At 45.7% G+C, this 144,179-nt stretch overlaps 1 protein-coding gene across 2 annotated transcripts; it reads left to right on the top strand.

The window, feature by feature from the left end:
- Positions 1 to 1,436: 1,436 nt before the first annotated feature.
- Pgm1 (phosphoglucomutase 1) lies at positions 1,437 to 66,601 on the top strand. Of its 2 annotated transcripts, none has more exons than XM_059254573.1 (11): positions 1,437 to 1,829; positions 39,203 to 39,365; positions 39,825 to 39,971; positions 41,289 to 41,414; positions 42,465 to 42,655; positions 43,923 to 44,077; positions 46,189 to 46,304; positions 55,083 to 55,218; positions 59,018 to 59,201; positions 61,435 to 61,569; positions 65,930 to 66,601. In XM_059254573.1, the coding sequence occupies exons 1-11, from the start codon at positions 1,584 to 1,586 to the stop codon at positions 66,017 to 66,019; spliced, it is 1,689 nt and encodes a 562-aa protein (XP_059110556.1). In that variant the 5' UTR covers positions 1,437 to 1,583; the 3' UTR covers positions 66,020 to 66,601. The 2 variants fall into 2 exon arrangements, with proteins under 2 accessions (XP_059110556.1, XP_059110555.1); XM_059254572.1 differs by lacking the exon at positions 1,437 to 1,829 and adding an exon at positions 33,470 to 33,594.
- The last annotated feature ends 77,578 nt before the right edge of the window (positions 66,602 to 144,179 follow it).

Here is a 144,179-nt window from a genome sequence, read left to right on the forward strand (position 1 = left end):
TTGAGTCAGGTAATCTCAGTCATATTCACTATTCCACCCTCAATTTTTTCCATCTATTTAATGAGTTTGTTCACACAATTTACAAAAACATGTGACTATAAACTGTGAACTCTTAGGAAAGTATTAGAAATTATGATCAGCAGTCTAGGATTTAGTTTCCACATATTTACCAAAGAAACTCATTGACAGTGATTATATCAAGCTATGCTATATGTACATATACTTTATATCCATATACATACATATATGTTTATATACATGTATATCATATATCAACATTTGTCTGGGGAAGAACTCACATGGGTCAGCCAACCTCCCTGCTCGATTAAGACACACCTGTTATCCCCTATGAAAGTATGAATATGATAACTTATGGGTTAACAGTATGCTCTAGTCCTGGAACTGAGTCAGGATAGCTGGTAATTTTAGGCCTAATATGTTTTAGGTACAGTCTGATGACTCTATAACGGATTATAAGGGAATGGACTGTAATGAGCTGGGGCTGGGATCATTTGAAAGGTCTGTATAGGTCTGTGCATCCATGGTGTGTACATGTGCATAAGAATGTAGGCACACTCATTAGCACAGCCTCACTAATTCTTGCAGAAATCCCCTATGAAAGGTTTCGTGTTTGTTTAAGACGGACACTCACAGATGTTAACTTTCTGAAGTTTTTTTTTTTTTTCTCAGTACACCAAAATGACACATTTGTCAAGCAGAGACTCTCAAACCTAAGGAGCTGCTAAAGCCACAAGGAAAGATTCCTACCGAAGAGTCCAACCCTTCTTGGCTGCTTTAGTCCTTGCTGTTCTCACCAGCACTGGGTTGTTGTCACAGTAATCACAGGGCACCTTACGTCTATACCAGTGATTATCTAGGCTGCCCGGAAAGTTTCCGTTTCCTAGTTATCAAACCCGAGGGATGACTGGCAGGTAAATCTTGGTAAGAGCCTGGTTTGTTTAGACCCAATCTGAGTTGAACTTCCTCGTTGTGAAGAAGGATTTTATTATTAGAATTTTCAGTTTTGGAAGCATAAGCAGGGAAAGATAAAACTCCTACTTTTGAAAGATTTAGCCACTATACACAACAAATCAGTTCTTTGGATACCCACTATCACTAATAAAGTAGTGATAAACTAGTCCATAGCAAACACGTACAAAGCAGAAAGTCTAATTTAACTTTGGCGTTGATTCTGCCCTTGCAGAAAAAAAAAGTCGGAGGATGGCATTTCTGTCTTCAGACTGGCTTCTAGAGTTTCTATACGTGGTACTCTAGCTCAGTCACGGGGAACAGCATTGAACTCTCCGTCCTTGCACTATGACCTGTCCTTACACTAAGCTCTGCCCCTCAATGAAAGAGCTAGTTTCTTTATATAGACTATTGGCTCAGGTGTCCGTCAGGGAGACTCCGCCCCTCTCGACCCCGTGACCTGTCCCCCTTCCCAGGCTGCCGGACTTTGGAGACGTGGGCGGGCCCTGGGCGGTCGCTTCCAGGGGGAGGGCCCAGCGGACCCTGCGCCCTCGCCTGCAGCAGTCCCAACAGCAGACGCCGCAGTCACTGTCGCCCGGCAGCTCACCGCCACCATGGTGAAGATCGTGACGATGAAGACGCAGGCGTACCCGGACCAGAAGCCTGGTACGAGCGGGTTGCGGAAGCGGGTGAAAGTGTTCCAGAGCAACGCCAACTACGCGGAGAATTTCATCCAGAGCATCATCTCCACCGTGGAGCCGGCGCTGAGGCAGGAGGCCACACTGGTGGTGGGCGGGGACGGCCGCTTCTACATGACCGAGGCCATCCAGCTTATCGTCCGCATCGCCGCCGCCAACGGGGTAAGGGACGAGCGGGCCGGGCCGGGCGTGCGCGACGTGCGGGCTCCTCCGGGCCCACGCTTCCGTGTGCGCCTCTGTCCGGTCCCCGCCCCGCGCACGCTCCCTTGACCTTGGCATTACCCCGCCTACCCCCTGCCCCCCCAAGTTTCTCAGTGGCTCTGCCGGGAAAGGTGAGCCCGTCTCGGTGCAGACCCACCTCGGCGCCCTGCTATTCTGGTCTGGGACTGGGGCGCCTCCCTCTGGCTCCCGGCCTGGCGCTGGAAGGGCGGGCGATCCGAGGGCTTATCCCCTCGAGTGTCAGGCCAGCGATCTGGGTGGGCAGGTGCCAGGCCTCCCCCCTCCCCCCCCACCCCCTCTTGTTGGCTTGGGGAAGGCGCTTCTGTCTCTGCTCGGCCTGCTGCCTGGGTGCAGGCTTTTGAAAAGTCCTGTCTCTGCTGGGTAGTTCACTGGACCTGTTCCACTAAGGGGGCTGGAGCTGAATTTTCATTAAAACGGAAACAATATACCCAAGGGCTCTCTTATGCAAGCAGCTGTCCAGACTGGCCAGGAAATTAATGCAATGCAACGCCCCCAGTTCCGCCTACCCCCCACCCCCGGTTAAGGGAGGTTAACTGTCTTAATTGGGAAAGTCCACTAGAGAGGTGAAACTTAAATATGTTTTTTTTTTCAGTAAATCTGATGAACAAAAATGTGGATTTGCAAAGTCGGAATTGGTTGTTTCCACAAGATATTTTCTAAGGCGTTTTGGGAACATGTTTTCTTTGTATATTTAAAATAACGTTTGACTTATACTCAGCTCCTCTGGTGTTCATTCCCATCAGCAGTTATGTTTATTCATTTTAGCAGTACTTTGTTTTTCAGTTAACATATTGTAAGCTGTCTTGCCAAGCACCATGACAAACACTTCACTGGTGTGTCTCAAGGATCCTCTTGGAGCCCTATAAGGAAGATGATATTATGGGTACTTTCAAGTCACCAATGAGAGTACTGAAGCCTGGGCAGGTTAAAGAATTTACCAGAACTTAGTGGGAGCATTGAATCTGGCACAGACCTGCCAGTCCCAAGAACTTGAGTGGCTTCTGAGAATCAATTAAATTTTAGGACCTCCTTTTTTGGGTTGTCAAGATCTAAACTGAGCTCTGTCGACTTTCCTGGGTGGGTCAGACATTTAGAAGCACAGTGAAAGAAGTCAGGGTTTCCTTTTCTCTGCCCCTGAGTTTTCAGACCACCACAACTTCCCACGAGGGGAGAGAGAACACTCAGTAGCTATGTGTGGAAGCTCTCTTTGTCCCCACCTGTGCTCATAAGTTCTTCATTCAGTAGTTCCCTGGCTTGTGCCCTGTACAGAGAACGAGTTGGGGAGAGGGATGTGCGCAAACATGAGCCCTGTCCTTAGCTTTCTGTATAGTGGGGGTTTTAGGGTTCAAGTGGATATCTGTCCCTTTGGGAGCACTGTGGGGTGGGAAGGGAAGAATCAGTGAAGACAAAACCAGTTCTTAAACGTCGTCACCTTGTATCTGCTGGTCCGTTGCTCTCCTCTCTTTAGCCAAACTTTCTGTATTCACTGGTTCTCACACCCTGTCCACTCAGCACCTTGCTTCGGTCTCCGCTGAAATGCTCCCTCCGAGCTGCTCCTTCGGGCAGCACCGCTGTAGGCCTTCACCTTTCCCCTGCATTTGGCATGGCTGGTTTTGCGCTCAACAGTCATTCCTTGCTTGGAGCACTTTGCTGACTCTGCTCTGGAAATTTGTCACCGACTGTCTGCCGTGCTTACACCCTAGCGGTTCCCTAGGTTTTTGTCCTCAGCTTGCTGCTCTGACTTCATTAAGTACCTCTGCTCACCAAGGGTGTACATGTGTAACTCTTCTGGTGTGATGCAGTTCAGATCGCATCTTCAAAAAGCAACGGCTCCTTTCCCGTAGATACTGCTAGAATAGATTAATCCAATTCCGATGAAATTATGTCTGCGTGTCATATGTCCCCACTGGAGGGTAAGTTTAAGATAGGACTGTATTTTACCTATAAGTCTTCCCTAGGCATGCTCAGGAGTATTGGTCCAGGACCCCTTCACTTACCAAATTCTATAAAAGATTATGTCTTTAAGAAGTAAATTGTTATGATCCATTTTCAGTATGAGGAGCAGTTAGAGCTCATCGTAGAACCACAGAGAAGCAGGGGGGCACTAGGCCTCTCTCTGCTAGCTGGCAGCTGGCACCTGCTTGTCTGAAGACTCTTGAGAGCTGGGAAGTTGCAGGCAGTCTGCTACTTGACTGAGTCCATGATCAGAAAAGGCAGTAGTCTCAAGCCCCGAAATATTCACTAGAGGAGGTTTTGCATTCTGAACCGGTAGGATGGGGAATTTGGGAAGGCAGCCGTGCTAGAAGACTGTGGAGATTGTACCTCTCTGGAGTACCAGCCTGTGGGAAAAAGAGGGCAGGGATTTCTCAGGATCAAGGACTTTAGAAACCACTGACTTGCACCAAATCAGCACACCAGCCCTTTTTGCCTCTTCTCGATGCTGGCATCTGTGTGCAGAATGGTGTAACAAAAACTGCTTCACTATCACTAGTCTCTCGAATTTGTTATTGTATAGTGAGGTTCTTGTTTCTTGAAAAGTCCCTTTATGAGATGGTACTTGCTTGTAATTCATGTACTTACCTTTAATCATCTCTATGTCATAAAACCAAATACAGCATAGATACTGTGCTGAGTGAGAATACAATGTAGGTGTTTTTATATGTCTTACATTCATTTTTAATGTGTGTGCATGTGTGTGTGTGTCACAGCAAGCATGTAGAGGTGGGGACAACTGTGTGTGTGTGTATGTGTGTGTGTGTGTGTGTGTGTGTGTGTGTGTGTGTCACAGCAAGCATGTGGAGGTGGGGACAACTGTGTGTGTGTGTGTATGTGTGTGTGTGTGTGTCACAGCAAGCATGTGGAGGTGGGGACAACTGTGTGTGTGTGTGTGTGTGTATGTGTGTGTGTGTGTGTGTGTCACAGCAAGCAAGTGGAGGTAGGAACAACTGTGGAATTTGGTTTTCCCCTACCATGTGGGTCTCGGGACTTGAACTTAGGTACTCAAGTTTAACAGCAAATGCTCTTACCCACTAAGCTATTTTACTGGCCTCTGTATTATATTTTATTACCCCTTTGCATTATTTTTGTTCTTTCTGAATATTGTCAGTCCTTGATTGATAGGACCCATGGGTGTGGAACTTGGTGATTAGAAAATTCAGACTGTACCTACAGTACAGTACCTGGACCAAAGGTAGTATTTGGTGACTCCTTGTCTGGTTACCTTGAACTGTGAGTCACCAATGTAGACAACGTTGCAAGGATCACATACAAAGCAAAAACAAGAAAATGAATGTATTGTCCACAATCTGCTTTCTCGGGAAGGAGCTGTTTAAGCAGGCTGGGTTAAGAACCTTTACATTGAGCGGCGGTCCCTTTCAGTGACAGGTACAGCCTGTACCAATGGGCCTGAACTCCACTGACCAGAAGTGCAGGCTCTTCCAGTCACAGGTCAGGCCACCCAGGCTTTGAGACTCTCATGCCCCCCATTTGGGACGAATGCCTCTGTTTCGGCCTGTGTGTATGTGGGTGAGTGCACATGTGGACAGGTGCACCTGTGTGTATATGTACATGTGTATGGAGACCAGAACGCCGCTCTTCATGCACTATATTTTCCCCCTTGAGATAGGGGTCCCTCACTGGCCTGGAATTCTGGGCCAGCAAGCCCCAGAAGTGGTGCTGTATCTTTGGGGCAGGACTGACTTAGCAGGGAACCCTTTTTGAGTCACTTTTTGATACACCACCTGTTTAAAAAGTTGAATAATGTCCTGCTTCAAAAATTCTTAATTATCAGCAACTTTTGAATAATTCCTCTCTTCATACTTTCTGTTTTTGAATCAGCAATAAATGCCAGGCTGAAGAAGATAATGCCATTTCCCACTTAGGATACCTTTGCTTTTGGGAGAGGTAGAACATTAGTGATGCATAGACATAGAAAAAAAAAAAAGCAGAATAAAAAAGAGAGAACATTCTGGATTTGAAATAAGTGAGCCTGAACTGTATCTGTGCATGGGTGCATGCGTGAGTGAGTGTGTTCCTTCGTCTGGGCACATGTGTATACATGCATGTGTAGATCAGAGGGCAACCTCGGGTTCTCCAGGCACATCAACCATCCACCCTGTTTTCTGACATAGGTTCTCTCTTTGGCCTGGAGCTAGCCAGGCCAGCGAGGTTGGCTGGCCAGGGAGCCCCAGGGTTCTACCCGTGTCTGCCAGCACTTCCCAGCACTAGGATTACAAGCATACCCACCTGGCCTCTTTGTAGGGAGTGTCTGCAGATTGAACCCAGGTCCTGATGTTTGCAGAGCAGCGTTTTTACCGGCCAAGCCATTTCCTTAGTATCGGGGACTCTGGGGGTCCAGCCCCTCAATAGTCCCCTCCCAGGGTCCGGGAAGAATCTACAACCAGCTGATAATTAATCTTGGATGAAAAGAAATGAATCTGTGTACACGAAACTCCTTAGTTCATACACTTTATTATTCTGTGATAGTTCTCTCTCTACACAGCTTCTATCCTGCTCTCATGTCTAGCTCCTTTCTTGCCTGATTTCTCTATATTTATCTACTGTCCTCTCTAGGTTCTATCTTAATTCCTTCTTCATCTAGTTTTGTCCCTTCTAGGTTTTCATCTATCTAGTTCTTTCTCCTATCAGCTCCTCTCCCATCTCCTTCTCTCTCATCTGGCTCTTCCTCATCTTCCATCTCGTTCCTCTAGTACTCTCTTCTAGCCCTTCAGTCTAGTTCTTCCCCATCTCAGTTTGTTCCTCTCAAGTTCTTACCCATCTAGTTCTTCCACTCTCTTTTCTCTTCTCTGTCCTCCATGTGCCCTGGAAGTCCTGGTATATATACACTTACAAGCAGTATTCCCTTAGCAGTGCAAAGCCAGGCTTCCAGGGTCAAACGGAGGGGTGATAAGAATCACATAGGGAGGTAATAACCGTTAATTATCATTTGCAACCCCAAAGGGAAGTGACCAATGGGGAAATGAATTAACTAAAGGCTAAATTCAGGTAATATCTAAGAAGAGGGCTCTTATGTGCTCAACTGTAATCTTAAACATGATTGGTAGAAAAGGTTAAGAATCTGTAAGTTGCTAGGTCAGTGGGAGAAAATAAAACTGTCTTCTTTTTTCCTGAGACTCATATCTGTCCAAGCTATCTGCCATTTTTCTGCAGGGTGGGGGAAAAGTGTGCTCAGTCGCTAGGCAACCTGTACAGCTAGATGCCTCTGGTGATAGTTAAAGAGAGATCTGGAACTAGAGGTAAGGTTTGGATAGCTAAAGAGAGATCTGGAACTAGAGGTAAGGTTTGGGAAAGGAAGAAGTTAAGCTTAATTGGCACATCCACCAGGCCTTCTCAAACGGGTAGCCTGGATGCTTAAGTCTGTTCTTAGAGCGTACAGAGGTATATCTGATAAGGTACTTTCCTCTATCTGTGGATGGACCTGGCCGGATGCTGCCAATGATGATAATTACAGGGAGGCTTGAACTGGGGTTCTGGCTGAGCATAGCTGTCAGTGCAGAAGGTTATTCAAATATTCCTAGAAGTGGTTAGATAAGGAGTTAGAGGTCTATAAAGTTAGTAAGGCTGTAAGAAAGGAGGGTCTGAGCTAAACTATGTAAAGCTATTACTGAACATCCACCTGACCTAGGCGGTGTCTCCTTGTGGAATTTGTCTTGCATGTGGACTGTTATTACTGCTAGTCCGTGGACTGTTATTACTGCTAGTCCTTGAAAGTGGCCAAGCGAGATATCTGATTCCAGAGAAAGCCTTTCCTGAGGCTGTTCTCCAAATACCTGGAATGTGTATGTCTAGAGAGTGATCAGTCCACACTGTTAGCCCTTCTTAGGGAAAAGTCAATTGGGAAAACTATGAAGGCACACATGACTTTCATAACAGAATACAGCTGATATATAACAAGCCAAGTAACACCAAAAACTCCTTGGGATTTGGCTTCCTCTGGAGGAATTCCCTGATTCCTCCAGGTAGTGACTTTGCCATAACCAGCTGAGTTCTTATGATAGATTCCTGCGGCCTGCGGCACCTTAGTGTTGGAACCGAGGCCGCAGCCTGCGGAGAGCAGAGGATGTGCGCCTGCCTCTCAGGAGAGGAGAGCAGAGCAGGAAGGGTGGGGAGGAGTCGCTGTTAGAGACCGATGCTTAGTCACAACTCATCTTTGTGGTTTTTATCCTTCAGTGCTGGGCATGGGTCCCAGGGCCTCAGCCATGTTAGTCCAGCACTGTACCACCGAGCCGTATCTCTAACCCCTACCCACATAAGACTTTGCATTAAGTTGTTTCGGAATTTCTCAGTTTCACAAATGTTCTTCCTAAAAATAAATGGATAGTCTTTGCTTCCTTAATCAGATCTATTGCTGGAATATGAAAGATTAAAAAGGAGGCTGGAGAGATGGCTCAGTGGTTAAGACCGCTTGTTGCTCTTGAAGAGGACCCAGATTTGTAGCACCCACAAACACCAATGCTAAAGGATGTGATGCCCTCTTCTGGCCTCTGTGAACACCAGGAACTCAAATGGTGCCGATATACGTACATGCAGACAAACACCATAAAATAAAAAGGCAAAAGAGGAAAGCATTTTCCCTGCTTAAGAGTAAATTCTGTGGTTTTTTTTTTTTTAATATGGAATCAAAATTAGATAGGGAAGAGTGACATTATGTTAGGATGAGTGACTAATTTGATAAATATTTATTGACTCCTGCTATGTGCTGTTTTTCATACTAGGGCCACAGCAGTAACTAGAAATGTGTCTGATCTCACAGAGCCCCGGGGCTCTACTTCAGGGAAATATAAGTGTCACATGAAGACAGATCCTTTGAAAAAATTAAATAAATATAAGCTGGTGAAGGAGAGAACATTTTAGAGACTGCAGCTCTTGGTGTGGAAGTTGGGGAAGCCTCCCTGGTCAGCCTCACTGGAGCAGAGCGCTGCATAAGCTAAATAGTGAGCCAGGCAGGTGTTTGTCGAGAGACCCCCAGGGAAAGGGGGGGATATATGTAAAGGCTAGACACATTTAATCATTTAACATTAAATTTTGCTCCCAAGTAAATGGTAGACTATAATTCCTCGTATGAGAGGGCAAGGTGTCGTGAATTTCAGTCATGAGCATCTCTGTATTGTAAATGTGCCCCAGGATGGTAATGGTGTGATCAGCAGATGAAATACCCGACAGGTTTGTTCTCCAGTAGACTCACAGTAGGAAACCTCTTGTCTGCTCAACCATTTGGGGGGTCCCACAAACTGATAACAACAAAACACATTGGTGCAAAGTTCTAGAAAAATATGACGAGACCGTTACAATGTCTGGCTTATATGCCATCTTAGGGGAAGAAGGACGGCACAAGGAGTCCCTGTTAGAAAACATGACTTGTAGAAAAAATAAATGGGCCCTTAAGAGAACAGGATGGAGGCACTGCAGTTCTGTGTAGTGTGTTTTTCAGTAGGGTGCTAAAGATTTGGTCGTCCCTGGTTGTGAAGCTTGTGGGGAGGGGAATTTGAGCTTCACTTTTTTTCCTTTTTAGTAGGGGGACTGGATTTCAGCTCTCATACACACAGAAAGGACGCTCTGCAGGGCAGGCCCAGCTAGCCACATGGGCAAGAAAGCGAAGCAGGCAACTTGGAACTACTCCATCCATTCTCTCTCAATTCCCTGGAATACTTGGTCATATGCCCAGTCATAGCTAGCCACTCAGGTGGCTTCAGAGCTGGGCTCCTAGTTGGGGAGCTCAGGGCTGGAACCTGCAGGCAGGAGCTCATGCAGAGGCCATGGAGGAGAGCTGCTTACTGGCTTGCTGCTCCCCATGGCTTACCCAACCTGCTTTCTTATAGTTCCCAGGACCACTAGCCCAGGGGTGTACCCACCTAAAATGGGCTGGACCCTCCTTCATCAATCTCTAATTAAGAAGTGCCCTATAGGTTTGTCTATAGCCCAATCTCATGGAGGCAATTTCTCACTCAAGGTTTGCTCCCCTCAGATGACTTTAGCTTGTGTTAGGTTTACATAAAACTATCTAGCACAACTGACCCCTTGTCAGCTTGACACACAAACACATCATTGTTAAGCCACAACATTTCTTGTTTATCCCCAGGATTGCACATTAATGTCAACATCACAGCATAAAACATTCTACAAACTTGAAAAACCCAACAGTCTTTACAAATTCAAACACTTTAAAATTCAGGCCTTATAAAAATTCCAAGTCTTTTTAAAATCCAAAGTCTCTTCTTAATTCCAAGTCTCTATAAAATTCCAATCTCTCTCTAAAAGTTCTAAGTCTCCCAACTGTCGGCTTCTGTAAAACCAAAATAAGTTTAACTTTCGTATCCCAAGAGAGAAGGACTGAGGTACAGTCCTAGTCTGAACAAAGCAAAACCAAACTCCAGCTGTAAATTGACTCAATGTCCATTGTCTGGGGTTCACTTCAGATCTTGTGGGCCCTTCCAAAGAGCTAGCATCACTTCTCTGTGTCCCCCGATGCCTCACACACAGCTTGTCTTCTATGTTATGGTGGGCTCTGCTTCATGCCTGCAGCTTTCCTTGGTGGTCACCCCATGATCTCAGTGTCTCCTACTACAACTGGGCTGCACTTTATCTAATAGCCTCTCCTGGTCTCTTTACGGTGCCAAGCCTTGACTTCTCTGCATGACCCTTTAGTCCTGGGACTTCAACTGCTACTGAGGCTGCATCTTCATCATCCTGGCCTCTCCCAGGGCCAAGCCTCAGGTGCTCTCGATGACTCCTTCATGCCTTCAAAACCAGTACCACCTGGGTGACTCTTACACATGACTAAGTTTGGCTGCCAGCACGAAGTACAACTTAGGCCATCTCTGGAACACAGTTTCTGTGTGTTGACCCCCGAGGAACCACTTCTAGAAGATTTCTCCTCAGTGATTCTGGTCTCTTCTTAATCACCATCAATTCCTCAGCTCCATCTGGCCAACATTAATTGTCCAACCAAAGCAAAGGTTCTGGTATCTTGTTACTCAAAGCCACATCTGAGTCTTCAGCACTAGCTGATCAGAACCACAGATTCTTAATTCAAAATATGCAACAGCCCCTATAGAGTTTCTGAGTGACCTTCAGACTTCCCCTGGAATGTCACAAGCAGACCTCCATCGCCTGCATTTCTCAACACTTTTATCTTCCAAGCTCCAACAGAAAAACTCACCAAACATTCAATGGCTTTTTAAGTTCAAAGTTCCAAAGTCCTTCCACAGTCCTAAAAACACATGGTCATGCCTGTCACGATAGTACCCCATGATCCTGGTACCAGTTTCTGTGTTAGAGTTATTTATTTTTGCTGTGATGAAACACCCTGACCAAAGCAATTTAGGGAGAAAAGCATTTATTTGACTTACACTTCCACAGCACTGTTCATGGGAGGAAGTCAAGGAGGGAACTCAACAGGGCAGGAACCTGGAGGCAAGAGCTCACGCAGAGGCCATGGAGGAGTGCTGCTTACTGGCCTCTTCCCCATGGCTTGCTTGATGTGATGGTTTGAAAGAAAATGGCCCCCAAAGGGAGTAGTACTATTAGGAGGTATGGCCTTGTTGGAGGAAGTGTGTTACTGTTGAGGTGGGCTTTGAGGTCTCATATATGCTCAAGCCATGCCCATTGAGACAGGCCACTTCTGTTGCCTGCAAGTCAAGATGTAAGAACTCTCAGCTACTTCTCTAGTACCATGTCTGCCTGCTTGCTGCTCTGCTTCCCACCGTGATGACAATGGATGACTCAACCTCCAAACTATAAGTGAGCCACCATAGTTAAATGTTGCTGTGGTCACGGTATCTCTTCACAGCAATGGAAACCCTAACTAAGACACTCAGTCTGCTTTCTTATAGAACCCAGGACCACCACCCCACAGGTGATACTACCCACAGTGGACTAGGTCCTCCTCCACCGATCATTAATTAAGAAAATGCCCTACAGGCTTGCCTATAGCTTAGTCTCATGGAAGGAAGCATTTTATTAATTTAGGTTCTCTCCTCTCAGATGCCTTTAGCTTGTGTTAAGTGACGTAAAACTAGCCAGTGCAGAAGGGCAGCCCTGTGAGCTGGTCTGAATGGTGGTGAGAACTTGCTCTGGCTGTCAAACTTCAAGCCTGGATGCTCACTCAGTCTCTTCTCTTTGTATTATATTTAGTGTAGGCATTTCATGATAGTAACAGAAGGTGGATTAGCATAATCGGTGCTCCAGTGTCTTCCTTGTTTCCTTTTATTTTTTGAGATTACAATGTAATTATATCATCTCTCCCTTCCCTTTCCCTTCCACACCACTCCTCTTTCTCTCAAATCCATGCCCACTTTCTTCATGAATTGCTGTTACATGCATACATATATATTCCTAAATACATAAATGCAACCAGCTCAGCCTGAACAATGTTACTTGTATGTATGTGCTCAGGACTGACCATTGTTGTTGGATAACCAGTTGGTGTGCTCTCCCCTGGGGAAGACTGTTTCTCCCTGTCAGCATTCCTTAGTTCTTTGTGTAGGGTTGAGGCCTCGTGAGCTTTCCCCATCCACTTTAGCAGGTCTAGTGTTATCCTTGTTCAGCTCACATTTAGGCAGCCATATTGGTGAGACTTTTGGGTGTAGCTTCAGGCATCTCTAGGGGGACACAATCTCATAGCAACCTCCCTGAACCTCTGGCTCTAACAATATCTCCTTCCCCGCTTCTGCCATGATCTCTGAGCCTTAGGTATGGGAGTTAAGTTGGAGATCTATCCATTGGAAATGAGCTAAGCAGCTCTGCATTTTGTTTGGTTGTGTTTTTCTGTAATGGTCTCCATCTGTTGCAAAGAGAAGTTTTCTTGGTGAGCAAGAACTACACTCACCAGCCTAGATCTGGAGAAGGCTGTCCCCGGTGCAGTTCTTAAAAGATGAACTGTAATGATGAAACGTGGTTCACTTGTCCAGCCTCTTGGTGGCATTGGAACTGGGACTTTGGTCTTCTGATATTTCATACAGTTGATCTTTTCTATAAATAAGTGTATCTCATGGGGCATGGCAGCACACGCCTGTAATCTCAGCAGTCAGGAGACTAAGGCAGGAGGCCTGTAAGTTCAAGGCAGCATGGGCTGTAAAGTGGGATGCTGTCTTTTAACAATAGAAAAGTCAGATAACCAACAAAAGTGAGTGTATTTCAGAGAATGGAGTTCCAGGGGTTGTGATAATATCCTAGTCAAATCTTGAGGACACTGAATTAGGCAGCATTCATGGGCTTCCAGAGTTTTGATGTACAGATGATGTCTATGCGTCTACAAGAGGACCCCGAATAGAACAATTTTTGGGAATACCAACACACATGACATCAGGTGTATAAGGCTGTCTACAACATAGAGAACTGTCTTTCCAAATTTAGATGCTGTCTTCTTTTCTACTCTCTAATGTCACATGAGAAGTGAGATCTGTTTTCCTGTAAGATACTCGACACAGCTTCCTCTGGCAGGGAATGCTTGGATTTGTGTTCGGCTGCTTTGAACAAAGTTGACTCAGCACAAAATGTATTTTCCTCCTAGGTCACCAATGGGTGGGGTCACGGAGGAGCAACAGAAGCCCAGGACAGTGTTCTACATGCCAGGTTCCCCCTGGGGGTGGTTGAGATGCACAGCCAGTCTAAGTGACTTTAAACAGGGAAGACGTGGGCATCCCAGTGAGGGAAGTTCTGAACCTTTGGGTCAAAGCCACTTTTCCCACCCCTGGATTGAATCAAAACCAGTTTGGGAATCATAGTGTGAAAGAAAGATTAAACCACAAATAGCTTCTCCACTTGATGGTCCCTGTAAAAAATGGAAACTCAGCGTCCCCGGTCAGTGGTGACAGTAATCAGCATCCAGTGCGTATGGGAAGTTATGTGTACTCCAGGGTACGTTCCAAGTTAGAGTGGAAGGTGACACTTCAGTATATCCAAGTCACCCTTCAGTCCTTTGCACAGATATGTAGGAAACCAAGCGTCCAGTCTATTCAGCTGGAGAGGAAAACAAGACCAGGCAAACACTCAGAGCTGTGGAGGGACCAGGACCGAGCGAGGGCTTAGGGTCTGTGAGGGAAATGGGGGCAGAATTGCCCATGCTGTTTAAATCTTCCTCATCCTCCTTGTCTGTGTGTTAGTATAGCTAGCTAACTTCCTGCAAGGGAAATACTTGTGCAGTGTGACTCCATTGCACACTCTTGCTGCTGCCCTGCTTGCATACGTGGGAAGCCTCTGGACTGTAATTCAGCACAGGCAGATTGGAGCATGATGGCTTTGGGGCCTTCTGTTTGAAATCGGTTAGATCATCCCAACAATGCTCCCTGCACCTCCAGTAGCTCAGTTTGGCTGCTCTGGAGGCTGACACTTGGAGGTGGCCTCCAAAGTGAACGTGGTGTATACTATGCAGTCTCTATGGTAATCCAGATCATTTGTATGACTATAGAGGTTGAACTATGGTAACAGAGACTTAATAGTAGTGAATTAAACAAGATAGAAGTTTTTCTTTCTTGGAATGGCTAGTGCAAGCAGGTTGGACCCGGCCTCCTGTGGTCTTCTGACTTTGCCATCCTGCGTGTGGGGTTGTGTTTGCCTGCCTGATTGCAGATGGTTCCCTGTGCACCTCTCCTGCTCTTACCATGTTTGAGTCAGCTTTCCATTATAGCAACAAAAGCCCGAGTGCAGTCAGCTTCAAAGGGGAAGGAAGGTTCATTTGACTAGTCTTGGAGAATTTTCAGTATATGGACCGTTGGCCCCACCGCTTTGGGCCTGCAGTAGCATAGTATGTCATAGTGGGTTCTCTGGTATGATAGAGGAAGTCTGTGCTGTTTATGGCCTAGTGCAAAGAAAGAGGCTGGATCCCTGCCCTGGGAAGGGGAAATAGATGAGATCTCTATGAGTAAGCTGGGGATGAGGGGAGACAATGGAGGGTAGGGGGTGGGAAATGAGAACATAAGGGAATGGGATGGTTGAGCTGGAACAGGGATGGAGTGGGAGAGCAATGAAAGAGATACATGATAGAGGGAGACATCATGGGGATAGGGCGAAACTGGGTGTCAGGGAAGTTCCCAGGAATCCACAAGGATGACCCCAGCTTAGACTACTAATAATAGTGGAGAGGGTGCCTGAACTGGCTTATCCCAGTAATCAGATCAGTGAATACCCTAACTGGCATCATAGAGCCTTCATCCAGTAGCTGATGGAATCAGATGCAGAGATCCACAGCCAAACACCAGGCCGAGCTCCAGAAGTCCAGTTGAAGAGAGAAAAGGGATTCTATGAGTAAGGTGCATCAAGATCATGATGGGGAAACCTACAGAGACAATCAAACCAAACTAATGGGAACTCATGAAATTTAGACCAACACCTATGGAGCCTCCATGGGACAGGACTAGGCCCTCTGCATAAGCGAGATAGTTGTGTAGCTTGATCTGCTTAAGGGGCCCCTGGCAGTAGGATCATGATCCATCCCTGGTGCATGAACTGGCTTTTTGGAGCCCACTACCTATGGTGGGACACCTCGCACAGCCTTGAGGCACAAGGAGGGGCTTGGACCTGCCTCTACTCAATGTACCAGGTTCTGTTGACTCCCAATGGGAGGCCTTACCTTCTTGTAGGAGAGAATTGGGGTGGGTGGGTAGGTGGGGGAAGGCTGGAGGGGTAGGCAAAGGGAAGAGGGGGATCTATGATTGGTATGTAAAATTAATAAAAATTTTCTTAATTAAAAAAAAGAGGCTGGATCCCACTGTCCCACTCAAGGGCACCAACAATGGCATAATAAATACCAGTAGACCCACCTGAAAGTCCCAGTAGCCTGCTGGGCTCAGAACTAAGCCTGACGCAAACCTTTGGGGGACACTTATCCATTATATTGGAAGGCATGTGGTTAGTTAAAATAGTCCTATTCCTAAGAGAGGGAAGTAAAACTCACAATCCCCGCTTCGGCCCGTTGCTCCATTGTCCCCACAGATCACCTTACCCACTGTTCACACTACTCTGCCCCAGGAGAAGCAGCCTGGATCACTTCCAGCAATGCATTCAGTTCAGAGTCCACAATCTCTGGGTGACCTGGTGTTCTCTCCTTCAGGCCATGTATGGCTCCCTGTAGCGCAGCATCCAGTAGCTAATATGTGTAATAATGTGACTGTGTGACCACATATGTGTGTGTACAGGTAAGTAGGTAGGTAGGTAGAGGAGTGTAGTAGATTGGGAGAGAAGGAGAAAGAATTAGTCTTGTGCACTTATATGTAGACATGTGCTAGCAGCTACTAGCCCTAGAGGTGCTGGCTGGGACACCGACTCCCTGCCCTGGTCATGGGTGGGTTCATGGGGAGCCCTGGTTCTGCCCTTAGGGAGGAAGTTTTTTCCTGTCCTTTTTGCTCACCAGATAATGGACAGCATCAAGCATGCCCCGCGCCCGCCCTTTTGGGGGCTTCTTTTGATGAAAGGTGGGGGATAAATGATGGGGTTGCCTTTGCAGACTGTGGTTGCACGTTCCCTTGTAGACTCAGGGGGCTGCCGGCCTTGTCTGCTCAGTTCCTTGGCCTAGTAACCACAGAGAACGTTCTTATATGCATAGAGAAACTTTGATTTGTATTTATTGTGTGTGTGATCTCTCCCACCCTGATTTGTCCATTGCTGATGGCCACTTTGGATGAGGGGAAGAAACTAGTGGGTAAGAAGGCAGATCCTTCTGCCTGGTCCTGGACTCCCATTGTCTCACAGAGAATCCTGGGATACCTCGAGGCACAGGTTTTCTTGCCAAGCACTGCTTTGCAGACAGACAGATAGCTATCATCACTACTCTGCAGTGCCACCAATGGCTGGCCTTGAGTGGCCTCATTTTGAGGCCACAGTGGAAGAAAACTGCCCTGTGGCGGAGTCATAACCTCCGTTTCCACCTACCAGCCCTTGCTTACGTTCTGTTCCTTAGTGTGGGATGAAGCCAGGGCTCATGTCTCTGGTTCTTCTATCTGCCTGCAGTGGCAGTCTTCACTGGCCAGCAGTCTGTTCCATGCTGGCAGAAGTAATAGTCTTGCCATGACCTAAAAAATATGCAGATGCCACATATTTTAGATTCTGCTTGGGTCAGAAGTCTTAACTCTTCGTATCAGTCAGAATATAGGTTTGGCTGTTATGACGGAGTTCCAAACCACAGCATTTAGAAGTTGATAGTAATGGAACTCTTTTGTCATGGAGCACATCTGGGCAGTTCAGGGCTGTGTATGGCTCTTTTGTGTAAAGGGATTCATGTGTCTTCTCTTGTTGCCCAGCCCTCTCTGGTTATTTTTCTGTCTCGTCCTAGATGGCTGGTCCCCACCCCACCTTTGTTCAAGCCGATAGGGTAGAGTAAAGATTACATGGAACAATTTTGTTTTATCTACTAATCAAAACAGCTGAGCCTCCCAAGGGAAGCTGGAAAACACCTGTTTTATTCTGGGTCTTACATGATAGATGAAATATTGGGATTCATTGAACTAAATGAAAGGAGAAATTAATTTTGAAGATCAACCAGCAGCTCACACCACCCCTATGTATTTCTTCCAAATCTGGTGGTGAATGTCATTTAGTCGTTTTCATTGATTATCAGTCATTCACCTGCTACCTTAGGAAGGGGCGAGGGCATAAGCCTTCCTGTTTTGAGACGCTTTTAAAAATTAATTGCTTTTTTGGGAGATAACTCACCCCAGACAACTTACCCACTTTAAGTATATCCCATTTAATATTTTGGGGTATTTTCCAGTTTGGCCTCCCAACCCCAGGGCTCAGGAGCGATCCTCATGCTTCAGCCTTTCCAGTTGTGGGGCTACAGGGACACAGCACAGTGCCTGGTAATAGTTTTTAGTTTATTCACAGAATTATGTAACCACCATCCCAGTCTAGTCTTTGACTCTAAAAGAAATCCCATTAATTAGCAGTTAGTCACCCTTCCTGCCTTCTTCAGCCTTCGGCAATCACTTATATACTTTAGGTCACTGCATGTCTGGATGTGGACCTAGTGGCTAGTTTTGGTTACCAGGCAGGGGAAGCTACATTTACAGAGTAAAGCTTTAGGAGCTTCATGAGAGGCAGAGGCAAACGGTTTGTGTCAAGAGCAGTGAACTTAGTGTCTCTATTAGTCAGCTTCTCATTGCTGTAGCAAAATGTCCAAGACAGTAACTTACAAAGCAAAGATGTTTGTTTTGGCTAATGGTTTTAGAGGTTCCTGTCTGCGGCCAGGCAGACTCACTGCTTACGGGTCTGTGGGAAGGCAGACTAGGGCAGGCACACTTGGTACATGTGGTAGAACAAATGTCACTTATATCACAAGCCAGAAGATGCAGAAGGAGGGTAGAGTCCCAAAGCTCCTGAGGGCATGCCCCCACTGAGAGAAAGACCTCTCCCCAGGCTCTTCCTCTTGAAGGTTCTACTTCCTCTCCCCAATACCATGTTGGGGACCAAACTTTTAGCACATGGGCCTTTGGGGACACTCAAGACCCGAACAGCAGCAGTAACATGATGATGTGCACTGTCCTGCACACTAGAGACTGTGGAGATGTCTTCATACTCAAGGACCTTCCTGATGAATGGGATAGCACGATATGCCAAAGCCATCACCAGCAGGCGTGATAAGAGGTTATGGTAAGGGAAAGAGGTGTCTGAGGGAGTGCAGAGCCAGCCTGGGCATGGTACTATCTGTGTCTGTCTGTAAGGAGAGGAAGGCTGGTGAAGGTTTGCTGCAGGCAAGTGAGGCATTATTCTCTGCTACTTCCTGTCCAGGGGAGACGAGGCTGTGGAGGAGAGGAGGGCCAGTTTCAGTGTCTCCAGGAGACTACCTCCCCGCCCCTCCTCCCCCGTTCTCAAGAGCATAAGCAATCAGATTTCTTTTTTAACAAACATACTTGAGCTTCCACATCCCAGTTCGTATTGTTCCCTGGCACGTGGCCACTCTGGGACCGCGTACTCACTCCAGTCACGTGCCCAGTGCTCAGAGCGTTTTGAAATGCCTCTGTGGGAATTATTTTTCAGGCCACTGGTTTATGGGCCACCTAGGAAAAGCAGTCACATTATTTTATAGTCAGGCTTCATTTTTCACTTAAAATGATGTAATGAGATTTGAACACCTACTTTATTCATTAGACATGGCTCCAGCCAATTTTTTTTGTCTCTTTCCAAAGTTCAAATCTATTCCCAAAGGATGAAATTTGTTATGACTGAGGACTTTCAAAGAAAGTACCACAGATAGGAAAGACAGCTTCCCCTAAAAGAGTGAGTGTCATATCAGCATCATTTGGAGATCTTGCTGCTCCCTGAGGTCACTGAAGGAGCTGGCGTTCAGATGAATATGTTCTGGCAGAGCCGTGGGAAGTGAGGTACCGTGTGCACCTTGCACACACTGCCTGTGAAGAGGATCTTAGAAGATAGCTCATGCTGAGGGGAGACCCAGCTGTTGCCCTTTCCTGTGTGTTCTGCCACAGAGACCACACTGTTCGCTTACCACCTCGTGTGGTCTGTCCCAGAGATCTCTTCCACTCTGGTGAGTACACAAGCATGCTTTTGGGGGCATCTTGTAGCTCTGCACATTGGAAAGGTTTGCTTACAAAAAACCAAACAAATGACGAAATACCAAACCGTAATGAAGAAGAGATTCCCATCAGGTCTATGTCACAGGAACCAGAACCCCAAGCCTTAAGCCAGTACCCACTTGATTCACAGTAGCAAAGAGTTTAGGATATAGAACTAGGCTAGCACTACTGGGTGAGGACAGGGAAAGGAGGCCTTTTGACTTGGTAGTAATAAAACTGTTATATTCCAAGTCTCTATGAGCCCTTTCATGGCCCCATGAAATTCATCCTGTGGCTCAAGATGAAAAACAGTTTAAGGAAGATTTTAAATGAAGCAAATAGGAAGTAAGTATAGAGAACACTGGGATGGTATTGGGAGTAAGTGGCACCTGTCAGGAAGGTTGAGCTTCCTCTGTAGGTGGGGGTCACACTCTATGCTCCAGCTCTTTGTGGTCAAACCCATGAGAAAACTGCTTGGCACATATATTACCCTAGCCAGCTTCCCGACGGAACATCCGAGAGAAGTGGTACATGGCTTGGGCATTAGTGTGAGGCTGCACCGGCCTTTGTGAAGCACCATAGTGATTCAAATAGCACTGCACTATTTGTTTAGTAAACAGAACATTCTGACAGCTCTAAGGATTTTACAATGATTTCAGATACCAAGACCGTTGGAGGACAGAGGAGGAGGTGACAAAGATAGGATCTTCTATGTCTGCCGCCAGCTACTGCAGAGATATCTCATCCTACTCCAGCCAGACAGTGTGTCTTAGATTTGCCTGGCCAGGCAATGGTCCCTAGTCCCTGTGAGGCTCAGCCATGGACCCCCACTGGATTTGAGGGCTGAGCCCCGTGTGAGTGATACCTTGAGCTGGATCTGTGGCATGACGTGGTTCCCTGGCCCAGGTCAATGTAATACCATAGATAGGAAGCTTCCAGAATTGCACCTAGCATTGCAGTCAGCCTCCTGAGACACATGGATTTATTCATTTAACAAACATTGATACCCTGTGTGCTAGTCACTGTGAGGTGTCTGGCGGAACACAGATGGGTAAGGCCAAGTGCTCTCGGGAGAGATGGACATATCCACGGGTAGTTAAAAAATGTACTGTAGGTTGGTTTCCTGTGACTGCTGAGACAAATGGCCACAAGCTGAGGGCTTAAAAAAAAGAAATTTATTATCTCCTGTGTCTGGAAACCAGAAGTCTTAAAAAAAAAAAAAAAAAAAAGCAGCAGAAATAGTATCAGGAGGCCCTTCTGTGATGCTTTCCACTTTGGGTGGTCCAGGTGTTCCTGGCATGTGTCTAGTCACTGCTTCTGACTTCCCACCTCTGTTAGCCCATCTTCTCTCCCACCCTGCTTTCTATGCTGGGGATTCAACTCTCGGCTCCAAGTCTGCAGTCTACCATTGGGCCACACCCTTAGTCCTCTTCTTTTGTATCATAAGGACACTCGTCATTGGTTTGAGGGCCCTAGGTAATCGAAGATGCTCTCAAGATCCATCACAGGTTCTGAGGGAAGAGTCCGGGGTGGGAGAGATCACCATTTAATCAACAACTAGAATGGGATGGGAACCCCGAGAAGCTCCTCCTCACCCCTTATCCCCCCCACACTGCTGCTGCTCTGATGGGATCAGAGCAGGATATCTTTTCACACGAGGCAGGCGCTGCCCTATTTAAGCATACCAAGGGTTCAGGGCTTCATCCTGCACAGTGCCTCTGTGGACTGCCTCCAACATAATGCCAAATAGAAGACAGACCACTGGGTGGCACTCTGCATTGCACAAAGAAGTAGTTCATAGGATGAGTTGGAATTGACTTTGGTTCACACCTTAGTTTTCACTTAATGTGAAATGTTATGAGCTCTGCTTAGCATCTCTAAAGCTCAGAATTCCCACCTGTGAACAGGGGCCAAGTCTGATATCTGACAGAGAGTATTATGGGAACTGAACGAGTTAATAAGCACATAAATGATTGAGGAACTCTGGGTGCAACCTGAGTGCAAGTTACAACAGTTGTCATTGAAATTGCACTTTTGATTCAGGCAAGTTACCCCATGGGCGGTGCAGTCCTGCCCCAGACAGACCTCGCAGAGCCCATGTGATAACAAACAGACCTCTCAGAGCCCACGTGATAACACCTCAGATGAGCCGAAGGGCAACTAAACCAGCACAGCCTTTGGGCATCCTGAGGACCATGGTGGGACATTTATCATAGTTACTTCTTCCAGACTGAGGAGGAGGCTCCAGGCAAAGGCACTCGCCCACAAGTTGTGCGACCTGAGTTTCATTCCTGGGATTCATGGGGTGGAAGGAGAGGGCTGATTCCTGCAAGCTGTCCTCTGAGCTCCACCTTGAAAGGGACACTTGCACACAAATGTATATGCAAGCACTCACACACACTAATAAAAATTTTAAAATGTAGATTTTTTTTTTACTTAGTATTTTGTTGTAGCATGACTTCAGAGTCAGAAAAACCTGAGTTTGATTCCTAGAATACTATTTATTATCTGATGTTACTTGAAAAATCTTTTTCCCCCCCAAAGGGTTTTTTTTTTTTAAAAAAGATTTATTTATTATGCAGTGTTCTGTCTGCATGTATGCCTGCACGCCAGAAGAAGGCACCAGATATTATTACAGATGGTTGGGAACCACCATGTGGTTGCTGGGAATTGAACTCAGGACCTCTGGAAAAGCAGCCAGTGCTCTTAACCTCTGAGCCATCTCTCCAGCCCCCTAAAAAATCCTTTTTAGTGTGTGAGGAAGGATGGTGCTGAGGATTGAACCCAGCGCTTTTGCGTACTAGACAAGCACACTACAACTCAACTATAGCCCTAGCCCTTTGAATTTCTTTTTACTTATTTTTGAAATTAATATATCATAGCATGAGTTTAGGGGATAAGATGATATGTAGGCAGATTGCCTGCACAAGTTACACAGAGTCCTAAGTGGGCTGGCTCACCAGGGGTGGGGCCAGCATTCAGTAGGAAATGCAGGCACTTTATACCTGCCATGAGTCCCACAGCTGTTACTGCCTTCCTGGCTTTGCATGTCTTACCAGATTTGCCGGTGACCTAGCACCATGCTGCACGCTGTTAACCCTTATATTTCAGAGCACAGGTGTTTTCTCAGACAGTGCTTCGTGCACAGGCTTTCGGGGTGGGAGGAACCTATTCTGACTAACTAGGAGTGTCCTTGGTCTGACACTCAGCTGTCTGGTCTCAGAAGTTCACCACAGGCAGCCCCAAAGTAAGCAGAATTGTCCCTGAGTGGCAATGTTTGGCCTTGCATAGCAGCTTTGCACACGAGGATTTGAGGGCAGTTGTAGGAAGTGGCCAGATGTGTCCTCTTGCTCCTGGGGCCTCTCTTGAACAGTGTTGGAGGGTGTTTTCTGTCTCTTGGTTCTCCAGCATAGCCCCAGTGCTTGATAACACGCTTTAGGGACACTCAATGCTGTCCATATTACCATGGACAACAGACATTTTTCTTTTCTTTTTTTTTCTTTTCTTTTCGATTGAATAGTGGTCCAGTGTGTGTGTGTGTGTGTGTGTGTGTGTGTGTGTGTGTGTGTGTGTTTGTGTGTAGGACAGTCTCCCTGTAGTTCATTCACTGTGGACTCAGTTGACTCTATGTCTTGGCTATTGAATGGTGGCTGCAATCAACATGAGACTGGTCTCTTTGCCCTTGCATTTGTACAGCAGTGGGGTGATTGGGTCCTACTGTTCTCCTGGCAGTGTTTCGAGGAACCTTTTTAGTTTTTCATGATGGATAGAGTAGTGTGCACGCCCACCTACAAAGGGTAGCACTTTCCCCTGCTTTACAGCCTCACCAGCATTAATTCACACACAGGCCAACCTACAACCTGGCCCAAGAATTTCTTCATGACTCCGAGGGGAAAGGAAGAGTTTAAGAGTTCTGGAGACTTAGGTCAGCAAACCAAAAAGGCTGTTTCGAAGTGGGGCTGGTCGCAGTATTTGTCCAGTGACACTGAGGTGCCAGTGGTTCCCTGTAGCTTTGTTTAACTAACGGGTTCCGTGACATGGAACAGGTCTACATGTCAGCTGATGTCTTCAGTAGAGCAGGCCTCTGAACTTGGGTTCATGGTCCAGACTGGTATTGCAGAATGAGTGAAACTTGAGTACTTAGTTAAATTACATATTGTACAGATGCAAAAGTAAACTGCAAATAGATACACATACTTAGTTAAATTACATATTTTACAGATGTAAAACCACACTGCAAATAGATATACAGTGTAGCTATTTTTCCTACAGCTCTCTCTGAGACATGTATATATGCATGTATATATAAATATATAGATAAATATATATGCATTTACTGTTTTTGAGACAGTCTTACTGTAAGCCTTGGCTGGCCTGGAACTTGGTATGTAGTCCTTGAACTCATGACAGTCCTCCTGCCTCTGCCTACCAAGTGCTGGTATTTCAGATATATACCACCATACCAGATTTTCTCTGACATTGTCGACACACCTAGTGGGACACCATGTCTGCCGTGACCCTCTTTTTCTCTGGTTTGCTTTGGGGTCCTCTGTCCAGTTCACTGTTTTCCTGCCTTACCCAGAAAGGAACCATGAAGGCCCCTTGTCATTTCTGCCTATGATCCCTGGAGCTCTGCTCGGGAGCAGGGCAAACTTCCCGTCTGAACCACACAATCCAACCAGTTGTTCTCTCCCCACTACAGTTTCTCGTCTGTTCTCAGTTGTTACTATGCAAGTCTGGTTTGCTCTAGAAACCACTTGTATGCCACTTCTCAGGCAGGATGCCCTCTGCAGATACCTGAGCTCTCTGTGGTAGGGGAGAAGCAGTTCTGTAGTTATGGCTCTTCTGAGAAGGGGAGACTGACTCTCTAAGAAGAGGCACCCCATCGTCAGCACCTCAGTCTCAGAGGGCATTTGATGCTTTCATGTCAGTAGTTCAATCACCCAGGAAGGACTGCTCTGAGCAAACCTGTTCCAAGTATAGAGATAAGACACAGTGAAATGCATTTCCTCTTCTTATCACTCAGTAAGAGAGGAAGCTTACATTTATATCCTGAGCCACCATCCAGGCTGATTCTTGGTGATGAGGAGCAAGCACCCGGGGCAAAGAAAAGGTACACGGGATGGGGCTGGGGAAACCCCAGAGTGTCTTCACTCAGACTGCTCACCCTACCACAGAGAGCTCAGCTGCTCCAGAATAGGACACGGCATTTTAAATTACTGCTAACTTGTCATGTCAATTTCCCATGGTTTCCAGAACAAGGTGCCACACTTAGTTGCTTAAGAAAATGGACACTCACTCTGGTAGTTTCAAAGGTTTGAAATTCTGAAATCGAAATAGTGGCCCTAAGGGTCTGCTGTTTCTTCCTCCTCCACTTTTCCTCCTCTTTTCCTCCTCCTCCAAACCCAGGTCCTCACAGGTGCTAGGCAGGCACTCTTCTGCTCCGGTGGCATGCCCAGCCCATGCTCTTGAGGACCCTAGAGAAGACTCTGCCCTTGCTCGCTCCTAGCTCCTATCACTTGGTGCTGTAGCATAACTCCCATTCTCTGTCTCTGTCCTGGGATGTCTGTCTCTGTCTTCAAATCATCCTCTCCTTATAAATATGCCAGCCACTGATTAGATTTAGTGCCTGACCTAATGCAATAAGACTTCAATTTCCTCATCTGTAATGTGGGAGTAGCGAGAACACCCACACCATGGGATTGTTATTAAGTCTGCAAGAAAGCCGGCGTGTACTATTAGTCACAGCACTAAGCACTTCACATGAGTTCTTTTGATCCCAACAGCTTGAAAGAAATAGCTGTTGGGCTGCTGTGTGATAGGTGAGGAACCAGACTGATTCCCTCAATACTCCTGAAGCTCTGAAGCCCGTGAAGGGTTAGAACTGGAGCCCTTTCCACTGCACTGAAATCCTCAAAGCAGATGGTCCTCAAAGAGGGTAGTCCCTAAGCAAGCCTTATGCTCGCTAGTTATGTCCAGGAGAAGTCATTCAAGTAAGAGTGCTGTCTTCTTCATTATTATTGTTGTTGTTGTTATTTCTGTTGCTGTGATAAGACACCATGACCAAGGCAACTTCTAGAAGAAAGGGTTTATTGGGTCCTTAACCATTTCAGAGGTAAGTCCCTGACTATCACGGTGGGGAGCTTGGCAGCAAGTAGGAAGGCATGGGACTGGAGCAGTAGCTGAAACTTACATCCTGGTCCACAAGTACTAGGCAGAGAAAGCTAGCTGGGAATGGCATAGACTTTTGAAACCTTAAAGCCCACCCCCAGTGACATACCTCCTCCAATAAGGCCACACCTCCTAATCCTTCCCAAAGAGTTCTATCACCTGGGGACAAAGTATTCAGACGTATGAGCCCGTGGGGGCCATTCTCATTCAAACCACCACAGATGCTTTATTTTGAGACAATATCTCACATAGCCCATGCTGGCCTCAAACTCAAGTTGTCCAGACTGGTCAAATTAAAGGTGATTCCTCAGTGTTAACCTGTTGAGTGCTGGTATTACAGGCATGCATCATTGTCCCTGTTTTACAAATAAGATGAGAGAGACTGTACACAGCCAGAAGAAGGCAAAACCAGGGCTAGACCCAGGCCGATCCAACGCAGAGCCCTCTGGGTAGAGCAAAGGCTGTGCCTGCTTCTCTCTTCCTCTATGTTCCTTTCCCATCTGCATTTTCCTTCCTCTGTGTTTGTTCCTCCACCTCGGTGGATTCCTCCCCCAGTGCCTGGGCACACAAAGAAGCTGAGACAATGTTTATCCCATAAACCGTTGCTTCTCTTCTACCTGGCTCCTATCAGGAGACGCGTTAGAAGGGTGAGGTCAGGCTTTCTCCATCTCTCTTGATTTTTGTTGGTGTCTGGCCAGGCAGGTGTGGTAAGCACTCGCATGCTTTTCCTTAGTTTTGTAAACTTCCTCGGGAGTTTCACTCCCTTACTTCATAAAGATCCCCACTGAAAGGCATCCTCCTTTCTTCAGAGCCCCCTCCTTTCAAAGCTGGCTGTGCGTAAGCACGAGACTGTCCTCGAGTAACACTTTGTCTCTTCAGGTTAAGATCCCAGGAGTTCTGCCACATCTCAATGATCTGTGGGGCCCCATGAAAGGGACCCTCCTAGATTTAGACAAGGCAGCAGTGCTGGAAGGGAGAACAACCCCAGCCCCCAGGCTACTGTGAATTCCGCCTGATTTTTCTGTTTCCCACCACAAGAGGGAAACAAAAAACCATGAATGATTTGAAAATAACCCAGTCTGTAGCCAGACTTTTCTTTTGGTGGTGTTGGGAGGGTCTCTTCTGTTTTCAGTGGATTCATAATAATTGCATATCCTTATTGTCACAGTGTGATTTAATGCACGCACATAGTGCTCCTTAACATTTATTATTTCTTCGTGATGGGAAGCTTTGGAACTTGACCCCCTTTTCATCAAGGGATTTTAATACTTAACTCCAGGTAATACCCAGAATGTGGAGAGTTCTGTTAGCTCCCATGAATACTCTTAATGTACTTAAGTGAGAATTTCCTTGAGAATAATCCAAAAAGAAAATAAAAGATCTGTATGAAAACTTTCTGTGAGCCCTATTAGTTGCTCCATGGTTGAATATTAATTGTTTCTGATAAAAACAGACATTTTCCTCACATGTATGTTATTTAGAAAGTAAAGACCTGCCGGGCAGTGGTGGTGCACACCTTTAATCCCAAAACTCGGGAGGCAGGGGCAGGTGGATCTCTGTGAGTTCAAGGCCAGCCTGGCCTACAGAGTGAGTTCTAGGACAGCCAGTACTACACAGAGAAACCCTGTCTTGAATAACAAAACAACCAAAAAAAAAAAAAAAAAGGAAAGAAAGCAAAGACCTGGTACATGTTTGGATGGAGAGTTTGAGTTCAGCCCCACCGACTGAGAGTGGCATCCCTCAGGGTGGCACCGCTGGCCACGTTCTCCCTCCTAAGCGCGCAGCTCTGGTGCAGGTTCCTAGTGAGCAACGTTTCCTTCAGCTTTTGACAGATGTTCTCTCCTCTACCAAAGAGTTCTCAAAGGAGGAGGGGACAGAGTTGCCTCTCCCTCTCTTCCTGTCTTCTTGGATTCAGAATCAGACTAGCCAAGAGGTCCAGCATCACAGAGCCCCATCCACACTGGGGAGATATAGGTCGTTGTAAGTGACCAGCCAGAAATTCCACTGAGCAGCCATGATGACCACACCAGGATGCTGCAGGCTGCTGGGAGCTGGGGCTGCTGGGAGCTGGGGCTGCTGGGAGCTGGGGCTGCTGGGAGCTGGGGCTGCTGGGCCTCACAGTCGATAGAGGAGGATCCCGGCAACAGTTCTGTTTCCTCTCCCTGTATCTCAGTCCCTCTGCTCCACGATCGTCTCCCTCTGTGGATTCATTTGTCAAAAAGTCTTTGTCTGACAAGCAACGCTGAAAACATTCAAGTTCTTCTACGATCTAATAAAGGCAGCAGCAGACACTGGTGTCTGCAGCACTAACCAGCTGTTTTAGAACTCAATGTACAAGGTTAGCCTTTGACTCCTCAGGTTCTGCACCGGTCATGTGCTGTTTGGATCCTGTTTGTTAAGTAGATTCTCTGTGGCCAAGCATTGTGATAAGCATTTTATATGCTTTCCTTTATTGACTTTTAGAACTTTTCTTTTTATGAAACAGGTTCTCATGTAGTCCATCCTGGTCTGTGTAGTTAAGGATGACATTAGGTTTCTGATCCTTCTGCCTCCATCTCCAAGTGTAGGAATTCCAGCCTTGTGCTACCACACCCTGCTTGTGTAGTACATGGTGCTGGAGAGGTAGCTGAGAGTTCTACATCTGGATCCATAGGCAGCAGGAGGACAGAGTGAGCCACTGGGCCTGGCTTGAGCTTCTGAAACCTCAAAGCCCACCCCAGTGACACACTTCCTCCAACAAGGTCACACCTACTCCAACACCTCCCAATAGTACCACTCCCTATGAGCCTATGGGGGCCCTTCATTCATTCATTCATTCATTCATTCAAACTGCCACAGCATCTCTGGTTAAAGGGCTAACTGGCTCTGATTAGGAGACTTTAAAGTCCCAGTTCTGGAGTCCATTGCCTGAAGATATGAGTGGTTCAGCTCTGTACCCCTGCCCATCAAGGATTGGAGTCAGAGTCCTCTGGGGCAGGGTAGGAGGTAGTTCTCAGAGAAGAGAGAGAATGAATAGATGGTCAGGCATGGAGAAGGGGTCAGAAGGAAAGTTGCTTAGGAAATCTCTTCTTGTTGGAGGACAGAAATCCCTAGACTCTGGCTGGCACAGGTGTATTCAGAAGGCCAGCAGGGGCTCAGTGCTAGGCAGAGTATATCCACAAGGATCTTCAAAGCCGCCCCAGCTAAGGAAGGAATTGTTTTTACCAGCCTTGTGTGTGGGCTAGCCTTGGTCTACCAGCTTGAATTGACCAGTCTTGGGTAATCTTTGTCTGGTGTTTATCTTCCGAAGGCTCTTTCATACACTGTTGCTAACCAGTCACATGTCCCCAAACACGCTGCTTTATGTCCTTCCTACCTTAATTCCTCACAGTTCTCTGATACCTACGAAGGTAGACCTTCCGTGGCTCACATGACTCCATGGCTTGCCCCAGGTATTTTTCCAGGCTCATCTTGGCGTTACTACTGCTCAGAGCCTCAGCTCTGTTAATGCTTCCCCAGGACAGTATATTGGCCACCACACTACCAGTGCTTCCTCCTGATGTGACTTCTTTTCAACAGAAACCCACTCACCCGTGTTTCCGTCCCTACCCCCACCCGGAATGTGAAAAAAACAATAATTGGTATCTTTACATCATTTCCTAGTTGACAGGCTTGCCTCAACCTTCAGGAGGATGGTGATCTTTGCTCTTGTGAGTGAGGCAGGTGTTAGGGTCTCACTTTAGAGATAAACTAAGGCTTAGAGGAGGGAGGGGCTAGCCTTTTGTCACAGCTTCTTGTTATGCACAATACTGGGTGTTTTCATGATTTTGAGTTGATTGAGAGCTAGCTGCATTTTGCAGGCTCAGTTCAATTAAATTACCTGTTCTTGAGTGTACTCTCGCACCTTTAGAGTCATAAATTTGGGGCCTGCTTGTACCTGTATCCTAATCCTGTGCACTTCGTATACCGCAGTGCTGAGCCTGGGCTGGCTGGTGAAACGAATGGGCTTTTCCCACTGCCGTGGACCAACACTCTGGGCTCTTAATGGTATGCATTTTGGGCCATGGCAAGAATAGAGAGTTGTGGGCCAGTAGTTGTGTACACACCCTGTTGCTTTTAGCTGAATGAGTAGCTGGCTTCCTAGGCTTTGTACCTGAATCAGGGTTAGCACTTCTGTCCCTTAGGCCCACTTCTGTGACATTTTCTAAAACTGAATTCTGTGTATATGCTTGTATGGGGCCTGGACATAGTAGTTAGCCATCCAATAAATATATGTGTTAAAGAAAAGAAAGAGGAGGGGAAAGAGATGGAGAAAGAAAGGAAGGTAGAGAAGGAAAGAGAGAGAGAGAGAGAGAGAGAGAGAGAGAGAGAGAGAGAGAGAGAGAGAGAGGTTTCCAGCTTGCTGATGAGAAAGGGATGTGAATCTTTGGGAGGCCAGGAATGAAGGGGTTCATAACTCTGCCGTTGTGAAATTGATTGGGCCCCAGACCGGTATGAAAGTTCCTTGTCCGAAGGGAGCAATCCTTAAATCCCCCATATGGTTTAAATGTAATCTGTGTCATTGTGAAGGAGTACTGGCATGCAGGCGAATTCATTAGGCCAAATTGGGTTCGCTCTGCTCGACAGTAGCGTTTCTGAAGATGAAGTTCAACCTTTGCTGGAGAGCTAAAACAGATGAGTTTCCTAATAGCGGCTCCACTTAGTCCGGGCGGCTCAGGGAGCTTAATGTTTCTAATGCCTCTTCCTTTTACCCCACTTCACAGTCCATCTAACATTGCTGCTTCTGGTAATGTTTTTATATGAGGTTGAGTTCTATGGTGTCTGTAAAATTACGACTTGTTCTCTCTCTCTCTCTCTCTCTCTCTCTCTCTCTCTCTCTCTCTCTCTCTCTCTCAAAGAACGAAAGCTTTTCTACAGTAAGCATCTACCATGTGTCCTTTAGGTTTCCTTTTGTATTTTGATAAATACCAGACTGGGCATATGCAGTTACCTAAACTTACACTTTTGTAATTTCAGCTTTAGAAAGCACTTTACCAGCAAGTGGCCCAGCAGGAGCAGAGAACATGCTGGATATAATGTGCTAGGTGGGCAGAGAGCCTGGGTGGGTATGCCCAAGCACCCTTAGGCCCTTGTGCTCCTGAATGTGCCCTGGGACATTGAGATCTCATTAGGAGGTCCGCAGTGCCTTGGGTGGCTGCTCTGTTAGTCCAGTGAAGAGATCGCTGGAATAATATTTCATAAATCTAATTCTCTGGTTGCATATGCCAAGACACATATGTTGGTCTAATTTGCAAGGCTATAAGAAATGAAGGTGAACTTGGCACAGAACTTAAAATAGATGAATTAAAAAATCTACTTGTAATAAGTAAAAAAGAAAGTCATGGTATATAGCCATGAATAAAATAAGCTTGCTTGTAAAATTAATTTCAAAGAATTTCATTTTTTTTTAAAACAGGAGCCCTAAATAAGCTATTAAAAAGTGGTTGGGTTTTGGCTCTCTGGTTTTCAACCTAATACATGTGCCTCCTGAGCTGTTTCCACATCTAAAGATTTTTTTCTTTGCTTTCAGTTGGCAAGGCCAGCGTTATACCTTTACTGTTTTGCCTCAAGGGTATATTAACTCTCCAGCCCTGTGTCATAACTTAGTTTAAAGGAATCCTTTTCATCTGTCTTTTCCACCAAATACCACACTGGTCCACTATATTGATGACCTTATGCTGATTAGATGAGGTAGCAGCCACTTTGGACTTGTTGGTAACACATAACGCGTATCAAGAGGATGGGAAATAAATCCAACTAAAATTCACGGGCCGCCTTCTACTCAATGAAATCTCTAAGCATCCAGTGGTGGAGGGTATGCAGAGGTATTCCTTCTAAGGTGAAGGAATAAATGGCTACACCTGTCCCCTCCTACCACCAAGAAAGAAAGAAGCCTGTTTGGATTCTGGAGAGAGCACATGCCTTACTTGAGTGTTACTCTGGCCCGTACACCTAGGGACTTGGTGAGCTGCTGGCTTTGAGTGGGGCCTGGAACTGGACAAGGCTCTTCAACAGGTCCAGGCTGCTGTACGGGCCATGATCCGGCAGACCCGATGGTACTCGAGGTGTTGGTGCTGATAAGTGTGGCCTCATTTGTTACATGAAGGGGACCAGTAGCTCTGCCGGTCCTGTGCTGGGTGAGCTACATGGCAAGTTCAAGGCCAGTCTGGGCTACAGATTGAGACCCTATTTAAAATAATTAATCGTATGGTCCTCATACTTGTCTAATTACTAGTAACTGCTCCAGCCTCATACTCTTAGGAAAATACGTGTATCAACCCCTCCTTGTTCTGGATTTCTCGAGAATTTTGTAGATCCTTGGAGTTATTTTTCTATAAATTTAAGGGAACGGTCAAGCTGTTGGTCGGTGGATGCTCTTATTAAACTAATTTTACCCCGAGTGCTAGAGATGACCCCTAGGCCTTGCCCATGCTGAAAGCACATTCCCACTAAGCTGTACTCCAGGCCTCTTTAACTTCTTGGAGGCCAATGAGCAAATCTGTTCTGTTGGACGATTATTCCCCTTCCACCTAGGATTGTCCCTAGGGAAGGCTAATCCTGTGGGTATCAGAATGACAGCGAGACGAAGAGACCAGAGGTAACTGAGAGCCATCCCTCCCTTCCATTTTAAGCTTGACCTTTAACTTGCTCAGTGGCTCCAAGCAACTTCAGCTGCAGATGGCCCAGAGGCTCCAGCCCAAGGGGCAGCAGGAATAGCGAGAGCCACACACCAAGTATCTTGTCCTCACCTGCTGTGGGGGACTGCAGTTATTCCATCCTAACCTTGCCTTCAAGAGTAGGCTGGCAGCTGTCTGCTGTCTGAACCCAGAGTCTGCTGCAGGCGGCCCCCGGAGTGCTCTGCCCTAACGGAGAAAGGAGGCAAACGTAATTGAAGGGTGTTCCGCTTCATGAGTGTGTGGGCAGAAGGATCTTCGTCAGAACGACTTTGAAGATCTGCTTTGTGTGGGGGTATGAGTGGGTGTGTGGCCCATAACTTTCCCTCAAGAGACAACCACCGTAAGGGAGTAACCAGGTTTTCTCACTGAGAGTGATGATCCAGGAAAAAACTGTGTTGTTTACTTGTTGGACACTGTGGCACCTTCAGGTCGGATAGACAATTTGGGGGACTGTCAGCTACTTTCTGGATACCCTCACTGAGCCAAGTGGTGGGTATGAAAGATGAGTGATTTTGAAGAATGGATTTCTGGGACATACAGGAGAACAGAAGAGGGTCCTCTCCCGCTGCTGACTTTTGCCACAGCTCCCTACCATGACCAGAAGCCAGGAACAAGTGGATTACGGAAGAGCACCTATTGCTTTGAGGCAAAGCCTTGCTACCTGGAGAATTTCATTCAGAGCATATTCTTTTCCATGGACCTAAAAGATCGCCAGGGATCGTCACTGGTGGTCGGTGGAGATGGGCGGTATTTTAATAAATCAGCAATAGAAACCATAGTGCAGATGGCAGCTGCCAATGGGGTTGGTATGCAATAAGTATTACTGTGTCTCTGGCCTTCCAAGTAACCTTTCAATTCTGCAGAAATAACTCAAATACGTAGAGGTGTGTATGATCTACACCTCAGTTCTAACACCCACTTAATTTCTTTTTTAAAAAATTCATTTATTTTTATTTTATGTGCATTGGTATTTTGCCGTGGGTGTCGGGTCCCCTGAAACTGAAGTTACAGACAGTTGTGAGCTCCCATGTGGGTGCTGGGAATGGAACCTGGGTCCTCTGGAAGAACAGTCAGTGCTCTTTAACTGATGAGCCGTCTCTCCAGCTTCCCCTCCCCCCACTTAATTTCATCGTGACCTCAAAGATCGAATGTTGTGACAATATTCCAGAATTACAGCAGTGACATGGGGATCTGGGAATTGAGTTCAGCTTCGTATATGTTGTGCTCAGTTCTGTAGCTTGGAAAGTACCTGTTGCTTTGTAGACATAGAAAATGTATTCCTGGCCCGACCCTTCTGTGAGTGCTTGCTAGCTAGCTTCTAGAATTGCCCATGTCCAAGGAGAGCTGTCGTGAGTGGTGGAAAGAGGAGGGTTTCTGCATGTTCAAAGGCTTCCTTGTTGAAGTTCAGTCATTTGTCAAACAGGAAAACTTGTCAAAGAAAATTTGTCAAAGGCAGGGCATACTGTTGTTTGTGGATCTTGGTAGTCAGGTAAAAGTACTCGCTGGTGGGGTAGAGTAGGGTGGGATGGGGTAGGGTGGGATGGGGTGTGATGTGGTTTGGAGGTTAGGCGTGAGCCTTCAGGGAGGACTGTTACAGAAAGATCTGCTATAATGACCTCAGACACAAACAAGCCCTATGTGAGGGTGAATTTGTACAATAAGGTAGAGATAACGGCTCCTGTATGGCAATAATGTAAGTAGGCTCTGCCCAAGTGTTGCATCATGGGTACACGTTGGCCAGGTGAAGCTAGTGTGAAGTAAAATGGCAAAACCCTGCTCTTGATAGTGGAACAGCTTTCCAGTCCACTCCTACAGGAAGGTACATGTCAGGACATGGCTGGTTTTGTTCTGCAGATTTCTCTGGGGCCCCAGAGCCAATGTTTGCGTGTTGTGTGTTGGGGGGGGGGGTGCTTTAAATAATACTTAGCTAAAATTTGGAGCATACATTCCTTTACTAGCTACAAACATTTAAGGTTTATTGTACTTTTCTCTTGAGGAAATTCTGGTCCGAAGAGCATAGTATTTAGCACGGCAGTCAAATGTGCCGGGCATTCGTGGTCAAGCAGTCTTAATAATGGGCCAAGCAGGTGTTGGCAAAGCAAACAGCAGCAGAAGGCAAGCCACCAGAGTCAACTTAGACGTGTTACAAATTATTGTCTACAGGGTGGGGTTTCCTTTGAACCTCAGGTTCAGAATCTGAATGCCTGGCATGTAAAAATTGCTGATAAAGAACTCAAATTTGAAATTATTATGAAGCATACACATTTTTAAGACAAAATGTGACATGCCGTAAATTTCATCTTTGAGGAGCGCTGCACAGGGAATGGTATTAAAGATGCTTTAATCTTTTGAGAGGGACAAATGGAACATTATTTCTCCATATATCTAGGCTGTTGAGTGGATCGGGTACACTGTCCCCTTTGCTCTGATAGATTCGGCTTCATTAAAGTTTTTTGGTGTGGAGCTGAAGGATGTGGAAAAGGTAGTGGGGATGGGTAATTCAGGCAGACCCTACAGACTTTCTCTGATTGACTGTCTGAAGGTTTGCTAAATAATACATTTCAGAGATAATAATTGATTAAATATGGTAACTGCCTATTTGTTAAGGCTGTGACAGCTTGAGCAATATTTTCAAGGACATTCCTTATTAAAAATAGCATTGCATTGAAAGCAGTCGTGCTGGCTGGCTGAATCACTGTAAAGACATTCAGTGGACTGATAAAATGCTTTAATCTGATAAAAACCATGAAACTCTAAAGACCTCGCTTAGTTTCTTCTTTTTCTAGCCTAGCCCACATTCTGACGGCTTTAACATCTCCGGTTGTGGTAGGATGCAGGAAGTCTAAAGGAAAGATAGTTATTACCATGGATTTTAGCAAAGACAGTGTTTCTCAGCATTGTCGGTGGCCACCACCCCCTCCCTGGACTGGTTTGTGGAGGACTTTTTAGTGCACTAAACTAAAAAGAGCCTGTCATCTTCCCCTTTCCATGTACTGGTGCATCTGTGTATTTCTTTTCTATGTATGGCGCATCTGTGAAGTATAGAATATAATTAGGCTTCATTAGCAATTTCTTTTTGTTCTCATTTGCATGGAGTGTTCCACTTTTACTGGACATTTTAATGCAAAAAATGAGGTTTTGGTGGGCCCCATGTAGACTGTTGGTGACTCACTTTGTCCCCAGAGCATTGAACTTGGAGAAAGTTTGGAGGTTAAATAAAAGGACTGTGCTTGTAGCTAGCAGGACAAAAAAAATGAGGGGGCATCTTCCTGCTCCTTTTTAATGAAACATGAGCCACCAAGCTGCATTTTCCCTTTACTAGGGAAGGTAACATACAATATCAGGTTTATCATTTTAAGCATTTCCAGTGGCATTTATAATGCTGTGCAACCATCATTATCCGTCACCAGAACGTTTTCATCATCCCAAACAGAAGCTCCATACCGATTAGTTGCTCCCACACCCGCTTTCTCCAGCCTCTGGTAGCTCTAATGCTACCTCCTGCCTCTATACATTTACCTGTCCTGGATCCCTCATGTAAGTAATGTTCAGTTCTTGTCTTTTTGTGTCCAGCCTATTTCACATAACATAATGTTTTCAAGACTCATGCCGGAGCATGGGTCAGAGTTTCACTCCCTTCTCCTTGAGTTTTAAAAAGATGTGTCAGATCCTGTAATTTCAGCATTTGGGAGGCTAAAGCAGAATGATTGTGAATTTGTGGCTAGCCTGGGATATATAGCAAGACACTGTCTCAAAATAGAAAATAAAAAATGAATATTGATCCTACAGATGTTCTTCCAACCACTTCCCTATGTGTAGATAGCAATGCCATCTTTGAGTATAGTCACCAATTTTAAAAAATAACTTAATTGTACTTTAAAACATAACATCACCCACTGGCATAGCCATTTCAGTTGTGTGGTTCGATAATTTCAATGGTATTCACATTGCTGCAGCACATCTTAAGAATGCTTTCAGTGTCCATTCTCTTTTCTGTTTCTGTGGTTTGGATAATTTAGAGACCTCATGTAAGTGGAATCGTGCATAACCTGTCTGTCCCTGTGATGTCCTCAGGGTTCATCCATAATGTAATGTGTGACAGGGATTCCTTCTTTAATCTGCTTTGTCCCCACTTCTTTATGCCCCCACCCACTCATTCACTGTGCAGCACTCTTTGATCTTACTTCTTTCTACTTCAAGGCTGAGTAATACTCCATTCTGTGCATGTGCAATGCATTGTGTATCTGTCCTTTCTTCTTGAGCAGGATGTTTGGGTTCTTGTCCCCTTTGGCTCTCGTGAGTGATGCTGTTACGAACTATGGCCTGTGAGCATCTGAGTCCTGCTTCCCAGTCTCCAGGGCTATGCCAGGGGGAGGAATTTGGGGATTGTGTGCAAAAGGGATCTGTTTTTAGCAGGAGGACAGAGTCATGTGTAAGGGTCAGCTGGATGAGCTTCCTAGTGGGATTCCTCCTGGTGGAGCCAGGAAGGCCTGGTGGGAGGTGGAGTGGTGGTGGTGGTACAGGCATCTTTAAGGATGAGGTCACAGCACTGTCTTCCCTGGTTGGGCCGAGGTGGTCCACAGGCACATGCTTTAGAGCCTTCAGCCCTTTAGAGAGAAGCAGCCCAGGGTTTTCTTGCTTCTGTTTCAGCTGCCACTCTTAGCTTTCACACAGTCCCTTCAGCTTGCAGTCCTGGCTGATCACAGATCTCAGCTTAAGGACTGGTGGAATGAAGGGTGATTTGCATGGTATAGCTTACTCTTTGTCAGACCCTCTTTCCATACCAAATACATAGAAAATCCAAGTACAAGTTGGTGTGTTCAGCCGTGAAAAGACAATCTCAGATGACTCAAACGATGACTCTTAAATCACCACTCCCAAGTTCTTCTTAGAGAAATCCAGAATTACCCGATTCCTGACTTTATTTCTAAAACAGTCACATAAAGAAACCCCAGGAGGGTGAGATGTTCCTGTCCCCCATCCCCTTCCCAGACACAGCTAACGTGCTATGTGACGCGCTCCTGTCATTAGTCCAGCTGTGGCTGTAGTTCTTTCCCATAAGTACTTACCAGAAGGAAGAGAGATTAGGGTTGGGACAGCTTTGGCAATGTCACCTGGGAGGAACACATTCACTTTCAGGGACCAAAAGTGCCATGGGATGCAGTGGTCAAACCTTCTATAGGCTCCGCTTTGTTAGAGAAAGACATGAGAGTTAGGAGATGAGGGAAAAGAAATGGCTGCTTTCTGTAAGGAGTTTGGTAATGGGGAAGGGGTGTATCATAAGGGAGTCAAGTTTTGAGTGACACATTGTAAACGTAGATGGGAGTTACAAAGTTAAGGCTTCTCTACATGTTCTCCAGCAAATCCAGGTATCTGGTGGCATTTTTCACATTAGAAATACATCTTCTGGGCTGGAGAGATGGCTCAGTGGTTAAGAGTGTGTACTCTTCTGGCAGAGGACCCAAGTTAGGTTCCCAGCACCCATACTGGGTAGCTCATAGCATCCTATAATTGCAGCTCCAGGAATCTGACACCTCTGGACTCTGTGTACATCTGCATTCATGTGCACATACCCACACACAGACACAAGTACCCACACACAGGCATGCACACACACACACACACACACACACACACACACACAAACACACACATAATTAAAACTAAAAATAAATTTTTAAAAAGGAAATACATCCTCCACTCCCAAGTCATTTCCACTATCAAAAAACAAAAACACCTAACAGAAAAGCAAAAACAAAAGGCATTCCTGAGCCTCTCTTCTTTCAGCACAGTGAGTGGAGCTGGCACAGACTCCCCACGTTCTGAGTATTTTTAATGCAACAGTCCCACCTCTGGCTGAGATGTCAGAGGAACTGAGCTAACATCTTTCCAACTTGCGACGTGTTGAAACAGGCTTCGTTTTAGCAAGGGAAGTTTCCAGAGCTGGGCTGATAACATCTGTGAGAGATGCAGGAAAGTGAGTCAGGAACACAACAAAAGTCCCAGTGTCCCTTTGGTGTAGATGGGTCTGACCAGTTTCCTCAGGAACTATTCATATTCTTGTAGACTCAGGAGGTAATCGGTCTATACCCTAACATGATGTATCGTGAGGAATCCTCCTAGAAAAAACGCCAAGCGTGCCTGGAAAGATAAATTTGTAAAATTCGTTTTGACATTCTTGACATCATGTACAATCCTTTTGCTTTTTAAGGGTCTTAATTGCAAAAGCCTTTTCTTAGGTTAGAATGCCTTTAACTAGTTAAGCCTGTATTCTTTATCTCACTGTTGATTGAAAATATGATGGAGTTGAATAAAAATGCAGGCTTTCTCACAATCCTTCAGTACATCCGCCCTGAGATCCTGACCTAGATAGACTGTTACTCACAAGCTATGATTTCTTCCCATAGCCTTACAACACCCCAACACACTATTCTAAAGCTACAAAGTTTCATATTAGAAAGAAAGAAAGGAAGAAAGAAAGAAAGAAAGAAAGAGAGGGCGGGAGGGTGGGAGGGAGGGGGAGGGGAGGGGAAGGAGAGGGGAAGGGAGAAGAGGGGAGGGGAGAGAAGGGAAGGAAAGAAGGGAAAGGGAAGGGAAAGGGAAGGGAAGAGAGGAAGGGGAGGGGAGGGAGGAAGGAAGGAAAGAAAGGAAGAAAGAAAGAGAAAGAAAGAAAGAAAGAAAGAAAGAAAGAAAGAAAGAAAGAAAGAAAAAGAAAGAAATTAAGAGAAGTGGCTTTGTTCAACAGCTTTGATTCTAGTAATGTGGTGGAGTCATCCAGAATGCCAGTGTTTTCTTAAGAAAATATCTTTGCTGGTCCAACAGTGTTTCATGGTCCATTTTCTTCTTATCCTGGAATTTCTTTGTGGTAGCTTTGGATTTATGTGTTCTGGATTTCTTCTCCTAGATTGGTCGCCTGGTTATTGGGCAGAATGGCATCCTCTCCACTCCTGCTGTATCCTGCATCATCCGAAAAATCAAAGCCATTGGTGGAATCATTCTGACGGCCAGCCACAATCCAGGAGGGCCCAATGGAGATTTTGGGATTAAATTCAACATTTCTAATGGAGGTGAGTATTCCCATTTTGAGGACAGCCAGGTACACATTCAGTTGGATAAGCTAGTACCTGAGGCACTGGAAAGCCTGGGCTCCGGTTCTCACCCTAAGAAGGGGCTTTGCTTCCCTTCAGAGGTGGTGAAGTACTTCTTACTCTACTGTGCCTTCCCTGTAAGAGGAGCCATGCATGAATTGCAGCTAACATGGTATTTTCTTTTAAAAAAATTCTAATTGCTATTAACTGACACACGCCTGTAATCCTAGCATTAGAAGGCTGAGGCAGGAGAATTGTGATTTCAAGGCCAATATGAACTATATGGTGAGACTGTATTTCAAAAACCCCTGGAAAAAGGGGATTTTTGATGCTTTGTGATTCGGTGGAAGGGTGTTAGGGGAGAGGAACTGCTGGGCGACAGGTTGCATTTTCACGTGAACTGCACATGATGACCCTTGCTTGCTGTGTGATTTGTAGGTCCTGCTCCAGAAGCAATCACTGATAAAATTTTCCAAATCAGCAAGACAATTGAAGAGTATGCCATTTGCCCTGACTTGAAGGTAGACCTCGGTGTTCTGGGAAAGCAGCAGTTTGACCTGGAAAACAAGTTCAAGCCCTTCACAGGCATGTTTACCCTCCTTACCTCCTGCCCTTCCTCACAGGCATGTTACTCTCCTCCTCTCCCTACACACTCCTGCTTCGAACTTGAGCAGTTTTCCTTTTGAGGTTTTGTGAGAATGAGTCTTCAGCTTTGGACAGTGGTGGTCCATTAGCTTTGCATGGGTTAATCACTCAGCAGATCTGGAGTTTGTTTTCGGAGTGTTGAGAGCTGGGCCTTCTGAATGATGGACTGTATGACTTTGGGTGATACGTTTCCAACTCTAGGTCTCGGTTTCCACAACAGCCGCGACGAGAAGACCTGTCCGGTTAACCTTGTTGGCTTCCTACTCTATTTGATTTTGTGTAGTGTTCCGTTTTATTCTCATGGGCAGTCTGTGGGGCCAGCACTGTCACTGCAGACTGTCGGCAGAGAAAGAAGCAAAAGCAGAGAGGAGTCAAGAAGCAGGCGCACACTAGTCAGTGAGCCATAAAGCCAGCAGCATTCAGACTCATTGTGAATGGTTCTCAACCCTGGCTTTTAAACTGTTCCCCCTCCCCTGACATTCTGTCAAATCGACCAGAACAATTGTTTGGGTTGCATGACACTCCCCAAAAAGGCAGGCGTGGGCCACATTTTGTTGTTGAATGTCAAGATATTGCAGTGATCTATGGAATGAACATTTCTAAATGCATATTAAGAAGAAGACGTTGAGAGGGTTACCTCTGTGACATTCATTTGGCCAAGCTCAGCTTGTCTTTTTTTCCATTGGACAACTTTAGGGGTGCATCAAGGGTTGATTGGTTGCATCACAGACAGTAAACCCAAAGTGCCACATGTTCCTAGGGTCTCGAAGCCACCACTGGAGAGTTCCATAGACTCCTCATGCATTGAAAATGTCCAGAACTCCTGAGCAAAGCTAGTTCTAGTGTTAGCCACTAGCAGTACATGCAGAAAGTGAGTCAGTGAGGGAACTTCTCCCCGCTTTTACTGGACCTCGGAAAAGAAAACTGAAGAGTGGTATTATCTGTTCTGTCATCAATGATGCCAAGATAGAAGTGATTTGGATGTGTAGGGGTAGTGAGTGGCAGCATAGCAGAGTTCATCTAGCCTCTGCTGGGAATTCAAGTGCCCCACCCTAGCTGTGCAAGTTCTGACTTTCAAACCTTGGGTTCCCTTGTCTATAAAATTATACTGTCCAAGGAAAATTGTTAGTGTGTATAAGATGACATTTAATGGCTGCCACAGTTGCCCTTTTGAATAGTTACTGCAGGTTTATAGAAATATAGTGTTTGGAGTATAATATGTTTTGTTTTTCCTTTTACTGTCAAATATTCTCACAGTGGAGATTGTAGACTCGGTGGAGGCCTATGCCACAATGCTGAGAAACATCTTTGATTTCAACGCACTGAAGGAGCTACTGTCCGGTCCAAACCGACTGAAGATCCGCATAGACGCCATGCATGGAGGTACAGACTCGTGGATCTGCAGAGACAGGGAGTTGCTCTCTGCTGTGTGTGCCACGATGCCTTCACAACCCTCTTCTTAAGCCTCTGGTGGCTTAGACAGAGTTATTTCACAGCCATTTCAGACCTATATTTATACAGTCACAAATCTCATTGTAGGCGTGTAGAACAGTAGAGATGTCCCTCATGGTAAGCTGGCGTGAAAGTCAGTGTTTTCATATTAAGCCCTGGGCTTTGAGTCCCATGCAGCTGTTGTGGATACTTCACTGTCCCTCAGCAGGTCACTCACGTTCTTCTCATGCACCCACATATACACCGGAGGGTGCCATTGGCTTGCTTGCTAGTGTTCTGGTGGACATGTTCTTGAGCCCTACCCCCATCCACCTGCTTCCAGACACTTTTTCTTAGCTGAGGGCAAGGGCAAGCTGAGGATTAAACTCAGCAGCAACAGGATGTGAATCTCCCACCTTTCTTCCTCTGTGGGCTGTTTGACCAGGCCAGAAGGGACAGCCATGTCTATGAACTGAAGCCATGAGACTTTCCTACGTACAGAACATGAATATTCTTAGCTGTTTAGGTTTTCTGCCTATTCGGCAGCAGTTCAAAACTGTAATGTATCAGAGTGGTAGGGGTGTGGAACCCACATACCTGTCTGTGTGGTTGGAGAAGAAAGCCTGTGCCTGAGCCATTTCATGGGTCTGTGTAGAGCTTCCTGATACACTGCAGACCACCCTGAGAGAATCCTCTCCTGCTGGGCTGCAGCCTTCTATTGAGAGCTTGTTGGCCCCCTGGTTTTGACAAAACACGTCTACTTCCTCTTTCCTGAGAAAGGTTGTTGTCATCCTCAGCTAGTCGGCATAAATGAGGGCCTCATCTGTACTTGTTTGGGAATGGGCGGAGGCTCAGCAGGTGACTCCCTTCAAAGACTGTGATGTCTGGGGATATGGAGTTGCCCACACCATTCTTCCTCCCAAAGTGTGATTTATCTCACCCTTCACCTTCAATGTTTTAATAAGTCTTACGTTTTGACTATTCATACTTACTTTGTAATAGTTGTGGGACCGTATGTAAAGAAGATCCTCTGTGAAGAACTTGGTGCCCCTGCAAATTCAGCAGTGAACTGTGTTCCCCTGGAGGACTTTGGTGGCCACCATCCCGACCCCAACCTCACCTATGCTGCTGACCTGGTGGAGACCATGAAGTCAGGAGAGCATGATTTTGGGGCTGCCTTTGATGGTGATGGGGTGAGTATAAGTACTTTTAAATGAATTCTCATGCAAGTTGGGCCTTGCAGATGGGGGGAAATGGACATTTTCTACCTAGCCACAGGAGCCTGGTGAGTGACTCTCAAGGGCCCCTTATTGCACCAGAGGCCAGGCTCAAATGATTAAAAGACCCCTTTGAGCAGAAACAAGAGTCTTTGAAATGTAACCAATGCGTTTAATTTCAGGCACTCAAATTTGCTGAGTGGAAGGTTTAGGTCTCAGTTAGGACTTAATGACTGTACTTCATAAGCTAGTGGAGTTCTAGATACTTATCCTAAGGTAGGTCTCAACCAGCCCCTGATTAATCATTTAACCTCTAGAGAAGGTTTCCGTCTTATAATATACCCATGCAGCCATTAATACTAGCTGGATAATGAAACTATTTATAGCCAATGTAATGATTATGTTAAGAGAATTAACATTTTATTCTTTCTCTAAAATGAAAATTTTGTGTATAAATTGCTCCTTATGTTGGTGACCACATGAAAACATAGGAGATTTTGTCTTAGGTGTGTCGTAGACAGTAAGTGCTCTGTTTATAATATTGTTTTTTTATTTTGGTTACTTTACCAGCTAGAAGCTACTGCTTCCTGAAAACTAATTTTCCCCACGTCAAAATTTAGGAAAATTAAAAGGGCTCACAGCAGGTACTATATCACAGTGCATCTTCCAATGCGGTGTGCCCTGGCATTTCCCCTCCACATTCTCAAGTGCTCAAATGGAGCTGCATGGGAGGCACCTCGGAAGCAGTGAAGGTGGCAGCCTTGTTTGTTGGGTCCAGTATCAAATGGGGGGACCATGATTTAGCAGCCCTTCCTTGAAGAAGTCTGCCTTTGTTCCTCAAAGGATGCCCAGTAGACCTGTCAAACTGCGTAAACAGCCAACATTTCCTCTCTTGTACATCCTTTCCCCTCCTCTGGGAGAAACATGATTGGTTCCAGAGTTTGGAAAGGTCTAGGAGGTTAAAGTTAGTGGGCCCCTGGAGGGAGAACAGAGAGTTTAGCTCAAAGGTGGGGGTGGGGTGGGGGTTGTGCTTACACTTTAATTGAAACCAGTTTTAACTCTTGAGCATGGAGGTGCCTTTGGTCCAACAGCCCTGTATCAAATCCGCTAAAAATCCAGTGTTTAAAGCCCAGTGTGAGTATAGGATCCATTTTGAGTTTTCTAACACTCCACAGATGATCTTTGCTTTTGTTTACCATTGTTTGATGAAAAGGTTTTACTTTGAATCTCCCTTCTTCCAAAGGATCGGAACATGATTCTGGGCAAGCACGGGTTCTTCGTGAACCCTTCTGACTCTGTGGCCGTCATCGCTGCCAACATCTTCAGCATTCCGTATTTCCAGCAGACTGGGGTCCGTGGCTTTGCACGCAGCATGCCCACCAGTGGCGCCCTGGATCGGTAGGTCTCCGTCCTTGGGCCCACCTGTCTCAAATCACTGTTCTTCATTATGTCCTCACTGTGCCTGGAGCATGCGTCCTCCCCTCCCAGCATCTCTCTTGAATGAGGTGTTTTCAGGGTTAGCTCTCTTCTGAGCTCTCCCAGCATCCTGCACCCCTCCTGTCCAGTATTCATCACCCTGAATTCTGAGAGGCTGTCTGTTTGTATCCCCAGCTAGACTATCGCTTCTACACAGAAAACACTGTTGTTAGTTTTGTTTTTTTTTTAAGCATCTTGATTCTGCTTAACAATGTGCCTAAATATCAGAGGGTGTATACACATTCATTGTTTTTGTTTTTTTAAATGAACGAGTTAGTGGATGTTAGTGAGTAAATGAGTGTGTGGTTCTCTCTTTGTACTCAAGGCATTATTCTTGATCTATGCAGGATCATTTTTGTTGAGCAGTGTGCATATAAAGCAATTAAAAATGAAAAGTAATAAATAACAAACAAGTGCTAGAACATGTTGGGTGCTCAGGAATTTTTTGCTAAGTAAATGGTCAAGAGTGAATGAGTAAAAGGCCATGACCTTGAAAAAAGAATAGTGTGTTGGTCTAGATACTTAGAGTAGTAGCTAAGCTTTAGGAATGGTCCCTTGTCCAGGACAATAAATATCTTACATGTTTGATTAAGTCATTCAATTACATGCTGTTAATATTAAATGCTGTTAATAACCCCACTTTACTGGTGGATGTCAAAAAGTCAAGGAGCTGTCCAGACTCAGCCACTTGCCAAGTGGCTAAACCAGGATTTGAACACAGAGCCTCAGCCCCCAACTGCTAGACCATACAGTGTTTTCATTTTGGAAATGAGGTGGTCACAGAGTTACTGCTGGCTTCACTTCAGGTAATAAGGAAAGAATGATTGATGCTGGGATGGTGAGCTTCTGTGGAGTTCTTCATGTTCTCCGTCTCTGCATCCTCCTGGCACCCTGACTTCAAGAATGAGGAGTGAGAGTCAGGAGTTGCCAGCCTTGCTAAAATGTCACAGCTGACTCAGAGCAGCATCTGAAGCCAGTGTTTCTGCCTCCAGACCTGACACTGGAGCTCACAGCTGCTTGGTGGCCATACTATGGTCACCATACTGTGAATGCCTTCTGTGTCTCTTCAGAAGTACTTTAATTAGAATTTTTGGAAAAACTGATAATCCGTGTAGACTCAGAACTGAAACACCTTATCTGAAAGTGCTCTCAAGGTTCTCAGAATCATAGATTTGATTTTCCTTCCTGTTAGAATTCAGACACAAGCCACTCAGCTTTGCTTGGAAGGAGGCAGGCATCCTGGAATGCAAACCTCACCGAGACTGCATTAAAATTATCAGGCAACTTCCACTATTTAAACAGTAGGGGAATTTTTTAAGGGAGAGGGTTAAAAACCCACTCCAAATTTCTTTCCTCGTTCATTTATTTATCAGTGCCGGGAATCTGTTGCAGGGCTTGCGCATGCTCAGCGTGCTCCCCACTACTGAGCTACAGCCGTAGCCCTTCCCGGAGGTCTTCTGTAGTCTAAAGCTGCGTAGGAAGGAGTAAAAGATTTGTTGGAGGAGAACAAGACTACTTATGAGCATGGGTGAGGCTGTTAGGAAAGGGAGAGCCCACAGGGGGGACATCTGGTGATAAGTAAGAAACACTGGTTGGAAGCTGAGTATGGGCTGTGGGTCATCTGCCTGTGTGACTTGCTCTGCACCTTCTCTGTGAAATGCTGACCCCTGTGACTGTTAATAAGCACATCAAAACACCATTCTGTTGCTCTTTATGGGATGCTTGTAGACGTGTTTTGTACCCAGACACATGGGTTTAAATGCCTCGACCCTGCTCTTTAACCCTCAAGTATTAAACTGTGATCTGAATTAATCCTTTCTTCTTCCTCTTCTCCACCCTCCTCTGAATCCATACAGAAGAGCCCCTTGTGCCCAACTTTTCTTTTCTGATTTTCCACCATATGTAGAATTATGTCTACCTCTAAGAAATGTTAAATGGGACCCTTGGTTACAATGATGGCTGCTCTTCTCCATCCTCACGTGACTCTGCTCACAGTCCTGCTGTGATGTGACTTTGATTTCATGCCTTTGAAGGGTAGCAAACGCCACAAAGATCGCTTTGTATGAGACCCCGACTGGCTGGAAGTTCTTTGGGAACTTGATGGATGCAAGCAAACTGTCCCTCTGTGGGGAGGAGAGCTTCGGGACTGGTAAGTTGCACTCACGCTAGCATTTTCTCTCCCACAACTGCTGCCTCGGGGGAAAGTTTAGACTGCCTAGATCTTAGAATAGCAGCAGGAGCCAATGAAGCCTAAATCAAGACAGGATTTATTTATGACAACCTGGTGAAGTATACACATTCGAAAAGCAGTGGGCACATTTGGACCGGAGGGCTGGCTTTACTTTCAGAGGATCACAACTACCGAGACAGGAAGTTTCGGGGCCTCCTTGGCAGCATTGGACACTGAGTCTCTATGGATTAAACACAGGATAAACACAGTTTTCCTCCCTTAGTGGCCAAGGAAACCTTCACAAATGTTTTCATTTCTAAGGAGAAATATGGTGGAACAAGTCAGGTTTTTTGTTTTGTTTTGTTTTGTTTTTATGTAAGAAAAGGTTTTGGCATGTCATTAAATTTTTCCCTTTCATAGAGCCAAGTTTTCTGTAGCAACAAATTATGATGTATCAGGGTTAACTGAAGGAGACCTTGAGGGTGAAACTAAGTTGATGGGTGATAAAAATGTAAACATAGTAGCCTTGGCATGAGGCCTAGGTGTGGGCTATAGCTGGAGAGAGGGTGTCCTGGAGTAGGGTCTGGTGACCTCGGAGCCTCACCTCTGTGGTTCTGTTCTCATCTCTGCCGGTCTGAATACCGACCTGAGCGCTGGCCTCCCCCAGGACTTTCTCTATGGTCCCAATGTACTCGTATCAGTTGCTCATCTCCAGACAGCTGCAAAGGCATGTGCTCATTTCTAGCCAGCCAGGGGGCAAGGACTCAAGTAGTCCCACCTCTTACGTTCTCTTTGTCCAACATTTTAAAGTACAGGGGCTCATCTCCATGGTCCTTTATTACTGTCTGATCACCCTTTAATAAAGAAAAGATTAAAACCAAGCATTCACTAAGCCTTGCAATTGAGTGCAGTTCATGCCGGCTCATCAGGACCAAGTACTGATCTCCTTTCCTCCTAACCCAGAGTTTGTGGTGGGAGGTATGAGCTGATAGACTCCAGGCAGCTTTTGTGAAGTTCTGAGCAGGTCACTGTTCTTGGGAGAGAGGCGGTACTTCTTCATAACAAATTGACAGGATAGACTCCAGTGCTAAGAAAAAAGATAGGTGAGGCGGGGCGGTGGTGGTGGTGGCGCCCACCTTTAAACCCAGCACCTGGGAGGCAGAGGCAGGGGGATTGCTGAGTTTGAGTTTCAAGACAGCCAGGTCTACACAAAGAAACCCCGTCTCGAAAAACAAAACCAAAGAAACAAAAGAAAAGAAAGGAAGGTGAATTTGAGGGTTGAACAATATGCCCAAGGGATGCGAGATTTTCCAGAATTCTGAGTCTTTAATGAGAGACTATAAGATGACTGCTTAGTCCTGTCCTACTTCACTAAATGTGGGCAGTGCCACTTTATTCTGTGAGCATGACTGCTGCCTGTGAGATGGCCTCCTCCTGTGGAGTTCTCAGTGTTCTCTAGTCAGTCAAAGGGCAGGCCCAGCCATTACAGTCCTCGCCTCTCACTTTCCATGCTGGGACTGAGCCTTGAGCGTGCTAGGCAGGACTCCACCACAGAGCTGCGTCCTCGCCTCAGTTACTCTTCATGGAAGAAGAGCTCTTTGGAGGCAGACACTGTGTTTAAACTTTTAGTTTTCCATCTCTAATGGGCCACACCAGTGCTGAGCCTAGTGACAAGAGAGGGTCTAGGGTCAGGTTTTTTAGAGTACACATTTACAGAAGAATACTAGTTTACTGAAAACTAGTTTGGGAAACTTGAATAGTCATAATGAAATTAGCATTCAAAAGTTCTAGAATATTCTAGTATAAGAACCCTATGAGTACAGTTTTAACCAAACATGTGTGTACCCTTCTACACACACACACACACACACACACACACACACACACAGGCCTGGCAATTGAAGAGTGTGTGCTGGGCACTGTTCTGTCATTGGTGCAGCTCACTAATGTTAGCTTTTAGGAAGCTCTGTGATACTGTTGCACTTACATCAGGCTGTGTATAATGATTGTTTTTACCAGTCACATTTGCGGAGGTTTGAATTAGAGTATCAGACTTCAGACTCTCGATCGATCGATCGAGTTGGTCCTTCCTTATTAACCCATTCAACCGAACCTGGTGCCAGCCATGGTTTTCTTTCCCCCTTGATAGCTTTTATGTTCAAAAAGAGAACATCTCATTAGAGAAACCCACAGCTCTTCTTGTCTCAGAGGAAAAAGAGGGAAAGTGATAAACAGTTGGTAAGAGATAAACAAATGATTGAATTGCTGAGGGTGGGAGAAACGAGGCTGCACACTTAGGTTTCCGGTTCTGTGCAAATGAGATTGCAGGTCTAAACTCCCGGCCCCTCAGTTACAGAAGCATCCTGTCCTCCCACCACACCCCTTCCTGGTAAATGTTCCCGGCAGTCCCCTCACAGCCCCTCTCAGGGTGGATGAGCCTATGAGCTTTGAGATGTTTGAATTCTGTGAATTTGCTGAGTGGAAGACACTGTGTGCCTGTATTCTCCCAGGTAATGACAGGCAGTTTCTCCAGAAGCCTCCGTGGCCCTCCAGTGTAAGCCTTCTCAGGCCCCATATGTTTACACTTGGTGTGCTCACCACAGTGATTTTATTTACTGCTGTTTGTATCGGCTGCACTAGACTGTAAGTTCCATGAGGACGGGGTTTATTTGTCCTGGTGTCTGTTGTATTCAGAGAGCCTCCAGTGGAGCCCAGAGTAGAAGAGGTGTTGAGCTAATGCTGCTGAGGGAGCAAGGACACTCCTTCCTTGGTGCCGTCCACAGGTGGATTCCTGCTGGAAGGAAAGACCTTTAAAAGTCCTTGGATGTAATTTCCAGTATGGTTTTTGGAACCATACGTGATGTCAGAGTTTTTCTTGTTTTTGTTTTTCTTGAACATAATGGAGAATCCTCACCTCACAATGTGAAATAAACCACAGGCTTTTAAAAACCAGGCCTCACTACTGTGGATATAGTGTTACCAAGGACATGCCTGTCTGTTCTTCCTGAAGAGACAGCAACTTTCTCACACAGTACTGTAAACACAGGGTCTAAACACACCCTCAGACATTGGGCATAAACGTGGTTTTTCTTAGGACTCAGAATGGGGGGCAGAGCTGGGCAGGATCATGGGCCTATTGTCTTCAGTTGATCTCATGGTGCCAAACTGATTATTCCTGGTAGTGCTGTGTGCACAGTGGCAGTGGCAGTTCTGACCCACTTTGGTCTCGTTAGGAAATTCAAAGTTAAGTCATTGAATAGTTGAGAGTCACTACTTTTGAAATCCTTCAGGAAAATGGAAGGTTTGGGGAAAAGGGGGAGGAAATGTGGTTGGAGATGAACTTGGTAACGTGGAGACTTGCCAGTCAGTTAGGATCTTTCTACAACTGGAGACTCTCAATATTTTTTCCTTGAGTCCCACCTGTAAAAATGGCAACATATCACCCAGGAGTGATAACTTGAATTAATGGGGCCTGTTTCATTTTAATTTCCCAAGAAAAACCTTCCATGTTTTTATTTCCTTGCACCGACTCATTCCTCAGTTGCTCACTGAACTTGACATGTCTTGATACTAGGTTAGGCTGTGGCAAGCAAATTGTCCTCTTGGAGAGCTCCATGAGTTTTTACCTTTCAGAGAAGCCAGACCCTAGCTGGGTAATTAGGGTGCGAAGTGATAGGAGGTGTTGGACCAGGAGCTCAGAGTGTCTAATGGATTGAATGCTATGGGGGGCGGGGGGGGGGGGGGGTCACATAGTCCATCTTCCCACTTGACTTGCATATCTTAGAGTACATTTCCTGATCTACACGGAGCTTCCAGGGAAGACAGCAGCGTCCCATGTCTGGAGATGTTGCAGGTGAACTACCCAATGGGACTAGGCTTAGACCCTAGTTATATTTAAGTCAGGTATACTGTTACCTGCTTGCCTGCCTCCTCACCTGTGTCTTTGTGCTATCTGCAAGGCTAGGAGACATAGCTTGGTACTTGGAACGTGTTGGCATTAATTCTTGTTTGTTGAATAGAAAGTGAAGTTCATGTTAACACAGTCCCTGCTGTCCAGGCCCTTACTATCTCCCCACAAAGGCACTCTGTAGAAAGCAAACCCAGTTCTAGAGCAGTCATGAGGCTGTGCAAGAGACGTCCTAAATGGAGAGCTGGGAGTTCCTGGGGTACAACCCCTTGAGGGCTGGAGTGGGCTAGAGAAGGCTTGCTGTGGAGCCAGTCCTTTCCAGATGACACACAGAAAGGGAAACAGGACGGGACTGCATCACACAGTTGGGGAGTGGCTCTTCTTCGGCAAACCCTTCCTGAGAACTGCCCTGAGCCAACAGTGGCCACAGCTCATAGTCAAGAGAATGATCATGGGAGATGGTAGTAATAGCACCGAGAGGTCAAGGGTGCCATCCTGAGTGAGGGTGAGGTGAAAGCATTTGCAGGAGATGTTCGCCAGGTTACTAGGGGTGCATGGAAATTTCCAAACAGAGAGCTCTGCATGTTCAGGGGAATGGGAAGAGAAAGAGAGAGAGAAACAGGCAGACAGACAAGACACTGATACTTTCAGAGAAGTCCACGTTGCTGTTTTCCAGTTGCCACACCCCTGTCTCAGGCTGTCATCTGGCAGAGAGAGGCACATGCCAGGGCAGCTCCTGAGATGCCCATGCTAGTAAATGTAACCAAATCCCTAAACCGTTAACTCTTGGCTCCCGCAGCCAGGGTTGACATTTTTCTTGCCTATGACCCAGAGCATGCCCTGACTGAGCCCAGTTTGTCCTTACCACAAGGCGCTGATTAAGCTGAAGTACAGGGACAGGTGTTGCAAAATGCTGAAAGGGCAGCATTTGCCCAGGCTGGTAGGCCCTGCACTGGAGCAAGAATGAAGCCACAGAGAGAAATCCAGCACTACCCTCCTGCCAGCTTGGGTGACAGTAGCTTCTCTTCCTTACATTTAAGTGAGCTTGGATTCTTGTACCTTTAGGGGTAAGGGGTGTTTCCATGACCTAGAGGAGAAAGTGTATTGGATTATATTTTTCCATTTTCTTCCCACTATGTACAATGAAAGACATTATGTTTTGAAAGCTTTATATGGTGAATGGAAAATATTATTACTTTCCCCTAAAAATTCTGTTTTTCTCTTTATTCCTAATAGCATCTTGTATTTGCATTATAAAACACCGAAGTGTAAGTCTCCACATGCTGGTCTACAGAATGTCTCACAGCTGGGTGAGAGGGCAACCTTCTCTCCCTTTTTGCAAATGACAAAGCAGAGACTTTGAAAAAGTAAAGCAACTGATTTAGACCCAAATGTCTCCTAGAAACAGCACCGCAGGTTGAGACTTTCTGTCTCTTACTAAAAAGCACTTTCTATTGAACCACAGCTCAGAAAGCAGGTTAGCAATGCAGGCACCAGGCCATTTCTCACTAGGAGCCACTACTGTTCATCAGAGCACTGAAGGAAGTCTAATTTATCCAGCCTTCCTAAGGATTAACCAGACTACCTGGCGTGTTCTCCCATCCAAGGTTAATAGAGACAAGAGACTGAGACTAAAATCCATGTTGATGTCACCCAGATGGGTGCTTTGTTTATGAGAATGAGTGTATGATTTAGTTATTCCCAAATAACTTAGCCAAAGTTGGTAAGACTTTCAGGTTTTCCATTTTCATTTCTCATAAAAGAAAAAAACCCCTAAGTTTCTTATTTACGAGTGGAAACATATCCATGCTTTCAGTCCAGCAACTACCTACCCCCAAAAGGAAAAAAGTTAATGTGCACTTTTTATTTATTAATTTATTTTAATTTAAAAGGAGGTGCCAGGTGTGGTGGCACACACCTGCGGTTGTCAGAGCACTTGAGGGTGAAGGAGGAGAGTTACAGGTTCCTGGCAGGGACACACAGGGAGACTCTGTTTGTAAACCACAGAAGGGGCAGGAGAGATGTTCAGCAGCTGAGGGCACTTACTGCTCTTGCAGAGGACCTGGGTTCAGTTCCCATCACCCAGCATGGGTAGCTCTCAACTTCCTGTAAGACCACATCTAAGGTTTCTGATAACCCTCTTCAGCTTCCACAGGCTCCTGCATGCTTGTGGTGCACATAAATACACACACAGACTCACATAATACTCCTAAAAATAAATAAATAAAACTTAAGAAAAACTCCCCAAAACGAAAAGGGAACCCCAGTGGAGCACAGATAAATCATTTCAAACCATCACGGATCTCCAGTATACTGGGGAAGCTGCCAGAATCCTCAGAATGAACTGTTCCAAAACTTCTCATTTGTAAAAGCCATGAGAGACAGAGAGATTTTTATTCCTTAAAATAGCAGTAAAAGCAGAAGTTTATAGATAATGAAATTATGTAAATATTTCCAAATAAAGCCTTGTAATATACTGCCTATAGTCTCTGGTCCTGCAGCATCTGGGTTTTGAGATGTCACTTCACTTCTTGTTCTGGTTGGTTTTTGTCAACTTGACACAAACCTAGTCATATCTGGGAAGAGGGAATCTTAATTGAGAAAATGCCTCCATTAGATTGGCCTTTAGGGAATTTTCTTGATTAATGATTGATGTTGAAGGGCTGAGCCCACTTTGGGTGGTGGTGCCTCTGGCAGATGGTCCTTGCTGTATACAAGAGCAGACTGAGCAAGCCCTGGGATCTAGCCAGTAAGCATCATTTCTCCAAGACTTCTGTTGCAGTTCTGGCCTCCGGGTTCCTGCCTTTAATTCTTGCCTTAACTTCCTTTCATGCTCGATGCAGCTGAGAGCTGAAGTAAATCGCCTCGCTGCTTTCAGTCATGCTGTTTATCAGAGAAAGTGTTGGAGTGAATGAATGAATTAACTTGCTCATTCATACACACATCCACAGTTAGTTCCTTGCTAAATTTCACGTGCCATGCTGCTCCTCAGAATTAGTTACAAAACTAACAAGGCTCTAAGAAGCCCAAGGTTAGTGGGGAAACAGATGGAGGGATACAAGGAGTATGGTTATCACCCTAGAGGTCTTGCTTCGGTAGGAGAAGAGAGAAAAAGGAACTCACAACTGCTCAGAGAAGTTGGAAGCTAGTGTCAAAGAGGAGAGGATGCTTGGACTGGGGCCAAAAGGATGAAGAAGACAGGTAGGAAAGACACTCCCAAACATGTGCACACAGTGGCCAGCATCAGGCCAGATACTCTGAAGCACCAAGGAGAACAAGACCAAGTGCAAAACAAGAAGACATGGGAAGAATTCATGATGTGGCAGTCTGGGAAACAATATTCCAAGACCACATGGAGTCCTCAGAGAATAGAAAATAAATTTACTATGGTGTATACTTTGTTTTGATTTAAAAAAAAAAGTTAAAATGCTTAAAGTGAAAGTTTTGGCCCATGGCAGGCTTTAAAAAAAGGTCTTTTTACACACACACACACACACACACACACACACACACACACACAGTCACAGTCACGCATGCAAAGGAGATAACTTCTTAAATTTGGTAAAGATTTTAGCAAGAAACACAGCAAAAAGGATGTGTCCCTATCACCAAACCAGACCTTACTGGTTTAAAGAAAAATGTCCTAGAACAGGCTTGTTCACTAGTAGCTTCCCTTAAGAGTGTGATACTTTGTGCCAACCTGCTTCTCAGAAGGATGGTACCAGTGTAACAAAAGAGCACTGTAGCAGAATCTCATTTCTTTCCTACTTCCCCAGTGCCCCAGGTTCTAACTTAAATTGGTGGCCGTTTGTCAAGAAGTACCAGTTGCTTGTTGTGGTTTTAATTTATCTTCTTAAAAATAGTGTCAGCCTTTCATTACATTAATTAATTACAAAATAATCGATTTTTTATTTAGATCTTGCTTCCCTCTTATTAATAATATTCTTTTCTATACTAACTGTTGTAAATATCTGTTTTAGAGTTGTAAATAATGTAGATTCTTTAAAGTGTATCAATGACTTAATTTTATTTATTTTATAATGCTATATAAAATCGGCATTTTTAAAGTAGGTAAATATGTTCATTTCCCTTTATGAATGATGGATTTACCTGCATTTCTTACTCTCAACAGTAAAAGGAAACTTGCATATTTTCTAGTATTTAGAGGCTTTCAGTCTCCCCCAACCTTTTCCCATTTGTTAAGACAGGGCCCATATAGCTCAGGCTAGCTTTGAACTTCTAATCTTCTTTCCTCCACCTCTTCAGTGTTGGGATGACATGTGGACACCATCATGCCCTGCAGGGTTTTATACTTCTGGATTTGAACTGTTTTCTTTTTAGGACAAAAAACAAAACAAAACAAAACAAAAAACCAACCCTAAAGTTTCTTTATAGTAATGAGCCATTTATGTTAACATCATTAAGAGCAATCCATTGTTTTCCCATAGGCTCAAAGTGAGGCTATTAACCTGAGTCTCACGTGTATCTGCATCTCTACCTGGGTGCTGTGTTTTGTCCCATGGTGCTGCAGTCTGTTTTATTTACTGAAAATCTACAACAGCCATATTTTCCTATGTTTATTTAAGATCGATATGGGACTTTTCCTCCCACACTAATACTTTGTAATCGATACACCAAGCTCTCCCAAACCATCCTATAGATACTTATTGACGTCTGCCTTTGATTCCTGTTTCTTCTGCTGTTTGTCAATATTGTGCCACTGTATTGAACATGAGTCCTTCCCTGTCCTGGAGTCCTGAGGAGAGCCTCTTGACTGCCTTAGTAGCCTCAGTACCGCTGGGCTTGCTCTTGAGGCCCCTTGAAAAGCCAAATTTCTTGTTGCCTTGCAGGTTCCGACCACATTCGTGAGAAAGATGGACTGTGGGCTGTCCTGGCCTGGCTCTCCATTCTGGCCACCCGCAAGCAGAGTGTGGAGGACATCCTTAAAGACCACTGGCAGAAGTTTGGTCGGAACTTCTTTACCAGGTAAGACACAGTCTGGACTGGGTTTGAGGAATGGTGGGGAAGTGGGCAGAGAGAATTCTCAGAGACAGTGTCTATCCTGTCTGCAATGATACTGACACCCAAGTTCACCCAGCTTCTTTTATTTTTATTTTTTTATTAAAATTTTTTTTTAATTCATTTTACATACCAACCAGAGATCCCCCCTCTCATCCCCCCTCCCACTGCCCCGACCCTCGCTTAACCCCCAACCCCTACCCCTCATCTCCTCCTCCAAAACGGTAAGTTCTCCCATGGGGGAACAGGAAAGCCTAGTACATTCAGTTGAGGCAGGACCCAGCCCCACCCCCCTGCCCCAAGGGTGAGCAAGGCATCCGACCATAGGTAATTGGCTCCAGCTCATGCACCAGGGATAGATCCTGATCCCACTGCCAGGGGCCCCTCAAACAGACCCAGCTACACAACTGTCTCTCATATGCAGAGGGCCTAGTCTGGTCCCCTGCAGGTTCCACAGCTGTCTGTCTAAAGTTTGTGAGTTCCTATGAGCTTGGTTCAGTTGTCTCTGTAGATTTCCTCATCATGATCTTGATCCCCGCCTTGCTCATATAATCCCTCTTCCCTCTCTTTGACTGGACTCCTGGAGCTCGGCCTGAGAACATGAGGGAATGAAACGGGATGGTCGACCTCAGGGAGGGACAGAGTGGGAGATCAATCAATGAAAGAGATACCTTGATAGAGAGAGACATTATGGAGTCAGGGAGAAACCTGGTGCTAGGGAAATTCCCAGGAATCCACAAGGATGACCCCAGTTTAGACTACTAGCAATAGTGGTGAGGGTGCCTGAACTGGCCTACCCTGGTAATCAGGTTGGTGAATACCCTAACTGTCACCATAGAAGAGCCTTCATCCAGGAACTGATGGAAGCAGATGCAGAGATTCACCCAGCTTTTTAACTGGGGACTTTGAAAATGATATGATCAGGGTGAAGATGAAGTCAATTTTTAAGCCGACCATAAAGAACAAGAATATTTAAAAATTAGCTAGCCTAATCAGAAGAATAAATGCTTTATAAGCACTTTAAATGTACGTGTTGGGTAGGCAGGATAATAACATTGGATTTAGATTCACAGAAATAGATTTGAATTTTATTTCTTTTCTGAGTTAGGAGATCATTTAACCTTTGTGTTCATTTTTCTCATCTGTAGAAAGAGGAATATTGGTTTGGCTAGTGAGAGGATTAAATGAAATCAGAGTCTGACGATGTTTTGTAAACTCTGGAGCTCAAAAAGCCTGGAAAGGTTTCTCCTTAAATTCTGGAGACAGTTAATACTCAGTTTAAATCAACTTTCTGACTCACTAAATAGGACCCAGTGATAGTAGTCAGAATCTCATTCATTGATCCAACAAATATTTACTATCTATTTTTCTTTCTCCCAGGTACCGATGATTCTGTAGGGAAAAAGTATTTAAGAACTCTTAGCAATTCTTCTTTATCATCTATACTTTTATTTTTAAGAAGTGTTAAAAGATGAGTAGTGGGGCTAGAGGTGTAGCTGAATAGTGAAGTGTCCGTGTGGTCAGTATGTGCAAGGCTTTGGGTTCAACTCCTAGCACCCCCAAAATACATTTTTGCCAGTACTGTTTTCTTTTTCATTATTTCTAATGTGACTATCCCTTAATAAGTGTAAAAATTGAAAAATGGTTTCCCATAAAAATCTCAATATTTTTATGAAAAGGAATAGTAGATAAAGCATTTATATGTAAGAAATATATGGATATAATTTCACTGGAGCTCAGTCACATTTTTTGTCTTATTTTTATTTTTTTCAAACAGGGATTCACTCACTCTGCTGCCCTGACTGGTCCCAAACTCATAAAGATCTGCCTGCCTCTGCCTTACAAGTGCTGACTTTAAAGGCATGTACATCCATGCCTGGCTTTTTGTTTGTTTGTTTGTTTTGTTCTTGTTTTTTTTTTTTTCCTTAGTTGCGTTTTTTATAAAATGGGTGCATTGGACTAGATGTTTTTAGAACAAAAAAAAAAAGTATGTACATTCTAGAACTGATAGTCCATGGTCTTCAGAAAATCAGAAAAGAATTGAACCTTAAGCAACTTAAACTCGTTAATCTTTTAAGAGGATTTTGATTAAATTACTCTGTTGTTGAAAGCATAAGTAAAAAACTGCCATGTGTTGTCTTGAAGAAGTCATGGGAACCAATCAGGAATGTCCTCTCTAGGAGCACGAACACCTGGTAATCCATAGTAGCAATCATGGACTCTGTAGGTCCAGAGTTTCACAAAAACACCATGTTTGTTTTTATTTCCCCCGAGTGATACAGACACTGTGTAAATCCTCCTTGAATAGATGATATATGAATGAACTGATGAATGAGCAGTAACCAGAGTGAAATGAGCTTGAGTGGTATTCGGAGCTTCACTGTTGATACATAAACACAATTCCACACTGGAAATGTTTCACCATATTTTTGCTACTTATCAAATACAACTGCCAATCAAGGACTACAAATCCAGTCTTCAGAACCTGTATTTATTATGATTTGTTCTGACCCCACTGTATCCTCTTCACTGAACAACAGGGCTAGTCAACTTGCACACCAGTGTCTCGTGTGAGCCTCAAGACAGTGGTTTGATAAGGCAACCAGCATTCTGAGCGTCACCACAGCTGGCCCTTCTTTGCAGGTCAGCTAGCAGAAGCTGGAGGCTGAGCTTGCTCGGTCTGCTTACAAAGCCAGGATTCTTTCCATTCCAGCCCTCTGTGTTTGAGATTTAAAAATCTTCTCTCTCAAACACCCAAAGGTCACAGGCATAAAGCACAGAAGCCTGGTTGTAATTTCTTGCTCTTTATCATTTAACTGGGGGAAAGTGCCAACTTCAGGATGGAGGGGACTATTTTGTCTTGGCTTCGTAGACTCTTGGAGCCACAGTACGTTGGCTGTGATTCTGCGGTACTCCTTGTGTCTCGGAGGTGTTATCTTGCACATCTTGTACTTGTTTTGCTATAGAAAACAAATGGGCTCTGCCATCTTGCTCCTCTAACTGTTTCAAGAGGACGTGTACCAACATGTTAAGAAAGCATGCCAAGGTCTTTAACTTCACAAGAAAAAGGCTGAGAACAAGTCTTGAAAGAAAACAAATTTCACTTGTGATACAGCTATTTTCTTTTCTTGACCCCTTATCATCCACTTAAGGCATCCCTCTGCCAGGCTGAATTTAAAGCAGAAAACACTCCCCACTGAAGGAGGCTGGTGTTTGAAGCATAACTCGCTAGCTTTTGGCTACGTATCTGGTCTTTAGTATTCTGGCCTTGCTCTAGGAAATTCCTGTGGCTACTGGAATTGTGCTTAGCCACAGTCTCACAGCTTTGCACAGGCCAAGGGGCAGGCCCAGCCTTCACCTCATAAGAGCGATAGGCTTTTGGACCAGAAGGACCTGAGTCACATGGCGGTTGACTTAGAGTTCTTTGGAGTAATAGAGCTGGTCATGTTCCCTCCTCAAGATGTAGGGATGCGGCAGTAGATGGTGTCTTCTCAAAGCCCTTGGAGTATCTCAGAGCCTCTTTCTGCAGAAAAGCCAAACCAGGCGTTCTCTGGTTATTCAGGAGGTCCTGCCCCTTTCTTCTGAACCCTCCTTTCATCCAGCACATGCCCTTCCTGCTGACTGACAAGCTCCCAGCTTTTGCCAGCCTCCTGAAGTTAGAGGGCTTTGCGGGGGAGCAAGGGGGCAAGCAAAGAATGACCACAGTGCTGCTTGCCTCGGATGCTCTGAAGTCAACCCAGGGGTTTCAGCTCTTAACTTCTTCCAGGTATGATTATGAGGAGGTGGAAGCCGAGGGTGCAAGCAAAATGATGAAGGACCTGGAGGCCCTGATGTTGGACCGCTCCTTTGTGGGGAAGCAGTTCTCAGCAAACGATAAAGTCTACACTGTGGAGAAAGCTGATAACTTTGAATATAGTGACCCAGTAGATGGAAGCATTTCAAGAAATCAGGTAGGAACAGATTGTGAGTATGTGGGAGAGATACCCCAGAGTGTCATCTCTGAAGCGTCAAGAGAAAAGGGGGAAAAGGTCCCTAGGTTGTGTTTCCTTGGCAGGCCTGTTTTTCTGGGGCAATTGATCTCAACTGGCTTTCTGCCCAGTTACATGTGACTCTCACAGGGAGATTCTCCCCCCACCCCCCATAGTTCTTTGCAGCCCCTTATACCTCCATTCAAGAACTCTGAGCCTGTATGCCAGAGGGATTTTTGTAAACCCTAAAATTATACCCAAGATGCTATGTGGAATGTATGGGAAAGTCCTAAAGATGTAGAAAAACATTACTGTGTTCTGTGTCCCTAGATATCAGTTTCTCTCTCTTCAGACATGATAGCAGTATGATGTCATGAGTGGCATTGTATGTACTCCTTTTGTGTGCTCCAGATTCACAATTAGAATATGCCTCTCTAAGGAAGGCTTCCTGCTTAGAAATTCCCATTGTTGTTATCTGTGGCCTTCTGCCAAGGCAATGCATAGTAGGACAGCGTCACTGAGAATCTGGCTTATCTTGGGTGATGACAGATGGCTGGGGTTTCTCATGATGTGTCCCAAAGGCTACAAGCTGGTCACCCTTCTTGTTCCTTCACACAGTCATTTAGCACCCAGGGTCTGCTCGGTTTTAGATCTGTTGCCTGTTGTCAAGGAATGAAGTCATGTCTGGTAATTTGGAAGCAGAGACAATGAAGGGGATGAAGGTGTTGTTGCCCCCAACCTCCCTGCTTGCTTTTTCCAGAGGGATGCAGAGCATTGGCTTGCTTCCTTACACAGCATCTGCCAGGTTTTGGAGGAAATGGGTTTGGGGAATCACTGGAAACCCCCTGTAGAGAGTAGGTGGTAGGTGGACACCAGAGCCTCCCCATGGCCATCTTCAGTACCCAGTTCTAGCAAGCGGCATAGCCTCATGCCTTCACCATGAACAAGGACTCTGGCTCAGTCTGGATGATGGTAACTTGGGTCTTGTGACTAGCAGGAAGGAGGCCTGTAGAGGAGAGAGCAGACCAGAGGTTGGCAGAGCTGCATGGAAGTTGTAGTGAAGCCTTGAGAGCAAGAGCCGAAGTTCAGAACACAAGGCCTGGACTCCGCAGGCACCTCATCCACAAGAGAGAGGGCCAGGGCAGTGGCACTGTGCGAAGCTGGAGCTGTGTTCTGTGCCACCAGGAAGGAGACAGCAGTGCCACTTTGTAGGACTGGGAAACTAGAGCACCAAGTGGGAAGATGGGGAAGGAGAGAAAACGGCCCAAAGTAAAGCTAGGGAGGAGGTTTGAGAAGCTTCAGGTTGAAGCTTGAGGGTGAGGACAACCCGGGTACACTTGTAGACAGTAAAACATGCTAAGTGGGAGTGAATGTGTCCTCTCCGTTGACTAGCTAGAGAACACACTCTGCACATCTCATCTGCTGTCCTCACAACAGATCTAAGGAATGGCACAGTTGAACCTGTGGAGTGGTGGCAGACACCAGGCGAGGAGTGTCTCCTTCTGGCCAGTCTTTGGCGCCATACAGATAGACTCATATAGAGTGAAGGACCCTTAGGCCAACGTCTGATGTAGCCTTTCTTCCTTACCCTGAAAAGTAGCTGTCTCCAAGTCTTCATCTTCTCCCCAAGTAAGGCATAGAGGCGCTGGAGGGAAGGAAAGGAGAAAAAGGCCCTGCACCCCACAGACCGCACTCTGAGTTGTCAGTCATCAGATGCCTGATGACTGGATCATGCTGGGTTAGTCTGAGCACCCGCTCCTACTGTCCAGGGCGCGTGGCCCCTTTTCTGAGATTCCCTCCCAGTGCTTTCTCCAGAGCCCTTCCTCTCATCTGCCTGCAGTTCCCTCCAGAGCCTCGAGCCAAATCCCTGCATGGAGCAGCTTTACTTATTTATGAAGCTTCAAGCTGAAATGACCAGTCCATGAATCACAGGGAAATGGGCAGGGGTGGGAGCCTTGTGCCGCCCAGCGTCACCAAGATTGTGTCTCCCCGATGACCCCGGGAATGCTGCTCCTACATTAGTTAAGCCTCTCCGTCTGGATGCAGTGAGAGGCTGATAGAAAGCAGACTCACAGGGCTTGATTGCTGCCATCTATCAAGGATCTAATCCCCCAATGAATAAGATTGGGTCTCCAAGTGGACCCCTCATGTCTGCCAGTCTTCAGGCTCCCTTTCTGCATTTGAGGGGGAAAAAACTTCGCTTATCTTTTTCCAGGGCTTGCGGCTTATTTTTGCAGATGGTTCTCGTATCATCTTCAGACTGAGTGGCACCGGGAGTGCAGGGGCGACCATTCGACTGTATATCGATAGTTATGAGAAGGACGCTGCCAAGATCAATCAGGACCCCCAGGTAATGAACGCCTAAGCCCTGCACCCTGATTCATTATTCTGGTTCAAGGGAGAGATCGTGGTCCACTGAACCTGTGACATCATTGCCAGTTCTCAACAACCCATCAGGTCACCTGCTTTACTTGCTTCCTCCTTTGTCTCTTTTAGTATATTAGAGCAAAAGTGACCAGTAACAGCCACAATAATGATTAGCTTTTGTCTGAACATCTGCTCTTTACTAAGCCCACTGCATAAATATACTCAGTTAACAATCTCATTCTGTCTGTCTCTGTCTCTTTCTCTGTCTCTCTGTCTCTCTGTCTCTCTGTCTCTCTGTCTCTCTCTCTCTCTTGTGTGTGTGTGTGTGTGTGTGTGTGTGTGTGTGTGTGTGTGTGTATGATATATGTAGTGATTGATGTATGCCTGTGTGTTCATGGAAGCCAGAGAAAGATGTCCAGTGCCCTGCTATCATTCCCCTCCTTATTCCTCTGAGACAGGGTCACTCACTGAGCCTGAAGCTAGGCTGGCAACTGGCAAGTGACCCTCCTCTGTCTTTCCCCCTCACAGTGCTGGAGTTCTAAGTATGTGCACAGCCATACATAGCTTGTTTTGTGTTTGTTCCGAAGATTTAACTCATGTGGTAATACTTATGCAGCAAGCACCCTTACCTGCCCCGGCCCCTATTCATTTAATTCTAAATCATATAGACTATTACTCTCCCTTGTACTGATGAGGGCACTGAGGCACAGAAAGGCAGCCAGCACTTACCAGGCATGCGCTCTGTGCAGTGGCAGTTACACGAGAATGGGCCTCTGCATCCGTTCTTGTCTGATGTCCGGTCTGCCCTTGGTGCATTGCTTTGCTTGGTGGTGGATCACCTGCTCTGACAAAGCATTTGCTGATTCCAGCTTTGTCAGGAGTGGGGACAAGCAGGGACAGGCAATAGTGTGTGTCTTGCTAGAAAAGTCTACTGACTTGCAGCCGACTGGGTTGGGTGCCTATGGAGTATGTAGGAATGAACAGGGGTCCTGGACTTCCAGAACAGTCACCAAAATGGAGGCGCTGAAAGGAAAAATGGTGCACAGAGGAGTCTCCCCAAGTGTCTTCCTCACAGCACTCATCTTGGCAGATGCTCTTGAGCCAGAGCTTTGTATCCACTAAGTGTATAGGGAACAAGGCACATTTGCTCTCTGGGTGATTCACAGCTCATATTGTGCCATAAAGGATCAAGACAGCATACTCTGAAAGATACTCATTGAATGACAGCTGCTGAAGAATTCAATGGACATTTTCCAAAGGCATATAAATGGCCAGGAGGTATTTGAGGAGGAGGCCCTGTCACTATTCATAAGGCAAATGCAAATGAAAGCCAGAATAAGTTACAGCCCCATCCCTACAGACTGACCATTGCAAAAGGACCAAAGAGAAAGTGTTCATGCTGGGGAAAAGGGAGCACATTAGTGTGGCAATTTTCAAGAATGGATGACCACCCCCACACACAACAAACAAACCAATTAGAAAAGAACTTCATTGCAGTCAACAATCTTTGCCTGGGTGTGTGTCCAGAGAAATTGGGGGCTTTTCATGCTGAAGAGATGGCTGCACCTCTTAGCCATTTGCTGGGCAGCTGTGCCCACGGTTCAGCAGATGAAGAGAGAGAGGTGTGACCAAGTCACACAATGCAAAATTACTCTGTCTTGAAAATAAGAGAGTCCTGCCGTTTGCAGCCATGTGGTGAACTTGGAGAACATTATACTGAGCAAAACAGGCCAGTCGCAGAGAGGCAGATGCCATAGGAGCGTATTTACTTGTGGAAGCTTACAAAAAAAAAATTTAACTCAGACAGAGAGAGAAGGGTCCTTAGCAGGGGCTGGGTAGGCTCAGGTGTTAGTTCAAGGGTAGAGACTTGCAGTTAGGTAGGATGCAGGAGTTCTGGAGTGCTCAGAGCCACTTCGATGCCTGTAGTTAGTAATGCTGTATTAAGTGCTTAAATTTTCTGAGCAAATGTATTGCTAACGTCTTCACTACCACCGTGCCAGAGAAGGAACTATGAAGAGGTTGGCTGTGTCAAGTAGTATGACAGTCGTAATCACTTCACTGTACAGCTCCTGTCGGGAGCTGGGGGGCTGGCCTGACAGTAGAGTGCTTGCTTAGCTTCCATAAGCCCCACCATTCTGCAAAGAACGAAATTTTTTAAAAATTACATTTGGTACCTTAAATGTAAAGCAATTTTTATGAAAAAGAAATGAAATAATGTATGTCATGTGTACTTTTGCACAAAGCCTCTTTTCTTCTCGTTCCTAATAAAATCTTGTAAAACTCAAGTTTGGAGACTCCTAGTAGAGTGGGTTTGAGCATACAGGCTGTGCAGTTAGTGAGATCTTATTTTCCATCCTCTTCCTGGCCCTGAAGACCTGAGTCCACCGGTGAATTGTTCCATGGTTTTGTGTCTTGGTTTCTTTGTATATAAAATTGTGCAGTGATAACTTGACATCGTTGTAAGGCTTTGGGGAGACAGTGGATTTTAAAGGCTTCATCACTGGGGGTGGCCCGTAAGATCAGCTTCTAAGAAAGGTCCAGTCATGGCTGGAGAGATGCACAGGTTAGGGGCACTTGCTGCTTTCGCAGAGGACACAGTTTTGGTTCCCAGCACTCACTTGGTAGCTCAGAACCATCTGTAATTCCACTTCCAGGGAACCTGACGCTTTATTCTGACCTCCATGGGCACTAGTCATATGTTGTTCACCTGCATACGTGACGGCAAAACACCCATATACATGAAATAAAGAAATCTTTAAAACATTAAAAATGAAAAGTCAAAAGCAGTTCAAGGCTGCTGAGGTGGCTCAGTGGGTAAAGGCATTTGCTACCAAATCTTATGCCCTGAGTTTGAACACCAGAAGCCACGTGATAGAAGGGGAGAACTAGCTCCTCTAAGCTGTCTTCTCACCTCCACATGTGTGCCGTTGTGTGCCTCTGTGCTCGTGTATGTTTGCACACACACACACACACACACACACACACACACACAATGTAAAAAAGAACTATTCATTTTCAATTTTTTACCCTAAATTTTTAATTGTAAAAACAAAAACAAGAACAAACAAACAAAACCCCAAGTGTATCGCCCTGTCTTTTTCCAAGTGTACAGTTTAGTAATGTAGCACACGTTTGCACTGTTCCCAGCAGAGTGGCAGAACCCTGTCATTTTGCAAAGCTTCAAGTTGACCTTTAGGTGGCAGCCTGCTTTTCTGTCGGTCCTCGCAGCCAGCCGTCTGCGGTCGGAATTTGACTAGATCCTTGTGCACAGTTGCTTTTGTTAAAGAGGAACTGCAAGAGTCTGCTTCTCTGTCACACTTTTTCCAGCGGCCAGGCCCCAACTTCAGTAATCTCCACATCCTTGTGTGGTTCTGGCTTCCCTAAAACTTGAACCAAGGGCCCTGGGGTCTGCACCACCGGCCCTTAGGATAGTAGAGAAAGAGAAAAGGAGGAAGGTGGGAGTGTTTATCTCCCTTTTTATCTTCAAGATAAAAGCCATTCCATGCTAGACAGAAGGAATGAAAAAATATATTTCTTCTGAACCTAATTCCCAGGATGGAGGATCATACAAAAAACTTGAGGTTTTCTTCGTGCCTGCAGACGCCACCAGCCACCTGGGGAGTGTCTGCCCTTACTCTGTAGCTGCTGTGTTGATGCTCCAAGTCAGTGGCATGTGGTAGTCTCAGCAGGTGGAGCTGGCTTTCCCAGTTAACAGGATCTGATGTAGATAAAAGACAGTAACAGGAAGAAAAGGTCCTGTTCTGGGCCATTTGTGTCCCATCACTACACACCTTCAATGCAGTATGGTCTCAGTTTCCTCCTCTGTGAAACGGGTAGTTTAACTGTATACATTTCCGTTTGTCTAATATCAAAGATGATTCATTTCAACAGTGGAATCCACGTCCCCACCCCCCAGTGAAAGCTAGCTGTGAAGGAGGGGGTTGCATCTGAAAGATCTCTTTGGGTGCAGTGTAAGGATCAGCTCAGATGATGCAGAAGGACTCAGCTAAGAGAACAGTGTGTTAGTAGGAGCCATGGCAGATGGTAGGAGAGAAGTGGGTACCATGTAAGAGATTTACAGCGTACGAGTCTCTTGGGCTTGATGGGATGAATGTGGGGAATGTAGAGAGGAGGTATGCAGAATGGTTTGGTTGCTTGCTTTGCAGGGTAGACCCTGGAGTTGGCTCATTGAAGTAAGGAGTGCTGGAGGCAGGCTTGGGTTTGCTTTGTTACTTAAAAGAGCTTCAGGTAGTGTGGAGACTGGCGTAAGTGGTCAGACTCGTGGACCAGGGCTCTGTTTACAAAAGTGATGGAAAAGGGTCTTCCCTTTGTGTTTTTCCCAGGTCATGCTGGCTCCCCTGATCTCCATTGCTCTGAAGGTATCCCAGCTCCAGGAGAGGACGGGACGCACTGCCCCCACTGTCATCACCTAAAAGATGTCCAGACGTGGTCCGTCCCTCCAGCCAGGACCCACCCACGCCACCTGATTGAAGAGCGTGGACAGAAAGAGTGCATTCGCCTGGGCTTTTTAGGACTTGATTTTTTTACTTCCTACTTGATAAGTAGCCATTTGTGAGACACTGTCACTGTATATGGAAAGGGGAAGACAGACCTGAGGTCTGTTCCTTCTCTTGCCCTCTTGAACTGCTGCTGTGTGGGCCTTTGTCTCCTGGCGTCAGGTACTGTTTACACCACAGTGTAAAGATTTGGAGGCTGATGGTCAGCAAGAAGGCCATCTTCTGTCGGTAGTATGTACCCATGATGCGGCAGCAGCAGCAGCAAGGCCATCTTCTGCTGATAGGGTGTGCCCGTGACATGATACTGAAGTTCCTGCTCCACTGTGAAAGTCTCCCCATTTACTGTTTACATGTAATCCAACAGAGTACGGTTTCTGGTGCCTTCTCTCTAGTTTTCCTCCGAGTGAGACGTGCTTGTCTACAGATCTCTGGGTTGTTTTGCAGCGTGGTCCCATCTGCACAGATATTTGGGACATTAAAGCAGAATGCACTACTGTTGCCTGTTGTCTTCTTCACTCTCAACTACAAAGAAAGAAAACAGACTGTCTCCTTGTTTGAGGAGGGGGATTGTATTTTGCTTGGAGGTGGTGGTTTCTTTGATGAGGGGGGATTATATTTTGTTTTGATGTCCTAGCCAGAAAAACTTGATTTCTGGGTAAGTTTGAAAATCCTTAGATTTAAGAACTCTAATTTTCAATCTCATCAGGGCAGCGACCTCTGGATACTCCCAAGGTTATGGAAGAAAGCTTGGTGCAGTCAATGACTTAGGAAAGAAGGTGATTTTCAGGTCTGGTGGATCTGGTGGAGCAAAACCATATATATGCTTTGTGGTGCTGGCTGCCCCAGGCCTGCCGAAGAGGCAGAAGAAGAACCCTCAGATCTGAGTAACCTTTACACATTTCTATCCAGCCCACAAGGATAACATAGCAGTTAGAAGTGTGGCCTTTAAGCCAAGTGACCTGGGTTTGAATCATACCTGAGACCTTGAGTGACCTTGGGATGTCATTCCCCTCATCTTCAAGGTGAGAGATGACAGTAGTTCTAACTTTCGGGGCATGGGGACCATTAGGTGCGTGAACCTGTGAAAGGCAGCGAGCACAGTGTCTACTCCACAGTAAGTTGTCAGATAGTCAGGGTTGTGTTGATAGGCTCTTTCTAGATTCTGAGGAGCACAAACTATGATATGCATAATTCATTTTATGGTTTGCAAGGATCTTGCAACACAAAGTTAGTTTGCTATATTGACCATTCCAGAAAGGGCTCAGCTCTGCATACCTCCACCATGCAAGGTGAACTCTCCATTATAGATGACAGACTCTTTACCTCTGGGTGAGATTCCAATATTATCGTTTAACAAGGGAGTCGGCCAACAGCTGAGCCTCACTGAAGATGCTGGTGGTGGTGATGGTGGGTGCTGCTGTGGCGCTCACTCCGTGCCAGGCACTATTGGAAGTGCTTTCTGTGTGCTCTGGAATGCCCAGTGATTCCATGAGAAAGGTACTCTGAATAATTCCCATGTTGCAGATGGGTCTCAGTTCCCTACCAAAATCACACCATTGGAAAAGGGTGATGACCCAAACCCCCACTGCTTAGCATTACCATTTCCATTTCTAGACTACATCTTACAGCCAGTGGGAAAGGCGTGAAAACATTATTCTACTTATTAAAAGGTTGATAATGTGCACCCAGGTGTTAAGAGACTTAGTTTAACACTACTGTTCCCCCCACGAGATCGAAACATCTGCATGTACCGGTCTGCCAGGAAATAAATACTGGCTAAGGGTCAGAGGAAAGAAACGATGTGCAACATGTATCACTGCCCTCAAACTGCCTGTAGGACTGGCCGGGGGATCAGAGCCGGCACAGATAGAATGCCATGAGTTGGGAAGGCGAATACCTGCTGTTGGGGTTCATATTTTCCTAGCATCTATTCTGTTTTAAATGTTGAGATGCGTGCCATCCAGAAACCCTCCAACCACGAAGTTATCTCCATTAGTCAGCTCAGCTGAAACCTAACAGATGCTTAAGCACCTTGCCTTGGGTTCTCAGCTACCGTAAGCTGGGGCTCTTTTCTGACAATGTGTTTTATTTACTCTCCACAACTCCCTGTCTCTAGAATGAGCTGCAGACACTCCCAATATTGCAGCCCCTGGGGTGGCTTTTAAAATGTCCTGCTTGCCCCAGCCACATATCAGCAGCTTTTCCTGACTCCACAAGGAAGCTAAAAGCTGAGCAGAGCAGGAGGAAGATGGCTGGAGCCATAGGTAGGTGGGGCAAGGTCACCTTCTGTGGCTGCCTGCGGGAGGGTGGGGCGGGGCAACAGTGAGCCTGGAGGAGGAGTTTGAGGGGCTGGCAGCAGCCAAGACTCCACCTCCCCCAGCGATGTGGCTGTTGAGTCATGCCTGTTTTCCTTGGGGTGTGGTGAGGATTGCTGAGAGAAAATTGGGTCAGAATTGCTTGGGGCTCAGCTTGGAAACTTCACTTATCCCTCGTCTTGATTTCCTGCTCTCCCTGGAGAAGCAGTTTCCTGCTCAGATGTTCCCCAGCACCCCAACTAGACCAGGCTTCCTACCCTGGCCCCCCTCAAGGAGAAGGAGGGCAGAGGCCAAGTTCACGGCAGCACTGTTTTCCTTCGGTTCCTCTGCCTCCTCGGTTCCAGATTCCACCCGGCTGGTCCCTGCTGCATTGCGTGACTGTTGAGACGAAGCTAGCCTTGCTATTCAACAACCCTCCAGAAAACACGGTCCCATGTGCAGGGAACACCCCTCACCATGGTCTGACCCCCAAGTAGAGTGGGTGGGACGAGGGAGAGCTCGCTAATGGTCTCCATGCACATCTTCCCGGCCTGGCAGGGCTTCCTGGCCTTCCGGCTTCACTCTCATGTTAACTCTGGTCGGGTTCTACTTGAGCTCTTGAATGCTGAAGTTCAAAGGCCCCTTGACCTGCCTGCCTGCTTACCCTGCCAGCTTCTTTCCCCTTTCCGCCTTTGGAGACACTTGCAGTTTCTTCTCAATGCCGCCCCTGCCTCTAGACCCTCCTGTCTGTAAGGATTCAGTCCTTAATTACGTACTAGCCTAAAAAGCGGGTGGGCCCTCTGTGCGTCCCTTCTTTCCTTTCTGCTCCTTCCTTCCGTCTGTTTTTTTCTCTCCCTCTCTCTCTCTCTCTCCCCCTCCCCCCCCCCTCTTTCCCTCTCCTCTCCCAATAAAGCTCTAAAAGTTAACCATGGCTGTGATTCTTCCGATCAGCACTGTCCTCCAATGGCATGGAGCCACGAGCAGCGCGTTTAACGAACACTGTCTCCTCTCCTCTGCCTCTCCCCAACCATGTCCTCCATACTGTTCTTCCTTGTGTTCCTAATTATACGTGATTTCCCTGCAAAGTTTTTTTTTTTTTTTTTTTTTTCCCTCGAGACGGTTTCTCCATGTAGTTTTGGTGCCTGTCCTGGATCTCGCTCTGTAGACCAGGCTGGCTTTGAACTCACAGAGATCTGCCTGGCTCTGCCTCCTGAGTGCTGGGGTTAATGGCATGTGCCACCACCACCTGGCTTCGTGCCTGGTTCTTAAAAAACTGTTAGTGTGTTTGCACTGAGTTAGTGAAACTGCTTTTCACTCATGGCAATTTCATTATGTTGTGACTTATCTGACTTAAGAGGTAGGAATGTCTTAACTTAGAGGTACCAAGTGAAGTGACCAACCAGGACAGCTAACCACAAACTCTTGAGAGCCTTTCAAGGCTGAACATGGGAAAACATCCGGGGAGGGGATCCTGGTAACAGATCAGAAATACACATCAGGGTCCCTTAAAGTAAGACTTAATTTGATGATGCAGTGGTCGGCATCTGTATCCCCAGGTACTCAGGAGGCTGAGGCAGAAAGATCTCTGAGTATAAGAGTTCAGGACCAGCCTGGACAAGACAGCAAGATCCCCATTGAGAAAACAGGGGTTGGGGTTCAGGGTGGGAAAGAATGAAAGAAGAGGAGGAAGAGAAGCAGGGGAGAGGAATACGGAGGGAGTGGGAAAGGGAAGTGGAGTGATTATTAAATATTACAAGTAGCCTTACCATTTATTGCTGCGAAAATTTGGGGTCAGTTTGTAGAAGAGTTCTTTCTATTGCTTACGGAATATCTTCCTTCAAGGAATTACCAAAGCAGGTCCAAATCCAAAAGCATTCTTTGAACCAGTTCATAGAGAGAAACCCAGGCTGGAATAAGACAGGTGCCTGGCCCTGGGCCTCACATTTCAGGCCCTCCTGAAGGCTGGAGGGTTGGCCTTCTTGGGCCTTAGTACCAGAATGAGATGCTGACGTGTCATTAAGCGAAAGAGTGAGGTCAGTGTTTGCTGCAGAGCCTCTTGATGGCCGCCAGCCCACCGCCCTGGGTTTGGTTTTCATCCAATGCAAAGGCTCCACCTAGATCCATTGAGTTGGATTGGAGGGTGTGGCTAATAACTTTTCCACATCTCCACGAGTCACTTCTGCTCTCCAGCCGACAGGAAAGCTCATCAGAGGAGCTTTTCGGGTGATGTTTAAGAAAACCCCTGTCTCCACTGCTTTCTGACTGACTTTTCCACACCATGATAAGGGAGCCACTCCTAAACCAGTGGAAAAAATGGAAGCATTGAGAGCCCCATGGTGTCAGTGAAGAAGACCAGCATGTCTCCTTCACCCATCCTTGGGCTGTGGGAACTTTGTGTGTAGGATTAATTATTGTTATATAGAAAAATACCCCCAAATCTAGTGATGTTAAACACATTTATGATTTTATTGTGCTCACAGAGTCTATGGGACTGGAAATCAGACAGGACACAGTAGAGATGGTTTGTATTTGCCTCAATGTCTGCAACCTCACTTGAGAACCCTGGAGTAGCTAAGACACCTAAATGGGCAGAATCCTCACCTACTCCCATGTCTTCAGTCACAGGAAGCTCAGTTGGGACCATGGAATCTTGTGCCTTCATCTGACGTCTCCATGTAGCAGGATGTTGGCTGCAGGAGGGAGGTGGGGAGCAGGTTGGAATTCTATTATAGAATGGCTTTGACCAAAACCAGTTGGTTCTACCAAGCCCTTCAGGCCAGCTCATGTTCAAGGGTGGAGAGGTGCATTCTACCTCTTGAGGGATTCTCGAGGACATACTGGAGAATGTGTTTGATGGGAGTCATTGTGTCTATCTTTGGAAAGTATCACATTCTTAAATTATACCTCCCCACTAATAAATCTTCCATTCTAGGCCGTGTGGGTATGAGAATGGCTGTAATTTAAAAATTGTTTTTTCTGAGACCATCTTTTGCCAATCATCTAGCTATGGACATGTACTATAACATGCCCATAATAGATATAGCAAATCAACTGCAATGCTACTTCTGGTAACCTCAGATTGTACTCCAGAAGCTTCAATATGAGGTACTGAACCAAAAAAAAATCAGTTTTAAGTGTATTGTAGGTGTGAACAAAACAACCATTTGCTGGGCAGGGGATGCAGCTCAGTTGATAGAATGCTTGGCTGGCATGAACAAAGCCTTACGTTCAGTCTCAAGCACTGCACACAGCAGGTGTGGTCCCTTACCTGACATCATCGTTTTTGGAACTCCAGCAGCACCTTAGAAAGCACTTCAACATGTGGTCTTTCATTAAGCCTCATAACTATGCTGTGAAATAGATGTCCAATGAACATGGGCTCTAGTCATCATATGATTTGTCCCAAATTATATGTCATTAATACTAATGATTTTAAATCTTAATATAAGGCCTAAAACTCTGAATCTGTTAGAAGATTAAGGATACAGGCCTAGACAAGAACTTTAAAAACTGTTTTTATGATTTACTTTTTTAAAAATTGTGTTTGTGTGCGCACATGTGTGTGTGCCCATCCCTTGGAAGCCAGAGAAGCCAGATTCCCTGAGGCTAGAATCACAAGTGGTTGTGAACCCACTGTGGGTGCTGGGAACCGAGTTCAGGTCGTATGGAGAAGCAGTACACACTCTCGAGTACTGAACCACCTTTCCGGTCATTGGCAGGATTTTTAAGATGGTACTATGCCAACAATCAACAGACACTAAATTAAAAAGCTTTATAGGCTAGTGAAATGGCCCAGGGAGTGGTTAAAGGATTTGCCACATAAGCCTAAACTCAATTCACAGAACCTATATAAAGGTAAAAGAAGAAAAACAAGGTTATCATCTGTTGTAGAATATTATTTTAAGACGTGTTACATTAGTTTATGCTATGGAACATTTTGTTTAATGATGCAAAGATGTATTGCATTCTTTTATGTTGCATTTGTTTAACTCTGTGAAGCTGTGTTACTGTGCCTGTTTAAAACACCTGATTGGTCTAATAAAGAGCTGAACAGCCAATAGCAAGGCAAGATAAAGGATTGGCAGGGCAGGCAGGCAGAGAGAATAAGTAGAAGGAGAAATCTGGGAAGAAAAGATCTTGGAGCAAGAGAAGGAGGACTCCAAGGGTCAGCCACCCAGCTACACAGCAAGCCACAGAGTAAAAAGTAAAGAAAGGTACATAGGATAAAGATAAAAGCCCAGAGGCAAAAATTAGATGGGATAATTTAAGTTAAGAAAAGCTTGGGGTTGGGGATTTAGCTCAGTGATAGAGTGCTTGCCTAGCAAGTGCAAGGCTCTGGGTTCGGTCTTCAGCGCTGAAAAAAAAAAAAAAACCAGAAGAAAAGCTGGCAAGAAACAAGCCAAGCTAAGGCCGGGCATTTATAAGTAAGAATAGACCTCCATGCGTGATTTATTTGGGATCTGGGTGACAGGCCCCCAAAGAGAAAAGAGTAAAAACAAACAACTACAGTTATCTGACCTCCACATGTGCACTATGATACACATGCTCCCCATCATAATATTATTTAAATAATAATAAAATTTAAAAAATACTTTGCTAACTATCCATCTAACAGGATTACTATCTAGACTATACCAAGAATTTAAAAACTAAGCAAGAAATAGGCTAATTAGATGAACAGGCAGTTCCCCAAAGATAAAATATAAATGTCCAGTAAATACATGAAAGTGTTCAATTTGCTAGTCATCAGATCAATGTAAATCAAAACTACATTAATGTTCTCTCACCCCAGGCAGAATGGCTGTCATTAAGAAGACAAATGACACCAAACAAAAAAGACCCTTATATACTGCTGGTGGGGTGTAAACTAGTCCAGCACTGTGGGAATCAGTATGGAGGATTCTAAAAAAAAAAAACAAAAAACAAAAGTAGATTGTCATAGCTGGGAGCATAGCAGCATGCAGGCAGACGGGATGCTGGAGAGGTAGCTAAGAGTTCAGGAGCTACAGGCAGCAGCAAGAGAGAGACACTGGGCATGGCTTGAGCATTTGAACCCCAAGACCCACCCCCTGTGATGCACTTTCTCTAACAAGGCTAGTGACCAAGCATTCAAACCTATAGGGGCCATTTTTTTTTTCATTTTTCCTTATTAAGAAATTTTCTACTCAATCTACATACCACCCACAGATACAACCTCCTCCCTCCTCCCATCTCCTAGCCCTCCCTCCCAAGCCACCCCACATCCCCACATTCCCCAAATCAAGGTCTCCCATGGGGAGTCAGCAGAGCCCGGCACACTGAGCCTAGGCAGGTCCAAGCCCCTTCCCACTGCACCAAGGCTGTGCAAGGCGCCACACCACAGGTACCGGATTCCCAAAAGCCTGCCCATGCACCAGGGATGGATCCCGATCCCCCTGCCTGGGTGTTCCCCAAACAGTTCGAGCCAAAAAACCATCTTCCGTATCCAGAGGGCCTAGTCCAGTCCCCTGGGGGCCCCATAGCCATTAGTCTACAGTTCATGGGCTTCCACTAGTGTGGCTGGTCATCTCTGCACGTCCTCCCATCATAGTCTCGACGTCCCTCGCCTGCAGAATCCCGCTTCTCTCTCATCGATTGGATTCCTAGAGCTCAGCCTGGCACCTAGCTGCGGATCTCTGCATCTGCCTCCATCAGTCACTGGACAAAGGCTCTATGATGATAGTTAGGGTATCGCTAGACCGGTCACCAGAGTAGACCAGTCTAGGCACCCTCTGGACCACTGCCAGCAGTCCAAGGTGGTGTCATCCTTATGGGTTCCTGAGAGCCTCCCCAGCACTCTGCCTCTTCTTTTTCCCATGATGTCCTCATCTATCATGGTATCTCCCTCCCTGCCCTCCCACTCTGTCCCTGTTTCAGCTTGACCCTCCCATTTCCCTATGTTCTCATCCCCCACTCCTTGCCCTCTGCCACCACCACCCCCCACACCCAGTCCACTCATGTAGATCTCATCCACTTCTCCTTCGCAGGGTCATCCATGTGTCCCTCCTAGGGTCTTTCCCTGTTAGCTAGCCTCTCTGGAGCTGTGGGTTGCAGTCTGGCCATCTATAGGGGCCATTCTTATTCAAACCACCACACCAAACAAACAGATAATCTTATCTGTGAATTAAATAAGTTAAACCAGTACATTTGTTTCAGAAAGATAAGTAGTATATGTTTTCTCTCATCTGTGGCTCCTAGGTTTCGTATAGATACATAAGTCCTGTGTGTGTATAAGACACGAAAGTAGGAATGAACTTTTTAGGGTAATAAAGGGGCCTAAGAGGGGGAGGGGCAGGAAAAGAGAGGGAATGGGGGGCTGGAGAGATGGCTCAGAGGTTAAGAACACTGGCTGTTCTTCCAGAGGTCCTGAGTTCAATTCCCAGCACCCATATGGTGGCTCACAACCATCTGTAATGAGATCTGGCTCCCTCTTCTGGCCTTCAGGGATACATGCAAACAGAACACTGTATACATATAAGTAAATAAAAAAAGAAAAGAAAAGAGAGGGAATGGAGCATGGGGCAATGTGCTTACTGAGCAGTGCACACTTGTGTAAAGATAAAGATGATGGTGACTTTCAGGAGTCTTTCAGTCAGTGTGTACCCTTTAATCCTTACAACCCTGAAGGTAAGTATCGATAGCCCATGGTACAGATGAAACAATAAAGGCCTTGAGTAGATTACAGGAAACAACCTAGATATTTCTGCCAGATGATAGAAGTGGGGCTGGAAACCAGGTCAGCAAAACTCTCACTTCCAGAGCTTTGTTCCTTCCTGTGGGAAGTAAGATTTCATTCCCAACCAGCTGCTCCCTGCTGCCTTCCAGGGCTCATTAGACTAAAGCTGGCCTTGCACTGTATTTAGTTACTTTATGTGTATGAGTGTTTTCTCAGCATGTATGTATGTGCACCGTGTGCATGCCTGGTGCCTGCAGAGGTCATACAAAGGGCATCAGACCCCTTGTTGTGAGTCACCATGTGGGTGCTGGGAACCGAACCTGAGTCCTCTGCCAGAGCAGCCAGTGCTCTTAACCACTGAACCATCTCTCCAGCCCCAAGATCCTGTTTTTTTTTTTTAAACTGATGATTTGAATGCCTGGGTGCTACGGCCAGGAGAGATTTACATGACTGGTACTGGGGGAGAACTGAAAGGCTAGTTTATTGAAGGCCAAGTTCAAGGACCCCAGGTCTCCAGCGGATAACTTGCAATGTGGCTGATTCACAGGTAGGAGGAAAGCTGCCTTGGCTGTCTGCTGTTTGCACAAGCTTCCTGAACCAACACGGTCCCAGATGCTCTCCCAGGCAACGACCAGTTCCTCTCAGGGCCCCTAAGTTCATGTTTTTATTCCCATGTCTTTAGTACAGGCAGGGTCTCTTCTTGTCATATGAAGACTCTGTACTTGAGTGATGGATCAAGGAGTAAACGCCACACAAGTTCAGGTCCCTAGAACCTGTGGAAAGCCCTGCACAGCAGTGTGTGCCTAGAATTCCCAGGCTCCTTTGATGAGACGGGGGACTGTGTTGGCTAGTTATACGTCAACTCGACCCAAGCTAGAGTCGTTTGAAAGGAGGGCACCTCAACTGAGAAAATGCAGCCCAAATATCCGGCTGCATTCATTTTCTTAATTAGTGGTTGATGGGGATGGCTCAGCCCATTGTGAGTGGTGCCACCCCTGGGCTGGTGGTCTTGGGTTCTATAAGAAAGCAGGCTGAGCAAGCCATGATGAACAAGACAGTAATCAGCACCCTTCCATGACCTCTGCATGAGCCTCCTGCCTCAAGTTCCTACCCTGTTTTGAGTTCCTACCTGGACTTCCCTCAGTGATGGATTATTACCTGGAAGTGTAAGCGAAATAAATCCTTTGCTTCCCAAGTTGTTTGGTCACGGTGTTTCATCATAGCAATAATAACTACCCCTAACTAAGAAATTGGTACCAGGATTATGGAATATTACGGGGACAGACCTGACCATGTTGTTTTGGGATAGATTGTGGAAGGACTTTGGAATTTGGGGCTAAAAAAGTCATTGAGTGTTCAAAGGTTGGTCAGCTGTTCTATGGATCCTGGAAGATAAGAGTGTTGAGAGAAGTGCAGATGATAGAGGTCTGGCTTGTGAAGCTCCAGAGAGAAGTTTAAGGTCACTTAAAGACTATCAGGCCGGTTGCATATTTTGAGTTAAGAATCTGTGGTTCTGGTCAGCTGGGTCTGAAGTTCGGCTTGTGATGAACAAGAGACAAGAGCCCCTGAAGTGAAACTTTTGCTTTAGTGGGACAATAGATGCAGATCGGCTGGAGCTAAGAAATTAGCAGTGATTAAGAAGAGACCAGCATTGCTGAGGTGAAATCTTCTGGGAAGTATTTCCTGAGAGTCAGCACACAGAAACTGTGTTCCAGAGGTGGCCAAGGTTGAATCTTGTTCTGGCAGCTGAACTTGATAGTGTAAGAGTCACCCAGGTGGTATTGGTTTTGAAGGTATGACGGGATTGTGAAGAGCAGCTGAGGCTTGGCACTGTGAACGGCCACTGGAGAAGGTGCAGCCTCAGTAGCAGTTGAAGCCCAGAAGTTGAAAGGGTCATGAGAAGTTGAGGCTTGGCACCATGAAGAGAGAGCCTAGGAGAGGCTGTTGGTGAAAGTGTAGCCTAGTTGCATCAGAAGATACCAGCAAGCGGAGCCAGTTGGAGCCAAAAGACAAGCTGTGTGTGCTGCAGAGAGAGGGTGAACCCAGAGAAGTGACCCAAGCCCTTTGGAAGAGCCCAGAAAGTGAGTGGATCTCAGACATTGGCCATTGAGGTATTTACACAATTGGAGTTTGGTTTTGCTTTGATTTGATTGTGAATATACCGATTCTTCCCTCTTGAACTAAGAAAGTATTTAACTTGTTTTTGATTTTAAAGGATCCCAGAGCTGAGAGGCTTTGAATTTTTAAAGAAATTTTAGAATTTTACAAATACTTTGGATTTAAAAAGAGATGGACTATTTTAAAGAGACTGGATTTTTTTTTTAAGTGTTTTAATTTGTAAAGACTATAGGACTTTTAAATTTTGGAATGTTTATATTGTAATGTTGATATTCAAGTGTGATATTGGAGATGAACAAGAAAGGAAAGGTTATGGCTTAATAGTGATATATTTATGTGTGTTAAGTTGACAAGGGGTCAATTGTGCTAGTTTTATGTCAACTTGACACAACCTAGAGTCATTTGAAAGGAAGGCACCTCAATTGAGATAAAACCTTATGAAATCTGGCTGAGGAGCATTTTCTTAATTAATTAGTGATTGATGAGAGAGAGCTCAGCCCATTGTGGGTTATGCCCCCCTTAGGCTGGTGGTCTTGGGTTCTATAAGAAATTAGTCTGAGCAAGTCACGGGGAACAAACCAGTAAGCAGCACCCCTCCATGGCCTCTGCATCAGCTCCTGCCTCTAGGTTTCTGCCCTGCTTGGGTTCCTGTCCTGACTTCTTTCAGGGACGGACTATGATGTGGAAGTGTAAGCTAAATAAACCTTTCCTCCCCAATTTGCTTTTGGTCATGGTGTTTCATCATAGCAATTGTAACCCTAATGAGGACAGAAATGAGGCATGAGAATCCCCAGAAGGTCATGGGTTGTTGAATATTATTTCAAGGTGTGTTACTTTTGTTTATGCTCTGGAATGTTTGTTTAACGATGCAAAGATGTGTTTGATTAAATAAAATTCACCTGCAGTCAGGAGGCTGAGCCAGCAACTGGCTGACAGGAAGTGGTAGGGAGGAGCCAGGTGGAGAAGGGTTTGTAAGGAGGGGCGAGGAGAGGCATGGGGGCTTTTTGGAGGATGAGAGCAAGAGGAGGAGGTGAGCTACTTACTATTCAGCCTCTGTGAGGAGCAGAATTCCACCTTGACCTTTGAATCTTGAGTTCTTTAGCGGGAGAGAGGTTTAGTTAAGTTTCCTTCTTAGCTTTGTGGGAGTTGGTAATGGCAGAGTTGCAGTTGCTGATTCAGACAGCTGTGGCTTAAAAGGCAGCAACCATTTAAATAAAGGACAACAGTCACAGGTCAGCTAGCATGGTTTACACAGTGGCAAACAACAAGACATCCCATCTCAAGCAAAGAGGAAGGTAAACACTGTCACCTCATAGTCTCATCTCCACATACATGCTGTGACATGTGCACACTCACATTCACACATATGAACACACATATACAGAAAGAGAATAAAAAATACTTCTGAACAATGAAGGACTATCTCAAATGTCTTTTGGGTGACACAATCATGGCCTCTGATGACAATGATCAGGAACTCTCAGTCTAATGTCCAATATAATCCCCAATCCAGATCCAGCCATGGTGATCATCTTAAAAAAATGACCCCATCACCATCACCCCCATCCTGCAAAGAAAGGATGTCCTGATTTCCAGAGCCAGGCAGAAGGCAACTGTAGCTAGCCTTGGCCACGTTCCTTTCCATCTTGGTTATCCTTTACAATGCAGTGTTTCTGTCCCCTTCCACAGCTGCCTGGATCCCTTTCCGGTTTCCACGGTGGCCTGATGTGGTAAATGCTGTTCTGTCTGCTCAAAAAATTTCCCCCTGATCCCAAGAACGTCTTGGGATCTTCCACCTCTCTTCCTTCTAAGGCAACTGGCTTCTGCTGGAGGGACCACAGCCAGAGCTGCTACCAGGAACTACTATCATCTGGTTTCCTGGTCACAGGGAACTGGGATAAAGGGGAGCAGCTGACTGCAGCAGACAGTTCTCTGGCCAGCCTACAGCCTGTGACCTAGGACCAGCTCTCCTCAGGAAGATCAGATTCTCAGGAGCTCCAGGTCAGGCAAGAACAAATTTGCTTCATTTCTTTAGCTGTCTGTGAGTAAGATATGTCCTCTGAATGGCCACAGCCCTTGTTCTTCCTCAGAGATGGTCTCTGGAGGGGGAAAAAGTGTCCTGGATTATATTCTCAGGCTTTTCATCCCTGAGACATGGCTCCATGGATGTGCAGCTAGTCCACAGGTTCAGATAGGCAAAACATTTACATTTCTCTATCTTAAGGGAATTGAAACCTGGCTCTGACCTCCATTCCATCAGATATCGGGAGTGGTTCTTCTTAACTGAACACTGCATGGCTTTCATCTAAAGCTCACGGCAAGAAAGCCGGAATGATTTTTATTCTCATTTTAAATGAAAAGGCGGAGGCCCGGATGTTTAGACAACCTGCTCAAGATTACATTGAGCATATGTGATTATGCCCTGCTCCTGTTTTGAATCTGGGTCTCATGTAGCACAGGCTGGCCTGGAACTCACTGTGTAGTTGATGATGACCTTGGACCCCAGGCGCTGGGATTTCAGGTGTGCACCACCCCACCTGGTTTAATACGCTGCTGTGGATCAAATCCAGGGCTTCCTGCACGTTAAGCAAGCGTTCCATCAGCTGAGCTACATCCTCAGCCCATCATGTCCCTGCTCTAATGCTCAGACTTTTCAGTCATTAGTTGAAGCGTGAATGAATAAGTGGTCGAGATCCCTTTCTGACCCCCTTAATCTATTTCCTCTTCCTCTTCCATGTTTCACCATCGCTTACTCCATTCATATTTAATTTACCCACACTTTTCTCAAAGAACTTCACGTGCTGTAATAATGAGTTCTAATGCCAGGTGCCATTCTAGGGATATAGAGAAAACTCGGTTAAATATGGCTGAAAATGATATATTTTGAAATATTACTTCAAGTTGCTCTTTGGCCACAAAGCTTTCTTTTTCTATGCTGGGGCATTTTTCTCTTATAAAATTTAACTCATAAACAAAGTGTTCCAGATACTTTAGTTAAGTTCTGGCTTGCTTTCCCTTGGAAGGTAGAGCTTGAGTCACAGAATGGGACAAATCCCAAGTAATCTGGATGTTTTCTGTGAGTTCTGTGATGTGTGTGCTGTGACCAAACCTAAGCATATATCTCATGTATTTCAAGTGGGTCTTAGTCTTAAAGATTTGGTTTGATTTTACAAGTATGGGTGTCTACTATATGTGTGCCTGATGTACATGGAGGCCAGCAGAGGACACTGGATCCTGTAGAACTTTGGATCCTCTAGAACTGGACTTACAGGAGGTTATGAGCTGCCACAGAGGTGCTGGGAACTGAACCCAGGTCCTCTGAACAAGCGGCAAGTGCTCTTAACCTCTGGGCCATCTCTGCAGCTGCACAGCAGGTCTTATCCTAGTGAGGGCTTGCTCAGGGTTTGGAACAGACTTGTGACATTGCAGGTTAGAACCGTCCGGGTAAAGGTGACTTGCTGGCTGTGTGAGTTTGCGCACGCTCTCCAACTCTTCAGCCTTCTACCCTTATGTTCCCGGAAAGGCAACGGAAGCACTGAGAGGCTGTGTGACTTGTAAGGTGGCTCTAACTGGCAGGCAGGCAAACTCAAGAGCTCCTTTTCAAAAACAGAGATACGGAGAGGACTTTGGGATGTGTGTACAGAGGGCCGTCGCGACCACAGCCACACTGCCAAGGCCAAGGCTTAGGTGTGAGAAGCTCAGAAGGCTGGCAGTGGTTGAAGACAGTCTCTGAAGTAGAGAGAATAGAACACCCCAGGGCCCAGGAACCACATCTTCACCCCAGGGTGCACCTGGGCCTGATGGTGCACGTCTGCTGGAGTGTTAGCACGGACACGTCTCAGGTGTGTGTAGACAGGGGAAATGAAGAGAGGGCAGGTGCTCGGAGATCCAAATGTGAACGTGGGGTTGGGTGGGGAGAGCTATACCAGTCCATGGGTAGGCTCCTGTGCCAGGCCCTACCATCCTATCCTTGCTGGTGACTGTCCCTTCCACCCATCCCCAACAGCCTCATGTCATCACTTAGCTACTGATTGTGTTCCATGGCTTGACCTGGATGGGTATGAGTGGAATTCCACACAGTTCCAAGCCTCTTTCCAGGTTCCTCCTGCCCTTGCTGTGGCCCTGGGCTTTTATCTTCAATTCACTTCCTACCATGCTCCATTTTTTTTTAAATTTACTTATTTTGCTATGGAGGAGGGGACTATTAAATGAACAAGATCACTTTAAATGGTAGTTTTTTGTAAGATCTTATAAACTTGTATCTTTTTACCATTAAAGTGCAGTGTATGTTCCTTCATGATATATTTAAATAAAAAGAGTGGTGCTTCTCTACATTCCAAAAACCAAAAACTAGGATACAACCACATACCATAAAATTCACCTCCTTAAAGTGCGGAGTTTATTGATGTGTGCTATATATTCACAAGGCTGTCAAGGTGGGCATGTGTAGCACGAATCTTAAAAGTTCTTATTAATAAAAACAAACCTGGAGCCAGGTATTGGGGTGAATGCTGGAAGATCAGAGAAGCAGAACAAGCCACAGCTTCCTCACCTCGCCAGTTCCTCAGCTGATTCTGTTTCCTCAGACTGGAAGCCTCTGAGTTCTTATCCAAATGGATCTCAGCTGAACTGCTGCTCAAAAGCCTGAAAAGCTTAACCAGCCCTAGTTCCTGGTCCTCACACCTTATATACCTTTCTGCTTTCTGCCATCACTTCCTGGGATTAAAGGCATGAGTCACCATGCCTGGTTGTTTCCAGTGTGGCTTTGAACTCACAGAGATCCAAATGGATCTCTGCCTCTGGAATGCTAGGATTAAAGGTGTGTGTGCCACCATTTTCTGGCCTCTATGTCTGTCTAGTGGCTGTTCTCTTCTCTGACCCCAGATAAATTTATTAGGGTGCACGATATTTTGGGGAACACAATACCACCACAGGCATGCATCACTCTTATCCGATTCAGGACCACTTTCTTCACCATCACAGTATACATGGTGTCCCTCAGCAGTCACCCTCCATGTCACCCAGCTCCTGGTGTCCACAGATCTCCCTCTATTTCTGTGGGTTTGTCTATGCTGGACATCTCATACAATTGACGTTGGAGACACCTGACTTCTGTGCCTGAACAGGTCTTATTTTAGTAAAGCAAGGACCCTAGACTTTGTGGCCCTTCAACATGAAGCGGGGTCATTGGCTTTTGTCAACAGCGCCTCCTTCACAGTGCATTATGAAGCAAATGCTTGTTGGGACTAGTGGGTGGTGGAGTCAGCATGGAATTCCTATCCATGGCGGCTGAGCCTGCATTTCTAAGTTGTGTGCAATGGAAAGGCAGAGGTTGCTCTGTCTGCAGCAAGCAATGGAAGCCTTTAATGCGCTCATCTATTCATCCCAATGTGCCCTCAGAGACGACAGGCCAGTGACAAAATGAGAGTAACTTGACCCATAATAGAATTCCCCATGCAAGGCATTGGGTGAGGTCTGATGAACTTGCACGTGCGGTCGAAGGCCTGAGCCACCCCTGTGCAAGGCATACTGGTGTGTGAGCTCTTGTGCTCATAGAAACCTTTCTTACACCCTTGGGGACCAGATGGGAAAGACACCTGGTTCTTATGCTCCTGGCCTTCAAGGTCCAAGGAGAGCATCCCATCCTAGCACTGGCTGCCAAGGCCCTGCCTTTGTCTGAAAGGAAAGCATGCTTAGTGGCTTCCTCCTCGCTGCAGGGCAGGGTGCAGCTGCCAACCTGGCTACTTTGGATTTTGGGGCCTGCTCAGGGATTTCCACTCCTCACAAACACTGCTGTGTTGGATCTGTTCTGCGAAGTCAGATAACTGTTAGATTTTTCCCTCAGAACTCCATGCCAGCATTCCGTATTCCTGGTCTTGTCATCACAGGCCATGGTATGAAGTGGAATTGGGGCTTCGGGGAGCAGTGTGATCATGGAACACACCCCTCATTTCAGGGGGGCCAGGGCCAGGACAGGTTTCCACAGGTCCAAGTGGTTCCATGGTCAACATTTGCCACACCCAGCCTGGTCAGCAGTGGACTAGCGTTGGGAGGAGCCCGGGTTCTTCAAAGCTGTGCTACATAAGATATCATTCATTGGAATGAAGACTAGCTTAGCCTACTCCTAATTCTCTTCCTCTGTCTGGGCCAACTGAGAGAGATATTACCTATATCGGTTCATGGCAAGATGCAGGATCCCAGGGCTAGGCAGGACTCAAGTGGAGGAGACAGCTGTTAGTGGGGCAGCCAGAGGCCTCAGAACTGAAGAGGAACTCGAACTAGATTAAGTGGAAGGCGGAAGTTCTGAGCCCAAGAAATTATGTAAACAAAAGGCTCAATCAGGGACAAGCAGGAAGAGGCTTCTCAAAAACCTACACAGGTTGGAAGGGGCCACAAGGGGTTGATGGCCAGTAAAAGGTCTAAGTGGTATTAAAGGGGACAAGGGATGGTGGAAGGCACTCAGGGAATGCTTCTGTGGGAATTTTTAGGATCTCTCTAGGACATTTGTGCTTGTTTCTCCAGGGACCTCTGGGACATGGGTAGTACAGGTCTGTTGCTAGAGTTAATTGCAAGTAAAGTGAATTTAAACCCAACCCACGGATATATCCATGTTTATAAAGACATTTCCCCCCTCCCCAAAGCCCAGGCCAAGGGCTCATCCCCCAACCTTTTCTTGGCAAAGGATGCATCCTTTTATCCTGATCTGTTGTCTCAATGTTGATAAAGTGCACTGTGGTATGTGGACTTGAAGTAGCGGGAGGAAGATTCTCAGATACATTACGAGACAAGACCTTGTCGCCCTTTCTCCCATGTGACTGTTAACAATTTAAGCATCTTGGCTATCTAAGGTTGGAAGAACTCGCAAAGGGAACAAGCTGCAGCGTCAGCCACACATTGAACCCTCCATTTTTCTGTTTCCTCCTTGTCTTTGGTCCACGAAGATGTCTCTTATTTTCCTACAAGTTCTACTGTGTTTAAAATGGCTTTCTTATGGCTTACTGTATGTGTGTGGTGCTGGGGTCTTGTATATGCTCGACAAGCGCTATTACTGTAGTTTTTTGAGCATTTCTATGTGATCCCTAGGCGGTTGGGAGATGGTTCATTTTACCTAGAATCTGAAGTCCTCTCTGCTGCCATGCTGGCTCCCTCTATTCCAGCCTTGCAACAGCCTGTGTGATCTTTTGTGATCATATTGATCAGAGTCTCAATATGAATTTGTAGTGCAGCAATGGCTTGGTACTCACTATGTAGACCAGGCTGGCCTCAAACTCAAAGCAATCTGCCTGCCTCTGCCTCCTGAGTGCTGGGTATAAAGGTGTGCACCACCACACCCATGTGGGTTTCTTTTTTAAACAAAACCAGTCTTTGTTTTCTCCTTGCATAACCCTTCAAGCAGTGCCCCACCATTCTGTTTGTTGGTGCTGTTTTCTCAGGGGCCTTGTATAGCTCATAGTTCCCAATTTCTCTCCTGCTTTTTCTTGGTAGAAGCTTCTCCCTGAGTCCTAAGGTTATCATCCATAGCGACCACTTGTTCCTTTCTTCACTCTCAATTCTGCTCAGTGATAGAGATAGGAACATAGCCCAGGTTAGAACACATCCCTTTTGAGCTACCACAAATACTGGTTCATCAGGTATGTACATGAACCAAACTGCCAGACTTGGTGCTTTTTTTTCCTCTCCCATTTTGGAAGATAGCAGGATACCTTTCTTTTCTTTTTGGGTCATACTTAGAATATAAAGACAGAGGCTTGGTGACTCTCCGTGACTGTTTTCTTACCAGATTGACAGGATCTGTTGATGCAAGAGAGAATAAGTCCATCTAAGAAATAGAGAAACAGGGATGGAGAGATGGCTCAGCAGTTAAGATCACTTGCTGCTCTTGCAGAGGACCTGAGTTCTGTTCCTAGCACCCACACAGGGCAGCTTACAACTACCTGTTGTAGGCAGAAGTTTCTGTCCCAACAGCATCTCCTAAATAAACACACTGAGGCTTATATTAATTACAGATGCTCGGCCAATAGCTTAGGCTTGTTACTAGCTAACTCTTACATTTTAATTAACCCATATTTCTTATCTATGCTTTGCCACATGGCTTGGTACCTTTTCCAAGTATGGCATGCCCATCTTGCTTCTCTCTGCGTCTGCTGGAGACTCCAGACTCCACCCTTTTTCCTTCCAGCATTCTCAGTCTGGCTCTCCCACCTAACCTTATCCTATTCAGCTATTGGCCAGTCAGCTTCTGTATTAAACCAATCACAATGACATATATTCACAGTGTAAAGGAATATTCCACAACCTATAACTCCAGATCGAGGGGATCTGATGTCTTCTGATCTCTGAGGGTATCTGTTCACATATCCACATGCATTTACATAATTTAAAAAAGAAATGCAGAAACAAAGACAATTAGTAGAAAAAGAGAATCTTGATGACACTATCTCAGCTCCTTGCTTGAAGATTTAATACCAGAATTTATAGTCATATAAATCAGTAAATTGGTTTTTCAACTAAAACTAGTTTATAGTAAGTTTTCATCACATGTAAAAAAGACTTGATCAAGATAGGGCCAAGTCCTTCCCATGGTGAGGCCCTGTGTGGTCTGGTTATCGCCAACCTCTTTTCCTGTTTTTCAGTGATCATCCATACAAATCTTCCTTCGGTTCCTACACTGTGCCAGGCTCCCTGTGTCAAAGGCTTCACAGGATCTGCTTGTCCACTCACCTGTGTGGCCATGTGTCTGCATATAAGTCATGTTCTTAGGGAAGGCTTCCCAAGCTGTCTGACTAGCCAGGGTCTCCCCCTCCCTCATGTCGTGATGAACAAAGTCCTTCACCGTGAGACTGGTTCTTGTTTACAGGCCATCTCTTCCACTCAGTTATCAGCTTCATGAATTTAGAAGTTGTTCGTCTGGGAAGGAGTAGTTAAGATGGTCCCACACTGTAGTCCAGGCTGTCCTGGAACTCACTACATAGCCTAGGTTGGCCATGATCTCAAAGCAATCTCCTACCTCAGCATCCTGAGTACTAGAATTATATGAGAACCACTTACCTTACCCCCCACAGTGTGTTTAGCATGTAGCGGTGTATCACAGAAAATAGGCGACCCATTAAAATATCAGTTGAAAGCAAAAAGAATGAACGTTTGACTTGGAAGTTTTTGATTTCTGTGAGGCAGTGGGTAAACACTGGTAGTCCTGAGTCACAATGCCACCATAGAAATTTTCCTAAAGAAGGCGACAGTCTCCTACTGAATCTAGTCCTAGGCTTTATGCTGATTTCTGTCTGCATGCCAGGGTGGCCCATGCTCCCAGGAGATGGCAGTGTTGTATAGGCTCTGGTTTACCTAGGCTCTTAAACACTTCTCATGTCCCAGGAGCTATCAGGCTGGACTTTGTCCTCCAGAGCCCTGGAACGCAAGAGAGATCTCTCCAGAAGAGCTGTGTGTGTCCAAAGAGCGGGGGCCTTTGTCCCCAGAATGGATGCATGCAAATCGAAGACAAGCCCCCCAAGTGATCTATCTACTTTTCTGTGTGGTTTGAGAACTCTGTCCATCTGAGGGTAGCTCAAAAGTGTGCTCGCGCCATCCTCCCCCTCCCCCAGCCTCTCTCAGAAGACAAGAGTCAGGCCATAGAGTTGCTACTTCTAGGGGCTGTGGAAGATTCTCTCTACTCGTAATTTCTCTCTTGAGACCCCGAGGTTGCTACTGTAAGCATAGACTGATCTAACTACCCCCACAGACCCACATGTGGCCCTGGATCAGTCACTTATACTATGTGACCCAGGATAAGCCCCTCACTCCTGCCCCCCCCAAGACGGTAGCAATGCCTGGTTTCCAGGTTTGGGATTAAGGCAACCATGTGCGTGTGGCTGGAACACAGTAAGTATCCCCCTCCCTTGCTCTCCCTCACCTTCCTCACCCCACTACCACATGCACAAGGATGAACGTGCAGGGAAAAATCCACAAGGTTGTTGGATGTCTAAAACCATCCTCCTTCCTACCCACCCCTGTCATCCCCAGGGTGACTGTAAAGCCAGATTACCCAGAGTCTGTGGTCATTGGACTACATCCCAGGCAGGTAATCCATGTCACCAGCCCGTCCCACAAGGCAGCTCCTGCTGCTCCCCAGGGTAGAAACCAGGTGCTTCTGGGATCCTGGCCTCACCACGGCCCAGAGGCCTTGGCTCCGTTTCAGTTCGTTTCTGTCTTCTGAGGCACCGCATCTGGGCTGGAGTGCTGGCAGCGTTTTGGCCTCTTGTTGGGGCCTTATCTCAGAGCTGTGAGAGCGCCATTCCTGCCATGTCAGGACCCATTAGAGAGCCTTCTGCTGAGGCTTTTGAAGGAATAATCTGCCTGTAGAGGAAGGGACTGTGCCAAGCCAGGCCAGATGGAGTAAGTAATGAAGGCCCCAGATTAATCTTGCTTGTCTCTTCTTCCCACACGAAGGCTCAACCCGAGCGCTTGGCAGTCTCAAGACAAATTACACTTGTCAGCTTCAAAGCCTAAGCTCCCTTCCAAGCCAGATTGTTTGTGCCTTTTCTTTCTCTCTCCTTGTCTCCTTCTCCCTCTCTCCTGAAATAAGCACCGGAGTTTAAAAAAAAAAGTGGGCGCATAGGAAATATGATATTTTCCCACGGTTATAAGAAAGGCTTCCATTGGGTATTTACTGTGTGCTCGACACTGAGGGAGGCCTGTACATACATTCCACTTATTTCTCACGATATCCCTAATATGCATTGGATGCAATGGCCCCATTTTACAGACTAGGAAAGTGGGGTTCAGATATCAAGGACATACAACTAGTGAGTTGCGGAACGAAAACACAAGCCTAAGTGTACAATTCCAGCTACTGCAGGAACACATTCTTCTGTCTTTGCAGTCAGTCTCTCTGAGATCTTGATCTCCAGGGAAATGACCTTATTCTGAAGCCAAGAATGCAGCCCCTATCCTCCTCATTGTTAAAAAACTCTCCTGGAATCATGGACTGAGAGTAATGGGTAACAGTTAGGTTCCCAGACACACATGCTAAAGAGCACTCTAAAAACAACCCTTTGAAAGATCCCACGACTAAATATGTATTACCCCATACACTCACAAGTCACGTTAGCAGCAGACAGGTCCTCAAAGTACAGCCAGGTATGGTGGCATGTGGTATAACCCCAGCACCGAGGAGGCTGGGGCGGGAAGTTCATGAGTTTGAGTTTAGCCTGGGCAGCACCGTGAGACACTTTTAGAACATCCACAAAGGCCAGAGGCACTCAAAGAAACTCAGTGAACTCTGTCATGTTCACTGGCTCCCCCCAAAACTTTGGCCCAATTCTGTTTCTCTGGGCGACCCAGCAGCGTCCACTGAAGGAGCCCTCATTACCCGGTCTGAGAGCCTTGCTGTGCACAGTCCTGTGTTTGGATTAACACAGCAGCAGTGCACGAGAGTCAGTAAAATGCCGTCTGTGTGTCTGAGGCCACACCCCAGGCCCTGCACCCCTAAGTGACAGGAGGAGCCTGGCTCTCCTCTAGAGCATAAATAAACTAAGATCAGGAGAGGTGAGCACCTCAGGTAGACAGGCATCGTTCAGTTCCTGAATGGCGTCAATGTGGGTATTGTGCATTTGGTGGGCTAAATTACAAGGGCAGGACATGCTTTCCCTTTGCTCAAGCAGCTCTGGTCCCCTAACTAAGTGCAGACATTGCGGAGAACAGAATGCCAGGTTGAACCTGTACACGTGTCTACCTACATGGTTTCTGGTGATTCTTCGTAAGAAAGGATTTACTTCTGGGGACTATTGTTTGCACTTTAATTTTGTACGTGCTGTGCCCCACTGAGTTTCTGCTCTGTAGCCTAACAATGTTCAGGCATTTGCACTGAACCAGACCAAACAGCCACACTCCTTACCCTTTCTCCCTGGTCCTGTTTTCCATTTCCCACTGGTGTCTGAGTCCAGGCAGAATCAGTGGACAGAGGAGCCCAAGGAGCGTCTGTGAAGATGGTCCCGGGATGTGGAGCCCATCAGAAATGGAGAAAGTGGGCCTCAGACTGTGCAGGCAGAGGATGGCCCAAAGGGTCCTTGGGAATAAGGGTATAGACAGTGTTCTTCCCAGAAAGAGCAGGACATGGAGGTGAAGGTTGGAGGCTCTAGGCCTCAGGTTTGCCCAAACACTGGCCTTTACATGATTCTAGCATGTCAAGTTAATGTGTCACAGCAGCACACGTGAACCTAGTTATGGGCAGACCCCAGTGCCTATCAAGATCCCCACCCCCCATACACACATAGATAGCATCTCCCCTTGTTCTTTTCCTGGAGTTCTCACTCAAATGGTTCCAAAGACCTTAATTTCTTTGATAATAAAAGGTAAAAGATTTGTATGAACTCTTGAGAGAGCCAAGCATAACCTTAATCCCTTATAACCACTCCAGGATCCTCTCTTTAAGGGGACCTGGGCCCCTCTTGTTTGGTTTTGGCCCAGGGCCTCTCCTGGTTACAGAGTCTTTCATTACTCATTTCCCCAGAGGCTGGTGCAGGATACTGCCAAAAGGAGGATCAAAGTCCAAGTGGGAAGATCTACAGGACTCTTTTTTGCGGGGGATTTTAAGCCTTGGTCTCCTGTGGAGACCCAGGCGTTCTAATTATCCTAACTGGCAGGGTGAAGCAACGAGCAGTTACCGAATAGCTGCTGGGTGCGGGTGGTTCTCTTCAGAGCTGCGTGGGATGCACCAGGTCACTGGGCAGCGGCTTGCCCCTCCTTTTTTCTAGGCAATCCTTTCTCAGAGACCACTGAGATGTTTCCTTCCTGGTTTGCTTGCTTCCTTCTGCAGATGTTCACGTGCCAGCTGGGGATGCAGCGGTGAACAGGGGAGGGCACAGTCTCTGCCCTCAAGGAGCCTCAGTTTGGAAAGTGTGTTTGTCTTGTGTTGCTGTGACAGAATATTATAGATAGAATGCCATTTTGAAAATAAAGACTGGAAAGTCATTTTGTATACTTTGGTATTTGTGAAGGCCTTCACTATGTTTCAAGACACGACAGAGGATGTCACAAGGCAAAAGATTATGTGGGAGAGGGCAGGGGACTCACCTCAGAGCACAAAATCCTAGGCTCACTAGGCTGGCTGGCCAGGGAATTCCAGGGATCTGCCTGTCTCTGCCCCCCAACATTGGGGTTACCACTATGCACAGCTAAGCCTGCTTTTTATATGAATGTGGGGGCTTTGAGTTTAGGTTTTTATGCTTGCAGAGCAAGCATTCTTACAGAACAAGGCATCTCCCTGGCCCTCCAGGGTCAGTATTTTATTATTACAGGTGGCTAGAGCTGGAGTAGTCTTTGCATTGTAAAAGATAAGTCAAGAGCAGTTCAAGAAGGGGAAGCGGAGAGTTAGTTGCAGCGTGAGCCTGAGAACTCTGATGTGTGACTCCCGTCAGGGTCCTTTTTTGCACTGCCCCACCTCCTTTTCCTAAATCTTCCCTTTATCTATTCTGTGCATATCTTTATTAAAGCCTTGTCTCAGAAGTCAGCTAGACACCCAGCACTCACTCTCAGTGATTCTGGTTTTTCATCCTGCTGACTGAGGATGAATTCAGTGTGTTGGTGCTTCAACACCATGCTGTTCTCAGTAGGAACTTGCAAAGCCTGGTGGGTCCAGTGAACATCAAGTTCTGGGTCCCAGGAGTCAGCATTAGTTTTCCAGGAATCAATCTGCAGAAAATCTTTTATGGGTACCCAGAAGAGGGATGAGTAGGCTCAGGATCTGGGCAGAAATGGGATGGAATTGGCATAAATCCAGAAAGGAGATGAATCCAAAACATCCAGGACCTTGGAATCTGAAAATGTGATCCTTTTTACAAGTAATTAAGGTTTTTTTTTTAAAGGTTCATTTGGATCCAGTATGACTGGTGTCCTTATAAAATGGGGGATATTTAGGCATAGTTTGGAAGCTTTGAAAACCGTACCTAACAGGTAGAGCATATTGGAGTGCCCCAGGATTCTGCAATGGACCTTTGTTTCTCTCTAGCTAGGTCCATTGTCCACTTCCTTTATTTCAAAGACATCCTTTGATCAATAAATTTTAAGTTTTGGTCTCCAGCCATGGGCTTTCCCCAGAACTTCAACTTTCCAAATTCTGCTGCCAATTTGTCATTGACTGACGTGCCTTTTAAGACATCTTAAATTCATGTGCCTTAAACAGAAGTCCCCAGCCTCTGAACTACCACGATCATCTTAATTTTCTTTTTCACTAGACTGGCAGTTAATTTTATGTCTCAATTTGAATGGTTCACGGAGTGCCCGGATATTTGGTGAAACATTTCTTTGTGTGCATTTGTGAAGATGTCTGCATGAGATGCTCATTTGAATCTGTGGACTAAGGAAAGCAAATTGCCTTTCCAAAGGCATGGTGGATATCATCCAAGCTGTTGGACGTCCTAATAAAATGAAAAAAAAAAAAAAAAAAAAGCTCAGAAAGGATTTTCTGTCTGTGCCTGACGGTTTTTGCTCCAGGCCTTGGACTGCAGCTACGGCCTGCACTCTGCTTACACTGCAGATGTATACTAGGACCATGCCATTGACTACCCTCAGTCTTCAGCTTGCTGGCTACAACCTTGAACCTCTTAGCCATATGACTTATGATCCAGTTCCTTGGAATAAACCTGTCTCCTGGTCTATCCTAGGGCATATTTATGCATTCTGTTTCTCCAGAGAACCCAAATCCACACATACAGTTTTCTCCCTCTTAGCAAACATTCCTCAGGCGTAATTTCTAGAGTTAGCTTTCAATGCTTTCTATCCAAGACACCTGAGAATGCTTAACAATTTAACCTTAGAAGCACAGGATAAAACCGTTTCTCCTCTTTGAGCTTCCACAGCTCATGGTGCCTCTTGCCAACACTGCGGTGGTGGTGGCTCCACTTTGGCTGCCTCTCTTCCATCTGGCTCAGAACAGTGACGTGCTCACACAGCCTTTGAGGCCATTACCAACCCCCCTTTTGTATACTCTTTCTGCCCCCCCCCATTCAACCTGCTTTGGGGCTCATCTTCCAAATAAAATATGTGTATCCAGAACTTTGTCCTGGGCTCTGCTTCCGGGGATACTGGTATTCACATAGTCATTTTGTGTTTCATGAATGATTAGGTCATAGAAGAAGATTTCAGAACAACTTAAGAAGCATGCTCTGCTATATGCTTTGAAGATATTAAAAGTTCTTTCCAACTGCTTCTATAACCTATATGCTTATGTTTTTATTATGGTGTTCCATTTTTTAAAAACAAAAAACCAGGTTCTTGTTCATATTGACAATATCTAATCCCCAAAAGAAAACTTAGATTTTTTTTCATAGCTAGTTTCCAAGGTGCTTTCTATATCCATGGGATGCCTTTTTCTGCAGGGCTTTTTGTTTGACCAAGACATTTCACCTCTTTTCTTCTCAAGTATCAACTCCATGTGCTACATAGACATTTTCTGAAGTGTGTTTCAGTACTGAGATTCTCTTGTTCTGTATGCAATGCTAGATTATATTTTACAAGCAAAGTTCTAATTAGAGATAGGACAAATTTCTTATGACCCGAGGAAGATGTATTATTGCCTGCTAGAGGTCTAAGCTTCAGAGTCCCTCACTGCACTGGTCCTCCAAGCTCCTGGGGAAAATTTTAGCAGTGTGGTCCTGTGGTACTATCCTAGTATAAAATAAGAAATTATAATACAGGATAGATCGCAACATCCCCAATGGATGCTTGAAACTGTAGACAGTACTGGATCCAATATACAAGCACAGTGTTTGACTTGACAACCAAGATGTCTAGTAAGTGACTAACAGGTGGGTAGCTTATAAAGCATGGATACACTTGCCAAAGGATTGATTTGTATCTCCACAGTACAGAATGCTATACAAACATAAACAGATAAGGTGCTTATTTCTAAAATTTTCCATTTCATATTTTTGGCCCATTGTTTGCCTGAGATAGCAGAATCTAGAAAGTGAAAGCATGAAGAAGGGTGCTACTGGACCGTTTTTTTCTGGATGAAGATTCCGCAGTGTTTATAAGTCAGGTTACACAAGCTTAGGTCTGCCCCAAGTTAGTTCTGGTGTCACTTTACCCTGGCCACGGTCTAGAGCAATTCTAGAGCAACGACCATAGACTGGGTAGCTCAATCGGAGAGAAGTAGAGTGTGTTTACTTCAAAATGATTCTTCTAATCTCTAGAGATGAAGTCCTTGTATTGCTTATCTATCCTTTAGATCTTAGAATTCTTCCTGGCCCATTCTGCATTCATTTAAAAGCTTTAATTAACATATTTTAGTCTCAGTCATTGCTGTCTCCCTGAAGTTAGTCTTAACACACAGTAGATCATGCTTGTTAAATAGACTCTTGGCTACAAAAAGGCCTTGGATGAATCAACTCCAGTGTCTGCTCATTCTTAAACTTACTACTTATTGTGTGACAGGCACTGAGTTAAAAGGTTCACATGTTCATCCACTCTTCTGGAGAATGTTGAAAAGTGTTATCCACATTATACAGATGAAGAAACCAAGGTCCGGAGAGGTGAAGAAACATGTTCCAATCATACCACTAGGAAATAGAGATGTCAGGGTCAAGTCAAACCTTTGATCCCAAGAACTACACAATTTTACCTTTAAAGGCAAAGAAAACCCTCCTGGCAAAAAATATCTTCAGATTATTGTAGCAGATACACATGAAGCAAAACGTGTTTACAAAATGAAATTGACACACTAAAAGTCTTTACTACTTTTTATTAATGTTATGTGACTATCATACCATACCTACATTGGCGTCATCCATCCATCCATTTCTCCATTCACCATCCATCCACTTACCCATCTACTTGTCCACCCACTTATTTACCTGTCCATTCACATGTCCATCCATCCATTTATTCCTCTATTAAGCTATCCATTTGTCCACCCACCCATCCACCCACCCGTCCATCTATCACATCCATCCTACAGTACTCCATGGCTAGGCCCTAGTCTGGTATTAGATCTTCACAACCCATTCCCATGACTTAATGGCTTTTCTTACCATTTCTCTCACTCAGAACAACTTCCCTCCTCTTCTCTGTTCATACAGATTCTATTTTTTTTTCCCCACACTGAGCTCAAATTGCTCATTTTCTTTGAAGTTTTTTTTTTTCTTATTGTATCATCCTAAATAAACACAACCTAACTCTAGACTGGCTGTTATATTCAGAATACAAGAATACTTAGAGGCTGAGGGAGTGGCTTGGTTGGTAAAGTGTTTGCCATTCAAGCATGAGGACCCAAGTTTGTACCTCCAGAACACACAGGAAATCTGGTGGCAGTACACACTTGTATTCTCAGTGCTTTAGAAATAGACAAGAGAATTTCTGGGATTCACTGCCAGCGACTCTAGCAGAACTGATGAGCTCCAGGATTAAGTGGGAAACCCTGTCTCAAAAATAAGGGAAAAAAAAATCAGAAACTTACTACTCTAAGAGTGTCCTGAAATATATACACATATAAAAAAATTTAAATGGAGTTACCATATTAACGGGGGAGAATTATTGTTTAATGAGTTTAGAAGCCATGTAAATCCTCAAATGAATAGTTATATCTTAGGCACTTTTCTATCTGCATTGGAATGTGCATGATCCCAGAGACCCACTGGATTCCTGTTTAATAGTTGTTGGATCAAACATCTTCAGTGGTTTACCTACTTCTCTCAGTTGTCAAGAAACAAAGGAGTCAGGAAGCTCTTTGGGAAATCTCTGAGGGCTCCATGGAGTCTGGGGCTTGACGTGCTGGCTTAGTCTAAGGCTCCAGCAAGACTCTCCCTCTGGGTCCTGGGATTCTTTGCATCATTGGGGCTCTTGCCAGGTCATTTTGGCAGCAAAGCTCTTCCACCCAACATCTGGAGAAGGCAATTGCAGAAATGACTGATAATGGAGTCATCTGGGCCTAGATCTCTATCGGGGTCTCTCTTTCTGGAGGACATGGAGGCTGATGATCAAATCCAGGATCCCAAGTATGTTAGGAGAGTGCACTCTATAACACTGAGCCCCATTGGGCTCATATAACATATAACATCTGGGCCCCACTGGGATCTCTTGAAGTCAGAACTAAGGATACTGAAGCTCACCAGAATGAGCACCAAGCAAGTAGGCGAGGGGCATGCAGGAAGCGGCCAAGCAGGAAGCTGAGCTAGGCATGGGGCTGAGACATCCAATGAGCGCAAAAATGGCAAAATAGATAATAGTCCTGCTGCTATTGTGGAAGATGGCATACACAGCTTGACAACCTGCCTGGGGAGTGAGGGAGTCACCGTGAGAGCTGCCACTGGACACTCAATGACAGGAATTCTGTATTACTTACTATTCTATGTGCAGGCATGCTTCCTTCCATTAGAAAAGAGGTAAGAAGCCTGGGCTCTTTGTACATGCCTGTGATCTCAGCCACTTGGGAGGCTGAGGCAGGAAGATCAGTGTCTCTCAAGGCCTGTGTGGGTCTCACAGTGTGTTTGAGGCTAGCCTGGTCACTTAGTAAGACCCTATATCAGATTAAAGCAAAACAAAACAAAATACTGGGGATGTAACTCAGCGGTAAAGCTCTTGCCTGGGATGCATGTGAGGCCCTGGACTCAATCTGCATGACTATAGAAGGGAGATGGGAGTGGTGGGGGTGGAGACAGGAGAGAAAATGGAAATGGAAAAGGAAGAACTGACCACAAAGAGATATGCCACTGGTGCTGAAAGGCCGAGAGTCCTCAGGACAAGTTCCTCTGCAGTGGAGAGGAAGACCTGATATGAGTGTGGGTACAGGGTGCGGGGGGGGGGGGGGGTGCGGGGGGCAGGGATACAACAGTCTCTGCTACCATGCAGGGTTGCCAGCCCTAATAAAGTTATCACTACAGCAGGCACTCAGTATTTTTCCATTAAATGAATGAGTCTAGAGCGGCATCCATTTGGGAATGGCCACAGGAAGGATGGGTAGGAAACCTATCTGTACAGTGTGCAATGGCAGGACACCCAAGTGCAGATTCTGTGCTGTTGGCTTTTAAAAATAACTGTAACACAACTTGGACTTCAGTCTTGGGAACCCACTGTCAAGAGGATGAATAAAGAACTAGAATATTCCAGAACAAGTTGAAGCTAGATAGGTAATAGAGGTCCATAATTTTTTTTATAGTCATCCAGAAGATGCTAACAAGTTAACCCAAATAAAAAGCAGTCCTTCCTTTCCAAACTAAGCCATTTGTTGTGTGAAGCAGTTGTTTACCAAATTAGAGTTTGATGTCAGAAGAAGTAAGGAGGGGATAGGGCAAGAAAAGAGTGCAACAGTTGGAAAAAAAAATAAAAAAGCAAGTTCTGTGGGCTTCATACACCATGTTAATATACTGTATCGGTTGACCACAATAGTTGGGTAACCTTGACTGGATTCTAAATCTAATTTCATCATTTACCTGCTGGTCTTGGACATTTGCTAAATTCTCACCCTTAGTTCTCTTATTTCCATAGGGAACTAAATCCCTCCTTAAGGCTTTTTAAGAATAAATGAGATGAAAAAATGGATGTAATGACTTCTCATGTTGTCTGCTAGTAGCAAGGCTAAATACATGGCCAACTACATTCTCCGTCAAGGACTCCAGTCTGGGGACTCAGAATCCTCAGGATTGTGTACAGTAAATGACACAAACAAGATTCAAAGGAAGCAATGTAGAATGGAATCATTCACTCATTGACATTCTGCTCAAGGAATGCTGATGGTTACTTCCAGAGTTTTGAGCGTGTAGAACTTGAAAACAAACGAACCAGGAGCTAGGCTCAGAACTTTTTACTCATCTCACCCTCATTCCAGCTATGGACAATTTTACATAATGGCAAAAAACCAAACCAAACCACAACAAAAACTAGTTTGAATCATATGGAAATGCTACTTCTGTAGGTTGAAATGGTGACACATTAGTAATAATTTCTCAGGTTTGTATCATACACTTGTTGGCTTTATTTTCTTCATTGTGTGGACAGAACTGTGAAGTTTGAGAGGGTAAGATAGTGTGGGTCTTAGTGCCTTCTCACTCTGGGTTGTGTTCAGGAACCTGTGGGAGCCTTGATAAATGTAGATAGTGGATCTGAGGAGGAGCAGATAATTACTTTTCTGGAGCTCCCATGTAGTTCCTGATGGTTAATGGACCAAACACTCTGAGTGGTTAATTTAGATTTGGTTGACCCTAAAAGAGCTGCTGGGGTTGCCATAGAAGTCAGATAAGGAGATGACCAAACAAGTATTCTGTGCTTTATTTAAAAAGAGACTTTGGGCTGGACATGGTGGCTCACATCTGTAATCCCTCCAGAAGCTAAGGCAAAGGTCAGTGAGAGTCTGAGGCCAGTCAGGATGACAGAGTGAGAGCCCTGCCTCAGAAAACCAAACCATAACCAACCAACCAACCAACCAACCAATCAACTAACCAACCCACCCAAAACCAACCAACCAACCAACCAAACTGAAACCAAGACAAAACAACCCAAACAATAAATAATGAAAACTGATTTTCCTCTAGTCTGACTTTTCTGGATGCCTACCATGTACTCACTGAGCATGTGCAAGGCCCTTTCTGCCCACCAGAAGACACCTCTAGTTTCTTTTCCTTTTGTCTCTTCTCTCCCCACTGACCCTCCTTTCTTCTCTCCCCCCTCACATTCTCTCTTCTTTCTCTTTCTTTTCTCACTTCTCTTTTTCTGTTGGTCAGTATTACATTTGTTGTTGTTGTTGTTACAATTAAAGTACAGAAATAGACTCTGGTTTCATTAAGGCAAAGGAAGAAATAACTAGAAGTCACAGACATCCAGAAAAATCTGGCGGACAATGCTTAGAATAGAGGTGAGATCCAAGATGGTTCCACAAGGCTCTGAAGATGGTACACTTCAGACGCACGGTAGCCTGTGGGAGCTGCGGCTGGAACCCCTCCTGGTTGTCTCCCATGGTGCTGAGGATGGCACCGTGGGCTCCCACATGCTAAGCTAGCACTCTACCACTGAGCTACATCCCCAGTTCAGGACACTTCCTCTTGATAGAGACTTGACTACTCCAGCCAAGCCTTCCCTCTGCCCTACTCTATAACCGCTGCCATAAAAACATTTAATACTTCTCCATTCCCACAGGAGCACTAAGTCCATGGCAAGGGTTTCAGGTGACTGATCTTGGGTTTCATACTCAGTCTGTAGCTGCCAGGAGGCCAGCAGAAGGAGGCAAGACTACCCAGCGCAGGTTTCTCCCTGGTAGAATGTGGATTACTGCTGGATAGCCACAACTATGCACAGCTCAGTTTCCTTTCTTCAGCTTTCTAGAAAAAAAAGAAAGGAAAAGAATTCTACTACCCCTCAATTACTGAGAACCTCAAAGAAAGAAATGAAAAGTATAGCCATTAGTTTGAAAGTCTAATGACCCGAATCTAAACAGTGCCAGGCATCTTAGTTCGCTCAGTTATAGGAGAAAGGCGTCACATTGATTTTAGCATCTGTTATCAAAAGCACTGAAGTATGTTCTGACCCTCCCACTCTTCATTCTATAGACGGAAAACGTGACACTCTCTCCCTTCATCTCATCCTCTATTTACAGATACCTGTGTTTGATGACCATTAATTGGTCACCTGGTATAATTCAAGACCTGTGACCCATGACAGCAAACAAGTATAAACAGCTCTGACTGAGTGCTATTGTAGGGTGTGATTATGACCTAAGTGAAAGTAGGTGCTACAGTAGAGTTGATCTGAAGGGCTTTGAAATGGAGGAGAGCCTCTTTCTTCAGGGAGAAAGTTGTAGCTGCCTCTGGTGGTCAGATTTACTCTTACAAACAAAATGTTTTTAGACTCAAATCTTTGATGTTTTCCTTTGTTTGGGGGTGGGGAGGAAGGAGTTTATTTGGCTTACATTTCCACATTACTGTTCATCATTGAGGGAAGTCAGGACAGAAACTCAAACAGGGCAGGAGCCTGGACACAGCAGCTGATGCAGAGGCCATAGAGGAGTGTTGCTTATTGGCTTGCTCCTCAGGGTTTGCTCAGCCTGCTTTCTTTTCTTTTTAACTAAGAAATTTTTTATTCCTTCCACATACCAACCACAGATCCCCTCTCCTCCCTCCTCCCACTCTCTCCCATAACCTTCCCCCACAGCCTACCCCCATCTCCTCCTCTGGAGTCCATGAGGAGTCAGCAAAGCCCGGCCCATTCAGCTGAGGCAGGTCCAAACCCTTCTCCCTGCATCACGGCTGTGCAAGGTGTCCCACCATAGGCAATGGGCTCCAAAAAGCCAGCTCATGCACCAGGGATGGCAAGAGACTTATTCTCTAAAGTTAAGGGTGGATTTTTTTGGCTTTGAAAACATCAGAGCTTGAGGACCACCCCTGATGTTTTCAAAGCCAAAAAAAAAAAAAAAAAAAAAAAAAAAAAAAAAAAAAAAAAAAAATCCACCCTTTAGCGAATAAGTCTCTTTGCCATTGCTACCAGTAGAGGGCGACAACATGATGGCTCAAAAGTGGTCCTTGGAGAGGGAAGCCCACAGGAAGTATGCTTAACTTCCCTTATTTATGCAGGAGCTGGAAAAATAAAGATAGGCAGTAAAAATCCTTTCCCCTTTCTCTTGTAGAAACCTGTTCCAAAGCTTTGTGGTCTGTTCTCAGGTCCTTATACTTTATACTAAAAAGAAATCAGGTCTGATGTGAAATCAGTGGGATTTCAGCAACAAAAAATAAATGAAAACTAAACCAAACAAACGAACAAGAACAACAACAAGAAAACATTCATCAGTGTTAAGATCATGTCTTTGTAGAGCAATTGATCTGCAGTATTTGTAAGACAACTACTTGGTGGTGTTCTAGGAAATCAGGAGCGTTCAAAGAAAACAACCCATAGTCAAGTGAAATAGAAATGCCATGGTTGCTTTGAACCTGTGGTAATGAACTTAGTGCTTTAGTTTAGGGACTTACTTTATAAGACGTGAAAAGTAAATGAACTCCACTCTGTGACTTGAGGCTGCTGACCTCTACAGACCTCTACATACTCAAAGGATGAGAGCATCTTCAGAGTTGAGTTGTGTAGCTGATCCTTCAACTAGTTGATGTCCATAGGTGCCTGCATGTCTGTGGCTCTTTGAGATCTCCAAAGCATAGTCTCTGTCCAGAAGAATTTGAAAACTACACAGAGAAGTTATAAATGCTATTTACCAACAACAAAAGCAGCCATGTGCATGCTCAGGATGGACAGCCTTGTGATGGAATATTGTCCAGTGCTGGCATGAAGTCAGGGTTTTCGGAGTGGCTGGTTCCCTGGTGTTCCTACACTGTAGGGTGAGCCCAGGCAAATCCTCTTCCTCACTGGGAACCCTGAGGTGCAAGCAACAGAGTGCTGGGTTTGATCCTGGGAGCAGCTTCTGATTTCCGTGGAAAATGGACATGTTCACTGCTTTGAGCCTCAGCTTTCCTATCAGTGGTGTGGGACTTCAGCACTATCAATTTAGTGGATCGTGGAAGATACTCTGTGCAGTCTTCGAAAAGTATTTAGTCTGCTTTGATTAGGCTCTTTGGCGATAGGGTTTCTCTACATAGCACAGGTTAGTCTTAAACGCCTGATCCTTTTGGGATTATAGATACAAGCCACATGGCCTGCAAGCTTCCTCTTTTGGATGCTGGGAATAGCAAAGGTCCTTATTTCTTACAGTTGCTGTAAGGACTCAGTGTAAGGAAGACATATTGTAAATTGCTGAGCACGGCATCGCTAGTAGAAGGGAAGGTTGGATTGTTTCTTACTAGAATAGGCAGGGGAGGCTTCCTGGAGCAAAGAGCCCTGAAGGATGGACAATTTGTGGGAAGAATCCAGATACAGGCATTTTTCTTAGGCGTGGGATATACAAGAAAGGTATGGAGCTTCAGCTCCAGTCAGACACTTATAATGGCCACTAGACTCAGGGACGGTCGCACTGCTTCAACCCCACCCCAGAGGTTGTGAGGGCAATGGTTTCCCCAAGCCTCTTGTTGCTCTGGGCCTTAGCTTTTGTGTCAGTCGTGGACGACAGGAATAGCTCCTCACCAGGGACTCCTTCAGTGCTACCATTCTTCATCTCAGCCCACACTTCTTCCACATCCGTGTTCACGTGACTCCAGAGGCTTTTTAAATTGACACGTGACCCTCTCTGTGCTAACACAGGAGACAGTGTCCATTCTTCCGTCCATAGATTCATCCACGAAGTGTTCACTAAGCACATTTTATGTGCAAAGTGTTGTTCTAGGTGCCAGAATTTGCTTCCTGTTTACATTCCAGTCTGATTACCTGATTTCAGTGACTTTCCATAACCAAGTGTTAACTCCAGGCCACATACACCGTGCCCTTGCCTGGCTCTCTGTTTAGTTCATGCTGTTACCCATCTCTGTACTGTCCTTCCCAAAGATCCAGGCTGACCAACATCTAATGATTCCAATGTTTTTAGAAAACATTCTTTCTCTAAGTCTGCTGCCAAACCTACCTTGGGTCCCATCCCTCCTGATGCTAGGACATGATTCCTTCCTCTGAGCTCATACAGCTCTTACTGTAGCTGTCCCTGTATTTTAGTTCATCATTTCTGCGGCTTTCTCTCCTGTTGGGTTTGCAGTTTGGTGAGGCAGGGGTGAACTTTAATCATCTTTGCAACCCAGCACCTAGCAAACTGCTTGGCACACGAGAGCCAATTAAGTATCTGATGAATGAGTCTGCTGAAGCTTTGGAAGTGGGTCAGAACGGTGATGTGAATAATAATGACAATAACAGTGACCACCTTAGATCATGTACTTCTTACACGTCAGACTCTGAGCCAAGCTCTATACATCTGTGATCTGTTTAGTTAAAACCTCACAGCAGACTGTGAGAACGAGGAATTGAGGTTGCTGAGAGAGCATCCCGGGGAGTCAGAGGCCAGGATTGGAATTCTAGCTACTTGAGTCCACTGTGGACTCCTGCATTCTGTTCCTGTAAGAAGGGACACGGCCAAAGTACAGGTGGTGATACATGCTTCCTCTTCTTGCCATGCCAAGCACTCTGAAATTGGACTGTATCTGCTTGGGAAAGAGGGGGTACCCTTTCCAGTGTGAAAAGGGCACCCTATGGGCAAGCACTGGCCTTGTCTAGCTCCACCCCTTGTACAAACTGCCCAGCCCTACCTTTTGCCTTGACTTCCTCTCTGTAGTGTGGGGTTAGGGTGCTCAGCTTCACAGGGCTCTTCTGAAGGAAAGTAGGGTGATGCCAGGGGTATTCTTGGGACTTGCTACATGTGTGGATTTAAAGTAGTAGTAATGGTCCTACGGACCAAAGAAGAAGAGTTAGAGAGGAATGAGCTGGCTGAGGCACGAGGATCAAGATTTCAGAAGCAAGCAAGCAGAGTTGACTGAGAATAGACTATGGGGGCATGCTTCTGTTGAGGTAACAGAAAGGTCTCAGAGTCAGAAGACCTGGAAACATTGAGCAAAGATGAATGAGAGGAGAGGCTGGTCACATGCTGGGGGTTTCTGGACATTCAATTGGAAGATGACTTTTGGATTTGACAGAGATCACTGGGGACCTTTGAAAGAAAACAATGACAGCCTCTTGAGAGAGGAAATAGATGCTGTAGGTTCAGGAGTCTATGAGCACTATGACGGCCATCTTTGTAGTACATTAGGTGGTGAGGTGCTGTGGTCTGAATGTTTTGTCTATTCAAATCCATACACTGCTATCCTAATCATCAAGATGATGATGGTATTTGAAAGCGGAGCTTTTAAAAGCTAACTGGGCCATGGGCATGTGATTAGTGTCCTTATACAAGAAGCCAGAGAGACATTTCTTTGTCCTTGTACGATGTGAGAACACAGTAAGAAGACATTGTCGGTGGAAGACTTTGGGCCCTTATTGTTACCAAATCTGGACTTCCCAGTCTCCAAATACATGAGAAACAAGTTTCTGTTGCCAACAATCTACTCAGTTTATGGTATTTTTTTATAGCAACCTGAATCTACTAAGACACAGAATATCACAAACATCAGTTGCCTTAGAGGGATTCAAGATTGGCAAACCTTCCCGAGTACATTATTTAAGGTGAGAAGCCTTCCATTCCAAATGCCAGACCAATGGAGCTCTAGGGAAACACAGACCCCTCTCCATCTGAACCCCGTATCTTTCTGGAGACTCTTGAGATAACAGGAAAGATGGCTTGCCTCAGCTATTCAATTCATGGAGGAGACTCTTATTTAAGGACAGAAGAGTTAAATGCACGATTTTAGGTGCAAGAAAGTCAACAGAAAGCAGATGCAAAACATATTAGAAGGGGATATGTCAAGATCCCAGGTGGAGGAGTCATGCTGGTGGGTGGTGGGTTGGAGAAAGCAAGGGTGGAGATGCACAGACAAGCCAGAGCTGTTGCAGAGGGAAGATGAAGGCCCTGTGGATGGCCCACCTGTCTTAGAACAGAGACTGTTAACCATGCAGTGAGGAATGGTGGAAAGTAGTGCATCTCTCATGTGCCATTGGCCAAACTTCAGCCACAGGATCATTCCTGGGGACTGGAAAGTATCATCAACTTATATACACCATCTTTCTGCATCCTTGGTGCTTAGCATGATGTCTAGAGTACAGTAGATGCTTGGCAAACTGTTGAGTAAATTATCTTTACTCGTACACTGCTTGATGTTCAAAGATGCCTGAGACCTAATGTCCTAGAGGTGAGCTAATGACTGAGCTTATGCTTAGAGCTGTTCTTACAAATGCTGATGCGCTACAGGGATCTATTCATTTTCTCTGCACGACTCTGTTTGCTACCTGGGTTAAGCCGAAAGTCTGTGGTTAGTGAGCCTGGTAGAGTGATGCTGACTTGCTTTCAGTGAGATAAAGATCAGGGTCTTTCTTCCAAAGCTCGGGGCCATAGGAAGTTGAGCTTATCAGCCGAAGAGTACATTAACCAACTACCATTTCCAATCAAATATGAGATTTACCCAGCCCTGCATTCTGTGAACCAGACCTCTACCTGAGTTCTTTAGTCCCCTCTTGAGCTAACTAGTACCAAGATGAACAGGCAAGTTACTGACTGAGCTAACCAGTCTCCAGATAATTTAAGTAGTTCCCAGTCTAATTAGCCACGAAGCACCACAAATTCAAGTGTGCTCTATACACAGTTTAAAGCTCAGGAGTAGGATTCATCTGTGTGATTTTTATAATGGTTCTTTTAATGAATAATGTGAGCTTGGGAAGGAAAGCTGGTGAGGTGGGTCAGAAATTCCCTGAAGGGCAAATAAAGTGCTTCTTATCGAACTGGCAAAACTAGCCAGGATGCAGAGCATGACGGGAACCATGTCGGGCAGGGAATGCGAGGGATATTTTTATAAACAACTCCAGAGCTATCAACAATGCAAGGCCAGGGCAGAGATTCCCATATATGCAGATGATATTTCTTGAAGAACAGTGCTTGTGAAAGGGGGTGGGTGCCAACGAGCCCAAGAAGGAAGAGGAAAGCAGAGGCTGGCAGTTGTAAAATAAGTCAGCACTGTCGCTAATGTCTCTGACTCATTCAGGCTGCCTTGAGGAAGCAGGCAGGGTGGCAGGGTGCTGGTTAGATGTGAGGAGAGTGATATATCTTGGTGCTGGGAGCCCTGACTGAGCATTAGAAGGCAGCTGGACCTGTAAGGATGAGAGCTTGGATAGAGCAGAGATGCACCTCATTTTAAAGAATCAGGTCACTGGTACTCTCAGGAATAAACCCTGCCCCTCCCTGAACCAAAAATCTAAATCTGGTGAATTTGGCTATCCCACAGAGGATAATTTGCCTTGACTTCTGAACTCCAAACAGTATCCTATCTCATGAGAAAATGACCCATTTCAAGGCAACATTCCTACTATCCAGAGAGAAGCCAGGCCGTGGAGTCAGTAGGTTCTAATCCTCCAATTATTTCTTAATAGCTATGGCGGCATAGGCAAGTCTCTCAACCTCTCCGGTTGCAGTTCCCTCTTCTGTATGATAGAACTGTTTTGAGCGTTGATGAGGACTGCTTAAGACATGGTGCAGCAAGCAGCAGGAGCTTGGTGAGAACGTTGTCTTCCATCTCCCACTGTGGGAATCAGATGAAGTCCTGCGTGAACGTGTACTATTGACATGAGCATGGCTATGTTAGGACCCCAGTGCCTCAGACCTACAGGAATGGCAAGCCTTCCCCTGGTCCAGTATGGATATTGAGTGTGTGTAGAAAGTATCAACCACACCCTCCTCCTTCCAGATAATGACATTATAGGCAGAAGCTGCCAACCACAGTTCCGTCTTCCTGAGTGACTACAACCTGAGACTGCTCCCCTACAAAGACCTGCTACCAAGATTAGATAATGGCTTCCTTGTGGCTCTTCATGTAACATTGGTGCTGAGTTTCTGGGCTGCTGTTGATGCATCTCCAGCAGATCCCACAGCCCACCTGATCCCAGCTTTTCTGTACATTTGTATCATTCCTTCATTCTCTGTGGCCCAAGTCAAGTCAATCCCCCGAAGCTGTGCGTATCTTTGCTATCCCCCCTACTCAGTGATCTTTGGAAAGAGGTTACTCGTTTCCCCTCCAGCCTACTCTTCCCCTTCTGCCAGGCCACACTACTCACCTGCCCACTGGCTGCCCTGGCTCGACCTCCACTGGCTGTAGCCTGCCTAGTGAAAGTTCCTTTTACTACTAGTCTATGATTAATGCCCAGGAAAGATAAGCTTACTCTTCTATGGCTCTTGGAAAGTCGAGGCAGACAAGGTAGTAGTATTAGATAAAGGCTGAGTTCCCCAGCTAGGCTTTATATAAGGAACCAAAAGCTGCTGGTAAATAAGGCAGTTCTGTCCAAGTTGTCCTCCGTCTCTCATGTCCACAAAGAACAACGTGCAGGTTAGTGCCCAGTTCTGTAGATGAAATAGTCCAAAACAGTAATCTGACCTAAAGATGGGATACAATGCAGGGCCAGATTATGTTTATAGAATCTACATGAACTGAGCTAGTGTGGATGGGGTGTGTGTTCATGGTCCAACAGGCAGCATCTCTTGCTCTTGAGTCAAACTGGGATGGGGTTTATTTTGGGAGGTCTTAGCACATGCAAGGGTCCAGGTTTGAGTTCGTTATAAGGAAGACGCTTTAGCTCACCCTACTCCACTTCGCACGGTGGCCATGCCCTCTGCTCAGCCACTCTGGCCTTCTACTCACCGTACTTCCAGGATCCCATGGTCCCACTCTTCCCCCTGCTCCCTCCCCTCAATGCCTTCAAGACCCATTGTGTCAGAGGGGCTCTTTTTATAAAACAACAACACATCCCAGCACCCTCTAGGTCCTTTCCATGGTGACTTTTCTTTTTACAAGTTATCATGAGACTTACTGCATATTCTTTGTTCATCATCTGGCTGGCCCCACTGGAAGACAGGCTCTAAGAGGAGGGGATTTCATTGTGCCGGTTGCATCTATCCACTCCACGGAACAGCCGGGCTCCTAGGAGGCTTTAGCAAATACTTGGCGGGCAGACATTAGACTCGGGCTCTCGTTTGGTCTCTTGTTAATAGAGAGGGGATCGCTTAGGAAGTGATCATCAATCACACTCCGCAGAGGAGGAAACTGGAGTTCAGCGAGGTCAAGTGGCTCACCCAGGTCACCAACTGGCTAGAGACAAGGTCGTAAGCACAACCCAGATCACTCGGCTAGCAGTATGAAGCATGTGCAGGGAGCCGCTTACGTCTCCTTATTTCTCCAGCCAGTTCCCAAAGGACAGCCTGCTGTATCGCCTGAGAGACAGCCCTTAAAATGGAACTCTGACTCCATTTAACTTGATTGATTTTGTTCCTGGACTTGTCAGAAATTGGAATTTAGAGGTAATGGGCAGAGACCAGGGGGTTTTAAGTACAGACTGCTTTTCAACTCAACCAGCCTCTATTCTGAACTTTGTTTATTCCGGGCCTAATGCAGAAAATATATGCACTAAAAAACAAATTAAAAATAAACGATAAATGAGTTAGAAACTGCCTGGGGATATCAGGAACTTATGCACCATGCTATGCGGCTTTTGAGTAAATATTTGCTTTGCAAGCCAAGGAGCAATCCATATTTACCTCGGCCGTCTCTGGCTGAAGGGCACATATGCTACTTCTGGGTCTGCATAGTCTCCAGGAAGTGTACACACAGGTCTGAGCACTCCAGATACTCTGAAAGGAGGAGAGGATGTGGGACTAAACGGCCGGGACTTTGCTTGAGTTCCGCTCCTTGGTTGTTGGGCGGAGTTGACAACTTCCTGCTCTCTCTGAGCATCCTCAGATGCCCTCAGCATCCTCTGACATCAAGCCTGCGAGTGTGCCATTTTGCCGTGAACAAATGGCTTGGATACGAGATGGGATGGGTTGAGGAAGGGGCCAGCATTTTAGCCATCTCTCCCTTCTCTCTGTTCCATTGAGCCAACCCTCTTGCTGTCTTTGCCCTCCCCTTAAGTGGTTCTCTCCCAAGATTGTAGTGTCTGGAAGCTTTCATTTTGTTCTTTAATGAATAGCACCTGGGCTTGCAGAATGGTCAGCTACGTGGGGTGATATGATGAGGTGAGGGCTTAGGGGCTTCTCTGTTGGAGAACATGACTTAGAAAACCAGAGGATGGGAAAAACATTCACTGAGTAGGTTCATTGACTTGTTAAGGTTCTTCAAGAGGGACTCAGCAGTACACAACACTCAGCCTGACCCTCCTAAAACTTATGGGCTGGTAATGGAGAGATTGCCGTGGGGTCACCCATAGGTTATGCTTTCATGGCACAGCTATAGGGAGGCATGTCCACAGGAGAGGCAACTCAGTCTTGAGGCGAATGCCAACCTTAGTTATTGTCTAATATTTGTATGTGTATAAGTGTTTTGTCTGTCTGTCTGTCTGTCTGTCTGTCCACTCCATATGTACAGTGCCTGTGGAGGCCAGAATAGGACATCTGCAGTTACAGACCATGGAAGGTTGTGAGCTGCCATGTTGATGTTGGGAACCAGATTCTGGTATTCTTGCAAGGGGGAGGGGGGGAGAATGGAGGGATGGATGTGTATGACAGTGGGGGGCCAGGGAGAAAGAACAGCCATGGGTGTGGGGCATGAGGGCAGGGAGAGCTAAGACTACCACAGGTCTCGGTAAGAACTTTGTGAGCCACTTGAAAGGGTTCTGTTTCCAGGGCAGTGGTGCCCACCTGAACTGGGAGACCTTGGGTTCTGTTTCCAGGGCAGTGGTGTTCACCTGAACTTGAGAGACCTTGGGTTCTGTTCCCAGGGCAATGATACTCACCTGAACTGGGAGACCTTGGGTTCTGTTCCCAGGGCAATGGTACTCACCTGAACTGGGAGACCTTGGGTTCTGTTCCCAGGGCAATGGGAGTCACCTGAACTGAGAGACCTTGACTTCTGTTCTCAGGACAGTGGTGCCCGCCTGAACTGGGAGGTCTAGGTTCTGTTCCCAGGGCAGTGGTGCCCACCTTCACTGAGGCAATGCCATTCACCTCTGTGTCTTAGAACGTTTATTCCCAGTGCAGTGCGCAGCAGATTCTGGAGGGAAACAAGGCTGAGAACCCAGAACCAGAGTAATGGTTCAGAGAAAGAATAATTTCAATTTTAATGGCAGGCCGTTGAAAGATCTAGAATACGTTTTGCCTCCCATCTTCCTTTTCTCCAGGGACTCCAAGCATTCTCAGACAGGATCCCAGGAAGTTCTGGAGTTGTGCCACCCTACAACAAGGGGATCCATCCTTCATTAAGGGAAAATCTCCCATCGCAGGGCTTTGCCAGTCTCTGACACAACTGTTGTAACATATGAGGCCCAGAGCATCGGAAAGAAGGAACTCTGCATCGCCCCCCTCGAGGGTTTGGGAACTGCTGCCCTGGAACGTGTGTGTTGAGAAGCCACAGAGACATCTGTCCCCAGAGCGCAGTGCCTGGCTGACTGCTCTGTAAACCGTGGGCCGCACAAACTCAGCTGGTTCTAATTGCACAGGGCATGCCATATTGTTGCCCGATGTAATGTCAATTTTTATTTATTTGTGTTTGTGAAAAGCAGGCTGATTAGACCACTTAAAACTCCACAGGCTGGTTAGAGCCGGGCTGGCGTTAGTGAGTTCAGCTGCCCTCCCCAAAGTCATCAGTGCTTCCAGCTCGGCCTCCCTCTGAGAATGTAAACTTGGGGCCTTATGCTATCATGATTTCTATTTCATCCTCACTCTTATAAACTACCATATAAAAAGCAGCCGCCAAGGGTTCTTTCTTTCTTTCTTTCTTCTTCTTCTTTTTTTTTCCAATTTCATTTTGAGGCTTGGAAAATCACAAAATAAAAATAGCCCTGAGAGTGGAAAGTTTGGGGGAGTTTGTTTAGCTTTCTTTGAAATGTACTTTGTGAAGGAGTAAGCAAGTCTTCAGATCCTCCTTTGCATAGTATTTTACTGCTTGCTTAATTTTTATGGCTTTTTCTCCTGTTTGATGCTCATGGAGTTCCTGTGGGGTGTGAATGACTATGATCTTCATCTCACTATCTCAACAGAAGGTCGGAGAGAGGAATAGACAGGCTTGGGCTAAGACCATATGAGCAGCTATTGCCAAGAGAGTCCCTATAAATCCTGAGCCTCATTCTGGAGTCCCCCTCCACTCTTCTGTCTCCCCCAGAGTCTCCCTGCAGGCCCAGGTTCTCTTTCTCTTGTTATGCCATTCTCGGGAAGGAAAGACGTCTGGCCGTCTGGACAAAGGCAGGCTCAAGATGGTCACTCAGCGTACCTTTCCCTCTCAGGAACACATGACTTCATATAATAGTTGCTCCCAGGCACTCTGAACCCCGCCACAACCCGTCAGCTCCTTGGGGACAGAACCTTTGTCCGTCATCTATGTCCTTAGATCTTGGAACAGAACTTACTACATATTGGCTGCGACTCGGTGCCTGTTTCCCAATAGAAACATCGCTGAGTAAGAAAACTGTTTTTAAAAAGAATCCTACTGTTTCATTCAATTTTTCTAATTCTAATAAGGAATCCACCACCAATGTCTTGGTTACAAATTGGCTGTTCAGAGAGTGATGAAAGCCGAGATCATTACTTAGCTCATGGTTTCCCAAACAGTGTTTTGCAGAATGTCTTGAAGCACATCCATGGGCGTTCCAGAAATGTCACACGTTCGGTGGCCGTATAAGTTTGGGAAATATTGATTCAGTAAGTTCAACAACAACACCAACAACAGTTTTTAATTGCAAATGTCTTCAAAGCAGAGATTCTCCTCCAGGTCTGGTTCCCTTCAAGATCTCCCCATCTGCAGGAGTTGCAGGCATACTACACCATTCTCACTTGTTTAATGAGGAGCTTTACACACACACGCGCGCGCGCGCACACACACACACACACACACACACGCACACACACACACACACACCCTGCACTCAGAACAGTACTTTCTCTGAATGATTCCTGGCTTCTCTTCTCTCTGTGTGTTGCTGTTCTCAGCAGAGACAGGGGAGTGAGCACGCTCTTGTTTTAGTGTACCCCTCCACCCCCACCCTGCACAGCATCCCAGCCAATGTTTAACCTAAGCTCCTGATGGCTGGGACTCTCTTTCCTCTAGTACTGTCCTTTAGGCAGGGCAGTGCTAAAGCCCCTTCATTAAAAAGAGATCCCGTCTATACCACATTCTCAGACTGAGGCTTCATTTCCCCTCCTTCGCTTCAACTTCAAAGGTTTTTAAGGAGCTGAGCATACCTTCTTCTGAAGCTGATGAGTCATAAGTACACTGGAATCTAGCCAGCCTCCACCCCCCACCTCAGGATCACTCTGTAGTTCACCCAAACTCCCGAGTGCCACCTGGGATTTGCCTTGGCTTCGGCATGCTGGCCTCTTACCCAGTCCTGTTCTTTTGTGTCTTATGTTCTCAGTGGCTCAAATATACCAGTGACCATTTTGAGTCTGCCTCCCAGGAAGTCTGATCCCCAGGAAGTCTGACTCCTGAAACAGAGGTTCTTCAAGTACCTAAAGACATGGATAGTAACAGGAAAATTAGCCGCTGAATTTTCAGCTGGCAACAAGAATGCCATAGCTGGTGGTAGGTGGCACGCAGATGATGTCTGGCACAAGGTAGATGTGTGGAGCAGTGTAGGGGACTATGGAGTTATAAGAGAATGGGATTGAGTGGGTATGCCTGAGAGCAATTGCTCTTTAGAAAAAAATGACGGGAGACAGAGGCGCCATATTCAGCAGCATGTACTAACCCTCATCTCCTAAGGTCTCAAGTGGGAAGAACTTGAGAATAATTCCCAGAACTAATCCTAAGAGTAGCACAGGGCTCCTGAACCCATGCAGAGCTATTTCACTAATGTTGACTGCCATTGGGTAGGAATGGAACCCTCAGCCGTGGCAGGAGGACATCCTGGTGGATGTTCTTGGCAATCTTTGGATTCTTCTGGGCTGCATGTGTAGTTTACCACATCTAGTTAAAGGCTAAGGCTTCCTATTCAGTTGCAGGCAATGCAGAGACCTTTACCTTAGAGAACAGCACGTGATCTTCCTGTTTCCTCCTCTACCAGACAAGAAAACAATAGGATGAAATTACAACACACCTCAGCCATCAAAGTGTTCGGCCTGTTGAAGGAGGAAAAAGAGCTATATCCCAGAGAAACTATAGAACCTAAACAACATAGGTCAACAGAGACAGGGAAAATAATGTGGAACAGGATCCGGAGATTACTCTATTAAGTAGGTGGGAAGGAGGGGATCAGACCTTAAAATTTGTTGCTAGGACATTGTCCCTGACTAGGCCTCTGAGAAACACTGCCAACACACTTCCAAGGTGACTCTCAGAAGGTCAGAAAGGGCCATATTGTAGCTAGAGTTTTCCTGCCTAGCCCACAGTCAGGGCAAATCTCTCTTACCTGCCAGTCCCACAGCCGCTCAGACCCGACCAAGTAAACATAGAGACTTATATTGGTTACAAACTGTATGGCCGTGGCAGGCTTCTTGCTAACTGTTCTTACAGCTTAAATTAATCCATTTCTATAAATCTATACCTTGCCACATGACATGGCTTACCGGCATCTTCACATGCTGTTTGTCATCATGGCGGCTGGCAGTGTCTCTCTTCCTCAGCCTTCCACTTCCCAGCTTTATTCTCCTCCTTGTCCCGCCTACACTTCCTGCCTAGCCAATGGCCAATCAGTGTTTTATTTATTAACACATTTGCCATACAGAACACCCCCACAGCACTTCCCTTTTTCTTTTTTCTTTTTTTAAAAGGAAGGTTTTAACTTTTACACATCTCCTACACCATAATCCACAGCAACTGAAATTTAAGAACCACAGTTGGTATGGAGCCTGCTGGAAAGAGCAAATGGCTGTTAGAAGTGTGACTACTAGAATGAATAGCTATGGAAGGCTGATAAATCTACCAGAAGATGATAAATCCACGGGGCACTCTCAGATGGCCTTGCATTTGCTGGAATACTAGAAGATGCCTTGCCAGAAGGAAAGCCACCATCCCTTGGAAGCTCAGGGTTGACTGTCCTCTGTAGACTAGAGCCTGTGCTGGGAGACTGGGGCAGCTAATGCCACCAGCAGTGATGGGATTGTCAAAACTGGAGGCTAGCTATCAGCTGTCACTTGGGAGAAGCACCAAGAGGACAATGATCACAGTCAGTGACAACGTACAAAAAGCCCAATCTGCAGGATGCTGTGGAAATGGTATGGTGTCTCTAGCATGTTGGGCACGCCAGAGGAGAATCCAAGGAGTTTGTGCAGGAAACTTCCTTATCATTCTCCAGTATTCATCTAGAGAACTTGGACTACATCGCCACACCTCTGGAGTCTGTATGTTCAGGAGCCCGCTCGCAGAGCTCACAGAGGGTAACACCCCGTCTACTCACTGCCAGCACCCGGTCCTTATCAGGAAGAGATAGTTCACATCACATAATGGGGAGAGAAACAGACATATTCGCCGCCCAGATGACCCTTTTCAGTGCTTGCTTTTTAGGTCCAGTTTGAGAGGTAAATAGCTAAATGTAGCAGTTGTTCCTTGAGAAGGGCAAAATGACCCAGTGTTCTCTTATCTCTCAGATTAGAGACTGAATCACCCAATCAGGCAAGCCGTCCAGCCCACAACTGCACTGGCTATGGCTGAACGGACTGGGCTGTACAGGAAGGGAATGCCAGGCATTTGCTCTATCCTGAGACAAGGCACAGCAGGCACTGTGGTAGTTTAAACGGCCATCCTTCATATTTTAAATTCCTGCAGAAGATATAGTCCACTGGAATCCCGAAACTCCTGCTTTCAGGACATTCCCCTAAGAAGTGGATCTGCGCAGGGTGAGCAGTAAAGGCTACCAGACACTGTGACTCATCAGTCAGTGCTTCCCCCAGCTGCCTCAGGACCAAAGCTCTCATTCCCCCTACTACTGAGAATATTGCTAACAGACAATGTGTTGCTGAGACTACCCACAGAGGTTGCTCAGCTACCCTTCGAAAGGCACCTTGGCCTGTGCCATGCACATTTCTGTAGGGCAGCCCTCCTGAGTCCTTGCTTGAAAGTTCTGAAGGCACATCCCAGTTCAGGGAAATGCTTCAGAGCTATTCAAATACTGGAACTCCCCGGGTATTATTAAATCAGTATAAAACAAAATCAACATCAAAGACAAGTTAAAAAGATAAAAGAATCCTTACATATTGCTAAGAGGTTCAATGTATTAGGATGATAACATTTGAAAACTCATCTAGTAGCATAGTTTCAACATATTAACAAAAAGTAACCTATAAAAGGTCATTAAAAGCCTTTGATATTTTAATACAGCCTTCTTGATTATTGGTATACCGAGCAGAAAGCATTATTGGCAGGAATGGTCAAGTTTAGGGGCTGGAGAGATGGCTCCGTGGGTTGAGAGCACGTGTACTTGCTCAGGACCTGGGTTTGATTCCCAGCACCACATGGCGACTTAAAACCATCTGTAACTCCAGATCCATGGGATCTGATGCCCTCTTCTGTCTTCTTCAGGCATTGGCCATGAACAGAATTACCATATGATCTGGCTGTACTAGTCTAGGCTTATACTGAAAGTATTCCATATCCTGCCACAGAGATACTTGTACATCCTTGTTCACGTCTGCTCTGTTCACAGTTGCAAGAAAAAGGATTATACAGAGATGCCCATCAACACATGAATATGTAGTGAAATATGGTACACATACACAGAGGAATTGTGTGTGAGTGTGTATGTGTGTCTCCATCCATGTACGTGGAAGCCAGATATCAACTTGGAGTGTCTTTCTTGATTTCTCTTCAGCTTATCTTTTGAGACATGGTTTCCCACTAAATCCAGTGTTTACTTATTGGCCAGAGTGCCTGACTAGCAAACTTCAGAGATCCCCCAAGTCCATGCATCTTGCACTGGGGTCACAGATGTATACAACCATGCCTGACTTTTTTTTTTTAATATGGGTGCTGGGGATCTGAATTCAGGCTGTCACACTTGTGTGGTAGGCACTTTACCTATTAAGTCAATTCCCTAGTCCCCACAACAGAGTTTCATTCAGCTATCACGAGAAATGGAAATATAAAACCTGCAGAAAAATGAATCAAACAGGAAAATATGATATTAAACAAGGTAAGCCAGGCTCAGAAAGATAAATACCACATATTCTTTTTCATATGTGGGTCCTAGTGTCTAATTTTTATAAATGTATAATTATGTGGAAGTGAGTGTGGGTAGAGGTCAGGAAACTAGGAAGAAGTTCATGGTGGGGGCTGTTTAAAGAAGTAGAGATGGAAAGGGTCATATGAAAGTGGAAAGGAGATGCTGGGCAGTGGTGGCACACGTCTTTAATCCCAGCACTCGGGAGGTAAAGGCAGGAGGATCTCTGTGAGTTTGAGGCCAGCCTGGTCTACAGAGTGAGATCCAGGACAGGCACCAAAACTACACAGAAAAACCCTGTCTTGAAAAAAAAAAGTGTAAAGGAGAACTCCAGACTTCTACAAGTGGGGAGGGTAGGCAAGAAGAAGAGAGGGGCAGGCAGTGGAAAATAGACAGATGTATGAAAATGAGAGAAGAAAACCTGTTACTTTGTACATTAATTAAAATAAATTTTAAAAAAAGGAATAAAAAAAGCAAAAGATACTCATAAAGAATAAAAGCAACAAGCATTAATCTACTGGAGTTATTTTCTGGCATTGTTTACTCTTAGACCAAAAACTAAGTCACAAATGAAGGCACCCTGAACACAGAGTTCCAGCCCCTGCCCTCTCCCCAGCTTTGCATCCTTGCACATAGTAGGTCTTCATTGCCCTTCTCTGTTTAATCCCTGTTTCCCTCCACTTAGAGCCAGCTGCTGGAGGAGGGGGCTGAGGATGGGTTTTGCTGTGGGGCTTGGGGCAGAAACAGCGGTGAGAGCGGTTGCCTGTGACGTCTATTCCACGTGCCTCTCTCCCGGCTCACAGCTTTCTTACAAAATGTGATTTCATCCAGCAGTAAATAACAAAGGCTACAAAACTGTTCCTCCTCCTTGACCAGCAAGTCCAATTCTTGGAAACGCTCTGTAAAATAACACTCAGTGAGAGAGGCAGGGTTCCCATGGAAGACTCCAAATCGTGAAAAGCAGCAGAAATATCCGGTCCTAAGGGCCAGCGAGGAACCGGAGGCTTAAAGGGTTTCCTGCCCTGCTGGGAAGCCAGTGAGTGCTCTCCCTGTCCATGTCCCCTGCATGTGTAGCTCACAGCTGTGCCTCATAGAAAAAGACCAGAGAGTGGAGCAAAGAGAGAGTTTATTTCTAATTGTTTGACTAATGATAAACAGTTTAAATTTGATAGAGGGAAAAAAAAAAGTAAACCAGGGAGAAGGAGAGATACCTCGGCCGGAATGAGTGTATACTGCTCCCTGGGGGACCTGTATTGGGTTCTCAGCAGCCACAGCAGGAGTCTCCAATGCCTACAGTTCCAAAGGAGCTGACACCATCTTCTAGCTTTTTTTGGCGCACACACACACACACACACACACACACACACACACACACAAATAAATAAAAATAGATCCTTTAAAAAAGACGAAGGAAGAAAGTCCTGTTCGTGGAAGATCATCCCTGATCGCACATTGATACTAGGATCTCTGCCGTGTAGATGACCACATTAATTATCTCCCTGTTCATCATCTAAAGCACCCGCAGGCTTATTTAGCCTGGGCCTGCCCTCTTCCCTCCCGGCTTGCCTTGCACGGACGCTGCCTGTGACACAGTAAGCTGCTGCTCCTGCCAGAAACATGAATATTTGTTTTTGGTTTGTTTGTAGACAAAAACAAAGACTGAGGATCAGTGCGTCTGTGGTTTGGAGATAGTTGACAAATATGTCTCCCAAAGGCTCCTGTACTGGAAGCCTGGTCACCACTGTGACAAAATGAAGAGATGAGCAGAGTGTTAAAGGGTCTGGCCTACTGGGAGGCACTGGAGTGCCCTGTGAGGAGATGACATTGAAGAGTGTGTTGGGTCTTTCTGGTGGACTAGTTTCTTAAGAAGAGCGGTTTGTTAGAAAATAGCGAGCCCTGTCCTCCCTCATCTCCCACTTTCCTTCTTACCAAATGAGTTCCTGCACACCTACACCTACCCTGTGATGTCATCGCCACAGGATGATCTAGTTCCTCACACCTACACATGCTGTGTGATGTCACCCACCACAGGATGATCTAGTGAGCAGCTCTAGTCAGACTTGACGCCAATCTTTGCAGGCACCAAATCGAAGATCAAGTACATGTCTTTCCTTTTTGTATTATCGAGCACTACATTATTTTGCATTATTATAGCTACACAAGAGTAGACTGCCCACAAACCAGGGGAAGACAGGGCAAGGCAATGTCAAGGCTCTGGTTTTCGATGACAGGCCTAAGTGAGGACCTGCAGAGTCAGGTGATGACTGCCATCTTGGGAAAGAGGAACCAGCATGCATGTGACCACCAAGGAAGGACAGCATTCCTTTTCTATGTGCCCACTTTCTCCACCACCTGCCTCGCCTGACCTAATTGCACTCCTCTGACTACTCCAGGAGTGCCTGCTCCATTCAGACTAACCTTACATGGGAGACGTCCTACTCTGTGTGCCTGATTTCTGGGTGTGAGGAGTAGCCATAACCATGTGACACCACATCACATTTTGGCAGCACCCTGTCTCTCACTAGGCTGTTAGACTGAGTCATACTCATCCTGTTCTCTCAGGCCCTTACCTGGTACCGTGCCCGGCTCAGGTGAGACAGTTTTGCACTTTGAAATGGTAAGCTGGGGATTTGGGTGATGGGAGGGCTTCATGCTCCCCTTCTCTCTGCATTTTCCTTTTCTGTTTCAACCAAATAGGCTCTCCTGGATCCGGATGGGTTAGGCTGTTTCATAACAGCCCACTCTAAAATCTCAGTGGCTTAACTTAACAAAAGTTTATTTCTGACTCATGCAATGTCCCCTGTGGTTATGGGCAGCTCTCCAGGACAGCTGTTCTGCATACAGTGGCCTAGCAATCCAAGACTCCTTTGATTTGGTGGCTCCATCATCTCAACACAGGGCCAGGCAAGAGCCAGCAGGAGGGACAGGCTCTTCGCTCAGCCCAGAAGTGCATCCGGTCGCTTCCTCTCTGGGCCCAGCCAGATCTAGGCATACGATCCTTCCCTACCTCAAGATTGTTAGGCAGATTCCTTTGCAGTGTGCCTAGGAAGAAGGAGGAAGGCTGCACATATCTGTGGACCAATCATGTTTATTAATCACAATTAAGGACTCAAATGGAAAGGCAAGGGCCCGAGTTAAAAGTGACAATTTACCACCACCCCACCCCTGCCCATCAATGCCTGAGGCAGATGGGAGAGCTGGCCCTGAGGTCATAAGAGCGGGAGAGCCCCTGTTTCTCATCAGCTGCTGTACTCAGGAGAGTGGCCTCCTGACTTTGTGACCTTGCCTGGGCAACACAGTAGAGCTGGCCCTGAAGGTGTATATATGGGAGAACCAACCCTGAGGACTTGAAAGCTGAAGAACTGGTCGCACTCCTTGCTCATTACTGCAAAGTGTGAATTAGTGAGGGTGATGCTGGAAAGCCCACCTTGGTGGCAAAGACAGGGGAAAGCTGGCAGGCTGACCAACCCTGCAACTACCCAGGCACAGAATTAGCGTTATGTGTTTGCCCACCCCAGCATCCACCCCATCTGTGATCTGCTGGAGCACGAGGGGGTACTGGGGAGGGTGGGAGGATTGAGGGGTGATATCAGTCCTGTGGGCCCAGGGCTGCAGGATCCCCACAACACAGGGCAGCAATGGGATGTCCAGGAAGAGTCCCAGTGAGGGCCCAGCGTCGATGGTGCGGCAGAGACCAAGGGGCCTCGAACCAGACCAATGACTCTTTTCAATAAATGCCTACATATAAAAATATTTGGATAAAGGGGCTTACTGCATGAAAAAAAAGTGAGAATACCAATATCCAATTCCTGCATTTATTGGTCTCCCACTAAATGCAAGACATTGAACATTTGTGAGACGTGTACCGGGTGCCAAGCCTGGCTCTCAGGACTGAAACATAGTAGGGAATTTATTTATTTATTTATTTATTTGTTTGTTTGTTTGTTTGTTTGTTTGTTTTTTGAGACAGGGTTTCTCTGTGTAGCTTTGGTGCATTTCCTGGATCTCACTCTGTAGACCAGGTTGGCCTCGAACTCACATAGATCCACCTGGCTCTGTCTCCCGAGTGCTGGGATTCAAGGCATGTGCCACTACCGCCCAGTGTCACAGTAAGGAATTTAAAACAGTCACAGGCAGCAAAAGTTTCTATCTCCTGAGAGACAGGCCATAAATAGATATGCAAAGTGTCAAACGTTCCATGAAAGAAAATAAAGGGAGAAAGATAAAGAGCATATGAGAGCTACTGTTTTGTGTACGGAGGGGAAAAAGACCTTGTTATTAAGCAACTTGAAGTTAGAGATACGTGCTTCTCCATCGGGTCAGAGGGTGAGAGCACTGTGAGCACAGGGAGGCCTCAGAGCAACGGCTGGGTCGATTGGCTCATTGAACACTCTTGTGGAGTTGGGGTTACCAACATGAACAAAAACGAAACAGGAGCCCCCAGCTGTCTCCAGTGCATCAGAGGAGAGAGATGTACAAACAGATATGCTCAATGAAAAGTGGGGAATCAGAGGACGAGAGAGAGAGAGAGAGAGAGAGAGAGAGAGAGAGAGAGAGAGAGAGAGAGAGAGAGAGAGAGAGCGAGCTGCTGTTTCCACCTTCATGGAAGAAATTCAGGGGTGGTGTGAGACAGAGGCGAACTGACGGTAGGAAGTGGAAGTTTTAAGACATGTTGTATATATTGTCTGTTGCTATGCAACGAAAGAAGCATGAATTAAAAGTATGTCTGTCTTCTCCTGATTCCAAGGAGTAGCCGGGCTCTGCCAACATTCCTGACACATTTATGTTGACCAGGTCCTTCATGTAATGGATTTAGTATGTAGTCTGGCATGCTAGGCTGGCCATATCCCATGCCTAGTTCCTCACTGGTGTGACAGGGACATCTGGGCCTGTTTGGAACTGCCCCTTTCTCCAGGAGAACTGTCTAGTCGAACTCAAATTTTCTTACATGGTATGTGGATCTCATGAGAGAGAGAAAAGCTTCAAAGCCATAGAAGGCCTGGAAGTCACCACTCCATTGTTCTTAGTGTATTCCACAACTCTGAGGGAATTGACAAACAGCCAAGGTTCAGAGGAGAGGGACCTGTATTCCTGTCCAAGGAGGGGGACTCTCGGAGCCCATGTTTTCAGACAATCTATGGCAAGCAGAAACAGCAGAACACAGCAGATGTGTCTGTCTGTTCCTACACTCCTTTCTCCTCACAATGTGCACAGATCCCTGACTGCTTACAGTCCACCTATCTGACTCATTCTGAAGCCTCGGGAATATTATCAGCATTGGGGCGAGAGACGAGACACACTTGCTATCTACCACAAAGGAATAGTAACTACCGAGTTGTCTGTGGCATGGTAGTGCTGACCCCACAGCTCTGTGTCTGCCTATGAACCAACTGAGGGGCATGGTAGGACTGTGGTTGGTGCTGTCTGCTGTATTTTTGTGATAAGTTGACTGTTCTAAATGCTGAAAAAAAAAATTGGGACAGGAAAGATGGCTTTATCAGTTAAGAGCCCTTACTGCATTGTTGTTGTTGTTGTTGTTATTATTATTGTTATTAGTATTATTGGTTTTTTGAGACAAAGTTTCTCTGTGTAACAGTCCTGGCTGTCCTGGAACTCACTTGTAGACCAGGCTGTAGCTAGAGTTTTCCTGCCTGGCCCACAGTCAGGACAAATCTCTCTCACCTGCCAGTCCCACAGCCGCTCAGACCCAACCAAGTAAACACAGAGACTTATATTGTTTACAAACTGTATGGCCATACCAGGTTTCTTGCTACTGTTCTTACAGCTTAAATTAATCCATTTCTATAAATCTATACCTTGCCACGTGGCTCGTGGCTTACCGGCATCTTCACATGCTGTTTGTCATCGTGGCGGCTGTTAGTGTCTCCTGCCTTCTTGTTCTTTCTTTTCTCCTCTCTGTTAGTCCCACCTATACTTCCTGCCTAGCCACTGGCCAATCAGTGTTTTATTTATTGACGAATCAGAGCCACACATTTGCTATACAGAACATCCCACAGCACCAGGCTGGCCTCGAACTCACAGAGATCCTCCTGCCTCTGCCCTCTGAGTGCAAGGATTAAAGGCATGTGCAAAGCCTTGCTGTTCTTATTGAAGATCTGAGGTCAATTCCTAGCACCTACATAGGATGGCTCATAAGCACCTGTAACTCTAGTCCCAGGGGATCTGATAGCCTCGTCTGGCCTCTGTAGGCTCCTGCCTGCATATGGTTCACATGTAGAAAAGCAGGCATACACAGATATACCTAAATGATTTGTTTTAAAGTTAACTAGAAAATTATACTACACGGAAACATGTTTTTAAAAGTTCTTGAGAGGGAGACTGGGGAAAGCAAGCGGAGCTGTCCTAGAAAGAGGAATTCCTAGGGCCCTAGAGGGGGAAGCAGGTGACACAGGCCTGTCAAGGGTCCTGAAACAAACAACTTGGGTCTGAACTCAGGAAATCACACTTGGTTTCCAGCCAGAATGAACTTGGCACTCACGAGCACCCGGGCCTGGGGAAATAGTCTAGCTGGGCTTAGAGGTACAGCAGGTTGGAATGCACAGGCAATGTTAGGGATTCGGCTCTGGGAGCTGAATTCCCCAGCAAAGCCCAGTGCTGGCAGCTGACCTGCTTCCATGGGGTTTGAATCCCCAAATGTGCCATAATGTGTGCAGATCAATTTTGTGCTAGAAACTGCCAAGAGTGTGGAACTTGAGGTACCCTGTCGTAAATGAGGGTTGCAAAATAGAGTGTGCTCCCAAGAACAGAGGCAAAATAGGAGGACTCTGTGTTGCCACTTCTGGTGATATGAGGCAGCTGACTTAGCCAGGCTCCAAAGCTAGGGGCCTGGAGGTTTCCTCTGAGCTTATGCATACATTGGCTTCTGGTCCTTTAAAATACTTTGTTTTTTTTCCCTTCAGCAAAGTGCAATCCTGATGTAGAGGCAACAGTGTAATTATCTTCCTCTTTCTCCAGGATAGCTGTGACAAAGTGAGACACACACTGCATCCAGAGGGCTGTGGCTTGGGTAGTACCCATGGTACACAGTGAGTGGCTTTCAATGTCATCTGGGCTTCGACTTGAAACCAAATTCTGCCATTTCCACGTTGGGTGAATTGCGTGCCTCAAATCCATAAAGCAACATAATGCTACCTGCTCTTCAGAGTTGTAAAGATAAATAGTTTTGAAGTGCTACTGGTAAAAGAATATCCAGAACTCTTGGAGTCTGCTGTGGGCTCTTACTTCATAGGCATTTATTAGTGTGAGCCGTCAAATGTCTCTTAGCTGCAGGATTTTGAATCCTGCCACAACTCAGTCCAGCTGCTCAGTGACTTCAGAGGTTCGGGCCAGATTCCTGTGCCTAACACTGATAAAGAGATGCTTTGTGCTGTGGCTTCATATCAGAGTGCCCACCAGGCCAAGCCAGTGTGCATGCGCTTTGGAACTCAGGGAAAGACTTTCCCTGGATAGCGTAGAAGATTGCATTATCTGGCATCTCAGCTACTCTCCAGGCTTCTTTCCTCTGGTGGGATATTTTGGCCACTGGAGCCTGATAACTATTGCCATGCCCTCTCCCTCAGGGTATTTCAACCTCATAAAATTTCCTAACCAGAACAAGCCCTTGGGAATACAAGGAATGGTCACGGATTAGAGGGTGGATCCAAGCACTCCGATTCATCACAGAAGAAGCCTTCCCCGGTGGGGACTCCAAAGGGTATTTCATCAGGAGAGTTAGCTTTTATTTGAACTATAATGATGTTTTAAGTCTGAAATATGTCTGTGTCTCCATCTGTGGTGTTTGTCTAGTTTCTAGTTGGGGAAAACTCAAGCTTCCTTCAGATTCTCTGTGAAACATTTTAGAAATGGCCCCTGTGTTTCTAGTGACTGGATATTTGCAGCAAATTCCAACCTTACCAGCCACTCACTCATCAGTGGCAGGTAAATCCAGGGAGATGGATGGGTGGTTTCAAGCACAAACCGAGTGACTCTTGCAAGCCAGGCACAGCACAATTGCAGGAAAGAGACGGGGCTCAGCCCTGGCGGTACCAATGTCCAGGGGATGCCACACCTCGGACTGTGGGCCTTTCCTGTCCTCAGGCATGCTACTTCACTTTTGTGTATAAGGTTGGCTTCTTGGTTTTCTGTGAGGCAGCAAGCCTGAGCTGGCTGGTTCATGTGCCATATTTAACGGCAGCAATTCTGGACGTTGTCACAAACGTTTACTCCTTGCAGTGGTGTAAAGGGTCAAGCAGAGTTGCTCACATCTTGTTCGTCAAGTCCGTTTGTGTTTGTGTTTGCCAAGCTGCTCTTTTCCAAGCAGGGAAGAAGCATAGGCCCCATGCTCAAAAGACCCTCTGCTTTCTGCTAGCTGCTGGGGAAAGTTTAAGTGGGAAAGAAACATGTCAGCTCTGGCCCAGAAGCAGTACCCACGCGCCTATTCACATTCCATTAGTGACGAGAAGTTGCCTACCCACACCAATAGGCAAGTGGAGGGCGCTTTCCACAAATACCTCTCTACTATGGAAGGGGAATGTGTAAAATAAAGGCAATAATAATTGCCATGTAGAAGTTGTTAGGAAGAGTAAATGTGTGTCTCATCCCCAATGCCTAATCCAGTGTTTCACCAAGGAGAGAAACTCCACATATGCTTAACTGAGAGAACGATGAGAGAGGCACTTGCCGGTTGTTTCCCCACCAGCTCCCACTGGTTGCTATGGTTACATTTCTTGGTGCTTTTTGATAACGAGCATGGGCAGGGGTGGTGGGAGGGACTGACGTTTTCCCAGCGACCCAATAAAATAACTGAATGCAGGAGTGTGTGCGGTTCTGGTGTATGCAGTGCCCTGTGTGAGCACAGGAGGGGTGCATAATAAACCAACACAGGGCCAATGAGTCTTGTTGAATGGCAGATGGGTGATTACACCATTGCCTCCAAGGAGCTATGGCTACAGGTTGGGCCAGAGACCAGAGCTGGGTTCCCCTAACCTCCCAGAATCACAGGAGTTTGTTTTCCTGGTTGCAAGGTGCGAAGGTCAGTGCGGGTCCCCTCTGACTGCAAGTGTGACAGGACTCTTCTGTTGAGCGGGCAGATGGCTTTGGGCTCCTGGGCTGACCTCAGGCGTCAAATTGCCCACTTGAGTATTCAAAGCAATAAGTCTTCATAGCAAAACATGGGCAACTGTGGTTGGGCTCAAGTTGGAAGTTAGAAGATGTGATTTCCAAGCTTGAATGTGCCACTGACCCAACAGAGCTAAATAGAAGAGAAAGAATATGGGCCGTGTAGCTCTGCCTTCAGTGACGGAACTGGAAAGAAGTCTTAAGCAATGTATTCAATCAACCCAAGGCTCAGTTTCCTCATCCACAAAATGGGAAATCGTAACATCACCTTCCCCTCCTTTCTCTCTGCTCAGATTTCAAAGGTGAATTGACACTGTAACTTAAGTTTCTGTGTTTCAATAACCCCCATATGTAAAATAGAGATTTCTAGCCATCATAGGGAGGATCAACTGAACTATTTATGTGAAAAGTTAAAAATACTGCCTAGCGCAAGACAAACAATTGCATGTAATAATAATAGGTACGACTACAATTATCATTGCTACTAAGATAACTGAATTCTACAGTTCTACAACTAAGATAACTGAGTGTGTGTGGGGCTGTCTCACAGTTCTACAGCTAAGATAACTGAGTATGGGGCTGTCTCACAGTTCTACAACTAAGATAACTGAGTGTGGGGCTGTCTCACAGATCTACAACTAAGATAACTGAGTGTGGGGCTGTCTCACAGTTCTACAGCTAAGATAACTGAGGTGGCGCTGTCTCACAGTTCTAAAGCCACAAATCATAGGCTTCAGTACCAGAGCATCAGGCCTTCCTTTGCCCCAGCTGGTGACGCTGCTCTAGCTCTATTTCCTGGTCTCTCTGTAAGTGTGGGGCATTTCTCAGAGAGGAGCACTTACTGAACTTGAGGCTACTGGTTCCTGTGGCCAAGAACTCAAGGCTCCCTTCCCATCAAGGTCTGTGCCCTGGTGTTTCTCCCCACCCTGTTTGAGATCTGTTTTCTGTGGTAAACTAATCATGCTCACGGAGCACTTCCTGCCATGTGCTAACGCTGTCCCTGCTGGGTCGGGGTGGGAGGCTGAAGGACTCGCTGTGCAAGTGTGCAGACTGGAGTTGGAGTCACTAGAACCCACATCAGTGCTGTGGCAGTTTGAATGTAATTGGCTCCTATAATCCAATAATCTCATAGAGAGTGGCATTATTAGGAAGTGTGGCTTTGTTGGAGTAGGTATGGCCTTGTTGGAAGATGTGTGTCACTGTGGAGTCGGGCTTTGAGGTTTCATATACTCAGGATACCACCCAGGGAGTCAGTCAACTTCCTGTTGCCTGCAAGATGTAGGATCCTCAACTTTTTCTCCAGCACCATGCTCGCCTTCATGCTGCCATGCTCCCTGCCATGATGGACTGAACCTCTGAAACTGTAAGTGAGTCACCCTCCATTAAATATTTTCTTGCCGGGCGGTGGTGGCGCACGCCTTTAATCCCAGCACTCGGGAGGCAGAGGCAGGCGGATCTCTGTGAGTTCGAGGCCAGCCTGGGCTACCAAGTGAGTCCCAGGAAAGGCACAAAGCTACACAGAGAAACACTGTCTCGAAAAACCAAAAAAAAAAAATTAAAAAAAAAATATTTTCTTTATAAGAGTTGCTGTGGTCATGGTGTCTCTTCACAGCAATAGAAACTTTCTCAACTAAGACAAATGCCAAGTGGGCCTGTAATTTCAGCCTTGGAAGACAGAGACAGAACAAGCTGGCTAGTGAGACGAGCCATATGTGCAAGCTTTGGGTTTGATTGACTCTGCCTCAATGAATAATGTGGAAGAATGATTGAGGACAATTCCTGACATCAACTTTAGGCCTCCACATGCATATGAGCACATATACATACCTCTGCACATGGAAGACATGCATAGACACAAATGCACAGCACACATACACTGGCAGTGTTATGGTCAACAATAACAGCCCAGCTTTATTATTATTATTATTATTATTATTATTATTATTATTATTATTATTATCATCAATGTCCACAATATTCTGTGTCTCTGGAGCTATCTAGAGTTGTCAAATGGCTTTCATGTCCAGTACTTTATTTGATTCACACCACTGCACCAGCAGTTTAGTATTATTTTTCCCTTTAACACAAATAGGGATGCTTAGATTCACAGATATCAGTTGACTTATTCACAAAGAAAGAGTTAGCCAATGAGAAGACTGAGTTTCAGAGGCAGGTTGGCTGAGGTCAGGCTGTATCTTAGGGGTTTTGTTGCTGTGAAGAAACACCATGACCACGGCAACTATTATAAAGGAAACCACTTCACTGAGGCTGGCTTATAGTCAGAGCTTTAGTCCATTATTGTCAATGGTGGGAAGCATGGTGGCATGCAGGCAGACATGGTGCTGGAGAAGTAGCTGAGGGTTCTACATCCAGATCCTCAGGCAGCGGGAAGAGAGAGTGACACTGGGCCTGGCTTGAGCATTTGAAACCTCAAAGCCCACTCCCAGTGACACACTTCCTCCAAAAAGGCTACACCTACTCCAACAAGGCCACACCTCCTAATAGTGTCACTTCCTATAAGCCTAAGGGGGCCATTTTCATTCAAATCACCATAGGCTGTAAGCCTTTCCTGCTTGTAATGTCTCCTGCTCTGTCTCTAATCTTATCAATTTAGGTCTTCTATTTCATTTGACTAGTATGGGTAAGGGTTTGCCAATCTCTCTTAGTTTTTCAAAGAACTGTTCATCTTATCAATTATTTTTATGTTTCTATTTAATTGATCTCAATTCTGATCTTCTTTTTACCTGTCAGTTAAATTTTTTCACATTTATTTAATGTATGCAAACATGTATTTGCATGTGTGTGGAGGTCAGAGGACAACTTGTGGGAGTCAGTTCTCTCTAAAGCAGTGTCTATCTTTAGTTGGAAGTATATTTCTTAGAGGCAAGACAGAGACGAATCTCATTTTATGACCCAATCTGTTAGTCTGTCTTTTCATTGAGAAAAATTATCCATTTATATTCAGAGTTATTGTTGAAAGACATGCATGTCACTGTTCCCGAACTATTTAGAGCAGCCCACATCCCAGAACACAAATGACAAGGAATGACTCATTGTGAGACCCCTCATTACTTCCTACATCAAGGACGTCCCAAGGGGCTTCTGGGATATCGCAAAGAACTTAACATGAGGGCCTTTTCTGCTGTCTTTGTGTTTTCTAGTGCTAGAAATACAAGACGTTTATACTATTCAGTAAAAACGAGGGAAAAGATTATATTCATCACAGTGATTGCTGCATCAGAAAAGAACAGTGTTCAACATGTAGTCGTTGCTCAGTAAACGGTCCTTGAAAGGATACACAAGCTCATGCAAAGACTTGGAGGTGGGAGGACCCTCCACTGTGTTATTGTTAGTAAGATGATTAGTGGATTTTATATTTGATCTACTCTCTACACTCTTGCATTGTAGTAATGATAGAATTATAGTAATAGGTAATTATGACCAAAAAGAAATTAGAATTAGGTGGTCATTTTCATGTATGACAGAGGCCAGCTACCAGATCAGCATTCCAGTCCAGCTGAGGGAAACTTTTTACATCTATTATGGGCCATCTATTTCTGTCTTTACTCTTTCTTGTCCAAAGTTTAAATCTCTCTCTACCCTTCAAGATATATGGCCTCCTTGCTCCCTGAATTAATTAGTGTCCCATCTAACTTGTGCTGAGACCCCAGAGTAGACATGTTTTGTAGTTCAGATGAGAGCTTTAGCTAGCTAATCCTCGGAATGCCTCAGTGTTAACTGTTAATGCAGAATTATTTTTATGCGATGTATATTTCCCAAAGGAATATTTTCTCTTGATTTTTAAATACCATATTGAGGACTAGATAAGTTGGCTGTAAACAGCCTTTTTACTGTGAACTGGCACCATCTTCAAACCTGACCAGTGTCCAACTAGCAACAGCTTAGACTGGAGAAACTTTCACCCAGGCCACCCTGTTCTTTCATGAGGAGTTGGTACTAAAATATTTACTCATTATCCTCTAACCTCATAACCCTCCAGGCTAAAATAAAGCCTGTCTGCCAGACTGTGGCCATTTGAGGATTAGGTCAGAAGAACTGGTCCTTGCACGATCAGGTGACAGGATTCAGAGATGAGACAGATAAAATCTCCATCACCCGCCCCACGAGAGGGAAGGTACAGATGCTGTGCAGACAGCAAAAGCATCTTATAAAAGGAACCCCACCCCTTTCTTAGTCACTTGGAAACCCCTTTCATTTGCTGAGTCGGGTTGAAGCTCTTGAATTTCTAAGTAAGGATCAGGCCTGTGAGTTCTTACTACAGGAAGCTTCTGGAACTCATCCACACCAGCGGACTCCTAGCTGAGCAGCTGCCACGGGGAACTGGATTTTATTTCTGGTTCTGACGCTGACTTATGGACGACTCCCATTCCAGTCACTTTGCTTCTCAGAGACCTTGGTGTCTAAATGAGAGCAATAACCTTCGACTCCCAGGGCTCTTGTGCAAAATGGAGGAGACTGGGCAGGGAGAACCCCCGTCTGTGCGGGCATTCCGTCGATCATTCGAATTCCCTTCCACCACAAAACACTGGAGGGGTTGGTGTCTCACAGTGATGTTCTCAGACGTCACTGAGTCACCAGCCTCATTGAGTCACTGTACACTGACCACCTCCAGCGGCGGGTGAGCTCCAGCTTGACTCTGCCTGTTCTGGAGTTCCCTGTCCCACTCCTCAAGGGTTCCTGCAGGACACTTGGGAAGAGAGGACACTGCCCGGCTCCCAGCAGTATATTGGCCACACCCTGTCGCTTTCGAGTTGGTGATGTGGTTTCATTTTGTTGTTTGGCTGTTTGTTTTAAGACATCCGCCTCCTGCTACGCAGCTGGGGCATAAAATCAGGCTTAAGTTGTGGGACTTTTGGTTTACTTTGCTCACTAGCTAGGGTGCTCAGGAGTTTAACCGAGGTCAAGGCTTTGGAGGCCGTAAAGAGAATTCTAGCAGTTTCTAGCTACTAAATCTGCTGGTGTATAAAGGAATTAAAAAAAAAAATTGACCCATACAGTCTGGTTGTGTTCAGGATAAATTCATTTTTGTTTTGCATTAAAAATAATAAGTGTCGGGGCTGGAGAGATGGCTCAGAGGTTAAGAGCACTGGCTGCTCTTCCAAAGGTCCTGAGTTCAATTCCCAGCAACCACATGGTGGCTCACAACCATCTGAAATGAGATCTGGTGCCCTCTTCTGGCCTGCAGGGATGTGTGCAGGCAGAACACTGTATACATAATAAATAAATAAATAAATAAATAAATAAATAAATAAATAAATAAATAAATAATAAGTGTCTAAATGTTTATGTTTTCATTTTGCCCAGGCAGCCTTGACAATGCGAGTTTTTTTTTGGTAGGAAAAAAGTAATTAATGAAATAAACATGGCAGCTTTCACAGCTGCAGATCATTGATTTGGCCTTTCAAGAGAGAGAAAAGAGAAAAAACTGGAGGAAAGAGGTGATTTGTCTTTTTTTTTTTTTTTTTTTTTGCTAGAGGATGGTTTCCTGTCAGTTTTCTTAAAACCTTCCTTGGGTTGCTGCTCCAAGTGTTTCAGAGGTTTGGGACATATGTGATTTGTAAATAGTGAAAAAATGAGTTTCTACAGGGGAAAAAAATCTTCCCACAGTTATTAACACCTTGTACTGTTTGTGTGGTGCACACAAAACAACAAAGGAGAAGACGCTGATAAGGAGAAACAGGGTTCCTTAGCTCCGATGATTCGGCTCTCTTCCACACTCTAGCCCATTTCTTGGGGTCTTTGTTCTGTGTGTATGTGCCCTCCCTGTGTTTTGTAGAGATAGTGATGGGATGGGTATGCTTTGAACCCTGATCTTTCACAAAACAGATAACAGCATTTACTGAGGCTTTGCCTGATGCCGGGTACTGTCTGCCACTGCTCGGTCTTTCTGTCAGCCTGACATTCCCATAAGTCCACGGGCTCATTTCTCCACCATTATCAGCTACATAAACACGAGTCCGTTCCTTTCTGCTTCTTTGGCACCACATTGTGTGAAAACAGCTGGATGAATTTTCAGCCAGTATGAAGGGTATTTGAGGATGGCCTCATTTCAAATAAATGCTACATGATGCTGAAATGCCACTGTGGGAAGGTTGGGGCAAAAGGGAGTGCTTTTACTGTCTTGCAGAGACGCCACAATCTAAGGATCCCATTAGGGTCAGACATTTCTGTTTTTAAAAGTTTACTGTAATTCTTTGGATGACAAAGCTTCTTGGGTTTATTCCATTTCAAAATATCCATCATTTTCCTCCTTAATGAATATGCATAAATTATAGAGGATTGACTGCCCCTTAAAGGCATTAATTCAAGGCCAGGAAAGGTTCTTTCAAAGGAAAAAAATGTAAAATGTCAGTGACAATGGGAAAGACACCTGAGGCCCTGAGAAGAGATGCACAAAGAGATGTCTTATGCCAAACAGGACAACTGTCATCCACAGATTGACACATGGAATATGCTTATGTTCCAACCAGCAGGACAACAATTGTGCATATGATGACTTTTTCCAAAGCAAAATTTAAGATCATTAGGGGTCTGATGAGATTGTTATAATGTGAAACACTTATGTTTTTTTTTAAGTTTCTGTTATACTTTTTGATCCTTTGAGTCTTGATAGCTCAACGTGATAGCAGCAATACTTACTAAGTTAAAACACTCAGGAATAATCAAGAGGATGGTAGATGCCATGCTTAGCATTGTGTATGCTTTATTTTCAATAATCCTCGCAGCATTCCCATGAGGCCTTGCCTTGTTATCCCTGTCTCAGGAATCTGGGCAAACCCATGCCTGAGTGTGTTCCTTGCTATGTTTTCATTCTGCTGCTTTTGAAGATGAAGAAACTAAGACCCTGCAGAGTTAAATAACTTATCCAGAGCCCTCCACTAATAATCGACAGAGTAGGAACTCGAGCCAGGTCTTGACTAGCCCTACACGCTGCTCAGTTTTCCATTTGCTACCTTACTAATGGGATATCCGCTATGATGGCCACCATGGACATGTCTACTCTTACGGAGCTGACAGAAACGGGGTGGGGCACAGACACTTCTGTGTATAAAGGATGAACATTATCTTCATGGCAGATAGCAACCACATCTTCCTAGAGAAGGGGAAGCAAGTCTGTTTGCCAGAACGTCTTGATAAGCAGCCGGTGGGTAAAGCTACCCTCTGGAGTTGGTAGAAGAACAAATGAAGTGGTTAAGCTGCTCCTGAGAAAATGAGAAAGACAGAAGATGAAAAAAAGGTAGAGAAAACAGGAGATAGGGAGAAAGGAGATGAGAGATGGAGATGGAGAGATGAGAGAGAAAAGGAACAGAGGCAGGAAGAGTGGGAGGGGGCAGTTCATGTGGATAATGAAGGACTAAGGCATTGTTCATGTGGTGGGGAGGAGAGCAAGGACGTTTGAAGAGCCATGCCGTCCCGGATTTCAATGATGTCTGTATCACAGAAGCTTGCTAGGGCAGTTTGTACTAGAAACGTCGGAGCACACAGGAGCACAGCTAGGTCATGCTAGCAACGACTGGCAACGTCTCCTTGTGACTGGATGCAGAGTGAGCGCTGACTGGGCTGAGCTGTCAAGACCTTTTGGTCCTCTTGGCTGAGTACCCCTGAGCACTGCACAGGCTACGTACCCCTTACAGGACATTCTTGACCACACCTGGGTGGGCATTGCGCACACTAAAGTGGAAAGGCCCAGAAGCAAGAGGTGCAGATGAGGGAACCAGGAAAACACAGAGCCCTGGGAATTCACAGTAGCTTTGGGGAGGATTTTGGACTTTCACTGGTCACCAAAGGGATGCAGTGGGTCTGACTGAGCTGGGTCAGACTGCAGACACACCTGTATAAACACACCATCAAACCCATCACAAGAGTGTGCTGTCAGCAAGTACAAAGTGTAACAACTAACCTTCCTTGGGAGAGCTAGGGAGACTTCCTGGAGGAGGCAGAGGTTATTAGTATGCCATATAAAGCCGAGCTCATAGAGAAAGGAGGTAGGGAGAAGAGATTTCATGGGAGATGTAGTAGATTGGGGGACAGAGAAAGATCCAAGTTGGAGCAAGACTTAAATATGGAGAAGTGATGAGGCTTGGGATGGAAAAGAACTCCTGCTGAAATTTAAAACTATAAGCTTTCAACAAAAGGGGTTGGTAAACCACTGAGAAATGGCTACATGATTAGTGTCTTTTTTTGGAATGAAGGAAGAGGATGAAGCTGAGAGGAAATGCTTCTTATGTCCAGGTGGGGACTTGATCTGCATGCCCGAGGCAGTAGCCATGCCATGGAGAAGAACATGGTAACTGAGCAAACGCTAGTTAATTCAGGCTGCCAAGACTTGGCTAACCATGCCAAGAAGCACACTGTTGCTCTTTTGTCTCCACATGTTGCTGTGTTTACATGGCCTTGTGCCCTTCCTTTTAGCCAGGAGAGAAATTGTTTCTCATCCCAGGCAGAGAAAGGGGGAGCATGGGAGAGTAGGAAGCCATGCCTATGTGGGCTGCTGCTTATGTACCAAACAGTAGAGTGACTACAGGTCAGTGGGGTGGCTCTCTGCCTTTTCAGATGGTGGCTGATGGAGCAGGGAACAGGTGGGAAGGGAGAAACAGCAGTCCTCTGCACCTCTGCCTCCCGAGGCAGCACGTCAGCTGAGCAGAATGGCTGTATTCCCCAGAAGAGTGAGTACTGAGTCAATGAGCTGGGTAAGGATGAGAAAGAACACTGTAGAAAGTGGCTGGAGTTCTCTCTTCACTCCCAGTGGATTGGAAGCTCCTAGTTAGCTTGAGCAAAGGCCTCATGTCAAGTGCATTGTGTGTGTATGGGGGTGGGGTGGGCAGGAAAGTCCTTCTGAGATCTGAAGTTGAAGGATCTGGTAACGTGGACATAGTAAGAGTGAGGAGAAATAGCGTTCCCATTTTACAGATGTCAGTATTTGACATGAGGGATGTTAAGAATTTTGCTCAAGGCTCCCCAGGCAGCAAGAGTAGGTGCCGGTAACGACAGGCAGCACACAGGTGGAATGCACTTGGTTCAGCTCTGTTCTCAGCATTTCATGTGAATTATGGCACATCAGTGAAATAAGCACTTCTATGACCCTACTTTATTGGTGGAGGAATTGAGACACAGCGAGGCTAAATAACCTGCCAAATCGCATAGCACACACGACGGAGCCAGAACACAAGGCCAGGCAGTCTGGCCTCAGAGCACAGGTTTGACCACAGTGCTCTTTGACTTCTGCATCAGCCAATTCTGACATCAAGGCCACTGCTCCCTCCAAGACACTAAAGCCTTCAGCTCTTGGCCCAAACATGTCAAGTATCCTTCCAGCAATCTGATATGCCAGGGGTTTCAAAGGAACACCTCTGGGGAGTCTGTGATCTCAGTGGTACCGTAGGAAATACATTGCAGGAATTTTGTGTCTTAAATTCAGATGGCCAGCAGTACTCGTGGGGTAGAAATCCTAGTAAAACTTCAACTAATTAAAGAACATCTGTTTCCCAGAATTTGACAACATTCTCAGAGAAGAACGGCTAGGCTGGGCAGCTCACTGAGAACGTGTAGTTTCTCATGAAGCTGTGTTAGTTGTAAAAACTATAGAGATGAAGTAAATGGGTAAACAGTCTGGATTTTACTACCTCTGAAAGCAGGAAGGCAGATACAGTCTCTATCTGCCCAGCTCTAAGTCATTACATCTCTCCCTTCCCAGTCCAGTGCTAATAAGACCTAAAACCTGGCCAGGCCAAAGAGAGGGTATTCAGTGGACAAAAGAGTTTTGGCAGGGAAGTCAGCATAGTCCAGCATACTGGGAGGAGCCACTGCCCTTCACCTACTTATGGAATTCGGTTGAGCACCATGGCAGGACAGTTGCAAGACGTGGGTGGATCCTTGAAGCATTTTGCAGTGTGGCTTTGCCAGCAACTCTGCCATGAGGTAGATGGAGCCTCATTTTCACCTCTTGCATCTGGGCTGTCTTGTGACCTTAGTTTGCAGGACATTGTGGCAGGAGCGATGGGACATCAATAGCAAGCTTAAGGATTTGAGTCAAGACCTGTAGGTCAGCTCTAAGATGGAGTTCTCCAAGACCGCCACTCTCTCCGGGGGGGGGGGGGGGGGGGGGGGAGGGGGAGGGGGAGGGGGAGGGGGCCCTGCCTGAGTGATAGCAGAATGACCAGCTAGCCTGCTAGGAGCTGAGACACCATGTAGAGCGGGGTGAAACATTCCCAGCAAGGGCCTTTCAAATCAGATATCTCCAGCAGACACTCTAGCTCTGGGTAGACATAAGCTCTGAGGACACTCTCTAAATCCCTCTTAGATTAGTGTGGCTGTTCAGGCAGCCTCTTCAGTAACAATAAATATTTGTGTGGGTTTGTTTGTTTGTTTGTTTTGTTTTGTTTTTTAACTTCTAAATGTATTTGATCAGATTTCCATTAGTTCCCAAACTTGGCTCCACTGCCTACATAGAGGGACTATCAGCTGAGGGGTTCGGAGCCAAGAATCTAGTTGCACAGGTCTGAACTCAGCCTCTGTCCTGGCCACACACTAGCTGTGTGCTCTTGGAAAAGTGGCTTAACCTACTGTGTCTCTGTTTGGCTGTGTGAAGTGGGCATGCCTGCGTGTGGTGGTGCCGTGAGGATTCAGTGGAGTGTATGCTTGGAATGCACTGGTGACTAACCGCTGGGTTATCTAGCCTGTTCTCTCCAGTTCTGAAACGGGGCTCCCTCTCCGAACCCTATTTGGGATTCATATCGCCTACTCTACTGGCATGTGGCTTGCTTGGAATCTTGTCTCTTTGGCTCCTGGTCCAGTTTCTAGTCTCGTGTGCCCTCAGACTGACGTACTAGGTGCCCCTTGGTGCCTGCTATCGCCCGAACAGAACAATGTCAAAGCCATGTTTCAAAAGGGTCAGTGGGTGAGTATGCTTCCCTAAGTCCCCGCTCTGCGGCCTGTGATAACTTTCCCATCATGCACTGGGCCCCTCCTCTCCAGAGAAGGGGTAAGCTTTCTTCCATTCCCATGTGCTTTGCAGACTCTGCCCCTCTCACATTTCCACACCCACTCTCTCTCTCTCTCTTGCACTTTTCCCCCGTGCTTGTCTGGAGACCTGCCTAGGAAGCTCAGACGGCAGTGACTAATGTCCCCCAGGAATGGCATGGCGAGACCTGGGCTGTCAGATGATTCGTGGGGAGCCGCTTGTCCAAAGCCTAGACACGAAGCTGGGCGAGAGCAAGCCTGGTGACTTCACCGCCTTTTGTCAGATCAGAAATTCCTCGCCCCAAAGGGAAAGGCAATTACACGGGGAGATGGGGTGGAGAGCACATGTGATGTATAAAATGAAGCGAGATTTCCAAAAACAACATGCTGGATCGTAACTACTCACACTTGGGGAGCCCTCTGCACCTCGGTGCTGGCTTTTCACAGGCGGCGTCTCATTGAACTCTCCAGCAGCTCTGGGAAGCAGCGTCCCTGGTCGGCATCCAGGCAAGGGCTGAGGTCACGCTGTGAATGACGGAGACTGGGCCCATGTACAGCTCTCTGGACCCTGTCCTCAGCACCCTGTATCATGCTGTTGTAGCTGGTAAATTTCCCACCGTGATTTAGGCCTGATGTTTCTGGAACTTTCCCATGGAGGCTTCCCTGCAAGGAGGCAGGAATGAACATCCCTCAGTACAAAAGGCTGCCAGGACCCATGTTTTATGTAAACAATTCATTCATACTGTGAATTTGCCTTCATTGTTTACATTATATTTACATTAAATATATTTTGTATTTTCAATGTAAAAGTAAGGCTTTGTTTTAGGTTTTCCTAAAGCCTGTGTTTTAGGAGGATGTTTCTTCTTCACTCCTGGCAACCTCAGGGGCCTAGAACACCAGGTTCCATCTAGAAGCTTCCAGGCATCATGAAAGGCAAGTGTGCAACACACGTGCCTCTTCTGAAGGCTGCATGAGCCATTACCTCAACACAGATTTGTCGTTGTTCTGTTTTTTAAAAAAATAGGTTTATTTTATTTTTAACTGTGTTTACATTTAGGTGTGTGTGTCTATGAACATGCGCATATGAGGGCAGATGCCTGTGGAGGTCAGCAAAGGGTGACAGGGCCCTTGGGGATGGACTTACAAGCAGCTGTGAACCACCTGATAGGAGTCCTGGAAAGCGAACTCAGGTCTTCTGCAAGAGCAACAAGTGCTGAGCCATCTCTCTAGCTCTTTATTTGGTTTTCAAGACAGTGCCACATTATGTGGACCAGGCTGGCTTAGAACTCAGGATCCTCCTGCCCCAGTGTTCTGAATGCTGGCATTATAGCTGTGTGTCACCACGTCTAGCAAGTATGAGACTTTTTAGTTAGAATCGTTGATGGAGGCTTCTTTAACTCATGGCCCAAATATTCTCCTCTGTGCTCGTAACAATGGAAGGACATGCTTGCCAGGATTGCTCAGTGGCTCAAGGTCTAACAGAACGAGCTTTTGCGTGGCAGTTACACTGAGCGCATTTGTAGAGCAGAAAACATGCTTTGTAAATGGAAGCAGAAATGTGGGTGCAAGCAGAAGCAAAGGACTATTTGTGTGGCAAGCTCACCTACAAGGTCTAAAGATAAGACTGGGGGTCTCGGAGTTAATTGTAATGTTGTGCATTACCTAATATTGTCTGCTTAGCTGTGCCACTGGGACCCTTGAGGGGAGCCCCACTGTCACCCACAGAATACCTTCCTCACTACTCTTCCCATCATGACTAACTTCCGGGGCCTGAAGCTCAAGCTTCTTCAGTCTCTGCTTACCTTGCCAATCCTGTTGTTCATAACAGACCTCACTAGGCAAGTGGGCTATTCACTCCCTTGTGGACTCGGCACCAGAACCAGCAGTCTTCAGGGATAGTAGAGATGATAGCAGCATGCTCAAAACAGGATCTAAATCGCAGTTAGAGGTAAGGCGACCACCACAGGAACCCACCTCTTTGCTGCAAGTTTAAAGTTCATGAGAATGTATTCCAAGTAATCTTACAGTTGTTTGCAAACATGAGCATGAGATCTGTTGAAGGAGAGAGAGGGTGGGGACAGGAGTTGGGGACAGATGGTTTCCATAGCCACACATTACAAGGGCTTCTTCCATGCCATATGCTAATCTAAACATCTTAGGAGCTCAGTTAGTTTACTATCATCTATCTATCTATCTATCTATCTATCTATCTATCTATCTATCTAATCTATCTAATTTATCTATCTATCAATCATCTATATCTATCAGTCATCTATTTATCAATTATCTATCTATCATGTGCATGTACGTGTGTGTGTGTGTGTGTGTGTGTGTGTGTGTGTGTGTGTGTGTGTGTGTGTCAGGGCACTGTTGGGGGTGGTGATGCTGTGTTGCTGGGAATTGGATCCAGACTTCACAAATCATAGGTAAGCTGAGTCCCAGCCCTAGTCACCAGATTTTCAACTGCCATCAATATTTACTGTTTGTACAATGTCCCTGAAAATACTAGTATCTGAACCTTCTTGGGGCTTCTTTGATGGTAGGCAGCATGCTGAATGCTCAGCAGGCAGATCTCCCACAATCTTTACAACATTCTCAGAGATAAGGTGCTATCATTACTTTCATTTTCTAAATGACTTCCCCTTTGAATGAGAAAATGGAGGCTTGGGGCTGTGAACTTGCCCAAGGTTATATAGCCAGCAAATGACTCTGAAGCCAGACAGAATCTTAGACATTCCCCATCGCTGCTCCCACGTAGACTGCATCAACTATTAAGAGTCCAGAATTGGGGAAACAGTTTTGCAGAGAGCACCCTGTGCATCCCAGACTCCAAATAAACACAGATCCCACCTGAGGCAAATTTTTATAGGATTTGCTATCTGGAAGGTAGAGAGCGTGGAGAAAAACAAGGAAACCTCCACTTGTGGTCAGAAAGTCTATGCTCCAGGGTCATGACTGGCACCCACACCCCAGCCTCAGCCTCCCAGTTTTCTCACTTGTAAACTGATAGAAACAGCGAAAGGTATACATGGTGCTGCTATTATTTCATGTATGGGAGAGTTTTTGTATCTTTTCTTTCCTTGTAGCCCAACTCCCTTCATTTTGTATTCAAGAAAGATGAATCTTAATCAGATCAACAATTTGTTCAAACCCAAGCCTTTGTCTGGTTGATGACAGGGCTGGGTCTTGAAAACAGGTCTCACTGGTCATAGTGGCACATGTTTATAATTCTAGCATTCTAGAGGCTGAGGTGCAAGAATAAAGAGTTTGAGAAAAAAAAAAAAACTCCCTTCAAGGGGGGAAAAAAAAAATCAAGCAAGCCTTCTAAGTTCCAGTCCAGTGCGTCTGCTGCTTTTCTGGGCTGCTTCCCTGACATTCCCCAGAGCTCGCGATGTTGGCTTTCTCTTTCAACGTGGATTCATCAGCTAAACTGGTCTTCCGAATCTGGGAAGTTAGAGGCTGGGAAGCTTTGGATAAGGCAAATGACCTTCCTTCCAGCCACTGGCTGAGTTTACCGGCTCCATGCCCTCCTCAAGGAGGGGTTTTTAAAGAATGGCTCAAAAGCAGCAAAACTGGCAGATAAATTCCTGCCTCCCCTGTCTGCTGCTCATCTGTTGGAGAATGTCACAGCAGATGATCCCACGACTATAGAAGAAGCCTTGTGGAGCTCCTTAGGCTAGTGCTGTCTAGTCGAGGGCAGGCATAGTGTAGTGGGAGGGGAAACTGGTTACCAGTAGTAGATAGGGTGTTCAGTATGAGTCAAGTCCTGGGTTTGATATTTAACACACCCACACAATTATACACATGTACACACACACACACACACACGTTCTTAGGCATTTCATCACCACTCACTGAATCCTACCACCAGCTTTCTTGGTCCCTCATCTTGCAGGTGGGATCCTGGAATTTTGTAGTTTCCAGGAGAAGACCCGGAGAAGCCCTACTCAGATGCACAGAAGGACCATTTCGGCATAGTTCATGACTGGCAGCCGCTGTCTGCACTGGAAGGGAGCTTGGTATTGTGAGGTCCAATGTGCTGCACACTGGGCTGTCAATCTTTAAAATGCTTTTATTGTCCTCTTTCTTTAGGTAAGAGAAGAAACTTACTAAGATTATTCCTCCTAAAGGTGACAAAAGGTGGCTGCTTCTAAACTCATGTCCCTCTGTCCTACTGTTGGGACAGCAAAAGATCTGAAACTCCTGTCTGTGGAAACTGGGCTCCATCACAGTTATCCAAAGTATATCTGAAGCGTTTTTTATTCATCCCTCTATCCCTGAGAAGCCAGCTCCAGAAGTGAGCATTATAACGAAATGGATAGATTTGATGTGCAGGAGCATGTAAGGGGACTCAGCTGAGGCCCAGCTGCCATGCCTTACCCTGGGGCCTCCTTACCTGAGCAGATGGGATCCATGTCAGCTGGTGTTCCTCAGCTTGCACACTGGTGAGCAAGCCAGCCCAAGATGCATGTGGACCATTCCCTAAGGCCATTTGGTCACCGGAGCCTCTCCTGCATGCTTGCTGGACAGATGGGGAGCTTCCGATCCCTGAGCAGCTGGGTAACACTCAATGGCTGATGGGATAAATACCCCGACCATTTGTCCCACTGAATAAAGTAACTCTAGGTTACGTGTCTTTATTAGTCTCCAGGTACCGTATCAAAATGCCTGAGGCTGATAAAGAAAAGAGGCTGATTGGGGCTCACATTTCTGGTCCAAGGTCAAGAGGTGAGTATTCTTTGCTGACAGAGTTCCAAGGTGGTGCACTGTATCACAGGGCACGAAGTGGAGCATACATGTGAGTCGTCTTCTCTCTCCTCATACCGCCGTACTAGTCAATTGTGGGCCCTCCCCCCTTGTGAACTTAGGCAATCCTACTCATTTCTCTGAAGTCTCACTGCTAGACATAATAATTGGATTGAATGATCTAATTTACCTCCTTCATATATCACCTTAGGAGTAAAATTTCAACACAGGAACCTCAGGGCACGCATGTGGCCAGATACAAGCCCATAATAGTGCATGATCTGTGCTGCTCTCCTGGGATTTCCAGCTGCTGGCAATCGGCTTGACTTGTCTCCTCCTCTTGTCTACTTTCCCACTGCACAGCGATAATAAATTAACCCTCTGCACCCAGGGCTCTAAAACGAGAAAACCTTTATTATTCATAAGCTTTGAACAAGAACCAGAGGATTTATCTTTCCTCTAAGACAGCAGTTCTCAACCCGGGGGTCACAACCCCTTTGTGGGTTGTACTGACCCCTTCACAAGAGTCCCCTTAGACAATTGAAAAACACAAATATTTACATTATGATTAATACAGTAGCAAAATTACAGTTATGAAGTACCATTGAAAAAAATTTATGGTGTGTGTGTGTGTGTGTGTGTGTGTGTGTGTGTGTGTCCACAACATGAAGAAGTGTATTAAAGGGATGTTGAGCATTAGGAAGGTTGAGAACCACAGTTCTAGGCTGTGTGCTCTTGGGCAAGTCATTATCCATTTCACTCTTCATTTGCTCATTTTAAGAGTAGAAACATTGGGTTTGATGGAATGTATATGTGTGGTTCCCATTCATGTCCATAACTGTATTTATCAGTTAAATTTTTAGGAATTTTTACCTGCTTTGAAAGGCTCATCTACCCATGTTTTATTTGATTCCCAATATGCTTCTTTGATTTAGACAGGGTCTGAACAATTGTTCCAGTGTAAGAAAGGAGATCATTGAACGCCATAAAGAATCAGTTATCTGTTCTCTTCCTCTAAATATCTTAACCAATTTGTTTATGTCATCCCCGCACTTGAGAAATTCCCTTACCATGGTCTTCTAATCTTTACCTCCAACCTTGATGCACAGTGTTACCTGTTTCCTGATTACTAAAACAGGAAGGGCTACAGAGACGTTAGAATATAAAGCTCCATCTTTAACAGCCTATATCAAGTTGGGTGTTTGGGCAAAAAGGATGCAGGAGCAAAGTTGCTCCTTATGTCAGAAGCAGGTGGCTTGGGAATTGTGTACATGGACTTGGACAAAGAGGCAGCATGAGACACATTTCACAGTGACAGAAAATCTGGGCTCTTTGAGAGCTGTACTACTTGGATGGGATCCCTATATGAACGGTCTCTAAAACTGGAACTGACATAGAGCAGGCATTAAGTAAATATTTTGCTAGTGTTAATATAAGAATGCTCGTGTGAAAAATAGCACATTGGGAGTTCTGGGGAAATACCATGTTCTGCTGGAGTGCTGAGGGCAGCCTTCCAGAGACTTGAGGCAGGCCTTGAGAGGCTGCCCAAGAGTCAGTTTGTCAGAAGGCATGGCTCATAGCAGAGGTGAAGATATTTAAAGTGTGTTCATTAGGATGCCTAAGGACTTGTGATTAATTCACAATGTTCCCATAGGAACATCCCATGTGATGATTCCTAATAACTCTCCAGGGCCTGGAATTGCCTAGGAGACACATGTGGAATCTCTGGGATGGTTAATATTCATTGTTAACTTGAGAGGACCTAGAATTGAGACAAAGCTCTGGCTATGTATGTGACAGAATTTCTACGTTGGGTCAACTGAGGTGGGAAAATCTCCCTTAAATGTAGTCAGTATCATCAACAGGGTGGGGTTCCTTATGAAATTAACAGGAGAAAGGGATGTGAGCACCAGCATCCATCTCTCTGCTTCCTGACTGTAGATACGGTATGATGAGCTGCCTCAGGGTCCGTATCTTTCTCTCACAATGGACTATGGCCTTTAGAACTATGGTCCAAAACAAACCTTCCCTTCCTCATGTTGCTTTTGTTGGGTATTTTGTTACAGCAACAGCAAAAAGCAATGAAAACAGCCCCACGGGAGCCAGTTCAGAAGAGGCCTTGATAGGCAGACGGAGTTCAAAGGAGGCTTTGAAACTGTTGAGGGTTGACTGACAAGACATACGGCCATGACTTGGAAGGGACTGTAGTCAGCTATAAGGGCATCATGTAGATGGAAGGAAGGAAAGAGAGGAGTGGAAATGGAAGGGAAAGGGTTGCAGTCATTCTGGTGCTGTTTCAGTGCTCTGAATGAACTAGGGAAGGAAGAATGGACCAAGCTCAGTAGAGGAGGTTAATAAATTGCCATGGTTACTATGATTATGATTATTTTTTACCAGGGCTGGAAGTGTGCTGTCTTGGCTTCCTAACTAATCCTCTGTCTCTCTCTCTCTCTGTTGCTTCCAGCAGGACCAGTAAGACACCAGTGTAGGGGTTTCTCAATAGGAAAGAGATTTCCATATTATTACTAAAAATTTTGTAAGCTTAGATGATCAAGAAGCATAGTTTCTCCTCCTTCTCCTCCTCCTTCTTTTCCTTTTTCTCCTTCTCCTCCTCCTTCTCTTCCTTCTCCTTCCTCCTTTTCTTCTTCTTCTCTTTCCTCCTCCTCCTCCTCCTCCTCCTCCTCCTCCTCCTCCTCCTCCTCCTCCTCCTCCTTTTGTTGAGAACAAAAAGCTTTTGTGGTCTCTGATCTGCTGCACCCAGATGATTTCTTCTTCTTCTACTGAGAGAGCAAACTGCTGTGAAACCTAAGAGGGTGTCCTGTGTTTGGCACCAAGGACTTAACTAGTGTCTGTGTCAAAAGAAAAAAAAAAGATTCTTCTATCACATTCATTTATGTATAATAAAGACAATTTTGACATAGTTTAGCATTGATCACTCTTTTTTCCTGTTCTCACTGTGCCTGCCATACAAATCTGCCCTATTACATTGAGATAATAACCAGCAAGCTCTAGTATTTCATGCTAGATTTAGAAGCCTGCCTGTTCCCTAGTGCTCTGAGTGGGTGTTTGGACTCTGAAACCAGAGAACTGAGCCCCTTACACAGACTCTTTCTGTAACTCAGTGGGAAACGCTGCCTCTCTCCTTCAGTTTCTTCAGCTATAAACAGGCATGCTGCTAACTCCCTCTAGCCTAGGGTTCTTTGAGCAAGTGTAAAAAGTTACAGAGAGATGAAAAACCCCATAGCATCAATATATGCGTAATACTGTCATGAATCTAGAGCTCAGAGTTCAGGGAGCATTAACATAAAATAGGATAGCATCAAGAAGGAAAAGAGCAGTGTGCTCTCGGCTCCAACTGCACTATACTCTGCATCTTGCTGATAGTTTCTGTGTAGTCCCCTGGGGGGTGATCCTGCAAATGTTTTTGTACTCATCCCCTCTAAAGGAAACCCTCTGCCTCACAGTTTTTAAAGGATCCCCTTCCCCATCTCCCTCTTAACCTCCCCTTGAAAAGCTGTAGTAAAGAAAAAAAAAAACAATTGACTGCAGCTTGCTTGCTGATGGCGAAGGAATCTATCTCTTTGGAAGCGAAGCCTGCTGATCAGAGGCTGTGTCATCTGTGCGGAGCAGGAGGCAGAGTAATCAAGATGCTTCTCTACGAGAGAGGGGGACAGACGCTCTGAGTGTAATGGGTCTGTTTTGGAAAATGAAGCCAAGATTAGTGATTGTGCTGCGAACGGGTGGAGATAATAGAGGCTGCAGAAGACACCCCACATTCCAGAGTTTTGGGTGTCTATGTCAAGAAGCCAATTAAATACGTCAATAAAATCTGGTGTTCGTTAGAGAGATAAGGAAGTCTGGGATAGGTGGCGGTTCTGAGTAAAGTCAGAAAAGGAGAATAGAAATGCTTGTGCGCCTTGATGTCTCAGGTCTAGCTGTACTTGTGTTTATTTAGAAATTTATAAAATGTTCTCTTAAAATGATCGTGAGCTTTTTTCCCCTCCTTTTTTCTAAGGGCTCCCTTCTTGGCTCCACAGTATTTATAAATTATACCAGACAATAGATCATTAACTGTGTCGCCTAACAAATAGCTATAGAAAATAGGTCTTATGTCACACATTTCTCCAGGGAAATAAAATCCATAAAAATATTAACCACAAGAATCTCACTGTTTATAAAAACAAAAGAAAGCAAAACAAACTGTAGGCACAGGGAGTGGGTTGCCCTGTTCCACAGAGGCTCTCTCATAGCTGCACATAACTGTCTAGGGTAATTATTCTCAGAGTGACCTCTGTCTTCTGGTGGCAAAATCCAGGATAATCAGAATACCTAAAACTTCAAGTTCTTCTTTACGCTCTGAATTTGTAGTTAGGAGGCCAGACAAATGAGACGACGCATCTGCTCCTAGATTCTGGCCTTGAAGCATGTTTTGAAATGGGATGGTTTCCTTGCAGGCTTCCTGATTTACTGTTTAGGTTGAAAGAGTGAAAATATTTTGTATTGACAGAAGATCAAGAGC

Source organism: Peromyscus eremicus, chromosome 2, assembly GCF_949786415.1.
Source record: "Peromyscus eremicus chromosome 2, PerEre_H2_v1, whole genome shotgun sequence".
In the NCBI taxonomy this organism is placed as follows: Eukaryota; Metazoa; Chordata; class Mammalia; order Rodentia; family Cricetidae; genus Peromyscus; species Peromyscus eremicus.

Bases quoted from the DNA above. Each gene is read 5' to 3' on its own strand.
- Pgm1 (XM_059254573.1), top strand. From the start codon at position 1,584: ATGGTGAAGATCGTGACGATGAAGACGCAGGCGTACCCGGACCAGAAG. The intron at 39,972-41,288 runs GCATGTTTACCC...ATATTCTCACAG, and splicing joins CAAGTTCAAGCCCTTCACAG to TGGAGATTGTAGACTCGGTG. The intron at 44,078-46,188 runs GTAGGTCTCCGT...ATGCCTTTGAAG, and splicing joins ACCAGTGGCGCCCTGGATCG to GGTAGCAAACGCCACAAAGA.